At 40.0% G+C, this 144,179-nt stretch overlaps 1 protein-coding gene across 2 annotated transcripts; it reads right to left on the bottom strand.

Annotated features, from left to right (window-relative positions):
• Positions 1-70,219: 70,219 nt before the first annotated feature.
• On the bottom strand, positions 70,220-133,026 carry socs5a (suppressor of cytokine signaling 5a). 2 transcript variants are annotated; one of them, XM_073050698.1, is made up of 3 exons: positions 132,666-133,026; positions 124,347-124,411; positions 70,220-77,108 (listed from the first exon to the last, which is right to left on the bottom strand). In XM_073050698.1, the coding sequence occupies exon 3, from the start codon at positions 77,091-77,093 to the stop codon at positions 75,480-75,482; it is 1,614 nt and encodes a 537-aa protein (XP_072906799.1). In that variant the 5' UTR covers positions 77,094-77,108; positions 124,347-124,411; positions 132,666-133,026; the 3' UTR covers positions 70,220-75,479. The 2 variants fall into 2 exon arrangements, with proteins under 2 accessions (XP_072906799.1, XP_072906798.1); XM_073050697.1 differs by lacking the exon at positions 124,347-124,411.
• Positions 133,027-144,179: the final 11,153 nt, after the last annotated feature.

Here is a 144,179-nt window from a genome sequence, read left to right as displayed (position 1 = left end):
AATGCTCATTCTTGATTCAAACAGAGAGTGAGTTATCTGCAGTTGTACAATTCAATATTGAGCCTGGTTGCAATGTACCGGAATGAAAAATGAAGTGGCGTAGCTCAAACTCACTCTGGACAGGAGGTTGTAAGTAGATGGGTCTGAGAGAGAGTGCAATGGAGAATTAAAGCTTCAAACAGCAGAGAACTCTGAGCCACCCCATGGACTGAATGCAGATGTTCCACAAAACTGTCACCCAATCTGTGTTTCATTTCTCAAATATAGATACAGAACAGCAGATGCATGCAATTTCTCTGTATCCATTATATTTGATCTGATGATGTGACCTTCCTTCTAGATACCTCCGAAATGTATTCCTCATCCAAAATCATGGCTTACCATGTGTCAGGGAAGATTAAGCTTTCCAGAAGAAGCAAGAATATCATTCACCTTCTCTTCACATTCCAGTGCAGAATGCAAAACATCGGATTGGAAACAATGCCAATAAATTGCTGCTTTACTCAGAAGGACTGAGTGGGTCCCTGAAAGATGGGAAGTGAAATGGTAAAACAACAGGTTAAATCAAAAGTAAAGGACAAGAAGCTTTTCCTGGGGTTGCATGGGAAAGTGCAGTGAGAAGGGGAGTGACTGGTGGGGACAGAAGATCTCACTAAGGAGTTGCGAATGGAATAGCCTCTTCAGAAAAGGGAGAGAAGTGAAGATTTATTTGGTGATGGAATCTGATTGAATTTGAAGGAAATATGGATCCATTGAATATAGAGGCAGGAAGAGTGGAAAGTGTGGATAGATTTTCCTGCCCATTCTGATTCTAATAGAATGAGAATAAGTCTAATAGTATTTAAAAAGTCTGATTCTAAACAGAATAAACAACTAATATTACTGATATATTACTGATTGGGTAATTTCTAATTTCTTTCAAGCTGATAGTGTTGGTTTCATTTGCTCCAGAGAGAAATTGGCTGTCCCTACCAATCTACTGATGATTCCTTCCATCTAGGACCTGGAAAGGGGCCATTTATTCAAGTTTATTCAAGTTCATACTGAAAAACAACTGTGCTCCAATATTAAAATCATTTATCAGTTTTAACTTTTGAAGTGTAAAATATGTAGACTCATGCTGAATTTCACTTCACACTTGGGGGAAAATTGTTAAACTCAAATTTTAAAAACTTTAAGGGTTGAAACTATATAGTGCTGCAAATGGGTGAGGAATTAAGAATGTGGAATTAGCCCACACCCATTTGAGTTGGTGGAGGTCACAAGGGAAGCTCGAGATCAGATCTCATTGCAATGATTGTAGCAATGAGACAGCAGTTATCACGTTATTGCTGACTTTAACACAAGTCAGATCCAAGGCTGGATCTTTTAAAGACAACTATTTTGTGACTGCAAATGGTGCTGGAGGTTATCTCATGGCTGAGTAAACAATATAGCAGGAGTTGGCATACCGTGTAAGGGAGAAAAACTCTTTAATCCAGATGCCATTTATGGTTGAAATGGGAAGGAAGAGACAAATCCTTTGACCATGGGGTTGTAGGAAGCCATCAAGACATGTGGAAGCGATGTCAAGTGTGGTTACAATCTCCCTTACCCTTATAGAAAACATTCCAAATTCATCTCCCAGTAATCAGACAGGATTCAGAAACAATATCCATTTGTTCCATTACCATCCCTATTATTTGATGGTGCTTCAACACATATCCCAGCTTTCACAAAGTTGCATCACTCCAGTCACATTACCATTCACCCTTGGCCACACTCCCTTCCCTGTTGCAAGAGAAGTTTACCACAGAACTGAAGGCAACAAAAGCAGATTGGTGAGGAACAGGGGAATCTCTGTCGGTTCAGTACCGTGGATGAGAAAGAAGACCCTAGAGCTTTAGGAAGAAGCCAGATCCACAAAGAACTTGCTCATCTCACGAAAGTTGATGGTATGTTTAGGGCTATTGCTACTTCTCACATTACACTCTCACTTCATCTACAGTCTCTTCTAAATCATAGGACATGGCTGGTAAAAAAAAAAATCACTTCTACTCCCCGCCTACTCTTGTGTTTCTGTATTCTCAAGCAGTCAGGAATTTCCACATGTCCAAATGAAACTGGGAAAGACACTGACACAGAGAAGGGTATACTGCAGAGGTTAGAGCTGCTGACAGAGAAGACCTCCATGAACATGCATAGCTCATGAAAGCTGATGGTATGTTCAGGGGCAATGCTACTTCTCACATTTCAGTGAGATTGGTTGGTGCATTGGCTAATCTGTCAGTTTTCTTGACTGTAACATTAATGAGCATAGAGGAGTGCATGAGGCTTTGTATGGAACCTGGAGGCCTCCTTTTCAGCTGCAAAGTGAGTGCCAAATTCCCATCAACACCAGCCAACCCAGTAATATCAGAGCATTTGATGAATGATGCCTCAGCTTCCAGTAAACCACAAGTGTAACCACACCATGTGTAAAGCTCAGGCTGTCTCCATCATAGCTTTCAACAGTGGGGTTGAATGTGGCTTTGAGCATGATACACTGAGCCAATAACCCCTCTTCTAGCATATGCATTGACAGTGGCAGTGGTGTCAAGGCACACAGACCTGCTATTTTCTCTTTATGTGACAGCGTTCCACAAGGCCGTAAGTCACAAAAGCAGAATCAGGACATTAGGACCATCGAGAATGTTCTGCCATTTCATCTTGGTTGATTTATTATCTCTCTCAACCCCATTCTCCTGCCTTCTCCCTGTAACCTTAATAATCAAGAATCTGCTTTAAATATACTTTATTACTTGGCCTCCACAGCCGTCTGTGGTAATGAATTCCACAGATTCACCACCCTCTGGCTAAAGAAATTCCTCCTCATTTCTGTTCTAAATGGACATCCTTCTTTTCTGAGCCTGTACCCACTTGCCCTAGACTCCCTAACTATAGAAAACACCCTTTCCACATCCACTCTATTCAGGTTTTTCAATATTTGATAGGTTTCAATGCGATTCCCCCTCATTCTTCTAAACTCCAGCGAGTATGGGACAAGAGCCATCAAACTCTGCTCATACATTAACCCTTTCATTCTCATGAATCTCTTCGGGATGCTGTCCAAAGCCAGCACATCTTTTCATAGATAAGGGACCCAAAACTTCCCACAATACTCTGTGCAATCTGACCAATGTCTTCCGAAGCCACAATTGCACACTCTGTTAGTTTCTGACACCCAGCCAGCTCAGAGTGTTTCTGCTGCTGCAGGAGCAGCTCCAGGCTAGCGTTCAGACTCCACCACTGTAAACCAGCTCCTTCAGCCACACTACTACCACTGGGACACCACTTTAGAGGAGCACCAGGATGGGCCTTGGCATGGAAGGCATCACTGAAAGCAAGTGTATGATGGTGAGTAGTTCATGGAGGTTTTATTCAATATTTCTTTGACACACATGTAAACATCACGTTGAAGGTAACTGGTATGGTACATTTCAGTGTTTTTATTGAAGCCTCACTTACATTGTAACGGAAAGCAAAATGTACCCTGCATTGGATGTGGTGATATGTGTTGTGTATTTAATATTTCAGTTATATTAGGGTAATATTGTAAATATGTTGTTGATTAAGGATTTTTACTTTGTTTAAATAGTTCATTATAAGTTATATGTGGAAGTACGTAAATGGCATACATCATCACGTCACCATGTCATACATACACATCTTGCTTAAAGTAAAAGCAAAAGTACACAAGTTATCTCCCAGCTCCTTGGTTTTCCTTTGAATTAGGTTTATGTTTTGGAGTTGCAAAGCATAATAGTGGTGACAAGGTATATTTTTTTAAAATGAAGCCGAAATTACGAACTACCTGTTGAAGTGCAGTAAGCCGATTGAATTAAGAAAAATAGTGCAGCAGGAACAGTAGATGAAGAAGAAACAGCTCAGCACCTGTTTCTTTTTAAGAGACAGACATGACCGAGTCTAAAAAAGGGCAGAAGATGGACAAATACACAGCTTATAATCAATGAGTACCAAGCTGGTTACATCAGAAAGATTGACGCATTTGGTTGCACAACAGATACAGTAACTGCAAGATGAATACTGAGTGAGTTGAGCCGTACTTTAAAGCAAATTGAATAGCCAATGAGAAGCAGGTGCCACTTTGCTGAGTGTATTGGCTTTGAAGGTATACCGTTTGCTTAGAAGCTTGACTGCTCCAACCAAACCAGCCAAAACAAGTTTTGCTGATATTGTGAAAGTAATGCAGGAAGATTTAGAACCACTAAGGTTAGGTGAGACAAAAACTAGAGATCATGCATTAAGGGTAAAAGGTGAAATGTTTAAGGGTAACATGAGGGGAAACTTCTTAAGGGTAGTGAGAGTGTGGAAAGAGCAGCCAGCACAAGTGGTGAATGTGATTTCAATTTCAACATTTAAGAGAATTTGAATAGGTACATGGATGGGAGGGGTATGGGTCAAGTCAATGGGGCTAGGCACTTTAAATGGTTTGACAGGGACTAGATGGGCTGAAGGTCCTGTTTCCGTGCTGTAGTTTTCTATGACCAACCAAAACAATTGTTGATCGCAGAGCACTTTTGGTTTCATAAGGGGAATTAAAAGGAAGGGGAGTCCATTTCAGTGTACGAGGCTGAATTGAAGGCATTGTCTGAGCATGTCAGTTCAGTAATGGGCTTAAGAATGCACTAAGAGATTGTTTAGTTTTTGGAATCTTACAAGGAAGTGTTCAAAAAAACAATTCCAAACTGAAGCGCAACTTACATTTGAAAGAGCAGTTGAAACAGCTTTATCAATTGAAACAGCTGACAGACACAATTGAGTTGCAGTCGGAAATCAAAGTTAACATAAACAAAATTGCAGTATCTAAATGAAGGCCTGCCTGGCCAAACAAATTATTTTACCATTGTGACAGGGGCTCAAGCACACCAAAAAGTGCAGATTTAAAGGTGAAACTTGCAGAAAATGCAACAGAATGGACACAAGTAAAGGGACTATACAGGGAAGAGTAAAAAATATAAAGTCAAGTTGCAATTTCAAAAAGACACTAATCTGCGTATAGTTAATACAAAATCTGATAGTGGTGAGAGTGACACAGGTCTGCATAACCTTGAGACTTACACCAGAATTAATTGAAATGGAATTGGACCCTGGCTTGGCTGTTTCATTCATTCCACAAAATGAGTTTGAATAGCGACCCAGTACTGAAAGTAGGTCAAAATCCTTTTCCCAGGATACAGGTCTTTGCAAACCTTTCTGGAAGGCAACACTTCAGCTAAGCGGACTTAGCCAAGTCCTATCTGCAGATGGAGATGGAAGAAGAGTTCAAAGTGTTTTTCACCAGAACCACTCATGAAAGGCTCTATTGCTATAATAGGCTTATTTTGTAAGTAGTACCTTCATCTGCACTCAGGCAGAGATGTGCAGCAGAAATCCCAGTTCCCCATTTTTACCAGTGCTGGAATGAACTTGCCCCTGACGGGAATTGCCACATGTAGGGTTTGAAAGTTGTTGTACCATCCAAGCTGAGAGATATAATGTTGGAGGAGTGACTGTGCACAGTTAAAATGAAAGCAGTGTCTGGTGGCGATGGACAGATCAGCAGATCGAGCCGCTTGCCATGTACTATTTGGGATGCCAACACATCCAAAAGTAGCCAAGAGCAGTGCCTCTCCATCGCTGTGAATGGCCTGCATTGTCCTGGCAGAGTGTTCAGTGACAATGGACTACAGTTTGTTACAGAACAACTTCAGTCATTCCTGAAAATAAATGAAATAAGACATTTTACATCTGCATCTTACAACCCACCTACAAATGTCTTGGCTGAAAGGTTTGTCCAGAGTCTAAAGAATGCATTGTGAGCAGAAGATACGACACTGACACTGAAGCTCAAGCTTACCAATTTCCTCCTTACATATTGCTAAGTAGCACACTCCACAATCAACAATTCGTCAGCTATGCTGCTCCTAAGTTGTCCTTTCCATTCATGCGTGGATCTCCTCAAATCCAAGCTCAGAAGGATTATGCAGGACAAACAGCTAAGACAAATAGAAGGCTCCTCAAATAAGGAGGTCTGATATTTTACTCCTGGGCAAGAAGTCCTGGTGAGGGACTACAGAGGTGATCAAAAGTGGGTAATGAGTAAGATTTAAGCACAGAATTGGACCACTCTGCTACACAGTGGAGATTGCATCTCATGTCATCTGAGGCAAAGTTGATGAAGTCAACAAGCTTAGCATGGGTGCAGGAAGCAGCACCAATGCAGTTGTCGATGTAGCACCAAAACAGTTGAGCAGCAGTGCTGGTGTAGGCTTGGAACATGGACTGTTCCATGTAACTGACAAAAAAGCCAGGCATATCTGGGACCCAAGCAAGTGCCCACAGCTAGAACTTCGGTTTGAAGGAAGTGGAGGAGCTGAAGGAGAAATTATTGAGAGTGAAGACCAGTCTGCTTAACTGAGAAGAGTGGTGTTGGAGAGGAACTGATTGGATCTGTGGAGAGCTTTAAGGCCCTCCTGATGGGTGAATAGAAGTGTACAGGGACTGGACACTCATAGAAAACTAGAACTTTCCAGTTCTATTTTCACTATTCTAAGAACTTCCCAGGCTTTTCCTTCACTCCTCCCTCTCTTCCAGTTTCACCTATCACCTGCCACTTGTACTACTTCCTCCCCTCCCCCTCCTTCTCACTCCTGATGAAGGGTCTAAACCCAAAACGTCGACTGTTTACTCTTTGCCATAAATGCTGCCTGGCCTGCTGAGTATGTGTTGCTTTGGATCTTCAGCATCAGCAGATTTTCTCACGTTTGAGAAATTAATTATATTCCTGATAGTATCCAAATTTTGAACTGCTCCACAACCAGCTCAAATGCAACTCGTTTTCCTGTGAAGGTAATTGATACCCTTTTTACCTCTTAAAAAAGGGATGTATAGAAAGGTAGTCTGCCTGTTACTACTGGCCAGGTTCATCGGCCTGATCCAGTTTGAAAAGGGTAACAATTCAGTCTGATGTCAGTCAATACCTAGTGTACCTACTTTACTCTTTACCCTATCTGTGCCACAGATGCAGTATCGCACTTTCCAAAATGCTGGCCAGAAGAATTAGCACAAAAAATGTGCACTATCAATTAAATCTTCAAATGAAAGACATTTCACTGTTTGCACTGCCAAAAAAAAAACATTGTATGAATCCAGTTTCTCCCAGTTAGATCTATCATCTAGCTTGGTTCATCAGCACAAATTCTGAGAGAAATAACTGTAGTTGGCAGTAAAAAGAGTTCATAATGAAGCTTGACTACAATCTGTCTGACCAAACTATAAGTTGTGTACAATGAAGGAATGCAATTATTGCAGACACCAAATGGGATATGTACATTTCTCCTTGGCTTCTGCCCAGGAATCAAGAATTATGCTTACAATCAGTCTGAACAAACAAAGACTTAGGAAATGAAAGACACCAGGTTTTGCTCAAAATAAAGAAACCCTGTCCAAAATATAGTCATGAAGAATGAATGTAGAAATATGCATACTCCACATGTGTTCATTAGGTAGTGTCAAAAATATCTCATTTCTTTTTTTAACATTTAACTATTTAGCTTAATAGTTCAAAATATTTTGTGAGGCTATTTATTGGTTATGGTTGCATGTGGAGCAGTGTATTTTTATAATTTTAAATGATATCCCATTATGGTAGAATCACTTAATTAATGTACAGTATGGTTTTTATCTCTTAGCATAGGCCTCAGTTCAGAATGATTCATTAGTTTTACCTCAGTGCAAATTATTTGAGTTCTGCATTTGTTAAGTGTTTTAACCAAAGTCTTACAGAAAGAATATGAAAAGAGTCAAAGTGCACTCAGAAGTAGAACAATAGCTTTCAGACACACATTTTCATCTGCATAAAATCCAACAATTGTAACCAAAGTGACTAGTCTCTGAATAAGGGCATTGACATTTTCCAGATCCACTCCATATCGAAATTATGGCAGAGCAGGAACCCTCATTCTGACCCTGTTATTGGGTACAACCCGAAGATATTTAAATATTTCTGTGAACCCTACCTGGCTTTAAATTCATTCAGGTGCATATTAAGCAGGGTATGAGGATTCTTATCAATGGCAAGCTACTCAAACTTGAGGTATTGAAGACAGAAGTCCTTAAAGTAATTCTGATTCTGTCAATAGTCTGAGTGTCTAAGGCTAGATGAGACTTCTGTCTAACCATCTTTTCCATGAGTTGCTGAGCCAAAGACTTGGCATTTGCTGATGTCACACTGTTTTCTTCAGCTCTCCCCCTGCTCTTTGACACTGGAAATGTGCACAAACCCTCAGGCATTGTTACTTCTAACATAAATGATCTCTGAGTATGTGACTGGCAATAGGCTTTACCCACTGGCAAAGAACTTTGGAAAATTGTGTGTCTGTACTGATTATGGTTTTCCAAAATGTGCTTTCTGCAGACATGATTCCTCATAGTTGGTATGAATTGGGAGAGTGACTGACTTTTATACTTCAACAAAAAAAAAACAAATCTAACTGCCAAATGTTTTACAAAGGTTGGAGAATCAAGCGTACATATATTATAAACACCGGTAGTCCCTGTGGAATTCAGGAGAAAGATGGGGAATCATATACAAACATTCCAAATGTTAAAAGGCCTGAACAGATTAGATATGGCAAAGTTGTTTCCCATGGCAGGGGAGTCTAGGACAAGAGGACACAACTTCAGGATTGAAAGACATTCATTTAAAACACAGATGCGGAGAAATTACTTTAGTCAGAGGGTGGTAAATCTGTGGAGTTTGCCACAAGTGGCTGTGGAGGCCAAGTCATTGGGTGCATTTAAGGCAGAGATAGATAGGTTCTTGATTAGCCAGGGCATCAAAGGGTATGGGGAGAAGGCAGGGGAGTGGGGATGACTGGAAGAATTGGATCAGCCCATGGTTGAATGACAGAGCAGACTTGATGGGCCAAATGGCCCACTTCTGCTCCTATATCTTATGCCCTTATGGTCTTAATCAGGGATATCTGCAAATGATGGAATTGTGGAAAAAATTAGCAGAGCAAACTTTCTGCTCATTTGTTCCAATTGCCTGATTCCTTCCCATTGCCTTGAGTAATGCATGTGGAGTTTTGATTCATCTGTGACACGCACCAAATACTGGATGAACTCAGAAAGCCAGGCAGCATCATGGAAGTGAAGAAATAGTTGATGTTTCGGACTGAGACCCTTCTTCAGGAGTGTAAAGGAAGGGAAAACACATAAAATGCTGGAGGAATTCAAGGATCTTCCCCTTTCCTTTCCAGCCCTGAAGAGGCCTGAGACATCAGCTATTTGTTCATTTCCATGGATGCTATCTGACCCGCCGAGTTCCTCCAGCATTGTGTGTGTGTGTGTGTGTGTGTGTGTGTGTGTGTGTGTGTGTGTGTGTGTGTGTGTGTGTGTGTGTGTGTGTGTGTGTGTGTGTGTGTTGCTTTGAATTTCCAGCATCTGCAGAACTTCTCTAATTGCTATCCATCTGATTAAGTTTCTGGTTACCTACAGTCATATGTTGGCACTCGCTCTTTAATTATTGGAGACTACAAGCAAAAAACGCGATAAAATCTCAGTTGGTCAGACAACATCTGTGGAAAGAGAAATAAGGGTATTGTTTCAGGCCAAAGTTTGCTCATCAGAACTGAGAAAGAGAGAAAATAATTTAGTTTTAAAGATGGGGAAGAGACTGGAAAAGGTCAATATATCAGATTCTGGAGTTTTGCAACCTTATATCTATGAGATGACACTATTCTACATTCTCTACTCTCAACTAATTTCCATTTAAAAATTGAGGTGAATGAAATAATAACTTTATAAATTCTAAATTTTTGGATTTTTGACATCAAAGCAGAAAATGTTGGAAATACTGTGTGCAAAGGGAAAGGCAGTTAACATTTCTTCCCAAAGTTACTTTATTAGAATTTCGTAATGTATTTAAATTTCATGAGGTGTTTATGAAAAAAACACTCATTACTTGTCTAAGCCGAATTTGCAACTGCACCATTTCCTGGACATTAACAGGAACATGAATGACTGGCATTCTTATTCACCTTTCTCTGGATTCTGGAGTATTACTAAATACAGTATATCATGCCATGCTAGCATAGTTTCTGCTTATGACAGTGAAGCGTGTAGAATTTTGGTTATGTGCCAGTGATGTCCTATAATAGAAGCCTGAACCATCAGTTTCTTCCAGTAATCTTTTATTGGTGACCTTTTAGAATTTTTAAAAATGTATTCACCATAGGATGTGGACAGCTCCACCTGACATTTATTGTCCAGCGCTAAATGCCCCTGAACTGAGGAAATTTATAGAAGTCAACCACACTCTTTAATTTAAAGTTTGTGAAGACTAGCAACTCATATTCATACCAGACAATCACCTTCTCCAGCAGTAGAGAGTCTAATAACCTTGCCTTTACACTGTATGCCATTAATATTATCAAAGTCACCACCTTCTAAACCCTATGGGTTGACTAGAAATTTATCAGAACCCAACCATGTAAATACTACAACTGGAACACCAAGTAAGGTCACCTTCCAAAACTTTCCACTATCTAAAATGCACGTGTTAGGAGTGTGATGGAACATTCTACACCTGTCTAAACTACTGTGACTCTAACAACATAAAAGAAGATTGACACCATCTGGGATGAAGTGATCCAATTTGACTAACACTCTATCCACTTCCCTAAATATTTCATCATTCCAACAGTAAAACATTATTCCAGTTGAATGAGATGGATTACCACACTTTGCCTGGGATGAAGAGGATCCTGATGAAGCATCTTAGCCCGAAACATCAACAGTGCTTCTCCTTATAGATGCTGCCTGGCCTGGGGTGTTCCACCAGCATTTTGTGTGTGTTGCTTAAATACTCCTGTACTGTTGCTCTGAAGGAAGCTGCAGGTAACTTCATAGACACAAACACGAGGAAATCTGCAGATGCTGGAAATTCAAGCAACACACACAAAATGCTGGTGGAACACAGCAGGCCAGGCAGCATCTATAGGAAGAAGCACTGACAAAGAGTCTTGGCCCAAATCTTAGACAGTGCTCCTTCCTACAGATGTTGCCTGGCCTACTGCGTTCCACCAGCATTTTGTGTGTGTTGCTTGGTAACTTCATAGATGGTGGTTCACCACTACAGACTCAAGGGGAATCAAGAATGCATATTAAAAACTAGCCCTGCAAACAGCACAGATAGTGTTTGAAAACGCAGGAGTAAGTTCTTTGTTGTCCAACCAAGCCCTCTTATTTTACAATAAATCATGTTCAATATGTCCAAAAGCTCTGCAGTGAATGAGATTGTTAATGATTTATGGCAGCATCTTTAGTGGAGGCATTTGTCTTTGGAACTTAAAAATGTCATCTACTCCCTGCTTCGGGAAAAGAAGAGGATATGTTATAACTTTTTATTGAAGAAGAAAAATAATTTCACCTACATTCCTTTGATTGAACATCTTTGTTTTTCTCTCTGAAAGGAAATTCTTGGGCAGACTGAAAGTTTAAGCTTGGCAGCACAGGTGGCAATACCAAAAGAAAGTTTCCTGGAGGGCTCTACACAAAATTTGGCTGCAGAGGAACCTTGTTCAAGTGGCTCCCTTCTGAGACTTAGAATTCTTGGTAGCTCAACAAAGCAAGAAAGTACATTTCAAACAGTTTGCTCAATACTATAGTTTCTCGCACTGGGCAACTCTTGAGAATTTCCAGCATGCAGGAGCCACTAAAACTATATGGATATTTTTTGACTGAAGATCATACTGTGAGATGTCAGCAAGCTGCCATTCTTCTGTTAATGAAACAGGAAGTACTTTGAATAAGATATACTTATTCATGATATTTTGTTTCTCTGTTCAAAGAAAGATTCTTTTTACATAACATAACTTTGGATGGTGACTTCTGGATGGTAAAATTTGCTTGATTGATCCAATTATCAAGAAAACACTTCTACTTGATGGATTAAATCATTACTAGTGGTAACATACCACACAGAAAAGCAATGTGTATTTCGGGCGGCTAGCTGTACAAACTACAAACTACCAAATGATTGTACCTGTTACCAATATAATAATTGCAGTAACTTTTCTTGAGAATAATTTAGGTTTCCTGCTATCTGGGTAATTTAGTCTTTAGCTACAAAGTGGATTAGTTCATATTTTGTTATACATATCATATTTTAAATATAAATTTACATAACATATGGTATTTTAAATTTTCAATAAAAAAATCAAAGTAACTTGCATTCAATGATTGACAAGCACCACATTAGGAAAATCCTGTGCATTTAATTAGCCACAACTATTGGTGCTGCAGAGATGGGTCCAGCTTCACAGACACCATGAACAAATAGGCTATTGAAACCTTCAAACCGTATTGCCACATAACTGCTTTAAAATGAATTATGAGAATGGATGTTAGTGAAATTAATGCAAGTGTTTGTCCAATCAGCACATGAGCTCGAGGGAAAGATATACTTGCAACTGATTGTAAGAGTTACTTCTTAACCACGCTCTTGACTGTTGTTGTGTGATGGTAAAAGGGATGAGGTACCACCACAACTTCCAGGATTATTGCATCTCAGTAACATGCACAAGGTCGTGGGTGACTCATGCATCAGGCTGCAATTATCACTATAATGTAACTTACAGTAAGAACATCTACAGAAATGTAAAATGAAAAAACTAGTGAGGGGAAATGTGAGAATTTACAAGTAGGTATAAGGAAATGGCGGAGAAAGTAAACAGATAATTTGTCTTCATGGAAGAAGACTGAGAAAACCTGCCAAAAGTACTAGAGAACCAAAGTGCCAGTAAGAATGAGGAACTAATGGAAACTGGCATTCCAGGCCATCCCTGCAAATAGATAGATTTCCAATTTTACAGGTGACCATAACTCAATTTCGTATTTAGATCAGAAAATAATCAATTGATATGGTTACTATACCTCCAAAGTGAATGGCACGAATCAAAGGTGCACGAGAAAGAATCATCAATAAAAGTGAAGAGCGAGGAAACTAGTTATGCTATTCTTATGCATCTATTTAAGTACCTTGGGCATTTGAACTTAATAATTTTAAAGACTTTTGTTTGTAAGTAGGAGTCTGGTGTAATATGGATATGGTCAGCATGGATTTTTGAAAGCAAATTCATATTGATCAATCATTTAATGTTTTATAAGAATATGAAGAGTAGAATGAGTAAGGAGGAAATCAATGGATATTATGTAATTAGATTTTCATTAGGTCTTTGATAGTATTTCACACATCAATTGGTTTATTGTAAACTAGTGGTTCACAAAGTGGGCAATATTGCCTGGGGTGGTGGGTGTGTCTAAGGGAGTGATAAAGCTGAAGAAGGCAATGGGGGCATTCAGTAGTAAGGGGAAGCAACTGAGCAATTACAGGCTTAATGCAAGAAATGAATTACTTATTATAAGCGTTTGATCCTCAGTGCCTCATAATTGATTATAATGATCACGTAATCATCTCAACTCTTGCTAACCCACCCTTCTGTTAGACTTTGCTCAAGCACATTATAGTTGTTGAAAAGCAATGTGACACCTTTGTGCTTGACATATCTTGAGAAATCTGGGCTAAAGAAATTGTATTATTTCCCGGCCTGGCAATGATGCAGTTCCTGTGAATCAGGGCATGGTGTTCAATGGGGTAAAGTTCAGAATCTGCCCTTTTGAATGGCCTTGACCACATTTTTCTAGTCTATCCACTTCAGGTACATCCCCCTCTACCACAGAAGGTCCAAGTGATGGGAGTGGTGGTGAAGTGTCTCCTGAAAGTGTGGTCAATGGCAGCAGGCTAGGTTATCCATGAGGTAGGTGACTTGGTGAGGGAGATGAGAGGAGGGGCAATATGTCTGTAGTTTCTGATGAAATGATATAGAAGTTGGAGATGCCCAAGAAGCAAGGTAGCTACTTGAGGGAGCGTGATCGGGGTCATTCAACGACGGTGTGTTCTTTCTCTGGCTGCATGTTTATGCCTTGGGGTAAAAGGACATAACCTAGGGAGGAAATAACTGGCTTGTGGAACTGGACTTGCAGCACAATTGGTTTTCAGGAAGACACTGAAAGTCTGAACAAACATGACAGACGTAGTCTTGGGTGTCCTGTCTAACATGTCTGGGAGGATCTAGTTAAAAAAGACTTGGAAAATGGCTGAACTCTTGGAAAACCCGAAAGTACTTGTAGTGGCCATTAGGTGTTAAGAATGCTGCATTCACTCATCCCCCAAGCAGATGCGGAATAGGTTGTATGCACACCGTAGATCCAGCTGGGTGAAGATCTGGGTTCACCAAAGTGTTTCAAATGCACAATCCATCACGGGGAGAGAGTAGCAATTCTTAATGGTGATATTGTTGAGTCTACAGTAGTCAATGCAGGGATGAAGACCCCCCCATCTTTCTTTTTCACAAAGAAGATTCCTGCACTGGCAGGGTGCTGGAATGGTCGAATGAAGCCATGCTGTAGTGCTTTGATGAAGTCATTCATGACTTAGGTCTCAGGGTGGGGTAGTGCCCAGGAAGTCAATCATGCAGTCATGTGATCTATGAGGCAGTGAGGTGCTGTCTTCCCTTTTACTGAAGGTGACCGCTGACCCATGGTATTCCTGTGGGACTTTGGCGAGTTCAAGGATTTCCTCCATCTCCACAGGTTTACAGGGTGCTTTCAGCTGAGGTTGCAGACAGCTACAGGCCCGTCAGCACCACAGTAAGTGCACAAGTTGTCTCTCCACCAATGCCGTGCTCTTGGAGTTTAAAGGAGCTCTCCTGAATTGCATTGGTTCTGAAGGCATTGATGTTGAGGGTCCTGCAGCCTGAAATGTTTCTGAGAATGGAACTGGGGTTCTGGCTGATAATCTGGAGGGTAATTCCAGGAGACTCTTGTCTATACGGAGGGCTAGAGTAGTGAGACTTTTGAGGTCGGTGTCCATCTCCCCAGTGGACAGCTCGTCTTTCAAGCACTTTGAGAGGCCATGATGGTAATGAGCCAGCAGCCGTTCCATGTTCTAGTTCACTCCACTGTGAGGGTCCTGAATTCCATGGCATAATCCAGCACAGAGCGTGATCCCTGACACAGGCGAAGTAGCCAATGTTTTGCCTCCTTTGCACTTCTCGGATGATAGAAAATCCAATGCATCCCAGAGTTGAAATCTTCATATTTGTTGCAAATGGCGGCCCAGATCTAAGTCAAATGAGAGAGGAGGAAGGCAATCTTTGGCTCGAGCCATACAATACAGAGATGGCTAGAGCCTGATGCATTGGGATAGGGATCCATCAAAGCATTTAGGCACCAGAATCCGGGGCTCAGAGGGAGGAGGTTAACTGGCACGGGTTTACTGTATCAAGAGGCAAGGTTGGAAGGGAGTGGCGAGCGGATGGTCAATAGGTTCCTGTTGCTTCTGGATCACGTGTTCATGTCTACGGGTAACTTCCTTTAGGGGAGAATACTCCGATGGGTTAATCAATGGTTCACCCATCATGGCAGGAAATCTAGAGGAAGCTAGACCTGAAAGCAAAGCAGTGGAGATGATTTAGTGGGGATCAATAACTTTTCAGTAGACTGCATAGTAACAAGCCAAGAGGGGCCACAAAGCAAGAGAGAACAGATATTAAACCCAACAGGGAACAAGGTAACTGAAGGCTAGGAGCAACTGGTTGAGGGTAGATGGTTCAATAAGTGAACAAGGTCTGGGGACGAGAGCCGGGGTTAAATAGGCTGCAGGTGATGAGTTAGAAACAAGTGATAAGTGACTCCTATTAGCTAGGTGGAGATAGGTAGGTGCAGGCTTGACATAGTCATGCTCAGTTTCCTAGGATGGGGTTGCTGAAAACTAGAAGGTACAAGTTTATGATGAGAACGGACAAATTTAAAGGATTGCTGAGCAGAAATCTTTTCATAAAGATGGCGGTGGTTGTGGTGGAATGAGCTGCCAAAGGAATTTGTAGAAACTGGAACAATGAGAATGTTTAAGAGGCTTATTGACAGCTACTTAGATAGTCAAGGAGTAGGATACAAGCCTAAACTGAACAACTAAAATCTGCCTAGATGGACATCACAGTCAAGAGCTATTTCTCTGATGCTCATCTCTATGATTCTATTACTATGACTCTATGCAACTTTCAGAAGTTAAACATGAGCAGGAAACTGTAACGATAGTCATCGATATACTGGAAATAAGTCCTAATGAAAGGTCTTGACCCATTTCTCTCCATAGATGCTGCCCGACCTTCTGAGTTCCTCCAGCTTTTTGAGGTGAGATGAAGGAGACTATGAATTAGATGGATCTTGCTATTTTCTAGCTCAGCATTTCCCATGTTGCAATGAACAAGTGAGGAGTTTTGGTAAATAACTGGAATTCCTTGCAGAGGTTTATGGGTATTTTGCAGGTTTTAATGAGTTTCAATTAAGTCCATCTGCTGAAATGCGGGTAGAAAGTTGAAGGAAGAACTGAGGATCTTCCCCAAAACATGCCCTTGAGTCAAGCAATATATCAAATGGTTAATTGTCCTATGACAATCACCCTTATGCCACGCAGAAAATAAAGGGCCAGTCAGATCAAAGTTGAATCACATGAGAACTGGATTTCAGTCCCAACTGCAGATTCTCCAAGCACATTTTAAGATCTCCACCCTTTCCAAACAAACATTTTCTGTTCACTGCTCTTTTGCGTACAAGAAAGGAATATTTATATTAATAGAATATGTTATCATGTAGCTGGGATGTCTCAAAGCACTTAAGGAAGTACATTTAGAGCTGTGCATTGAACACATCAGCAAATGTACCAGCTAACCTATGCCAGCAGCACCCACAAACAGGAATGAGATAAAAATGAGATATTGCAATTTTTTGACAGCATTAATTAAGAAAGGAATCTTGGACAGCTCAACAGTTGAATTCAGTTCAGATATTTAAAGTTCATTTCGGCAGGCAGTTGGAACTTCAGTTCTCATCCATAACTTAGATTTGTAACAAAACTGCATTCACCCAGTGTTGTACCCATTCAGTAGTACACTGGATTGTCAAAGTATTATGGGTGACTCATCAGAAATAAACTGCATTCTGCTAGAGATGATAACAAGGATTAGCCTTGTGGACCACATTTAAGATCCCACAATGTGTGGTAATCAAAGCAAATTTACACACCCCCATGGAAGGATCTAAATTAGAGCAAATTACACTTAAAAAAGCATCATCCAGTTATGGAGAGATAAAACTTATAGAGGGTCACTAAACCAACACAGAATGCCAGAATGATAATCCCTGAGGACATTTTTATTGTTGTCGTCCATTAAAAAGCTGTTTGACTATGAGGACATCACAGCTAAGCTAAGCTATTTTCTAACTTCATCCAAATTCTGCTCACATTCAAGAATCCTTCAATGGTAAAAGGCAAGATGAGATAATTATATTTTGTATTTTGGCCCAGGCAGAAGTGTAACAGTTGGTTACTATCTCAGGAAATGTTGGATATCAGCCATAAGAGCTGTCTTTATTTCCCTTGAGACATGCATAGACATCTTGTGCTTGCAGTTAATAAAGTTCTGTGATCTGCCTATCATTAAAATAGTCCTGGTGTTTTCTGTTTGAGAGGCCAGGCATCTCTTGTCAAGGTAGACATTAGTGAAGTCTAGATACTGTAGAGACTTTCTAGCTCCTGTACATACACACACACACACACACACACACACACACACACACACACACACACACACACACACACACACACACACACACACACACACACACACACACACACACACACACACACACACACACACACACACACACACACACACACACACACACACACACACACCAGAATTTCTCTTCTAATAGACCATTTGGGTTTTGTGGTCATCATTATCAAAACTGAGCAAATTCCTGATTATTAACTGAACTTAATGTCCAAGGTAGAATTTGAAGTTGGATGTTTTATGAAGTTGGATTTTTTATTCAGCAATACAGTGCAGAGCAGGCAATTCCAGCTCTTTGAGTCTCCCCATCCCAGCACCCCACAACCCCGATTAACCCTAATCTAATCATGGGACAATTTCCATGACCAATTAACATACCCCATACATCTTTGGACTCTGAGAGGAATCTGAAGGACCTGAGGAAAACCCATCCTACCCTGTACATCTTTGGACTGAGGGGAAGCTGAAGGACCTGGGGAAAACCCATCCTTCCCTGTACGTCTTTGGACTGAGGGGAATCTGAAGGACCTGGGGAAAACCCATCCTACCCTGTACGTCTTTGGACTGAGGGGAAGCTGAAGGACCTGGGGAAAACCCATCCTTCCCTGTACGTCTTTGGACTGAGGGGAATCTGAAGGACCTGGGGAAAACCCATCCTACCCTGTACGTCTTTGGACTGAGGGGAAGCTGAAGGACCTGGGGAAAACCCATCCTACCCTGTACGTCTTTGGACTGAGGGGAAGCTGAAGGACCTGGGGAAAACCCATCCTACCCTGTACGTCTTTGGACTGAGGGGAATCTGAAGGACCTGGGGAAAACCCATACATTCCACAGGGGGACGTACAGAGACTCCTTACAGAATAGTGCCAGAATTGAACTCCAAACTCCGGAATGCCCAAGATGTCACACTTCCATGAGGATCCCATCAGGTCTGCCACCTACCGATGCAAAAATAAATTTACGGTGGCTAAGGAACCTGCCAAAATATAAATCTTTGGGAGGAAACCGGAGCTCCTTGAAGAAACTCATGTGGTCACATAAAGAAAGTGAAAACACCACACAGACAAGTCCAGAAGTTAGGATTGGCACAGATATGGTAGGTCATCAAAATCCAATCCTTTTGATTCCCATGGTATATCAAGAACAGTCTGGACCCTTGCTTGAAGTGAGATAAAAGTTAGACAATGAAACATTTTTATTCTTAGTTCACAAGTGTGATTTGTGCAAGGCAGTAGCAACTGTAATAAAGTTGCCAACCAGAGTAGCAGTTTTAGTTATCTGCTCTATCATTACCTACCCACATGTCATTATATGCACAAAAGATGACTATATCTGTGGTTTTGGCTAAGCTTCATTCAGGTTTAATCTTTCAGTGTGCCAAAGACATTACTTTAACGAGACTTTCTACTCAAAACAGCCAAGGATAGTGACATTTCTAGCTCACGATGGGGAATGTGTTGAAATCTCCACTTGATACCACAGTTTTAATGAAACTCCTTGCTGGGATTTTATTGCTGGAAATGAGACAAAACCACATTGCGTGACAGAATACGCTGATGGGACTTACTGCAGAAGAGGAGAGGAATTGCAGTGTTAATTCAATCCAGAACAACAGATCTGATATGAGAACATACCCATGCTCCTAATGGTTATAACTAAAGAAAAGCATGTTGAACAGTTTTCATATATCAAATTTCCCATGTCCAAAACTTTGAAACAAGATTCTATCTGTTTTATTATTATCCTCTAATAATAGCATGGCCCTTTTCCATTATAAAAATAATACCATGTTGGAAAGAGGTTAGATGCAATAAAAATGACTATTCCACTCCATCTTTTCAATCCTCATCAGGACTTCAGTGGAAAACATATGCTGATGTGTAAAATGAAAAAGCATTATAACAAAAGTTTAAAAACACAAAGCAAAGAAGAAAATAGAAATGTCAATTTCAGGTAATGCATCATATTCTGAACCTCATTAATACAAAAGTAATTGAGAAGGACAATTTTAATTTAATTCAACCATTCAGAAAATGATGGAATCAGTTGCAACACATATTTACATTCTGTCTAGCTCTGTGTTTGGATCTAGAAGCTTGAAGGAAATTTGGCAAGAACAAGATGGGACAAATGCAAGAGGGCGCTTGACAGTTGGAATAATAGCATTGGGCTGAATGCCTGTTTCTATGATTCCATGAGTGCCACTAACCAAGTCCTTGCTCTGTGAAACTTATATGGTAACTGGTGTGCACTGCAAAAGAAAAGCACTTCAAGGCAGCTTTCGCTGCACTTTTTAAGAAGAAATTCAAACTGCAAATCTGGTTGTCAGGGCAAAGGTGGGCATTATGGGTAAATCAATGGTGTGATTGCAGTTCTAACAGTGGCTGCAAATCTAAAGGTTTTTAAACTTAAGTACAAAAGATAAAGCCTCCAAGGGGTCCACAAGCTTCTCATGATTTGGTAGCTTGCGTGCCTCAATGACCCAAAATGCTATGTTAGCTGAAGTCAGGGCTTTATGCTTTAGCTCTTGATAGGATCACACAAACCAAACAAGTCAAAGAGTAGAGACCAGACTGAGTGGTCCACTGGTCCTCCAGGTTTGGGGGTTTACAACCTTGGACTGGTAAAACAAAACTGTAACAGAAACAGCAATGAAGAATCCTTCTACATCTAAGTGTACCGGCAATCCTGAATCTCCACCCAGGACTTTTACAGCCAACAGTAATGAAAACTGAGAGGAAGCTACTGACACGATGAAGGAAGTCCTGAACACCGCCAGAGATGGAGGACCTTCATTGCTGCACCAAGCACCAACAGCGTAATGGGCAGCAAGTCCAAAAGTTAAAGGAGGGCTGTTTCTGGCTATGTCCGGAAATAAGCCTAAGGCAAAATTTCTTTGAAACATTATTGTGGTATTGTTGTGATATACTGTTTGTCCATCTGTTATTAAAGCAAGCATGAAAAGCTATTGTTGCAGTCGCATCTGGAGTGCCTGCGGACCACTTGGAATTGTTTATATTAAGACAAAAGATGTGAACTAAAGCACGAGAAAATCTGCAGATGCTGGAAATCCAAAGCAACACGCACAAAATGCTGGAGGAAATCAGCTGCCAGGCAGCATCAATGGAAAAGAGTAAACAGTCAATGTTTCAGGCCGAGACTTCATACTGATGAAGGATCTTGGCCCGAACTTTCAACTGCTTATTCTTTTCCATAGATGTGAGCTAATGCATTTTGTTATAGAGGCAAAAAGTAGAAACACTTATGTGGGTTGGTGCTTAGTATCACATGAGATGATAAACCCTGTTCACTGCATGAAATTACTCTTTCATTTTCTTTAACTGCTTTATGCAAACATCATTTGAATAGACAAGAGTCATAACTGAACATGTCGATTCATTCTAATCCCTCCCAATCCTTAGTCACCCACTCTTCGGTAGTAGGCAACAATAGATCCATTATTAAGGCCCTGAATTGCAGGATAGAGTTCTGAAGCACAGAACATGAGAAGTGTACCCAGACAGAGTTGGATGAGATGCAAATTTTAGACAGAACAGATTCTGAGGTTTCTGGAAATCTACAGCAACACGCATAAGATGCTGAAGGAACTCTTCAGGTCAGGCAACATCTATGAAGAGGAATACATCCTTGCTATTTCTGGCCAAGACTCTTCATCAGGACTTATAAATGTTAGAGTTTGAAATGTTAAAATTTAAATGTTTGCTTTGGACGTGAATGAAATTTACAAATGCTGGTTTTGCTGACACCGGTGATCCTGCTGCAGCGCTAACCAAGTCCTCATCTGATGTAATGTTAACAAGTAGGATGGGTCCTATCAGCACTTGGAAGGACATTCTCAAAGCCAGATTATTCCTGCCCAGGAAAATGGATCAAGAATGAAATCATGCAACAATGTTAAAGTCACATAGTCATAAAATTATACAGCACGGAAACAGATCCTTCAATCAAACTCATCAATGCCAAACAAGATGCATTCCTGAGCTCGTTCCATATCCCTATATTTGGTTCATATTCCTCTGACTAATTTATCTACCTGACTAAGTGTCCCATGAATGTTATAATTGTACCTATTTCTATGACTTCCTTTGGTAGGTCATATTTTTGACAGGCAAATACAAGTTTTGTACTCTCAAAATTTCACTTTTGAAGACCTCCCACTTACCAGGTACAACTTTGCCAGAAAACAGCCTGTTCCAATTGCCAGATCCTTTCTGATACCATCAACATTAGCTTTTCTCCAAATCAGAATCTCAACCCGCACACCAGATCTATTTTTTTCTGAATTTACTTTGAAACTAATGACATTATGATCACTAGATCCAAAGTGTTTCCCTACACAAACTTCTGTCACCTGCCCTGTCCTTCTTCACCCTTTGCCTCTACTACCTATACCCTCCTAGCATAGCATAGCATAGCATAGTAGAGGAATTAAAGGTAATGGGGAAAAGGCTGCGAGGTGGAGATCAGTCTATGGCCAGATCAGGCATGATCTTATTAAATGGTGGAGCAGGTTCGATGGGCCAGATGGCCTACTCCTGCTCCTATTTCTTATGTTCTTATGTTCGTTAATACCCCCTCCCCTACCTACTTACTTTCCCCCTCTCACCTGGGTTTCCAATTATCTGCCAGCTTGTGCTGATCCCTCTCCCCCATCTTTTTATTCAGACCCTCGGCCTGAAACATTGATTGTTTAATTCCCTCCATAGACACTGCCTGAATTGCAGAGTTCCTCCAGCATTTTTGTGTATGATGTCCTTTATCTGTGAAATGTGTTGTAAGTAAGTGAGGCCATAGAACATGACTAGTAGGCCAGATTTTACAAATCTAATAAGAAACCCCGAGCCAAAATAATGTCATGCAGAAATATTCGGTTATGATACAAACTGAAGGGGAAAAAAAGTTATCAGAAATTGGAGCATTCAATTTTGAGTCTAAAAGCCAACAACATGCTTCATGTAAAGAACTGCATGAAAAGCACATTCTGCTGTTTTTGCACATTGATAATCTAATATCAATTGCAAGTGCAGGCACTTATGTATCCCAGAGGGATTTGAAGTTCTCAGTGTCTTTCCAGATTTCCTTTTCCACTTTAAGCAACCTTGGGCCAGGGATTTCTATGAGACTTTTTCTTCCAAGAGACTTTAGCTAGAGCAGAGTGTTCATTATTGGTAATCTGGTGCTGGGTAAGTAAAGCATATTGCCTGCTCTTCGGAGCCCACTAGATATATTAAAAGCTTTAGTATTGGGTATGTTGGTTTGCTTACTCTGTCAATGGATTTTTTTTTGGTCAGAAAATGTAGAGGAGGTTTGAACCAAATGCAGAGCAGTGGAGACGATTTAGCAGTGAGCAATAAATGTTAATAATAAGTTGCAAAAGAACAAACCGGGAGAGGCCATTAACCAAAGAGAACAGATACTTAACACAACAATGCAACAAATGAAGGCTAGCAACAACTGGTTGAGGCTGGCTGATTCAATAAGTGAATGAGGATTGTGCATGAGATCTGGGTTTAAATAGGCTGCAGGTAATGAGTTGAAAACAAGAGGCAGGTGACTCCTGTGAGGTTGGTTAAGAATAGCAGGAGCCTGTCTGTGCAGGCCTGATGGCATGCCCCCTCCTAGAGCGGGCAGCCGGGGCCCAGGAGGATCTAGATGGTTCCAGTGGAACTCCTGAATGAGCATTGGATCTGGACAACACTCAAGACCACTCTTCCAGGCTGTATCTTCCCTGTTGACCAGGTACTGCACACACAATGATGTCAATTCATCAACCAGTGAAGCTTGTACACTAGACCACCTTCTGCCAAGCTAGGTTCTAAGGTGCAGGCTCGGGTGGGTTGAGTGGTCCATGGACAAAGGTCTTGAGGCAGGACATATGAAAGGTAAGCATGATCTTGAGGGACAGTGGCAGTTGGAGATGGTAAGTGAATGGATTGATGTGATAGTTAATGAACCAAAGCAAGAGCTTGTGGGAGTCGATGTGCAGGGACAGATCTCAGAAGGACAGTCAGGCACGGTCCCCAGGCCAGAGTAGTCTGGCTGGGTGTGGCCAGCGCTTAGCCTGACTGAAGTTTGCACAGTTGGTAGATAGGATGGCCTTCCATGCCCTCTTCCAAACATTCCAGCAGCGGTGAACCTGGGCCCTGGTAGACAGGACCACACCATTAGCTTTTTCGCAGGGAACAATGGGAGTTGGTAGCCATGAAGCACTTCAAAGCATGATATCCCCTGGCAGAGGAGGTATGTAGATTGTGGGATATCTCACCCCAGAGTATATACTTGTTCCACTGAGGAATTTGCTGCCCTTTTGGAGGATGATGCAATATCTTCATCTCTGTGTTGTCTTTCAGAAGGTACTATTACTCTATGAGCCAAATCTGTCAACGTGATGTCAACTCAACTTAAGCATAACATGGAACTTTCCGTTATCAGTGCCTAATTTAAGAGTAAAGCTTTCCTAGAATAAAATTGGCTCTTATGATTTCCTTTTTTCCGAGTAACATTTTATTTTTCTGAACTCTAGTACCTACGAAATAACAGGACATAACTTTTATTGAGTACTGCACTCATCAGAAGTGAATGAGAATTGTATAGAACCATGTACTTCAATAAATCTATGTGACACTGAGAACAGCTTTCATTTGCTCCTCTTTCAATTAACCCTTAGTTTCTCTTCCTGGAACATTCATCAAACCTACCACGGCCAGGAGTGAAATGGTAACTTGCCTCTGCTCTCCAGCGGTATCAATGGCTTGTTGTATTTTCTGTTTTGTTTCCAAAATATGGATATGAACCTTACCATAGTAGAATGAAGCTTACCATTATCCACATGAATTTCAACTACATGAATGGGTGAGAGGTAGGGGAACACAGGTGGAAGGTTCTGGGAAAGGAATGTATCATTTGAAAACTACTGTTCTATCTTTTGCTTTCTATATTTTCATGGATGAAGGGTCTCGACCCGAAACATTGACTCTCCATCTTACTTGCACAGATGTATCCTGATCCTTCGTGTTCCTCTGGCAGTTGTTCTTTATCGTTCCATATCCACTGTCCTATGTTGTGTCATGTGTGCAAGATAAAAACCTGAAAATACGCCAGTTGTCTGCTAATTTCCTTGCTCCACCAGAAGTCTTCTTCTTTTGGCAGCTTCTGAAGTTTGCAGTGACCTAGATTGAGAAACGGATTCATTCCTTCATAATATGAACTGTGCAAGCTGTTCAGAATACAGTGCTGTTGCATCCCTGTGTATGGTAAAATCTGTGTGTTGTAAAATTTGATACTGTAAAATTCCAGCCATGGTTGAAAGAATCTCCAATGTCCCAACTAATTTACCATAGAAATGAATGAGATAGTACTTCTATTACAGTGAAATTGCTGATCATCCATTACATAGCAAAGAAGGATAATCCAATGGAAATTAACTCCATTGAACATAAAGCATGATCCCTTACACTGATGAGCGATTAATTAAATGATTTGTTGAAATTATTCATTTAAGTTCAGCTAATATAAGCAGCCTGATTTTTCATAGAGAATTAATGAAGCAATTATGGTAACAGATAGTTGGGAATAGAACATATTTTATATTTTATCTTCCACTGTCATCATATAAGGCTCCTTCATTAACCATGGTACATGCCAGACACACTGTAAAGTTTCTATTATCTTGCTGCAGCAAATCGCAAACAATGGAAATCTCTGCTCTCCTTACATCACCAGTTTTGTAGCAAGAGTTGGACTTAAGTGCAATTATGCCAGTTTGGTGTCTGTTTGCTCAAAGGTGGATAAATTTATCTTACATTAAACTTTACATGGTTCTTGAATAATTGGGATATTCTCCCTTACAAATGTTTAACAGTGTAATCGAGGTCAATGGAGGTTTCTGCCTCATCCACCTTTGTCCTAGGAGCTGACTGGAGATATTTATCACACCACTGGGCTAGATTTTTAAGATAGTCTCAGGAGGGAAGAAATGCTGTGAAAACCAACTTCTGCAGCAGACCTCTCCTGTCTCTGCCTCCAGCAATTAATACTGTCCAATGAAGTGCACAGTGGATTTTAAGTCATGTTTATACCACAAACCTTAAGAAGATTTATACTTATTGTATCACAGAGAAACAGCAATTGGTAAATGCACAACTACAAAATTCAAACAGAATATCTGCTACCACTTACTGATTAAATATACAGTTAATGAATTTATGTTTTGCTAAATTCAACAAACTGTACAACATCAGCATGACCCTGATCCTGCATTTTAACCTTGGTAGAATAAGTTAATGTGGAATTGATGCAATTTCATGGATGATATTTGATCAGGCAAACAATTACAACAAGCATCTTTACAATAATCAATTACAAATGGTTCCAGCAAAGGAATCTTTCTTTCTGCCCATATATTTGCACTTCAGGAAGGATTACTATTAGAAGTCTGAAACCTGGCTCACTCTTGATGATTAGACCTCCATTAACACATTCAGATAAATCAGATTTTCCAAGCTTCAGAATAAAACAGGGATGTTATAGTCATAGAGCACAAAAGCACAGAAACAGGCCATATGGTCCATCTAGTCCAGGCTGAAATATTATTCTGACTTGTCCCACAACCAGCACATGGACCCTAGTCCTCCATTCCCCTCCCATGTACATCCAAACCACTCTTAAATGTTGAAATCAAACCTGCATCCACCACTTCCATTGGCAGCTTGTTCCACGCTCTCACCATCCTCTGAGTGAAGAAGTTCCCATTCATGTTCCCCTGAAACATTACACCCTTCAGCCATGGCCCCTTGTTCTAGTCTCACCCAACATCACTGGACAAAAAACCTGCTTGCATTTACCCTATCTATACCCCTCATAATTTTGTATACCTCTATCAAATCCAGGATATAAGTCCTAACCTATTCAATCTTTCCCTATAACTCAGTCAAGTCCTGGCAACATCCTTGTATTTATTCTCTGTTGCTTACCTTTATACTGGATTACCATTAAACCCTTAAAGAAAACTAGTTTTTCTATTTTGAAGTTAACAATTTAAATTACTACCTGCAGTAGAAATATGAATTTTTGTTTTTATCTTGATTCCTTTTATTCAGGATGGCTCCAGTCATCTGGTCTGCGGACTGAATGTTTGTTATTATTCCTTTGTTCTTAGGGTATACCACTAGCACTCATCATCTGACAAAGTTAAGACTCACTTTGATCACATAGGTAGCATGATTTGTATCTCTGCTGGTGTGGCAGGGCAGATGCAATTATGTCTTCTACTTTTATAACTTGACAGGATAAGAACATTAGCAAGATTAAATTTATTCTCCACCAACTCAGGTTTCGCTGTCTGCATACCAATTTTCAAGCAGCCATAATTTTTCTTCTATTTCAAACATGTTCATGCAACCCCTGGGCCTGTGGGCATCAACAAGGTCCCTTTGGGCAGTAAGTCGGTAAATGAGAATCGTTCCAGTCCTGAAAAATTGCATCTTCTGCTTTCCACAGATGTGGCCTAACTTGCTGAGTTTTACCAGCTGTTTAAATATTTTGCCCCTCTGTTTTTGTGTAATTCACCTTTTGAGAATGCACCTGAGGCTTTTTGAGACGAGGTTAGAATAGGTTGATTCCACATTTACTTGTTCATTGGACATGAACAATACAGGGAAACAGGGTACTTTTTGGCCCACTGTATCTGACTTTCGTTGCTATTTCAGGACTGTTAAGAGTAAATCAAATTGGTGTATCTGGATTCAATTGATTCACTGTATATACCAGAGCAACTAGGGGCAGTGGGTTTTCTTCTCAAAGAAGAATAGTGAACTCATTGGGTTTTTTGAAGTTTCATTTTAGCTGGTGTTGATTACACACAACACAAGAAAATAGGAACAGGAGGAGGATAAGTCTGATCTACCATTCAATATGATCATGGCTGATCTGCCCCGATTGCAAATTCTCTTCTGTGCCACAATGACTTCACATTAAAACAAAGCAACACTTATACATGGAAATATCTATCAGAAAGGTAAATCAGAAAAACTCTTTCGATAACTTATTTATTTTTCAGGATTTTGATTTCCTGCCAAGGTCAAGAGGACTAGAATATAAAAACAAGGATGTAATGTTGAGACCTTATAAAGCACTGGGGTGTTTGGGCCCCTTATCTTAGAAAGGATTTGCAGAAACCAGAGAGGGTTCAAAGGAGTTTCACGAAAATGATTCCAGGATTGAGTGGCTTGTCATACGAGGAGTGTTTGATGGCTCTGGGCCCGTGTTCACTAAAATTCAGAAGAATAAACGGTCACATAATTAAAACCTATCAAATGATGAAAGGCCTTAAATGAGTGGATGTGGAGAGGATGCTTCCTATGGTGGGAGAGACTAAGACCAGAGAACACAGCCTCAAAATAGGGGGGCATCTTTTTAGAATGGAAATGAGGTGGCATTTCTTCATCCAGAGGGCATTGAAACTGTGGAATTCTTTGCCACAGGCAGATGTGCAGACCAATCGTTGTGTATATTTAAGGCAGAGGTTGATAGATTCTTGATTGGTCAGAGGATGAAGGGATACTGGGAGAAGGCAGGAGACTGGTTTGAGGGGAAAATTGGATCAGCCATGACGGTATGGTGGAGCAGACTCGATGGGCTAAATTACTTAATTCTGCTCCAATATCATATGGTCTATATACTTAATTGTCGTTAGGGAGGTGGCTGTGAGTCACTTTCTTGAACCAGAGTAGTCCTTAACTTATGAGCAAAACAAAGCAATATTATGTGAATTAATTGACAAGGAATTATGGTGGACAGCGACTTTAGTTTTCTCTGATTAGAGGTTTACTACTAATGCTGAATGCTGAACACTCCACCCTGCACATGACAAGTAATAAAAAGCATTTTTTGAGGGGTTCAGTCACCTTTGAGAAACTTTGTATTACCAATGATAAGGCAGAATGATAAGTTTTGTAATATCATGCAGCTGGTTGAACACGGTATTAAAGTCCACAATACGGAGAGATTATATTACAAATATCCTTCATTGCATGAGAAAAATTACACTGTGGATGTGGAAAAAATTATGAAATTTTACAAAAGAACTGAGAGTTCAGCCAGCGTTTCTTATTAGCAAAGTATACCAAGTTCAAAAAGATACACAATATCCACATACCTTTCCAATTAGTAAACTTGTAAAGATATATTCTTACTTTGTGAGGCACAAAAGGCTTTAACGTGGAAAGAAATATTGCCAAAGGGTCACTTACAAGCTGATAAATCCAATCATTATTAAGATATCAACACTGATATTTGACCTGATCTTTGAAACAGATTTTAATTTAACCTGTGTCTGTTTTAATTTATATGATGCATAATTCATTTTGTAACTTATTGCACTGGGTCTGAACAAATTCAAGTGCCATGACTTTTCTATGAATCAAGTATCAATGTCAAACTCTCTCGGGTCAAGCGGTGAATAAGTAATTACAGCTTTATTAACAGATCTCCAAGACTGTGCCTCAATGTGTGAAAGCTCTAGCATCACCCATTTCTTCTTTCCAGCTGTCAACCGTCCCGTTACCTTCCTGAATGACACTGATAAGTCATGGATCTATGATAAATGAGAGCGAAGTGGAGATCTGATGCCTAAATTCATTTTATAAAGGACCCAACAGTAATAGACAGAGAAGGCTTTGCTTCTATTTAGTGGATGATTATTTCAATTCATTCGCATTTGAAACACTTGAAGTATTAATACTATTTCCCTTTGATAGATAAACTTGGTGTGTGAGGAATTAATTCTTCAGATAATTTGGCATTAAAAATACCTTCATTGTGTAAGATTAATACAGTGTAACAAACAAATATTTGCTTACATCAGAAATGATGCAGTGGTGTCAACAGGTCCTAACATAATAGTTCTATAAAATTCGGTTTAATATTAAAATGGTTGTATAAAAAAGTTTAGCAAAATTTATGAGTTACAGGCTTTTGCCACAGAGTTAAGAAATCCAACATACATAATGAGTACAAATCATGTACTCATGGCCTTTAGTGTACATGAGAGTTTTGTATAGAATGTAAAATGACAAAACAAGATTATGAGAAAGCAGATAATAAACCATTGCTTCTACAAATATATATGCAGAGAGTGGTGAGTGCATGGAATGGGCTGCCGGTAACAGTGGTGGAGGCGGATACGATAGGGTCTTTAAGAGACTCCTGGATAGGTACATGGAGCTTAGAAAAATAGAGGGCTATGGGTATCCCTAGTAATTTCTAAGGTAGGGACATGTTCGGCACAGCTTTGTGGGTCGAAAGGGCCTGTATTGTGCTGCAGGTTTTCTAGTTTCTATGTTTTTTCTCTATAATTCTTTAAGTTAATGGAATTGACCAGTATTACTTTGATACAGGATAAATTGACAGGTTTACTGATTCTATTTTAGTTTTCAGGTGAAAACTGTACTAAATGGATAGAAAATAGATTAGTTCTATAGTGAAAGACAATAAGTGGGAACATTGGCTGGGAATGCAAGAATTAGGAGGAAGAAAAAAAATTAAAGTGAACTTTACACCCAAACACTGTACAGTGATTCTGAGGAAATCACTATCCAGGCATTGCTCTCTCCTCATTGCTGCCATCAGGAAAGGGGTACAGGAGCTACAGGAGCCTAAGGTTCCATACAATCAGGTTCAGGAACTGTAAATACACTTCAACCATCAAGCTCCTGAACCTGTGTGGATAACGTCATACTCCTCAACACTGATCTGATTCCATAACATATAGACTCACTTTCAAGGACCCTACATACAACTCATGCTTTCAAGTACTGGTATTAATTAATTTGTGGCGACCCACTTTCTGTGCAGGTGAACCGGCTCACAAGTAGCCAGTGCGTGGGGAGAGAGTTTGGTAATGCACCCCTGATGTCATTTCCGCCCGGAGAGGGCGGGCACTAGGGATTAAATGCCAGCGCCGCGAAGTTTGAATAAACCAGTCTCGAAACGACTTACTGACTGCGTATCGTTGTCTCTAGCTCTGTATGTAGTACGTTGCTACAAATTATTCATTTATTATTTATGTTTGTAGTTTGTCTTCTTTTCCACAACAGTTGTTTGTCAGTTTTTGTGTGTAGTTTTTCATTGATTCTATTGTATTTCTTTGTTCTACTGTGAATGCCTGTGTGAAAATGGACCTCAGGGTGGTATATGGTGACATGTGTACACTGATAATAAATTTACTTTGAACTTTGAAAGCTACTAACGTGGATTATGATGCCAACAGTGTTTTCCTAATCTTACAGACTAAGATTTGGGTGAAGTACTGTTAAAATTCAGCATAAAGACAGGACTCACAATCACCCAACCACCTGTACTCCCTAAACATTACTGGAATTCCCTTTGTTTAATTATACCCATGCTGTTGTACTTCAAAATTTGTTCAGCTAAAGGTCAGTTTGGAGTCCTGCACTGAATTATCAGCATATGAAATAGCTCAGTCTTCATGTGGATTGAGGAATATTGTTCCCCTTCTGCTTCTTTTCAAAATCGATGGCCTGGAGGCTAAGAAGCCTGGAGTCGGGGTGCAAGCCCATGATCAACTCCATTTCTCACTGATCTTGCTGACTAAATTATCGAGGAAGACTAAAAATCATCAAGAACGAGAGTGAAAGGCGGACGGGTGTTCAGCGCTATCTGCCTCCACTTGAACTGCCACTCTCTCTATCTCGCCTGCTGCTCCTGGTAATGCCCCTGCGTTCTAGCGGACTCTCTCTCTGGGAGGGGGTGCCAGAGATCTGGGTCGTGGACAAGGTTTAACAGATGTTATTTGTGGATTGGACTCCGTAGTTCACATTACAATGTGTTTCTGGATTCTGGTCAGTCCTTTTTTAATGCTATTTTGTGCGATTTTGATCAGGCAGACTGGATCTGTGGCCTGAGTTAATGAATGACACAGCTCTAGTATGAACTGAACTGAAATAAACTGAATATGCCTGGATTCTTTCAATGATTTTTGGTGTTTGACTTCCTGTGTTTTTCACTTGCTTTTTTTCCAATTTGCATAATTTGAAAGGGTTCCATGGCTTTTCTTTGTTTCATGTTTGTCCATGGGAAGATGAATCTCAGGGTTGTATACTGCATACATACTTTGATAATAACTGCACTTTGAATCTCTGAACTTAAATATACAGAATTTAATTAACACATTGGGGGAAAAGATAGCCATCTGCAAAATTATCCAAACAGTGTCAGATTATGACTAGCCAGCTGCTTATAAGATTAACTGTGACCTTACAAAATTCAACCAGCATCTGCAGATTTCCTTTTGTTTGTGGAAGTTCAACCAGTAAGATTGTAGCTGTTACATATGCAGCCACATTTGGATAATTGTTGCTATTGGTTGCATACCCATCAGCCATATGGAGATTTGTTCAACCAACGCTTTAAATCAAAGCAACCAAGAATCTCAAGTTTCAAGGATGGATTAAACTAAAATAATAACAAATGAAAAGTCCTGAAGAAGCCTCTTGGCCCAAAATGTTGACTGTTTATTCCTTTCCATAGATGCTGCCTGACCTGCTGAGTTCCTCCAGCATTTTGTATGTGTTACAACAAATAATGGTGTGTCACAGGATGCAAAAATATAAGAGAACCACATAATGTAATAGCCAAATGCAGGTCAGTACATCAAGTTCCCCCACATGCCGGTTTACTAGAGATAGCTGTGAGCTATCCTTTCCCACACGGGAAGAAACTGGTGTAGAGGTCAGTGTTGTAAAAGACGTCCATTATTCCCGGTGATCTCCCCACATGCATTGGCGGAGGATCATTGGACCAGGTCCATTACCCACTCTCTCAGCAGAAAATGGCGCAAAGTGTCACGAGTCTAGAATATAGAAGACGGCAAAGTAACTTCCTTAGAAGAACAGCAGTAAGTTGATGTTTATTTTTTGGTAAGACCATGTCTTCTGGAGAGTGCCTTACCCTTTCACTGGCATTTTCTAAAATTCAACAGAGTCAAATAGCAAGCATTTCAGTTCATAAGTGATATAAGATAAATGCATGCTGCTTACCTATTTGTCTATTTTGCAATTCTCATATTACTTCCTCGGCCAACATAATTTTACAATACATATTGATTTCAGTGTGTAAAAGTATTGCAAAGCAAATCAGAACACGACCCAGTGCTCGTGGATTCTTTTATTGCTGGCATCCCTGATAAGAATTATATGAATTTTAAGTAGTTAGGAATTGAGCCATAGGGTTTCCATGGTTCTGATAAAGCTATTTTTAAATTCAGCAGCATTGTTGTTGTTGTTTCTACAATGATTTTATTTAAAACTAGTCAGATGTTGCTGGAAATAATATTTTACCTTTGCTTTAAGTCTCAAAATTGCTAGTAATATTAACTTTTGTTCCTGTTTCCTCTGTGGCTGTCTTTTCCTGATGGAGTATAAGCTCACGGCCTTCAATCGCCTCACCACTTCTTCATTCTCCATGGGTTTAGTATTACACTGAATGCCAGAAGGATACTCAACAGCCAGTGCTATAATCATCAAGTAGTATCCCATTGTCACTCGGATCATTCAATTTATTGAAGTCAATGAATAGAGCAGTTGCTGAGGTTTTTTTTGTTTGTTTTTGTTTTTCTACACCAAGTATATAGATCCTATTGAAATCAACTAAGTCAGTGATGACAAGATTTTGAACCTGATACCATATAGTGGAGTGTCTCATGTTACAAAGGCCACATGGGTGGCATATAGAAACAAAAAATACTGGGGGGGGGGGTGTATTTCAATATTCCTAACAGCCAGTGAGAGATGGGTCAATAGATATGGAGGCAACTCACTGAAAAGTGTCAACAATAAAGAGGTAAAAACAGTAGGGATCTCAAATTCCCCAATAGTAATTGGGATCAGCTTATAATAGAAACATAGAAAGCCTACAGCACAATACAGACCCTTTGGCCCACAATGCTGTGCTGAACATGTACTTAATAATAAAAGACAGAATTTTAAAAGCCTGTCCAGGAGGGCTGTTTTAAGCTCGTGTGTATGTATTCCCCATCAGAGAAGGAATTATACTGAAACAGCTCTTCGGGAAAGTAGCCAGGTAAGTGGTGGAAGCATCAGTGGGAGAATATTTCAGGGGCATTGATCATGATTTGATAAGTTTTTAAATGGTTATGGAGAAGGACAAATTGAGGTCTTGAAAGGGGAAAAGGCACTAAGACAGGATTTGTCAAAGGTGGACTGAGTGCAGTATAGCTACTTACAGGTGAATCTCCATTTAACTATTGAGGGTCATTCAAAACTGAAATAGTAGGAGTTCAAGGCCAATCTTTTCCAATAATTCTGAGAGGTAGGTCCAAGGAAATCCCATTGTCAAGGAATGTTGAAGTTTGGAGAAAGAAGGAAAAGCTAGCTTGTGGTAGCCAAAGAGAACTGGAAGAATCTAAAGGAGTCTAGAAGGTATGAAGGGTTATTTTAAAAGAGGGCGTAGGAGGGGTAAGAGGACATAAAATTACATTGGCAGGTGACATTTAGAAAGATCTTATAACCATTAAGCAAGACTGTAATCAAGAAGCCTAAGGCACATTAGAGAACAAAATAAGTCTGTGCATTGGGCCAGAGGACAATGCCGAGGTCTTAAATGAATATTTCTCATCTGCATTGACTATGGAAAAGAATATTGTGGTTGGAGAATTCAGAAAGTGGGGTGGTGGCTTTCTAGCTCAGATTACCAGAGAATATGAGAAGGTATTTGATGTCTCAGCAAGCTTAAAAATGGATAAATCCCCTGGGGCCTGAGGATATTTAATCCAGGTTGCTATGGAATTAAAAAAAAAGTGAAGATTACTGGGACCAAGACAACAGTTTTCAGTTCTTCACTGGCCACTGGAGAGGTCCAAGTTATTGTGGAACAGCATAGTTGTTTACAGTTTTCAGGAATGGCAGCATGAATAAGCATGTAATTATACACTGGTGAGCTAACTTCAGTTGGAGGAAAATTATTATTAGGAGTTTCTGAAGGACTCTTGGAGAGTCTGGAATTAGTCAAGATTGGCAGCATGGCTTTGAAGATCCAGTTTGATTAACCCGATTGAACATTTCAAAGAGGTAGCCAAGTATATCATTGAGGGTAACATCAGTGATATGGTCTACATGGACTTTATTAAGACCTTGTCCAGATCTGAAACTGGTACTTGGCCAAAAGGTAAAAACCCATGGAATCTATGACGAATTGGCAGGCTGCATCCAAAATCTGCATAATGATAAGGGACAGAGGATGATGGCAGAGAGTTGGAAGCCTGTGACTGGAGGGATCAGTGCTGGGATCCATGCTGTATGTTATATATTTTCACCATCTAGAGGTATGTATAGAATGCAAGAGGTATGATCATTAAGCTCACAGGTAAGAAAAATTTGTGGTGTTATTGAGAGCAAATGTGTTATTGATGAGTTGGTAAAATGGGCAGAGCGATAGCACATAGAGCCTAATCTTGAAAAACGGGAAATAACACATCCTGGGAGGAATTTAGAGGATAGGAGATGTACAATGAATGGTAAGGTCCTAAGGACCATTGACAAGCAACATGACTTTAGCATAAGTGACCAAGGATTCCTGAGGACCACAGCACAGGTGAATAAGGTGGTTAAGAAATTATACAGAATACTTGCCTTCATTAGCAAGAAGGTGGCTGAAACCTGAAACTTATTTACTGAGGGGATTCTCATAACATTGAAGTATTTATAAGAATATATGAAACATCATGACAATGAAGCTAGTCCTAGGTAACAAGATTGGTAGAGATAGGTACTTGACAGCCAACATAGCCATAAAGGGCTGAAGAGCCTGTTTGTATACAATATGATTCCATGACTCTAAGCTTTACCTTATCTACTTATTGAAGCATTGTCATATTCTTAATAATATAAATTGATACATAGATATTGCTTACATTATATTCCTAAATAAACACACTTTAATGTTTAAACAGGAATATGTGTTAATGTTATTGGTTCAACCTAAACTAGCAACTACAATCTAAAACTGTTGCTCATAAATAGGGCCCAGTACTTCCAGAAAATATTAAAACAATGTTTTTTTTGAGAAATCAGTCTAAATAGTTTTCAATTTTGAACAGCCAACAATAATTTTCGTAACTTTGAAAAAGAGTATTCCCAAGGGAGTGTATATGCTGACAAATACTTTTGACAAAGCAGTTTTCATCTGTTTCTATATCATTTCAAAGAAAATAATAAAGATCAATATTTTTCCTGAGATGTAGACAGCAGATAACAGCTTTGTTAAATTCAGCAGTTACCTTTAATAATCTTTACACCAGATGTCTACGCTATATGTAACACTTTAGAAAGTTAAAATGTTCTCTAGACTTCTTTGAAAAAGAGTAATCACTGAGTTGCATAGTAAAATTAGGAGACATGATTTTATCAAAGAGTTATGTTTCGTGTACTCTCTTGAGATTGTAGGTTGGCAGCTTCAGAAGGAATTTATTTTAAATTATCTTTTGGTAAGCTGCTGCCAATATTTCCTTTAATGGTCACTAATTTCGTTGCTTCAAGCCCTGACAAAATTACACAGCATATGCTATGATCAAATACAATCCAATTTATTGAATGAACCTGATATGACCATTAGATCCTCCAGTTACACAGCCATAGACATAACATTTCAGGCAGACTCCTAGGGTGAGGCTTATGCTTTTAAATTTAATTTGCCATTGTTTCTTCAAGGTATAAAATGACAAATGTATTGGTTCTCCTAATTTATATCACCTGGAAATTTGAGCAGGTATCATTGAGTTCAAGAGCATAAGTTGTTACTTCATTAGAAATAATATATATGTTCTAAGCCTGCATTCAGTAATCCACACCCTACGCCCACATCATTTTTATAAAGATTTTTTAATGCTTCTATTCTATATCCAAACATTAATAATGCACTTAAATAGCAGCATTTGCTTATGGAAATATCAAATGCTTTTTGGACTTGACAGTACAACAGCCTAGAGATCCTTTGAAGTGACTCTCTTTCAGGAATCTTCTGTCTAATTGACAAACATGATCTTTTGTTGAATCTGTGTTTTAGTTACCTTCCCTGTTATATTTTCAAATACATGCTGGCGATGAGTAACCTCATGACAGTTATTTAGTCAGAGAAAACAAATGGAGTGCCTGATGCACCATCAATAACTCACTCTGAGACGCAAAGGCGAGATATCGGCTTTTATTGACTGGAAGAAGGAACAAGCAGTGAGTGACCACTATACTACATCCTGGAGACAGAGAGGCCGGGCTCAGACCTCCATCACCTTTATACAGGGGTCTGTGGGAGGAGCCACAGGAGCAGTCATCAGGGGGTGTGTCCAGACAGGTATATGTAGTTCAACACAGTGCCATACAGAACAAAGTGAAGGTATAATGTCACCCCTACACCTATCCCTATGCCAAGGTTTTACAGACTTAAAGTCAAAATTACATTTACGGATGAGATAGCAATTTCTTCTCTTTTCTTCAAAGGGCATCATAGTATGGTAAAATCAGTTAATTCTGCATTGACTGAATATCAAGCCTGTTATCACCAAAAAAAAAGATACAGTTAATAGAGGAAATATTTGTGTTGTACATCATGCTTTTTGATTCAGTTCAAAATTTATTGGCTTGCCGGCTGGTGGTGTAATGGCTTCTACACCAGACTTTGAGGCGAGTTGTCCCAGGTTAGAATCTGGCCAGCTCTTGAAGTCCTTCCATCACACTGGGTTAAGCGTCGAGGTAACAACAGACAAATGCGAAAGAAACAGTAAGGTTGTTGCCTGATGAGCCACAAGGTAGGGAAAGGAACATATTTTTAATTGTCTTGACCATGTTTTATTTTTATCCAATATTTTGTCTGCAATGAACTTCTCTAAAGAGACAGCAGATGGACTAATTGATGTATGTGCAAAATAGCAATGTGAATTGTAGGCAAACAATTCTCTGAATACCATCACAAGATATCAATTATTTTACTTCAATTTATTAAATACTTTCTGTTCATTACATAAAATTATAAGACAATAAAACAAAGAAAAAACATGCTAACCAACTCTTAATTTGTTGTAATTCTGGATACCTGAAGAGTTGGTGATAGATGGACCTCCCTCCTTTAAATTCTGTTACTACTTCCACTCTCAAGTGATCTCAAGTTTTGTAGTTATCAGATGGATGCAAATGTCTGAGATTCCTTTGGACTCATGATAAATATACTGAATTTCACTTAAGGGAGGTGCAATGTCATTTGAATGTTGAAATAATTGTCTGTTGTATTCCTAGGGAAAGACAGGGTGTCAAGGTGATATAGAGATAAACAAGGCTGTACCATTGCCTGACACTTCTTTTAATCTCTCTCACTACAATGCTTCACTTCAGGTCCAACAAACTTGCACTGAGAGTGCACCTAATCTTCAGAACTAATGGGAAATTGTTCAAACTAATTTGATCACACTTCAGAAGCAAGGCCACCTGAACTTCATTAATCAAATGGTAGTAGGTGTCCAAAGGCTGAGTTCCAAGACATTGTTGACTCATTCACTGAAATGCATGAGTATGGGTCTTGGATCCAACAAATGCACGAAAAAAATCTGCAACCAACTTTCTCCTGCGACGTTACACCAGCTTTTGACAATAAGTTTTCGCGGCTGAACAGTGGAAGATATGAATTGAAAATTTAATATGCACTGTTCCCATCAGCCACCTCCTGCTCCATCTGCAAACCGGGATGCAGTTCACATACATCCTCACCGACCACCTCAGAACCTACAAAACTGGGATGGGAACAAGTCATCCCCAAACTGAGAGACTGACTAAGAAAAAGAGAGAAGTTTGTGTCAGATTTCTGAGAAAAACTTAACACATCAAGCTCATTTTAAAATTGGATGAGTTTGGGCAACACAAAGTCTCAAACGATGTAATGGAATGTTTTCCCATAATGGAATGTTTTCCATATTTTCTTGCTTTTGAACATGTGTTCCATTCATATAATGCAAGGATAGAAACATAGAAAACCTACAGCACTATACAGGCCCTTCGGCCCACAAAGTTGTGTTGAACATGTCCCAACCCTAGAAATTACTAGGCTTCCCCATAGCCCTCTATTTTTCTAAGCTCCATGTACCTATCCAAAAGTCTCTTAAAAGATCCTATCGTATCTGCCTCCACCACCGTTGCTGGCAGCCCATTCCACGCACTCACCACTTTGAGTAAAAATTTACCCCTGACATCTCTGTTCCTACTCCCCATCACCTTAAACCTATGTCCTCTTGTGGCAACCATTTCAGCCCTGGGAAAAAGCCTCTGACTATCCACATGATCAATGCCTCTCACCATCTTATACACCTCCATCAGGTCACCCCTCATCCTCTGTCACTCCAAGGAGAAAAGGCCGAGTTCACTTAACCTATTCTCATAAGGCATGCTCCCCAATCCAGGCAACATCCTTGTAAATCTCCTCTGCACCCTTTCTATGGCTTCCATATCCTTCCTGTAGTGAGGCGACCAGAACTGAGCACAGTACTCCAAGTGGGGTCTGACCAGGGTCCTATATAGCTGCAACATTACCTCTCGGCTCCTAAATTCAGTTCCACAATTGATGAAGGCCAATACACCGTATCTCTTCTTAACCACAGAGTCAACCTGCGCAGCTGCTTTGAGCGTCCTATGGACTCACACTTCAAGATCCCTCTGATCCTCCACACTGCCAAGAGTCTTACCATTAATACTATATTCTGCCATCATAATTGACCTACCAAAATGAACCACTTCACACTTATCTGGGTTGAACTCCATCTGGCACTTCTCAGTCCAGTTTTGCATCCTATCAATGTCTCGCTATAACCGCTGACAGCCCTCCATACTATCCACAACACCTCTAACCTTTGTGTCATCAGCAAACTTGATAACCCATCCCTCCACTTCCTCATCCAGGTCATTTATAAAAATCACGAAGAGTAGGGGGTCCCAGAACAGATCCCTGAAGCACACCACTGGTCACTGACCACCATGCAGAATATGACCCATCTACAACCAATCTTTGCCTTCTGTGGGCAAGCCAGTTCTGGATCCACAAAGCAATGTCACCTTGGATTCCATGCCTCCTTACTTTCTCAATAAGCCTTGCATAGGGTACCTTATCAAATGCCTTGCTGAAATCCATATACACTACATCTACTGCTCTTCCTTCGTCAATGTGTTTAGTCACATCCTCAAAAAATTTAATCAGGCTCGTAAGGCATGACCTGCCCTAGCCAAAGCTGTGCTGACTATTCCTAATCATATTATACCTCTCCAAATGTTCATAAATCCTACCTCTCAGGACTTATAGGATTTATAAGGATGATAGTTCGTATAATGTTAATTTTTGTTATAGACTTATTGAACAACACATTGTTCTTCATACATCAATGTTTCCTTTCTTAACTCTAAACTGCTACATGGTAGCTCAGTTTCCCCAAAAATGAAATCAAAATGAGCCTTAGAACGAAAATGTATTAATCATTAATCTCCAAACCAGAGAAATTGTTGTCCTTCTAATTGTTAATTTCAAAGCTTCTGCCTGGTACTCCAAGCACAACATGTCTGCACCTGGTGATTCTGGATATATGAAGGAATATGATCAAGATTGAAAACTAATGCAGCCTAATGCTCTGAACTGTCCAAGTGGAACCATGTTTCTATAATCTCAAGTACAGTTACCGAGCAACAAACATGGAACCTGTACTTTTAGACTACTTATGTGCAAGAGATTAGCTACAAAGGTGTACCGAGGAAATGCATAGACAATAGGTTGATTTGTGAACTGATGTTAGAACTCAGTAAGGCTTGAAAATAGGTTGCATTTCCTTATGGGCATGCAGCAACATTGATTTATGGGTTTTGATGTCCTAAGAGTGGGAAAATGTGGCAGCCTTTCAAATTCATAGATGTTAGCAGACATCACATGATTCTATGGATATTGGGCTGTTTTGACTCTTGATAGTAGTTTCATATTCGCACAAAGGGTGTTCTTTCCCTTTTGTTTCTTGTGCCACCTCTGGGGATTTACAAAAGGCTGCAGATAGATTGAGGCTCTGTCGTGGATTTGAGAATATTCGTCTGACTGCTATTCAATTCCTCTTTCCAAAAAGTTAAAGCTCAGTGTAAGTGACTTTTCTTCAAGGGAAGGTGTGCAAGGATGTGGAGTCATACACACACACACTCTCTCTCTCCATGCGAAGATCACAAATATACTGTCATAGTCATATATGCTATGTGCCAATGTTCTGTTATTGTAACATTCAATAAATATTGAAGATAATTAAAACAGAAAATGCTACAGGTACTCAGCAAGAAAGACTCCTTCTGTGAAGAGATTAAAAAACCAGAATTTATGTTTTATGTTAATGACATTTCATCCCTACCCACCATCAAAATATTATTTTGTCTTTTTAAAGTATTCATTACCGGGAAAATTAAGATTTAGATTCAAATTCATTTCTTTATCACTCGTACATTGAAAAATACAGTGAAGTGTGTTGTTGGAGTTAACAATGAACATAACCTAAGGTGTGAGGAGGAAGCCTACAAGTATTCCCACACATTCTGGTGCCAACAACATATACCAGCAATGATTGGCAGAACAACACAAGCAACAACAATAGCAGCAAAACAACTCCTTTTTCCCTAAGCAACACACACACAAAATGCTGGAGGAACTCTGCAGACCAGGCAGCATCAATGGAAAAGAATACAGTCAACATTTCAGGCTGAGACCCTTTAGTAGGACTGGAGAGCCCCTTTATCCCTCTCACACACCCACCCACTCACACAAAAAATCAGTCTGCTTCTCTGGGCCTTCAATCCTCAGTCCCTGGTCCACGCTCACAGGCATTAAGCCTCCTACTTACAGGACACACATCCAACACTCCCCCAACCCCTGACTTAGGTGTCTCGACAATTGAGTCTCCACCTCCGGACTCGACAACTTTGATCATCAACCTTCAGGATTGACCCAAGGTCTTGCTGATCCTCAAAATCTGGACTCAAAAAGGCTTCCAAATCCCAGACTCGCTGACTTGGAAGGTCATCCCTGGCTCAGACTCAGACTCTCAGATATTGGGCATCCAATTTCCAGACATGCCAACTTGGGTCTTGTCTTCTGAACACCAACTTCAGTCTTTGACCTTTGGGGGTGGGGTTGTCACCATGTGCCTACTGACCTGACGTCCACCCATGGGAATCATTGATCTTCTACCATGGACGACTCGAACCTGGACTCTGATTCCCACCCTGTCCTTTCATTTACTACCCCTAATCTCCAATTCACTTCATCTCTGTCTCTAAATCCTAACCAGTCCCCTAACTTCCCATGCTCACTACAACCCTAAAAACAACTAAGTTTGAAATATGACATCAATGGACATTGCAGTTTGGTGTCATCTTGATACCAAACAAAAAAATTGTCAAATATAAATCTTCCTTCCTTTGATTGAGACTATGCAGGGATGCCATGTAAAATGGATAATTTAAGCAGGTGGATGACCAGAACAATTTAGTGAGGACAGCACATTCAGAAATGATGAATGATAGCTGAGAGTGAATGATGGAGAACTGCTGAGCATGTCGACAGAAAGAGCAAAGGAGGGAGAAATATTCCAGTGAGAAGCCTGGATGGGGGCTAGGATTTTAAATAAAGGGAATGAACAAGAGGAGATGACCAAAGGAGTGAAGCAGAGAAGGCCAAACTATAAACTGGGTCTTCAAGAAAGTGGAAATTTTACAATAAATTTGTAATTCTGAGAAAACAGAAAGAGTGTTTAAAGAAGGATTATTCCAAATAATCATAGCTCTAAAACACAAAACTCCCTTATAACAATCTCATAGACAAAGCAGGTCAGTCAACAATGTCCAAAAGCTGGTTAATGTAGGTAAATTTAAGTTACAAACAATCTTGATATGCATTCTGTGACTGACTGGTTGTCTTTGAGTCACTTGAATTACAGAAGGTATGCTGTTGTATATCCTTACCACAGGAGCCATTCTGAATATTATGCATATACTTATGCTCATTTTGGTTCACTTCCTTATGATTGCAAGTTACATAGCTGATCAGGAAACTGATGGTAACGGAGCCCAAATAATCAAAACCTTTAACTTTTAAATCTTCTTTTGAACTTCTTTTCTTCTTAAACATCTTTTTTTATTTTGAAAAAATAAAACTGAAAATTAATAGCCCTTCCTTCTCCAAAAGTATTTAAAGGACAGCCAGTGGCTAATTTTGTACAGTAAGATCTCGCGTGAGAACTCTGGTACTATTTTAATCAAAGGCTTATGACAAATCTACACAGCGAGATATATTTGGAACAGATTAAACTGCATCCTTGCTGTAACCCCAGCACAACCCTGATTAAAAATTATCACATACTGCTCATTGATATGATATTCCACACTGCTCTGCCACATCACCAAGGGAATATATTTATAGCCCAAACACTTATCGTAATGACCATGCTCAAAATAAATGTGCACATACCTCAAGATTTGAACACAGCCTGCAAATGAATAAAATCCACCAAAATAGTGAATCATTCAGGATCAAGATAGTGTTGGTTACACTGCTAATGGAGTGCTGAGAACCTTTTAATTGATAAGTGCAAGTCCACAAAATATGCTAAAGTGATCAGTATCTGCCAGTAGGAATTTCTCCATTACATAGTATAAGACAACTTAGTTTTAATTAGACTAGTACAGTAGTTTGCCTTCATCTAACCGAGACAAAGGGTCTCTACTTGAAACATTGACTGCCCATTCCCTCCACAGATGTTGCTTGACCTGCTGAGTTCGTCAAGCAACTCATTTTCTGCTAGCAGTTTGATACTTCCGCCCTGAAGAACTTCCAGAGAGCTCTCTGTTTAGTTAAAATCATAACTAAACAGAAAACTCGCTGGTATTTCTGAAGGTCATAATCAAATGGTTGAAAAAGAATAGCATCTGCAAGTGTCACAAACTCCTTATGCTGAGCTGACTATCATTTTCTACATACAAAGGTTCTTTGATTATCGAAGTATGTTTGCAGTATACAACTCTAAGATTCTTCTACTACAGATAGTCATGAAACAAAGAAAAACCATGGAAGTCAGTTCAGAGAGAAACAGTAAACCCACCCACACCACCATCAACCCCCCAACACCCACCCCCCACATGAAACACAGGAACATCAGCCCCCAAATTCCCCCTTTGTCACTCTTAGCCCTTTGTTACTTTCACCCATCATTTCTCAACTTCTCATGCCAGTCCCACTTTCCCTCCCCATCTACCCGTAACCACAATCCCATCCCCCAATCAACTGGATCCACATATTGCCAATTGGTTCTTGCTTCACTCCTTCCTCCAAGTTATGTTTTAATTCGGGCTATCTTCTCTCTGTCCAACTGAAGAGTCTCAATTCAAAATATAGACTCTCCATTTCCATCCATGGATGGCAACTTGACCCACAGAGTTGCTGAAACTTTTCGTGTATTGTCTGCTATATTATTAATACCATGTATACTGTTATCTCTGTGACCAAGGAATTTCATTGCACCCTGGTCACAAAGCATTCCTTGCAATTTTGGGAGGAACCCCTGATTATACTATTGTATGAACACAATGACTGGCAATTTTTCAATAGCAGAATGACCAAAAGATGGAATACAAGATCTCAAATCAGTGACAAAGGAACTGCCTGGTGACAGATCAAATGTGGAATATGAATATTTATATTAAAGTCAAGTGAGTAAGGATTTTCTAGTTACAGCTTCAAAACTTGTAGAGAAAATAGTTGCAAGTTATGTTAATGAACATGCTCAGAGATTGTATGGAGTTAGAAAAAGAACAGTTTATTGCAGCTGAAATGAACTGGATATTTAAAATGGGCTATGCATGTGGTAATACTAATTTCTATTAAGAACAATGATACTGACAGAGTTGCATACAGTACACACTGGTTTACAAACTGTGAAGCCAATTGCTCACAGTTTTGGATATTGACCATATATGAATCAACATCTATATGACTTAAATCTGAGTATTATATGTTATCTGTCCATAGTGACACCTGTGAAAGTACAGGCTCATGCCCAGAAGTTTTTGAGATGCTCAATCCACCCCATCCGGCACCAATAATCATTCCATGGTCAAAGTCACTTAGATTGCATTTCTTCCTCATTCTGATGTTTGGTCTGAATAACTGAACTCTTTGACCAAGTCTGCATGTTTTATATATATATATATATATATATTGAATTACTGCCACATGATTGGCTGATTTGTAATAATATGCAGGACTACCAGTTTTCCTAATAAAATGGCCACTGTGTGTTTTGTAAAACTTGACTTAACTGTTTACTTCTCCTTACTGACAGTCATTCTACGTAGCTATTGAGATCTTCAAACAGTTTTGGCAATATAATGGTTCTCGGAGAAGGACAGCATCAGACTTTCATCCTGTTTCCATATGGCATCATTGCAGTAGCTGAATGATCTGTCAGAATAGTCACAGATGCATTGAAATAGCAAGAACCACAAAGATTTTTTCTCAGTATAAAATAATATTTGGCAAATTTGGCACATATCTCTACATGGTTCATGCCAATTGGAACTTGTCATGATAAGACAATTCCAAACGCAGTTCAGCTTATTAAAACTGAATGTTATTAAAAGATCAGAATGGAAAAAGAAAACAAACTGCTGGAGGAACATGGCATATCAAACAGCATTTTTGGAGAGAAAAGAATCATTGATTTTTTGAATGAAGACCCTTCATCAGTACCATGAGCGGAGGAAGGGTAACTGGTGAAGAGAGGGAAGGATGAGACAGGATCCAGAAAGAGATAAATGGACTGAAGAGAGGTGAGGAATGACAGACTGTTGGAACCTAATGGGGAGGTGAGGGATGGAGATGGGAAACAGAAGCAGGTGGAAGAATGGAGGCAGAAAAGAAACAAGACTGTCACAAATACTAAATAAAGTCAGTTTCAAAACAGTGAACATTTTGGTCACATTTAAATTTTGAATTCTACTTATGACAATGGAAGCACAGAACTGGGAAAGTATTGGTGCTGCTTGTGATTCCAGTTTCAAATTGCTGACAAATTCAGGAGTATGAATGTAAATCACATGGGATCAGTGAGGGCCATGTACAACAAAGCTAGTAAGTGCATGGGCACTTTAAATGAATCAGATTGTGTTCCACCTGTGCAGCAGTGTCCTTAACACCACCAGAATCACAGCCAATAACAGCAGTGTTAACAGGGTTAACAACCGCTGCAATGTCAGTTCACAATGCATACAAGGAAGTACCTGCAGAGAATAAACTGATTGACCTCTGAACTTCAGACAATTTCTGAACTAAAACCTTGTCTCCAATAATATTGAAATTTTAATGTATTAAATTGTATAATATCTGTATGTGCTTTTAAGTGTTAGATATATGTAATTATCTCACTGAAAACAACTGTTAGCATGTTTGAGCTCTACAAGAGATTTCAATTCAGGGATTCTTAAGGGACTTGCAATGCTATCAATAAATGAATCATTCAGTCTAGAACAGAACATGTACGTGTAATGTACATAGTTCAGATTTTAAGCATTCAGTCTTGTTCATAAATCATTATTATTCATTGATGCCCACTTGTGTGTATTGACACATGTACATAAGACACTACAATGTACAAGATGCGACCATTGCCCCTTCTTAAAATACACAAAATGTATATATTGACTCAAATAACTTAAAGAAATTGATGTCAGAAAAAAAACTGCATCTTAAAAAAACTCGGGACCTAAAACAAAATGTCTCAATACAAAAAAACTCCTTGATACATCATTGTGCTTTGGAATGTTAGTATTTTGAGAAATTTCACAATTTACTTTTCTATGAAATGTAAAACCAAAAATGCTCAAATAAATGTTAAGTATTGCCTTCATAACTGGGTGCTCAACAACCTATTTTGTTTGGAAGCATAGTTAATTTGCACTTATAATGTGACCCTGCAGATATTATAGAAACTACTGAAAATGTAGTGAGGTCTGCACCGCGCTGAGGCTTCGCGCACTCTCTTTAAAAACACTGGCTGTGAAATGGATTTGGAGTGGCCACACCAGGAGTTCCTGCTAAAGCAGCCCATGATGTACAGGACGTAGTATCTGGAAGATGGTATGCCTAATGAGACAGGGCTTACCAATCTCCACAAATGCTCACGTTGAGTGATAATTCAGGCTTGGACATATAAAAATTATGGAATGTTTACTTAAAAAATACACCACCCTATTTTATATAGTGGATGCTTTTGGAAACAGCCGTTAAGAAGCAGCATAATCTAGCCTAGTCCCTGTTGATATACCAGTGATGGATACCTGACTTGTATTTCCACAGGTCAGAGTTCGAAAGACGAAATTTCCTCCCAGCCAGTGAAGATGCAGTGAAACCCACCTGTGTAGTTTAGGGTCCCAGAATTTAGTTTCTTTTCATCAGGAGAACTGATATCACCTTAAATTCCTTTTGACCGTGAATAAATCCAGTAAAGCGAGGCATGTCCATTATCATCAATAATACTGACGTCTCTGAAAGGGAGCCATGCAGATACAATTACTTGAGAAGTTTGCCATTCTCATTCCAGCCCCTGCAAGATTATGTTTAAAGTGGGGAAGTCTCATGAAAGTTCATTCCCAGTGGCAACATTCATTGGGGTGTGGGTGTGAGTGGTAATAGTGGTAATATATAGCACAAGAGGGTCTTTTCGCCTGCTTGCCTAAATTTTCTCTGAAGATCCTACATCTAAAGTACTGTGAAGTGCCAGTGAAATAGGACTCTACCTTATGCTTTCTAAATATTAACTCAGTTATTGGCTCAACTCCTAAAATGCTAGAGGTACTCAGCAGGTCAAGCCGCATCTGTGGAAGGAGATAAACAGTCAGTGTCTTGGGCTGAGACCTCTTATCAGCACTGACCAGTATAGATGAAGGGTCTTGAGCCAAAAGACCCAATGCTGACCTCCCTCCATAGGTGCTGCAGACCTGCTGAGTTCCTCCAGCATGAGTTCCTTGTGTGTGCTGCTCCAGATTTCAAGCACTTGCAGGCTCTCTTGTATTTCAGTTATTAGCTCCCTCTACCAATACACCTTAGTAAATCTGAAAGTACAATGTAAAAAAGCATCATACAAACACCACAAACAAGGTCAAAAATGTACTTGGCATTGTGATTAAGTTAAACTCATTCCTTGGAGCTTTTCACCAAAAGACCAAAAAAGCCTTATTTTGTTCTTGAATATTGTAATATGAAGTGTAAGGTAACACCTTGCTAATATTCATATTTGGGAAAAAGTAATTTGCAGCTAGTTGTCAGATTTATAGACCACGTAACTAATCATAATTATACAGTACATCAAAACAGTCAAACTGAATTTATTCTATGTGTGATATTGTAAGAATAAATGGTTGTAAATGGATCTCCACCTATAGAGTAGTTTCTAATGGGTGTTATTTCAGCCACATTTAGTTCATAATGTAATTTGGCAACATCATACACCATTTTATTTTTAAGGTTGTATAACCTCCCTTTCCCAGATCTCACTGTTGTGACTGACATAAACTGAACCATGTGCAAGCTGTAACTGGCAAATATAAAAGACTTTATTCACTCAGCAAACTTTATGGAGAGGGAGATTCCAGGAAAATCCATGAGAATCTCACTGTCCTGACACAATGTTTTATAGCAACACACACAAAATGCTGGAGGAACTCAGCAGGTCAGGCAGCATCTGTGGAAGCATTTCGGGCCAAGAGCCTTCTTCAGGACTGGAAAGGAAGGGGGAAGATGTCAGAATGAAAAGGTTGGGGAAGGGGAAGGATGACCAGCTAGAAGGTGTTAGGTGTAGCCTTGTGGGAGGGCATGCAAAGGGCTGGTGAAGAAGGAATCTGAGAGGAGAGGAGAGTAGACCATGGGAGAAAGGGAAGAAGGGAGGAAAGGGAAGGGAGCACAATTGGAGGTGGTGATAGGCAGATGAGGAGAGGAGGTAAGAGGCCAGAGTGGGGAATAAAAGAGGAGGAAAGGGAGAGGGATTTTTTTTTTACAGGAATGAGAAATTGATGATCATGTCATCAAGTTTGAGGTCACCCAGATGTAATACGAGGTGTTACTCCTCCTCTCTGAGAGTGGCCTCATCATAGCAAAAGAAGAGGCTGTAAACCAACATGTTGGAATGGGAATGGGAATAGGAATTCAAATGGTTGACCACCAGGATATTCCACTCTTGACTGATGGAGCTGAGGTGCTCGAAGGGGTCTCCCCATTCACGTTGGGTTTTACCAAAGTAGAAGAGGCTACATCAGGATACAGTAGAGAAATCCTCTATTGCCTCACCTGGAAAAACTGTTTGGAGCCCTGAATGGAGTTAAGGGAGGAGATAAATTGGCAGGTATAGCATTTCAGTCACTTGAAGGGGTATATGCCAGAAGGGAAATTACTGGAGAGGGATCATGGAAGGAGTGATTCCTGTGAAAAGCAGAGAGCAGGGGGCAGGATGGGATGCCCTATTCTTTGAAGAAAGAGGACAGCTCTGATGCCCTGGAAAGGAAAGCCCCATCCTGGAAGCAGGAGTGGCAGAAATGAAGAAACTGTGAAAAGGTATTACCATTTTTAGAGGAGAAGATGGGAAAAGGTATAGTCAGGATAGCCAAGGGAATTGGTAGGTTTATAAAAGATGTTGGTAGACAATTTGTCTCCACAGATGGAGACAGAGAGATCAAGAAAGGGGAGGGAGGTGTCAAAAATAGACAAAAATTTAAGAGCAGGGTGGAAGTTGGAGGGAAAGTTGATGAAATTGACAAGCTTAGCAGCACCAATGCTGTGGTCAATGTATCACAGAAAGAGTTGCATTACCATGGAAGGCTTGGAACATGGACAATGTTTTAAACTCCTGCAATGCAAAGCTAACAATAAACGATTAACTACAGTTTCCAAAGCTATAATTACCTGCTTAACTTTAGCATTTGGAATATAGTCCGGTAAATTTACAGAAGTACTTATTTACAATAATAGCATATCCCAACTAGCAGAACCTCTTTGAATCTTCGATATTGGTGCCTGTTCCAACAGACTCGGACTGCACATTGCAGTCACCTAAAATACACTCCTTTAGTTAGTGTTGATGGATAGACAACTAATAAGAAGTTTAAGTGACAAAACAGATGGAGTTTTAATGGGACAGTATCAGAATGTCCCACAACCAATGATTGGTTTCGCTAGCCACAAAGTATTAGTTGGAAGTCAAATTGCATTCAGGTTTTATTTCCCGAGGATTGGTTCTCATTTTAGTTAATCCATAATTTTATAGTTCCAGAATGATCCCTAACACTCGTGATCCAATATTTTAAACTTTCCAGGGAACGGTTTAACTGATGTCAGCTATAGGCTCCATGTGTGACTGGTTCCATTTCTGGCACTGGCTGGCAGGTTCCAATAGTAATACTTGGCCTGTGTTGAAGTTTGCATCATTTCCATTGAATAGCTTCCAGGACTATCTGCACTACTCTTTAGGGAGGCATTTATCAACGCAGCAGATCTGCTGGGCACTATTGTTCTGAAAAGTCTGTGTATTGTACAAAGAATTTTTACAAATTTAATATGCACCAGTATGAATACTGTTCTGAAAGCAATTTATTTTAAAAATAACTTCTCAATTGAGAGGATACTTTACACTGAAAGTAGTCTCCCTCTACTTAACTTCCACCTTAATTAAGTAATATGAATAATAGATTCCAATCAGTGAATCTCAGACTGTAATTCAATCTGTAGTTTCAGATGACAGACATAAACTGCTTATCCTTTCCATCATGAATGACATCATTCGAACATTTTGTTTCGACTGCTGTCTTGTAATTCACTTAAAGCTTCTAGTATCCTTAATGCAGGATAAACTGGGCTGAAAGTTGTCCACAGGATTGCCTAAATGATGCAACAGGAAAGTGACCTGTTTGCACAACATTCCCAAAACTGTGCAGACAATGATATACTTTCCAAGAATTTGTGAAGCTCTTTTCATACAGTAAGATCTCAGAAAGCTATGCAACATTGTCACACACCTTTGCTTTTCCTAGTAATTATATCATGCTGTCTCTTACAGTCACATATGTCATAGAGCCATGTAGCACAACAACAGGCCCTTTGGCCCACCATGTATACTAGTGCTATTTACCAGTATTTGGTTTATAACCTTCTATGCCCTGGTGTTTTAAGTGCTTATCCAGATACTTGAACATTGTGAGAGTATGTGCCTCCATCACCTTCTCAGATACTGTGTCCAGCCTAGGATCCCTCCAAATCCTCTTTACTTCTCATCCTTTAAATGTATGCCCTCTAGTTTTCAAAATCAATGTTACAGGGAAAAGTTTCCTCATACTTTTCTCATCTGTGCCTCACATAATTTTGTATAACTCTATCAGTTCAGACTGAAAAATGGTATCAGCTGAATTATAAACTTGAGACTCTGAGACGTGACTTGAATCTATAACCAGCTGACTTTCAAGCAATGGTCCTATTACTTGGCCATGAGCAGCAGTCGACAGGGAATCACACACCAGCAGACTGCTAAATTACTTCTCTTAGACAAGAACTGAAATATAAAAACAACCACCTATTGCTCTTAGGCTCATTTACAACCACCATGAAGTTAATTGGATTGCGATTTTACATTCTGCCCTACTTAATATTTATACTATTTGGCAGAAACAACAGCTAATAGTATGTGAATATTTAAAACTCTTAGAGTCATAGAGAAGTACAGCACCAAAACAGGCCTTTTGGCCCATTTAGTCCATGCCAAAACCATTTAAACTGGCTACTCTCGAGATCCCTTTGTTCTACCAGACTTCTCAGTGCCCTGTGGTTCACGATGCAAGACCTACTCTGGTTGGTCCAACAAAACTGCAATACCTCACATTTGTCTGCAGTAAATTCCATCTGCCATTTTTCAGCCCATTTTTCCAGCTGATGCAGATCCCTCTGCAAGCTATTATAACACATGGAACATAGAACTTAGAATCTGCAGCACATTACAGGCCCTTTGGCCCACAATGTTGTGTCAACCATGTAACCTATTCTAGAAACTGCCTAGAATTTCCCAGGTGCATAGCCCTCTATTTTTCTAAGCTCCATGTACCAATCTAAGAGGCTCTTATAAGATCCTATTGTATCCGCTTCCACCACCGTTGCCGGCAGTGTATTCCATGCACCCACCACTCTTTGTGTGAAAAACTTACTTCTAAGCACCTTAAAACTATGCACCCTAGTGTTAACCATTTCAGCCCTGGGAAAAAGCCTCTGGCTCTCCACACGATCAATGCCGCTCATCATCTTATACACCTCTATCAGGTCACCTCTCATCCTCCGTCGCTCCAAGGAGAAAAGACCAAGTTCACTCAGCCTATTCTCAGAAGTCACGCCATCCAATCCAGGGTATATCCTTGTAAATATCCTCTGCACTCTCTCTATAGCATCCACATTCTTGCTGTAGTGAGGTGACCAGAAATGAACACAGTACTCCAAGTAGGGTCTGACCAAGGTCTATATAGCTGTAACATTACCTCATGGCTCTTGAATTCAGTCCCACGGTTGATGAATGGCAACACACCATACGCCTTCTTAACAACACTGTCAACCTGCGCAGCAGTTTTGAGTGTCTATGGGCACGGACCCCAAGATCTCTCAGATCCTCCACACTGCCAAGAGTCTTACCATTGATATTATATTCTGTCTTCAAACTGGACCTACCAAAATATATCACTTCACACTTAACTGGGTTGAGGCCCATCTTCCACTTCTCAGCCCAGTTCTTCATCCTATCAATGTCCCACTGTAATCTCTGACAACCCACCAGACTATCCACAACACCCCCAACCTCCGCATTATCAGCAAACTTACTAACCCACCCTTCTACTTCTTCATCCAGGTCATTTATAAAAATCACAAAGAGGACGAGTCCCAGAACAGATCCCTGTGGAACATCATTGGTCACCGACTTCCACGCAGAATACGAAGCATCTACAACCACCCTTTTCCTTCTGTGGGCAATCCAGTTCTGGATCCACAAAGCAAGGTCTCCTTGGATCCCATGCCACCTTACTTTCTGAAGGAGCCTTGCATGGAGAACCTTATCAAATGCCTTACTGAAATCCATATACACTACATCCACTGCTGTACCTTCATTAATGTGTTTTATTACTTCCTCAAAGGATTCAATCAGGCTCGTAAGGCATGACTTGCCCTTGACAAAGTCATGCTGACTATCCCTAATCAGATTGTGTCTCTCCAAATGCTCATAAATCTTACCTCTCAGGATCCTCTCCAACAACTTGCTGACTACTGAAGTAAGACTCACTGGTCTATAATTTCCTGGGTTATCTCTACCCCCTTTCTTGATCAATGGAATAACATTTGCAACCCTCCGGTATTTCTTCCTCCCCTATTGATGACGCAAAGATCATTGCAAGAGGCTCAGCAATCTCTTCTTGCTTATTAAGTACCTCCATATCTCTTCCGACTCCATGCACACGTTTCCACTATCACACCTGATTGGTCCTATTCTCACACGGTTTGTCCTCTTGCTCTGCATACACTTGTAAAATACCTTGGGGTTTTCCTTAATCCTGCTCACCAAGGCCTTCTCATGGCCCCTTCTGGCTCTCCTAATTCTGTTCTTAAGCTCCATCCTAGCAACCTTGTAATTTTCTAGAGCTCTAACAGTATCCAGATTCTTGAACCTTTCATAAGCTTTTCTTTTCTTCTTAACTAGATTTTCTACATCCTTTGTACATCATGGTTCTTTAACCCTAACATCCTTACAGCCTCTCTCACTGTCCTCTACACCCCTAAACTTGGTGTCACCTGCAAACTTGCTGATCCAGTTAACCATCATCCAGATCATTGATAAGATGACAAAGAGCAAAAGACCCAGCACCCATCTATGCAGCACACCACTAACCACAGGCCTCCAGCCCGAGTAAATACTGATGCAAAGAATGCATTTAAGATTTCACCTATCTGTTTTGACACCACACATAGACTACCATCCTGGTCTTCCAGAGGATCAATTTTATCCCTTGCAATCCTTTTGCTCCAACTTGCCTATACCTGCTATACACGTCCTTTTTTCTCTTAACCAGGGCCTCAATATCTCTTGAAAACCTTACATTTGTTATCTTTATCTTTTATTCTGACAGGCACATACATTCTGTGGAAGAAACAGAAAACTGGTTTCTCATGAGGAAAATATTTAAAGTCTTCTTGTTTCTAGGCATATTGTGAATAGCAAATATAGCAAATAGTGAAGATCAGAAAGAATTGCTTTCAATTAGAGTACTTGAAACATTAACATATAGTCTATTGACGTTTTAGTAAAGCTCATAATGTTTTCCTTGCAACTATAAACAATCAATTTGCTGGACACATTCAATATAAAGAATGCAACTTGAAACAGTAACTATTGTTTTGCATTTAACCTAATAGAACTGCCTTATTCAAAGTTCAAAGTACACTTATTATCAAAGTATGTATACTTCATACACTTTTGAGGTTCATCTCCTTATAGGCAACCACAAAACAAAGAAACCCAATAGAAACCATCAAAACAAAAGAAGACCATCAGACATCCAATATGCTGAGAGAGAAAAATAGCAAATCGTGCTAACAATAAAAGTAAGCAAATAGCATTCAGAAGCTCACTGAAGTTCACAAAGCCAGGCATCAGTACAGCTGATACAGAAGTCCTTTAGTTATAGGACGTCCTTAGCTTAGTGCAAAGATAAGTAAGCCTAGTGGAGCAGCAGGCTGAAACTTCACCCCATAACCCTTCATGCCCTGACTAATTGGGAATCTATCAAACTCCACCTTAAGTATACCCAATGTTTTTATGTCCACAGCCACCTGTGGCTATGAATTCCACAGATTCACCACTCCCTGGCTAAAGAAATTCCTCCTTATCTCCATTCTAAACTGATTTCTATCTATCCAGAGGATGTGACCTCTTGTCCTAGACTTCCTCACCATTTCCACATCTACTCTGGGCCTTTCAACATTTGAAAGGTTTCAATGAGATTCCCCCTCATCCTTCTTATTTCCAGTGAGCATAGACCCAGAGCCAACAAATATTCCTCGTATTATAATCCTTTCATTTCTGGAATCATCCTTCTGAACCTCTTCTGAATACTCTCTAATGCCAGCACATATTTTCTTAGATGACAGGCCCAAAACTGTTCATAATACTCATAAGAACATATGAAATAGGAGCAGGAGTAGGCCATGTGGCCAATGGAGCCTGCTATGCCAATCGATAAGATCATGCCTGATCTGGCCATGGACTCATCTCCACCTACCTGCCTTTTCCCCATAATCCTTAGTTCCCCTACAATGCAAAACTCTACCCAAGGTCTTAAATATATTTATTGAGGTAGCCTCCACTGATTCATTGGACAGAGAATGTCACAGATACACCACTCTCTGGGAAAAGCAGTTCCTCCTCATCTCCATCCTAAATCTACTCCCCCAAAACTTGAAGCCATGTCCCCTATTTCTAGTCTCACCTACCAAGGTGAAACAATTTTACTCAAGGTGAGGCCTCATCTGTGCTTTTAAAGCCTCAGTGTCACATCACTGCTCTTGTATTCTAGACTTCTTGAAATGAATGCCAATATCGCATTTGCTTCCTCACCACTGACTCAACCTGCAAATTATCCTTTAGGAAATCCTGTGCAAGGACTCCCAAGTCCCTTTGCATCTCAGATTTTTGAATCTTCTTTCCATTTAGAAAATAGTCTATGCTTTTATTTCTTATATTAAAATACATGACCGTACGCTCATACACTTCCTGATACTGTATTTCATCTGCCCATTCTCCTCATCTAAGTCCTTCTGCAGCCTCCTTGTTTCCTCAACACTACCTACCCCTCCACCTATCTTAGTATCATCTGCAAACTTGGCCACAAAGCCGTCATTTCCGTCATCCAAATCATTGACATACAACTTTAAAAGAATTGGTTCCAACACAGATCCCTGTGTAATACCACTAGTTACTGGCAGCCAACCTGGAAAATCTTCCTTTATTCCCACTCTTTGCCTCCTGCCAATTAGCCCATGCTCTATCCATGTTGGTATCCTTCCTATAATACCATGGGCTCTTAACTTGTTCAGCAGCCATATGTGTGACACCTTATCAAAGGATTTACTAAAGTCCAAGTGCACAACATCCATCAATTCCCCTTTGTCTATTCTACTTGTTAATTCTTCAAAGAATTCCAACATATTTGTCAGGTAAGATTTTCCCTTAAGTAACGCATGCTGACTACAGCCTATTTTATCATGTCCTTTCAAGTACCCGGAAATCACATTCTTAACAATCGACTTCAACATCTTCCCAACCACTGAACTCAGACTAACTGGCCTATAATGCCCTATCATCTGCCTCTCTCTTTTCTTGAACAGTGGAGTGATATTTGCAATTTTCCAGTTCTCCGGAACCATGCCAGAATCTAATGATTCATGAATGATCATTACTAATGATCTCTTCAGCCACATCTTTTAGAATACTAGGGTATAACCTCTGGTCCAGGTGACTTATCTACCTTCAGTCCTTTCAGTTTTACAAACGCCTTCTCACTTTTAATACCAACTGCACTTACTTCTGTCCCTTGACGCTCTCAAACTTCTGGTATAGTGCTCTCAACTTCTACAGTAAAGACTGATGCAAAATACTTAGGCAGTTCATCCACCATTTCCTTTTCCTCATTACTATCTCAAGAGCATCATTTTCCAGCAGACTGATATCTACTCTCACCTTTCTTTTACTCTTCATACACCTGAAGAACCTTTTGGTATCCCCTTTAATAATATTGGCTAGCTTACTTTCGTATTTCAACTTTTCCCTCATGACTTTTTTTAGTTTCCTTCCAACTAATTTTTATTCCATTATATTCCCTCTCTTTGACTTTTACATTGGCTTTGACTTCTCTTGACAGGCATGATTGCATCATCCTGCCTTTAGAATAGTACTTCTTCTTTGGGATGTATCTGTCCTGCAACTTCCGAAATTCTTCCAGAAATTCTAAACATTGCTGCTCTGCCATCACCCCTGCTAGCATTCCCTTTCAACAACTTTGACCAACTCCTTTCTCATGTACCTGTAAATTCCCATTAGCCCACTGTAACACTAATACATCTGACTTTAGCTTCTCCCTCTCAATCTGCAGGGTGAATTCTATCAAATTACGGGTTCCTTTATCTTAAACACTCTAATCAATTCTGGCTCATTATACAACGCCCAATCCAGAATAACTGATCCCCTACTGGGTTCAACCACAAGCTGCACTAAAAATCCATCCTGTAGGTATTCTTTAAATTCCCTCTCTTGGGATCGAGCAGCATCCTAATTCTCACAATCTACCTGCATATTAAAACCTCGAAGACTATCGCAACATTGTCCTTTTTACATGCATTTTCTATCTCCCCTTGCAATTTGTAGCCTACATCTTTGCTACAGTTCAGAGGCCTGTATATAGTTCCAGTTAGGGTATTTTTTACCCTTGCAGTTTCTCAGCTCCACACACAATGATTCTTCACCTTCTGATCCTATATCACCTCTTTCTAAGGAACAACCATCAAGGACATCTTCAAGAGGCAGTGCTGAAGCAGGGTTTCAACCCAAAAATTCAACATTTCCTTTCTATCCATACATGCTGCTCACCCCATGGAATTCCTTTCTAGTCCTGAGGAAGGGTCTTAGTCCAAAATATCGATTGTCCATTTCCCTCGACATATGCTGCCTGTTTTGCTGAGTTCTGCCAGCAATTTATGTGTTGGAAAATTCAGCTACTGTGTATATTCCTAACTTTAGCTCACCTATGAAACTTAAGACTAAGATTGTGAAGTAGATTTGTCAAGTGGTCCTGGAAAAAAAACAAATTGAGCAAAGGTCAGCAGCTCATTGGTGAGTCAGTGCCACTTGATAGCTTTCTCCATTTTACTGACGTTGCAACCTTATTTGATTGAATAACTTAGCTAAATTAGATGAGTCCTGCTTTTTGCATCTGGGTAGGTGCCAATGTTGTAACTATTCTGGGACAGCTTCACTGGATTTTTTTGCTCAGTTTTTCTATATTGCAATTAATTAGATTTCCTCACTGTAAAAAGAAATATTCTTTAGGGAAAAAAATTCCTAACAGCTATGTATTACTTTTGGATGGCCCACCAAATTACTGGGGTAAAATTTAAAAAAAATTATTCACCTGCTACTTAAAAGGCATAAAGGTTTAAATCAAGGACTAGGGAAATCTATTCATCCACATTCTTTCTTTGACTCCTGATGTATTTGAATTAAGTCTATCTACGTTTTTCTACATTGACTTAGAAGTTAATGCAAAAGCTGATATCAAAATATAATCACTACTTAGGGACTTTTCTTCAATTTACTGTCATATAATTTCTACCAAAATGCTTTCAGTTTAGGATGCCCACACAGTATTATATAAATACCAAAGCTCCAAACTCCCACACAGTTGAACACCCAACATCTTGAATGTGCTCTGCAGTATCCAAAGGTGGTGTGTAGCTCTTCATAGTTATGCTGTCTATGTGCCCACTGAAGCTGTGCATGGTTAACAAAACAATGGAGTTACAGTGAGTATGTAAGTAGGCCCAATCATGGCTATAATCCACAAAGGTTGGATTTACATAATGAGCATTATGATTTATGATTGCCATTATGTTCATCTATCAAATGGCTGTGTATATCCAGAACTCAAATACAAGCAGAAGGTGTGTTGCAATTATAGAAAGCTCCATCAAATATGGAGTGCATTCTTGAAAAAAATAGAGCAGAAGTTCCATTCACCAGAAAGGTCCAATGAAGACAAGTTTAAAATGCGTCTCTTGGAACTTAAATCTCAATTGCTTAGAGGAATCAAACAGGATAGAAACAATTGCCACTATTAGCAAAGAGAGGACATGGTATTAGAATAAATGCAGGACTTCTTGATGCACCATCAATAACTCTCAGAGACGTGAGTTAAGGTAGGCTTTTATTGGCTGGAAGAAAGCACCGTCAGCAGCAAGCGACCACCATACAACATCATGGAGACTGAGGGAGGAGCAGTGCCTCCAATTGCCAAGGAGCCACAGGAGCAGTCAGCGGGGGGGGGGGGGGGGGGGGGGCGTGTCCAGACAGGTATATGTAGTTCACCACACTTCTGGAATCCAGAAAGAGCAATAGAAATTTGGAAGATTATTTTTAAAAATTTAAATCTTAAGTGGAAATCTGAGAGAATTTTTATTAACCAAAGGGTATTAAGGGATATCAGAAACTCTGTGGATATATAAGGTTAGGAGACAGATAAGCCATGATCTCTTGGTAGAACAGGCTTGAAGAGCTAGAATTGTTAGGGAATATTCTGCAGTTATGTGAATATAGCAGATATTATTTCACACAATTAATTCAGTTCTCATTGAAAATGTAACTAAGTTCAGGAAGCTTGCAATTTTTATTGCAAATTACTTTTATTGCAAATTTTAGGCAGGAAATTGAAGTTAAAGGCCCAAAGCCAAAGTGATATGGTTTGCAAAACTATCTCCTTCTCGATGACAATCAATACTGCTGCACATCAAGGATGTGTCTTTAGCCACTGCTCTACTCTCTCTACACCCATGATGATGTGGCTGGCATGGCTCAAATGGCTCAAAATATAAATTTGCCTATGACACAACTATTGTTGGCAGGATTTCAGATGATGATGAGGAAGCATACAGGCATGAGATACATCATCTGGTTGAGTGGTGTCACAGCAACAACCTTGCACTTAACATCAGAAAGATCAAGGATCAAGGACTGTGGACTCCAGGAAAGGGAATTTGAGGGAACACACACCAGTCACCATCGAGGGATCAGCCGTGGAAAGGGTAAGCTGTTTCAAGTCTGGGATGTCAAAGTCTTTGAGGATCTTTCCTGGGACCAACATATTGATGCAATTACATAGAAGGCATGACAGTAGTTAAAGTTCATTAAAAGTTTAAGGAGAATTGGTACAACACCAATGACACTTGCAAATTTCTACAGATGTAGCGTGGAGAGCATTCTAACTGGTTGCATCACCGTCTGGTATGGAGAGGGCACTGCACAAGATCGAAAGCTGCAGTAATCAACTGACAAAGGTGAAAACAGGGCTTCACTCCCAGATTAGCTCAATGCCTTCTATGCTTGCTTTCCGTCAAACCATGGAGAACCCATCATGGACTCCCACAGTCCATGATGACCCTGTGTTAGAGCATCCTTCAGAAGGGCGAACCCATGGAAAGCTCAGCTGGGTACCTGGCAGAGTACTAAAGAGCTGCGCTGATCGACTGATTGCAGTGTTCACTGAGATATTTAAACTCTTGCTTCGGCAGTTTGAAGTATCCACCTGCTTCAGGCAGACTTCAATTAAACCAATGTCTAAGAAGAATGTAATAACCTGCCTCAATGACCATCAACCCATCAGCACTTATATCCACAGTGATGAAGCATTTTGAAAGATTGATGATGAAACATGTTAGCTCCTGCCTGAGAAGCGACGTGGCAACTTGCCACGTGCAAGTTCCAATTTGCACAATCTCCAATTTGCCAACTGGCACAACAGGTCACAGCAGATGCCATTTCATTGGCTCTTCACTCAACCCTAGAACATTTGGACAGCAAAGATGCATACATCAGCATGCTCATTATTGACTACATCATGGTGTTCAATACTATCATCACCTCAAACTAATCAATAAGCTCCAACACCTAGGCCTCTATGCGTCCTTGTGCAATTAGATCCTCGATTTCCTCACTTGTAAACCAGTTAGTTCAGATTGGCAACAATCTCCATTAGCACAGGTGCACCACAAGGCTACAAGCTCTACTCACTTTATACATATGACTGCGTGACTAAGCACAGTTCCAATGTCAAATATAAGTTTGCTGATGTTGTTGGCCAAATCAAAGGTGATGATGAATCAGCATATAGGAGGGAAATTGAAAGTCTAGCTGAGTGGTGCCATAACAACAGCCTTTTACTCAATTTCAGCTAGACCAAGGAGCTGATTAGTGACTTCAGGATGGGGAAACCTGAGGGCCATAAGCTGGTCTGCACTGAGGCATCAGAGATGGAGAGGGTCAGCAACTTCAAATTCCTTGGTGTTATCATTTCAAAAGATCTGTCCTGGGCCCAGCATGTAAGTGCAATTATGAAGAAAGTACGACAACACCTCTAGTTCCTTAGAATTTTGCGAAGATTTGGCATGACATTTAAAACTTTGACAAATGTCTGTAGATGTGTAGTGGACAGTATTATTGACTGTCTGCATCACAGCCTGGTACAGAAACACCAATGCCCATGAACAGAAAAGCCTACAGAAAGTAGTGGATACAGCCCAGTTCATCATGGGTAAAGCCCTCCCCACCAATGAGCACATCTACACAGAACACTATTGCAGGAAAGCAGCAGCATTCATCAGGACCCCCACTACCCAGGTCATGCTCTCTTGATGCTGCTGCTATCAGGAGGAAGGTAAAGGAGCCCCAGGACTCACACCACCAGATTCAGGAACAGTTATTACCCCTCAACCATCAGGTTCTTGAACCAGAGGAGATAACATCAGTGCCATATTCAAGCTTGCTGATGACACCACTGTTGTAGGCTGAATCAAAGGTAGTGATGAATCAGCATCAGATTGTAAATCTGGTTGGGTGGTGCTATAACAATGTCAGCAAGACCAAGGGCTGGTTATTGACTTCAGGAGGAGAAAACCAGAGGTCCATTAGCTAGTCCTCATCACAGGATCAGAGATGGAGAGGGTCAGCAAATCTAAATTCCTCTGTGTTATTATTTTGAAGGACCTGCCCTGGGCCCAGCATGCAAGTATAATTGTGAAGAAAGCATGGCTGACTTCTTCCTTCGGAGTTTGCAAAGATTTGGCATGACATCTAAAATTTTGACAATCTTCTATAGGTGTGTAGCAGAGAGCATATTGATTGGCTGTGTTGGGGCATTTTCATGACTTATGGCATAGAGCAAATGTTAATTTCAACAGTAACCAGTCTTCAGCCTTGAATGTGGATTGTAGAATTTGTGTAGTTTAAATGGGTGGCCATCAGGAGATCCCACTTTTTCTAGTGGACAGTGTGTAGGTGCTTGGCACAGCAATTTCCCAATCTATGTTAGGTCTCACCGATACACAGAAGGCCTCACCAGGGGTACTGGACACAGTAGATGACACCAGCAAACTTACAGGTACAACTTCATTCAATTTCTCTTGCCTTATCATTAAAATGTTCCCACAACCTATGGACTTTCAAGGAGTCTTTGTTTCTTGTTCATATTATCTATTGCTTAACTTGTTAATTATTATTCTTTCTTTTTGTATTTGCACAAGAGGTTTAAAAAGATCTTGGTGTCTTTTGGGACTTTAGTAAGTAGGCTTCAGACATAATATTCTATTAGGCATTTGGTTAAGGGCAATAAAAAGGAGCAAGGTGGAAGCAGAACAGCCATTGTAGAACCAGAGTTAGACTAGTCAGGTTTTGGCTCAACAGGCTTGGGGAAGAACAGGCAGAAGGTCTAAGTAAATTACTTGTAAACATTCAACCCCCACCCCCAACTTTTGTGTCTATTAGCTATTGTAGGGAGAATGTGCAAGATGTTGTGGCATGTTATTTGTGAGATGTGGTAACACTATGAGACCTCCAGTCTTCCTGATAACTACATCTGTACAAAATGCATTCAGCTGTAGCTTAAGGACTGTGTTAAGGAACAGGAACTGCAATCTTGATGACCTTCTGCTCATACAGGAGAATAAGGAGATGGTAGGACCTACAGGGAGCAGTCACTCTAAAGTTGTAGCGAAGATACTTGGGTGAGGCAGCCCATGCAGGGTGTCCATGTGCCACTCTCAACAATAAGTTAACCATTTTGGATATTATTGGGGGAAGGGATGACCTGCCGGGGGAAGCTATAGTGACCAAGTATCTGGCACCAGTCTGGCTCTGTGGCTCAGAAGGGGAAGACAAGAGGAGTGCAGCAGTGGGTAGTGGATCCCTTCATTGGAAGACCAGTCAGAAGACTGATGATGTGAAAGAGACAATAAAATGGTATGTTGCCTTCCAGGTGCCAGGGTAAGAGATGCCTGATAAGGTTCACAGCATTCTAAAGGGGAAAAATGAGCAGTCAGAAAACATGGTATATATTGGCATCAACAACAAAGGTAATAAGAGGGAGAGGAGGTCCTGAAGAGGGAATATAAGGAGTTAGCTAGAACGCTGAAAAGCAGGACATCCAGGGTAGTAATCTCTGGATTGCTGCCTGTGTCATGCATAAGTGAGCGCAAGAATAAGTTGATTTGGCAGATGAATGTGTGGCTGAGGAATTGGTGCTAGGTTTAAAAAGTGGCAAGAGGTTTCAGATTTCTGGGTCATTGGATTATCTTCCAGAAAAGGTATGACCTGTACAAAAAGGCCAGGATACACCAGAACCCAAGGGGGACCAATATCCCTGTCAGCTGGTTTGCAAGATCTGTTGGGTAGGGTTTAAACTAATTTGGCAGGGGGATGGATAGCAAAGTGTTAGCGCAGAGGATGAGGCAGTTTGCATACAAGTTCAAGTGTGCAGTGAGATTGTGGGGAAGGACAAGCAGATGATAGGGAAAAATTGCAGTCATTGGGATGAGTTGAAGTGCGACATGGAGGCAAAAATCAAATAAGGTGATGGATACAGGACTGAGTGTTATATTTGAATGTACATGGTATACAGAATAAGGTAGATGAATTTGTAGTGCAGTTAGAGACTGACAAGTATAGTGTGAGCATCACTGAGTCATAGCTGAAAGCAGATCATTGGGAGCTTAACATCCTGGATAGATATTGCATTGACAGGACAAACAGGTAGACAGGGGTTGGCCCTGTTAAAACTGAAATCAAATCCCTAGAAAGAGTGCAATAGCATCAGAAGGCAATCTTTGTGGGTAAAGTTAATAAACTGCAAGGGTAAAAAGACCCTGATGAGAGTAATTCAGAGGCCAAACAGCAGCTAAGATGTGGGAATCAAATTACGATGCGGGATAGAAAAGGGCTGCAAAAGGGCGATGTTATGATAGTCATGGGGAGTTCAAAATGCAGGTAAATGGGGAAAGTCAGATAGGTTAGTGCTGGTTGCCATGAGAGGAAAATTGAAGAATACCTACAAGATGCATTTTTACAGCAGTTTGTGGTTGAGCCCACTAGGGAAAGGGCAATTCTCAATTGGGTGTTGGATAATGAACGAGATTCGTTTAGGGAGCTTAAGGGAAAGGAACTCTTGGAGTTAGTGATCATAATATAATAGAAGTCACCCTACTGTTTGAGAGGGAGGAGATTAGTTAGGTCAGATGTATCAATATTACAGTAGTGTAAAGAGATTTACAGAGGCATGCAAGGTTCTGGACAAAGTTGATTGGAAGGGGGCACTAGCAGGGTAGAACAGCAATGACTGGAGTTTCTGGGAGCAATTCACAAAGTGCAGGATAGATACATCCCAAAGATGAAGTAGTATTCTTAAGGGAGGATGAGGCAACCATGGCTGACAAGAGAGATCAAAGACAACAAAAGCTAATGAGAGGTCATATATCAAAAAAAATGTGGGATATCAGAGGATTGGAAAGTTTTAAAAAGAACTATAGAATGCAATTAAGAAAGCCATTAAAGAGTGAAAAGAAATATGAAGGTAAGCTAGACAGTTATATAAAAACAGGATAAAACATAGAAACACAGAAAACACAGCTCAATACAGGCCCTTCGATCCACAAAGCTGTGCCGAACATGTTCCTACCTTAGAACTACTTAGAATTTACCCATAGCCCTCTATCTTCCTAAGCTCCATGTACACATCCAGGAGTCTCTTAAAAGACCCTATCATTTCCGCCTCCACCACCACCACTGGCAGCCCATTCCATGTACTCACCACTCTCTGTGTAACTTACCCCTGACATCTCTTCTGTACCTACTTCCAAGCACCTTAAAACTATGCCCTCTCGTGCCAGCCATTTCAGCACTGGGGAAAAGCCTCTTGACTATTCACACAATCAATGCCTCCCATTATCTTGTACACCTCTCAAACTCTGTCACTCCAAGGAGAAAAGGCCGAGTTCACTCAACCTATTCTCATAAGGCATGCTCCCCAATCCAGGCAATATCCTTGTAAACCTCCTCTGCACCCTTTCTATGGTTTCCACATCCTTTCTGTAGTAAGGTGACCAGAACTGAGCACAGTACTCCAAGTGGGGTCTGACCAGGGTCCTATATAGCTGCAACGTTACCTCTCCGCTCTTGAACTAAATCCCAAGGTTGATGAAGGCCAATGCATCGTATGCCTTCTTAACCGCAGAGTCAACCTGCGTAGCAGCTTTGTGTGTCCTATGGACTTGGACCTCAAGATCCCTCTGATCCTCCACACTGCCAAGAGTCTTACCATTAATACTATATTCTGCCATCATACTTGACCTACCAACATGAACCACCTCACACTTATCTGGGTTGAACTTCATCTGCTACTTCTTGGCCCGGTTTTGCATCCTTTCAATGTCCTACTGTAACCTGTGACAGCCTTCCACACTATGCATAACACCCCCCACCTTTGTCATCAACAGATTTACCAACCCATCCCTCCACTTCCTCATCCAGGTCATTTATAAAAAAAAATAATCACAAAGAGTAGGGGTCCTAGATCAGATCCCTGAAGCACACGTCACTGGTCTCCATGCAGAATATGACCTGTCTACAATCACTCTTTACCTTCTGTGGGCAAGCCAGTTTTGGATCCACAAAGCAATGTCCCTTTGGATCCCATGCCTCCTTACTTTCTCAATAAGCCTTTGCAAGCCTTTCTCCATACAGTGTTAGGAAGTGTATGATCATACATTTTGGTAAAAGGAATAAAGGCAGAGACTATTTTCTAAATGGGGAAAAAAGTTTTGTCAGATACATAAAAAGTAAAAGTAGTGAGTGGAAAATGACAATAAGCACAATCCATCAGTCTTCACTGTGGAAGACTCTAGCAGTATGCTAAGAATTCAAGTCAGGGGACATGAATATAGTTGCTATTACTAAGGAGAAGGTGCTTGGGAAACTGGAAGGTCTGAAGACAGATAAATTACCTGGATGGATTATAACCCAGGGTTCTGAAAGAGGTAGCTGAAAAGATTGAGGCGTTAGTAGCGATCTTTCAAGAATCACTAGATTCTGGTAGACTGGAAAATTGCAAATGTTATTCCACTCAAGAAGTGAGGGAGACAGAAGAAAGCAAAGTTATTAGCCTGACTTCAGTGGTTGGCAAGATGTCGGAGTCCTTTATTAAGGATGAGGTTCCGGGGTTCATGGAGGTACATAAAAGGCAAAAGTCAGTAAGGTTTTAAGGGGAAACTTGCCTGACAAAATTGTTGCAATTCTTTGAGAAAATAACAAGCAGGATAGACAAAGGTGTCAGTGGATGTTAGAACATAGCACAGTACAGGCCCTTTGGCCCACAATGCTGAGCTGACCCTTAAACCCTGCCTCCCATATAACCCTTCACCTTAAATTCCTCCATATACCTGTCTAGTAGTCTCTCAAATTTCACTAGTGTATCTGCCTCCACCGAATACACAGGCAGTGCATTCCACACACCAACCACTCTCTGAGTAAAAAACCTTCCTCTAATATCCCTCTTGAACTTTCCACCCCGTACCTTAAAGCCACGTCCTCTTGTATTGAGCAGTGGGGCCCTGGGGAAGAGATGCTGGCTGTCCACTCTATCTATTCCTCTTAATATCCTGCATAGTTCTATCACGTCTCCTCTCATCCTCCTTCTCTCCAGAGAGTAAAGTCCTAGCTCCCTTAATCTCCGATCATAATGCACTCTCTCTAAACCAGGTGGCATCCTGGTAAATCTCCTCTGTACATTTTCCAATGCTTCCACATCCTTCCTAGAGTGAGGCGACCAGAATTGGACATAGTACTTCAAGTGTGGCCTAGCCAAAGTTTTATAGAGCTGAGTCATTACCCCGCGACTCTTAAACTCTATCCCTCGACTTATGAAAGCTAACACTCCATAAGCTTTCTTAACTACCCTATCTACCTATGAGGCAACTTTCAGGGATCTGTGGACATGTACCCCCAGATCCCTCTGCTCCTCCACACTTCCAAGTATTCTGCCATTTACTTTGTACTCTGCCTTGGAGTTTGTCCTTCCAAAGTGTACCGCCTCACACTTCTCTGGGTTGAACGCCATCTGCCACTCTCAGCCCACTTCTGCATCCTATCAATGTCTCTCTGCAACCTTAGACAATCCTCCACACTATCCACACCACCACCAACCTTTGTGTCATCTGCAAACTTGCCAACCCACCCTTCCACCTCCACATCCAGGTTATTAATAAATATCACAAAAAGTAGAGGTCCCAGAACCCATCGTTGTGGGACACCACTAGTCATAACTCTCCAATCCAAATGTATTCCCTCCACCACTACCCTCCGCTTTCTGCAGGCAAGCCAATTCTGAATCCACCTGGTCAAACTTCCCTTGATCCCATGCCTTCTGACTTTCTGAATACGCCTACCGTGTGGAACCTTGTCAAAGCATGTTGTTTACTTGGATTTTCAGTAGGCCTTTGACAAGGCTGCTCAACAAGAGGCTATGGCATTACAGGAAAAATACTAGCATGGATAGAAGATTGGCTGACTGGCAGAAGGCAAAGAGTAGAAATAAGGTGGGGCTTTTTTGGTTGGCTGTTGGTGACTAGTGGTGTTTCACAGGTGTCAGGGCTGCTTCTAACCATGTTATATGTCAATAACCTGTATGAAGGAATTTATAGATTTGTGGCCAAATTTACAGACATGAAGTACAGGGGCATATCATGTTGAAGAAGCAAAAAGAATTCAGATTGGAAGAATGAGCAAAGAAGTTGCAGATGGAATACTGTGTTAGGAAATGTATAATCATACATTTTGGTAAAAGGAATAAAGGCAGAGACTATTTTCTAATGGGGAAAATTCAAAAATCAGAGGTGCAAAGGGACTGGATTTCAGAAGAATGAGGGGGCATCTCATGGAAACCTATTGAATAGTGAAATGCCTAGAGTGAGCATACATGTGAGCATGTTTCTTGTTGTGGGTGGATCTAGGTCCAGGGTGCACAGTTTCAGAACAGAGGGGCATCCATTTAGAACAGAGATGAGGAATCTCTTTAGCCAGAGGTTGGTGAAACTGTGGAATTCATTGCCACAGATGGCTGTGGAGCTCAAGTCATTGAGTATATTTAAAGCAGAGACTTGACAGGTTCTCAATTAGTCATGGTGTTAAAGGTCACAGAGAGAAGGTGGGAGAAAGGGGTTGAGGGGAAAAGAAGACAGCCATAATAGCAGAAGACAGGATGGGCTGAATGGTCCAATTCTGCTCCCATGTCTTATGGTTTTAATAGGTAGTTAAAAGATAGATCCTTTGAATAAAGCATTTGCAACCATTAAAAATTCAGAGTAACTTACTGCTTTCCGCAAGTGGAAATGGATAAAACATCCATACTACAATGAATCCTCACCATGACCATCTATAGATCATCATTTGCATTCAAATGGGATTTTTAAGTAATGAAAATCCTCTTTGGAGTTTTACTGTAAAGGTGTGGCATTTTTAATACAAAGATTATCCAACAGACTTGTAGATAGTGCTGGAATTTTCAGTACATGTCCTCCCCAGTTTAGCAACACCCAACGTACAATTCATCCATTTGAACAAGTAGTCAGAAGACCAGCATTATGGATTTCCTAGCTGCTGTGGTTTGTGACCACATTTCTGACTTGTGAACTGCTACATCTCTTTTGGACTAACTTCCATTTCTGAAATTACACACAATAGTGTCTCAATGAGAACTTTATAAATAAAAAAAATTATGAAACAGAACAGTTTATCAAGACTTGTATATTTAAATGGAAGTATCTTGAAAGCAAAGTTAAGCAGAAAGTTGGGGAGGGATAATTTAGCTTTATTTTCACATATCCACCCTCAGGGCCCTTTTCAAAAGCCTCGCAGCAAGTGTTTTCTCACTGTATATTTAACCAATTCCTTCTTGAGGGCTACAGTGACTGTTGCCTTCACCACATCTCTTGGCAATGTAATTCAGATTCACTTCATGCCTTGCAGGAAAATCTTTTTTTACTTTCTCATCTTCCTTTTAATTTTATTCCTGTGATCTCCAGTTCCCACCCTGCACCAACCCCACTATCCACTCTGTCCAGCCCCTTCATTTCTCAGCCTTTACTCAGATGAAGATACCCCTAACTTCCCGAATCATTCATTCCAGTTTTCAGTTTTGTAGATATCCTCTAGGTCATCTCCTCTCCTGGCACTTCCATACTACAATGTCCGTCTGCTCTTCAACCATTTCAAACAATGTTTTTATTAAACCAAATAGTATTTTGGCAGAATGAATGATGTGAGGTGTTACCTCTTACTTCTCTACATTAAAGTTTCACCTGGCATGTGGATATGCCAGCCTACCAGCCAACTTGTACCCCACTGTAATTTATCACCAGCTTTACAAACTCATGAACCTTGTCAATTCTTCTGGAACTGCAGGTACACTAACTGTATCATCGTTTCAGTTCCATGCATCACTACAAATAATTCTGTTGGATTGGTAAAACATGAATAGCCTTCAACAAATCAGGCCCTCTTATATCAAATTTTCTCCTGAAGATCAATGTTTCTAAAAACTTCCCACTACTGAGGTTAAATAAAGTTTATCCTGACTCTCTTCTGTGATCATGAGTAAAATTCATCATTTTCAGTCCTTAGGCACCAACTCTGCAGTGCAAAGAAATACATAATGATGAGTACAGCCCCTGAAGTTTTCCTCAAAAATTCAAGGGTGTATCCCATCTGGTCTTGGTGACATTCCGACTTGAAGTTTAGCCATTTTTTTCTGATATCTCCATGCTATTCATTTTTAAACTTGTCTAGAATACAAGTTTCTTCTCCTTTACTATCAACTGAAAAGCACCCTATTCTCTGATGAAGCCAGGACTACTCGCTTCAGCATATAAATTCTCATTCCTGTCTTTCAGTGCCACCTTTCCATGTATGAGCCATTTACTTTTGGATTCAAATTGGCAACTAGGCTTTAGCCCCATCCCTTACTTTAGATTTAACTTATGATTCTTTTGTCATCAGCCAATTCTTCCACTGGTATTTGCAAATCGATATGTTTATGTTACACTTAAAAAACAGGTAACAAGCAAAAAAAAATTCCAGTGATTTGCAAGATTCAAGAAACAATGCTTAACATACATTAGAAATAGTTTACAAAATTTTACAATCATTAGGGGGTTAAAAAAAAAAGACAAGGACAAGGCACTTAGTGTGTGCGTAGTCTTTATTCTATATTAAGACAATGAAGCCAGAGAACACCAAAAAAGCCTGCAGGGTGGAAGAGAAGATAGATGCAATATATAGCAAAATAAACTGAAATTCTATTGTACATGTCAGAATGAGCATTATTCTACGGATAATACAGGATTTTATATGCAACGTAAACAATACCCTAAACAAGCATTTACTTGTTAAAAGTATAACAGAATGCATATTACAAAATTGGCGATGTAGCTGGATCTTTCAGAAAAAATGTAGTCAGTTGGTTTAAAATTCATAAACACTAACATTTGGTTATAAACAGCAATAATTACCTTTACATACCTATAGCGAGTAGCTTACATCAAAGCACTTAATATGCCAATAGGCACGCACAAACATCCCCCACAAAAAAAAAGTAGATTTTTAAAAAAATCTCAAAGTGCACAAATCTATGAGGGGTTAAAAACTTGAGCAAATAAAAAGCTTTCAGCTAAGTTGCAAAAATACTGTTCGACAGCACATTTGACGAACCTTAATGCAATATATGACAGTTAGAAGCAATCAGGTGCACTATCAAACATGGCTTTCCACGCCATAGCTCATAGTGCTCACAACGATTATACTGTATTGTATTTTTTAGAAAATTTTTCTTAAAAAATGGTATTCGAGTCTAACAGTACAGATAAAAGCCAAAACTACATGTACACAATTTAGCAACTGTTGCTCAACCCAAATGGACCTTTTCACCATCTTGCTGAAAAAATACATCTTCACTAAGCTTTGGTTCCTTCTATCAAAAGAATGTAATGCTCCATAGTATTTATAACCTTTTTTTAAAAAGAAAAGCTTGCCCATTTGAAAAATAAACTGAGGAATAATTAATGAATCTAGTATTGATAGGTTTAAAACTCTTGTAAAGTGCTTTAGAATCCAAAGTCACTAGTCCACAGCACAAAAACAATGAGTAACAAAACATCTCCTCAGCATCCATCATGAAAAACATTTTTAAAAACAATCAACATAATAGTTCAAAATAATTAGGACAGGTGTTGCAACCGTGATAGCATCTTTCACCAGCATAAAAGGACAACTTTAATGGTCTGAAATGATTGAAACAGTGACTAAAGAATATGAAACTTGCTAGCACCAATTGCATAATACTTGTTGGGATTTAAATAGAACTGAATTCTAATTCCCTAACAAGGTGCCCCTACTGTTAAATTGTGTACTAGTTTAGGAACAGTTATGGAAAATGAACTAAGACTGCCCAAATTCTAAGCTTACAATGTCAATAAACAAAATATTTGCCGTCGTTCCAAGCCCAAGAGGAAAATTATGAGGAAATTAGCTCAGTGTCAGATCAAGAGCTTTTCCTTGCACTACAACCTGGATGCAATTTTATCCTTAAAATAAGGAAGGTTTTTTTTTAAATGGAAATTAACCAATATAGTTGATCAATATTACCTATTCAAATCCATTTGAATTATTTTGCTTCTGCATCCATGAAGTACAGTTATGAAAATCTAGACAAGCAAAACAGTGATAAAATGGTCTAACATAAACAGTACCTAACCTGAAACAATTTTGTTTGGTTTCAAAGAACTATCAACTAGAGGCCATAGAAATATTAAATTAATAGAATGCAGTTTTAATTCACAAATTTAAAAAAGTTACAAAATAAAAATTGAGAATTGGTGATGCTAATCTAATTTAGTGTGTAGCTGTAGATATACAGTTTCCACATACTGTGCAGGTACAATGTAATGTTAAACCTTTTGTATTCATTGGGATGGCATCCTTGACAGGTCGTTGCTCTGGACAAAACAGCTTGGAGATGCAGGAATATAAAGTGAAAGCACCTCAAAGACGGTAGACTAGAAGGAAGAACTTTAACGCATTACAGAGAACACTCAGCTCAGTACGCAAAGGCAAAATTAGAGACCATCTCAAATTATGACTAATCAAATTTTTAAAATTTCTTCAACATCCACAAAGATGAGTATTAAACTATAAATCTGGGCATATTAAAAGATTTTTGAAAGATCCATTGTCAACTTTTTAATATGTTTTTTTAAACATCCATATCATTCATAATTTGAATTTGATTAACGCAGGAACCAGATATTTGTGGAAATGGTTCAAGAGTCCAGTAGAGCTGAAATGTAAATACTGTACATTGCCTTTCATTCAAATGAGTTCCAGGTATTTGTTGTTCATTGTTTTCTGGCCTTCCTTCTCAAATTCTGCAACTTGTTTCCACCAGCACCATTTCACAAATGCCTGGGAAATCAATGCCCAATTAATCTAATGCTGATAGCACAAGAAATTCCCGGAAAAGACAATCTGCATTTCTGTGAATAATGCAAAATTTACTTCATTAGTTGGCATTGTCCTACTTCTGCACAATGCTTTGAGTGGGAGCCAATTATTAATAAAAAGCCTGGAGAACAGAAAATTCTGCCAGATTTATAATACCTTTCTATATATATATATATATATATATATTTATATTGAACCAATTTGGGGAAAGAAAAACATTGTTAACTTTGATATGCCTTTTGAACTTTTCTTACAGTCCCATTTTACACCTAATGAAACAAATTAAAATATTCAGAAATTGAGAATTTTTTTGAACTGGAAAATGGTACAAGCTATGTAGTAATTCAAGCTTCAAGACACAAGTCTTCTTATTGGCATATTTGTTCCAAAATATTATTGCTTTTTAAAAAAATGCCTAACTTGTAAATGAGGTGCAACAAATGCTATTCAGAAGCCTGCATCAAACAATTGTAGAAATTTCAGGAAAGAATTGATGCAATTGAACCATTTCTACAATTCAGAATACACAATGCCAGAAAAGAATAAAGATGCTTGCCCTTGCAGACATACTAATTATTCTGATAATTTTCTGAAATCTCAAATGAAAGCAAAACCAGGTATTAGAGATGAAATATTGAAAGGTTGCCAGGCAGTTGATACAAATGTTTACAGTTTAAATGTGCAACATCTGAACATTTAATAAGACATTAAAACTGACACATTCTACTCATGTGTGACAAGAATTAGACCTTTATACTAAACAGTCAGAATTGATTTTTATAAATATGAAGTATGTGTATTTACAAGTTTACTAATTAGCTTAAAATTGAAAGCAGTTGCTGCAGTTTTAACTTTCACGGCACCTGTTAACAATACATCTTAAAATTAATCCAATAACCCTAAAGGGGATGTTAGGGTGGTCAAGGGTTTCCCAGGATATGCTTGCACAGCATACAATAGAAAAATATTAACATTATAAAAGCAATTCATGTAAAATGAGATTAATCTTTAAAATATGGAATACAACAAGTGCTTATACTTAGTTTTGATAACTTCACTTAGTTGATCTGGAAACAATTTAAGGCTTCCAATACATACTAAATTGCTTAGCCTTCCAATGCCTTTAGTGCTTGAACAATTAAAAAAAATAAAATCCTGGTTGCACTAAGATTGTTAATCAAAGAACATTAGAAACAATCCAGTTCCACAAACTATCTAATTATTTTCTCTAACAGAAAGTTAACTTGCTAAAAGCTACTCTGTCAAATGAGAAGGTATGCAGCATGGCTTGTTAGTTATCTTAATACAGAACAAAATAAACTAAATTTGGATAGGAGTAAGCTGCACATCCAAGGTTACAGTAGCTGCCTATGATCACATTGGCAAAGAGAGGATCACACTGCAGCTTTATAGAGCAACTATTGAGCTTCTGATCAGTATAGCAGCTACTTAAAAACTTGTGTTGCTTCAAAAACATTAAGAATTCTGGAACTGAAATAGAACACTAAAAGGAAACTTTCAGATGATGGCATTACTATTTAAAGTGAAAGTGACACTGACTCATTAATGATAATATGTGAATATCAAAACAAAGGCCAAATAGGTAGGAAGCATTCTAGTTTTCAATCATACAATGCCAAGTTAAATGACAAAATTCCCATATTAACTAGATGCTTTTAAAATTACCAAAATGCAATTTTGGCTGGTCTTGGGTCCCAAATTATCTAATGGTTACCGACATATTAGAAAATAAGTGGCACCATTTTAAAATGCCTCTAACAATATTATACTAACAGCATGTATTTGAGAAACTTGCACAGCAGCAAGGGTTATCCTATGTTAGCACTTTCCTATTGAATCTTCGCCCAAGGAATCTCATTTTTCCATTACTTAATCTAGCATAGCACCCAGCTGCAATAAAGGTGCTATGGCTTGTTTGTTTACCTTCCAACTTTTCTAGGTATTCAAATCAACTTTCCAATGTACTTTTCATCTACTTTAATGTTCTTGATGTAATTTTCACCCTTAATTTCCAAAATGATTACTCTGAAGAATAAAAATATAGATTTCCGCTCAGACAGCAAAAGCAAACCACCTGTATCCTCTATCTATATTTCTAAACATAATTTAAAGATATCTTCCACTGCATTCTCAGATTTTAATTAAAAGCAGAATTGGGTTTCCTGTACTATTCAGATTTATTACACAACCAAAATCACACTCAGAAAATGCAAGGGATGATATTTTGTTAGTCATGGCCATCAAATATTTCATTAGAAGAGACTGCCATGAAGCGGTCATATGCATTCCAGAAACAAATGCTTGAAAGTGATTTCAAAATGGTAAAAAAAAAGGATCAGACACTGGTTATAATATACTTGAGCTGCATTTTGTAACCACCAGGCATATAATCACCATCTTTAACGGCCCAGAGAATTTATTATCGAAAAAATAGAGCAAGGCATTTCTGATATCCAAATCAAAATCCTTAAAAGCCTGATCAAATTCATTCAATTTCAATGCCAAAATACATAAAGGTGTTCAATCTCAAATGGCAGTTCCTTAAAATTCAATTTCACCACTACTTCAAAGATTTTATAGTAAATATATAATTTCTGTATCAGTTCTGCAGAGAGCTCCATAATTGCTCTAAATTAATTTTATGACCGCACCCCTCAAAGACAACTGCAAAGCTAGAAAATTGCTAACTGTCAACATAATAAATACATGCATGTTAATCTGTATATGGACCTGCAGTATCCACTAAATTACAGACACAAAGTGCCAAAGTACACTAAAAGGAAGTTGCAAAATGGAGTAACCACGTATTGCGACTTAATTCAAGTCTTAAATTATTCATTCTGAACAAAATTTTAATAACGTCCCATACATCCGGGGAAGAGGAGGTGTCAGAGATATCAGTGATATATAAAAAAGATGAGTGCTTATTTAACCTTTGATGGTTCACGTTCTAACCATCGCACTCGTACTTTTTGTTTATAGTGGTACTCTTTCAGATACTCTTGTAGAGGTGGGGGAAGTGGAAGTGCATCTATTCCATCATATGTTGTACAACAACAAATGGCTGCACGGCAGATGTACTGCAGGCTGAAGGGAAGAGTCCTGGTCAGTGGAACAGTCAGCAAAGGTTCAAAAAACATGCATGAACTAGGATCCTTATAATGTTCCAGGAGGCCAGTTACTGTGGAGGAGTGGAAAACACAGGGATCATGGGCATCAAAACTAAAATTGTGATTCCACTGCTCAATCCTGGCATGCAAGGAGCGGTTATAACGACGGAAGCTCACTGAGAAGAGGTAGTCCTCTTGTGCTGAGTCCCTGAGTAGAAATGTGCCTTCAGGCTTGCCATCAAGGAGGGCCTCAGCTTCATAACGATCCATGACCCCCCAATAACAAGGGTTACTTGTAATCTGAAGCAAATCTGGAACCAGGCAATGAATGTAATCAATTTGTGTGTGAACTTTCCAGGGCCCAGGTCTGGCAGCAAGACCAGTATTTTCTCCTGGCATCTGCCGTGTTTTCTGTTTCCGTGCTTGGAGACAAAGAGTAGTAGAATCCTCTTCCAAGTCCCAGTCACCATTTGTCACTCCACGACCGTCACCAGGAAGCTCACTCATTCCAGGTGCTAACTTTGGTCCCAGCTTGTATGTTTGATTAATTTGTGCAGTTGCCTCAAAAGTGTGTATAAGGGCATTGGGAGGAGGATCAACCCCTTCTTCAATACTAAGCCTTCGTCTTTCCCTAAGCCTATCTTCTTCATCTTCTGTAGAAGAAAAAGTAGGATCAAGTGTTTCAAGCCAACAGGCTGACTGTGAGCTCACAGGAGCTGTATGTTGCTTAATAAGATGCCATTTCTGGGCTAGATCTGATCCAGCGGGAAAAGGACATTTTTCAAGCATCAGTTCAGACAGCAAAATTTTTCGCCTACTTGACAACAAGTTCTTTGGCTGTTTATTATGTGTCCGTAATGGAAAACAGAGTCCTACAGTTTCTTGGAAACGCTGGCGTATAGATGGACGTGTCATACCACGATTAGACAAACTCTCCATGTCATGGATGGAACTTACACCATATCGTCTTTCCCGCCTTTGTAAACCAGATCTTGTTCTACTAAAGCGTTTAACTGTTTCAAATGACATTTGGGTTTTTGTCGAGCAGGAGTGTTTCTTCTTCCCTCCCCAAGGAGCATGACGAGAATAAGAGTCTCTTCGAACAAGGTGAGATTCTGATTCAGCAGCCAAATTATCATTTTCTTTATCCAAATCTGCTTCAACAACCTCTGGGATGTGAGATACACAGTTTCCATTTCTTCTGTCCATGGCCACACATGTGTCTGTAACTAAAGTTGTAACTCCATTTCCATTCATTGAAACTCCTAATTCCTGCTGAGGCAGTTCATCGACATTTGCATTTGTGCTTTTACCAACAGAACAACTTGAACAGTTCAAAACATTTTCATTTGGGCCTCCACCGTCATTAACAAAAAAATTCTGACATCGGTACTTCAAACTGCTCCACATCTTTCCAACTTTATCCATAGGTTAGGTACGTATCTAAAAGGATACAAGAAATAGTATTTAAAGTCAGTGCAGAAATAAAACATTTAATCCAACACATCTTAAATTTACCAGAAATGAGATCACATTTTGACTATCAAAACACGTGCATTTAGCAATATCTGAATTTTATCATTACATTGCTTTCATTAATCAAAGGAAATGGCAAGCCCCCAAGGAATTCCCTATATGCTAACATAAAGATACAAAGTCTGAGCCAAAACTTTTGTTCAATATCACATTGTTCAGTAGCCAATTATCAATGAACTATATTTACATAAGAGCACGAGGCCACAAATGGCAGATTCACATTAAAAATGGGAATAATCTGTTTCCAGTTTTTACAAAGCTTGAATGACCAAGATTCTTGGAGGTTCTGACTAACAGCCTTCAACCTGAAATATTAACTCTGCTTTTCCACAGGCTGCATTACCCAAGTATTTCTAGCACAGGGGTCACTAGGCTATGGAAGTGCCAATTTACAAAACATAGAACATAGAATAGTACAGCACACTAGAGGCCCTTCAGCCCACAATGTTGTGCCAACCCTCAAACTCTGCCTCCCATATAACCCCCCACCTTAAATCCCTCCATATACCTGTCTAGTAGTCTCTTAAACTTCACTAGTGTTATCTGCCTCCACCACTGACTCAGACAGTGCATTCCACGCACCAACCACTCTCTGAGTGAAAAACCTTCCTCTAATATCCCACTTGAGCTTCCCTGCCCTTACCTTAAAGCTATGTCCTCTTGTACTGAGCAGTGGTGCCCTGGGGAAGAGGCACTGGCTGTCCACTCTATCTATTCCTCTTAATATTTTGTACACCTCTATCATGTCTCCTCTCATCCTCTTTCTCTCCAAAGAGTAAAGCCCTAGCTCCCTTAAAAATGCAAATTTATGCAAATTCTCCTAGATTCTGTTCTCAAGAATAATACTTGAATATCTCCACCAAGAAACTGTAGAGAGCACCCACAGAAAAACTCAATGCCTTCTGCAAATTCTTCAGCTAAGAGTGGATGTTACAAACCCAAAGCCATCTCCTGTTAGTGTACACTTCAGTGGCAATAATTTTGCTGATCAACAGATCAGCTCTCCTTATGGCTCTACCCCGATTGCACTCTAGCAAACATTTGTCATAGTAAAATTGCTAGCAACAATTTCTATCACCTATATTGACTTCTCTAGTCTATATTTTACACTCAGTATTCATTTACCATTTGAGAGGATTTTCTTTTTTATTTCTGACTTACAAAAAATTGATTACAGCTATCAGGAATAGAGCCCTTGCATAAAGTGGGAACCCTGTATATTTGGTTGGTATTTCCTATTTCCAATTTCTTGATTTTTCACTCTTGGAGAGATAACTCAAATGATAGAATTGCATCTGGAATCTGGTCAAAACTAGTCGAAAGGCTAGTGCTCTTTAGAATGTCAATGGATGTTCTGAACTAAATTACAGCTACAAATTGAAGTCTCATTAAAATTCATAATCAAATGAACCAAAGGTGTGCATAGCTAAGAAAACTCTTGGGGAGTAAAAAAAAACACTTATTTCAATTAAACTCAATTCATTTTTAAAATATTTGGCCTGAATATTAAGGCACAAAATAAATAGAAAAGGCCATATAATCCCTTAAGCTCGTGGCTTACCATGCACCTCAGCTATCCACGCTCTACATCTTTTCATCCAAAAATATCCCTCAAACTTTTACTGAATGTTTCCAGCCTTCAGAAATGCACAAGAACAAAAATGAAAAAAGCTAGGGGAACAATCTTTCAGCATTTCAAACCCTGTCAACCTTCAATATTTCATTTGGGAGACCCCTCTACATTGGTATCATAGCTATTATAAATTTGCATCCTATGCAGTATCAGTTCCATCTTGGGTACTAATCTCCATTGTATCAAAAATCTTTAAGGAGCAGTGCCTCAGAAAGACTGCATCCATTATTAAGGACACCCATTACCGAGAACATGTTTTCTTCTCATTGTTACCAACAGGAGGGAAGTACAGAAGCCTGAAGGCACACACTCAGCGAGCGATGCAGTAACAGCTTCTTCCCCTCTGCCATCCGATTTCTAAATGGACATTGAACCCATGAACACTACCTCACTTTTTTAATACATTCTTTCTGTTTGCACTATTTTAATCTATTTAATATACATATATACTTGCTGTAATCAATTTACCAATTTATTTTCCCCATATTATCATATATTGCATGTATGCTGCTCAGAAGTTAACAAATTTCATTACACTCCAGTGAAAATAAACCTGATTCTGATCCCAGAATTCAATTACAACCTGTGACTAAAATCACATAGTACTCTAAGAATGGTCCAAGAACTTGTCAACCTGCATTCAGACCAACTTTTAGCCTATACCCCCTGAATTTCCACTTGTTAACTGCATGTTCCCAGACCTCTATGTATGCAGATTCATTAGTTCAACATTTAAAAGACCTATTCTTCCTAACAAACCATCTTTTCCCACATTAGATTTAGTACATTAGCTGGAGGTGTGTACTTTTCCTTGGAAAAACAGGGTCTATCATTGAGCATATTTACAATGGGTGCAGCCACAAGAAAGCAGCATCCAAAGACTCCCCTTCATCCAGGACATGTTCTCTCCTTGCTACTGCCACTGGACAGGAGGTACAGATGCCTTGGGTACCACCAGATTCAGAATAGTTATTACCCTACAACCATCAAGCTCCTGAACCAGCATGGATAACTTCACTCAGCTCAACACTGAAATGACTCCACAACCTATAGACTAAATTTCAAGGACTCAGCAACTCATGTTCTCAGTATTATTTACTTTTTATTACTTGCACGATTTGTCTTTGCACATAAGCTATTTGGCAATCTGTTATTTATAGTTATTCATAAAATCTATTGCATTTATTTTCCCATAAAACCAGCAGAAAATGAATCTCAAGGTGACATACATACTTTGATCTACAACTTTCAACCTTTTGGGGGCAGGAAATGGTGTTGCAAGCTTGATGAATGGTATTACAGGTTAATTATATGATTGAAAAGAATTAGGAAATAAGTCCTTTTTTATACACTTTTCTTTGTAATCTTTTCATAGTCCAATACAGGATTGGATGAGTTAGGAATGGGGGTAGGAAAGTGCTACAAGCTTGATATACAGTAGTTCAGACCAATTACAAGACAAAAAAAGGATTAAGAAAGAAGTCCCAATTTCTGCATCAGCTCAAAAAAATCAGGTAGAAAGGCTGAGAATAAAGGTTGGGCTGTAAAATGAAATGCAGGCAGTTTCAAAGCAAGAAACCCAGACACAATAAAATGAACCTGCTATTTGGGTCAAAGTTGCATAGTTCTATAAACTACATGAAGAACTAAGACAGCCAAAGACAAAATGTGGAATGAAACTTGATCAATTTTCTGCAAGGCAAGCCAACTACTTAATTTTACACTGATGTGAACTTAATGCTCAATTCCACTTACTGGAAGACCAATGAAATGCATATTAGGACAAGCTAAGAACATGATAGCCAACTCCATCACAAAAGGAAAGACTTATGCATGCAGGCTACATTATTATTTAACCACATCATTAGTGCAGGTCAATTAAGTATATGAAACTGGAGCAAGGATTCATTACTACTATTATTGAGTACAAAAGATATGCAGCACACAAACTGAAATGGAGGATCAGAAAAATGCAGACAGCAAGCAGAAAATACTATTGCCAGTTTCAAAATATACAATTATACAAATATAATCCATACACATCTTTCTTTTTCTTCAATGCAAACATTTCAATACATTCTCCTTCAATATATCAACATTACTTTTCTCCTTAAATAATGCACCCTTTGAGGCATGGTTACACCGGACCCAACCCCAAGTCTCAACTTCAGAGGAAATGCAACACCCGTCAAACATTGGCTGGAACACAGTCAAGGAAAACAAATTCAGAATACAGGTACAGTACCTCTTAATGGTAGGGGACAACCTGACCACCATATGTTGCAGATACGGCCAACACCCCACTTCTGAGTCATGTCATCATTTAAGTCATCTTCCATTTCATTTGGAGAGAAGAATGGATCATGTCTGTCAGGTCACAATGTATACTCTCCAAAGGACAAGGGGGAGAAATATAATGAACTTCATCCTCATCCTGAGTGTCACCTGTACAGATGGCTACACTGCTGTGTATAGAACTGAAGTACACAAGCACCAAGAGTCACTATGGGCAGTGGCTCTGAGTAGCTCTACCTTTCTCCATGTCACAAAGTATGGATTGCACAATTTTTTTTGGTAGGACCCTGACTCACTACCTGTGCTGTGTAGAAGAGTTTCTACAAAAATAAAAAGTCTTTAACCAATTGACAGGCAATGGTCAGCCCAGAACATCTTGCAGGCCTTGCGGGAGAGGGACATGGTGGATCCTATGGGATGGGTTTCTCAAGCAGTTTATCCATGTCTAAGTCTGGCAGAATGTTACATTATCAAAGATCCTGCTTGGCTCGCTGTGAGAGGGATCCTTCCTGTAATGGTGGAGTCTTCCTCTTGACCCATGCTGCTCGTGTTAGTCATGATGCAAATAAGACAAGTACCCATCTTTTCATGGACAACACATTTGTAAAGATCTGGAAGCTTGTAGATGGTTCTTGTAGAGGTTTTCCCCATGCAGCTACAACACAAAGACTCTTATTTATAGACTATTCCAGGGATACAACTGCTGCTGGAAGATCAACTCATTAGAGAGATGACTTCAATCTGCCTGAAACTTAGCCTTTAATCACAGTAAAAGTAAGATAAAGGCTACAATCAAGTGTTGCTTAGTGACACATTCAAGATGCAGTATGTGATTTGAGATGCACTGATGATAGTGCAAACAACACTAAGGACCACAGTTGAGTATTCTACTGCTGTAAAATGTTGTCTCTTTCACCTCAACTTTGCATTTGAAGTGTCAACTTGTGCAGCTGAATAACACCAAGCTTTTCTTTTACTCCAGAGAAACACATTATAAAAGCTTAAGGATTATCACTGATTCAAAGTTAGATTTTTCAGTGACTTTCACAAAATAAAAGAGATAATAACACATAGCAATGAGAAACACAAATTTTGTAAAGCTTTCCAGCAATTTCATATTACCAACCAATGGCAAGCAAATTCAGACAGGAAGCCAAGTAGGACATTCAAATGGAAAAGAGCCAAAAGAGGACAAAGTGCATCCTTTCTGATTGGAATGATATTCCTGTAGGCTAACGCAAATGGAGAGGGACAAGGATCTAGCTTTTCAAATACAAAAGTTATTAAGTGCCACAGCAGCCTTTCACCCAGTACATGGCAAGTATCTGGAATGCACTGTGGGAGGGAGTGGCAGAAGCAGAGCCACTAACTGCACTTGTGGTACACAAGGCAAGCAAGTAAATTGATGGCAATTGAAGCCTACAGACCAAGTGTGAGAAGATGGGATTAATATAGATAGGCACTCATGTATCAGTGTGGACATGGTGAGCCAAATGCAACATTTCTATGCAGTATGCACATGACTCAAAGAAACAAAATGTGTCCGATATCAAAGTTGTCAGAACTATAGCGTCTTCTATGGTTTTGAATAGTCTGGTTCAGCTCCCATCTGTGCGCTTCAACAGCATTCATGTCCAAAGCTCCCAGAAGCAAGGTTGCATTCTAATATAACAATCTGTTGGCGGAAGTCATAAGGTCAAGCAGCATCCGTGGGTGAGGGGAAAAGTGGGGGAAATCACTGAGAAGCTAACTTGCTTCCTTTTCCATTACTCCCAGAAATCCCCAAACAAACCTAAAACTGCTTGTAGGCCAATCCACAAAGCTAACAGACTTACACTTCATAGCTCCACTATTGCACAGAATACCAATGAGATTAGGATCAGTTGACATCCAGCACAAGTATTTTACAGTTGAAAATCAAGTGTGGTTAAATCTCACATGATCCACTGGAGAAGAGCCAGCATTAGATGTACCTCTATGGTGCTGCGCCATAACCACTTGCTTATCATTCCCATACATTTAAGATTGCATTAGAACACAGAAACGGAAAACCTATAACATAATACAGGGCCTTCTGTCCACAATGCTGTGCCAAACATGTACTTACTTTAGAAATTACCTAGGGTCACCCACAGCCCTCTATTTTTCTAAGCTTCATGTACCTATCCAGGAGTCTGTTAGAAGACCCTAAACAGAAAAAGGGCAAATAGTGAATCTACACGTATTTGCCTTGGCCAACAGCTCATGGAGAATCACAGGTGTTGTCAACTATACATATGGCCTCCTGTTCAACCAGACTCAGCACATTCCAGGGTGAATGCTCAAACATCCTGAGCTGAAAAGCCAGGTGCACCTTGCTGTGGCACCCTATCTTGCAACAGCCATTGTTAGTAAATGTAGCACAATCCTACAGATTACATACATTATTGCAACTGTATCAGACAAGCTAAATATATTGGTAAAAATTAGACAGTACCTTTAGGGTTCTTCAGTGCTATCAAGAAAAAAATGATAGCTTGCAATAAAGGAGATTAAAATTGGAAATCAAGCAGCCAGAATTAGACTGTCAACATCCCAAAGTTGGAAAGGATTTGAGAAATAGTGGGGAAAGACCAAGAAGGAACTTGAAAACAAAAGTAAGACTGATTTTAGGAATGTACTTCACTATAACACTGGGACAGATAAAAGAACTGCACAAATTAGGAAGCAGTATTTAAGTTTAAAGTGCAGAATGAGGGGCTAGTAAAAAAATGTTACAATAATTGAAGATGACATAACCATGGAGAACTGCAGCTGTACTTAGAATAGGTGTGGAATTGATCAAATGTTATAGAAGTAGATGGTCTGAGACACAATTGGGAAAGGAATGCAGCGTAAAATGTGGCCTTTTATCTGAGGAACATCATGGTGAATCTAATTTGCCCACCTCCAAAGCACATAATGTGTCATCAGTACCCTGCCAAGCAAATTCAAATCTTGCCTGCTCTATACAAATTGCATTACTTTCCAAAGTACTTTTTGTAACTGCCTGCCAAATGTGTTTACTTTGGTCCCACAACAATTTGCTGTATCACACTACTTCCTCATTTATTCGTCCAATGTGGATGACCTCATTTTCCCATATAATGATCAATGTGTGAACTTCTTAACCACGTAGTTAGCCGATTTTATCCCTCTGCAGACCCTGCAAAAACGCCAAAAATAGTTTAATCAGCAAATAGGGCTGGTGTACATTTGATCCCTAGCTAATCTGAAAATGACTCCGTTATCCCTGCACAATTTTCTGCTAATTAGTCAATCCCCTATCCATGTCACTATTTTATACTCAACACCATGCATGCTCATCTTGTGCAACAACCAGATGTTTTTATTAAATTCCTTCTGAAAATCCAAGTATACTACAATAATGTATTCATCCATAGTATATCCTTCAAAGAACTTTCAGAAATACGTCATACAATTCCCCTTTCAAAAAACCACAATGTCTCTGCTGAACTGTCTTATGATGCAAGTGCTCTACTACATTACCACTTTACTGATGGATCAAAGACAAACTCTATTAGGCATTAATTTATATTTCCTTGGTTATACCATTTAAAACTTTTGATGTCTTTTTACCATTAAAAATGAAAGACCAAACACAGGCCCAGACTGAAATTCATGTTTATTTTACCCACTAAAATCTGCAATTTTTTGTCCTATCAATCTGCAGTGTCAAACTGGTTCTGTATTAGTCATCCATGCAGTTATTAGTCAATAGTTGAGACTGAGAAAGGACCATTGTGGGATATATCCTTCATATCCTTCAGTCTTATTACAAACAAACTACCTAACCCAGATCAATTTGGGCGGCATAGTGGCACAGCTGATAAAACTGCTGCATCAGAGTGCTGAAAGACGCAGGTTCAATAAGCCTGACTTCAGCTGCTGTCTATATGGTGTTTGCACGTTAACCCCATGACCACATGCATTTCCTCTGGTTGCTCCAGTTTCTTTCCACATCTCAAAGACATTTACTGGTAGGTTAAATGAAAACCACAAATTGTCCTTGGCATGTAAATGAGAGAGGTTGGAGTTGGTGAGTACGTGGTAAGAATTTTTTTTTAATAAAAGGGCTAAATTCTGAGTGATTACAGGTGGGCTTAGACTCAGTGGACTGAAGGGCATGTTTCTGTACTGTATTGATATATTAAAATTTGGTTCCCTGTGCATTAATAAGATTGCATCATTATGGAATGCTTCCTGGAACATGACTTCAATCATTTAAAATTTGCTATTATGGCTAAAACCTCAAAAGTCAATTAGGCTCATTGGTTAAGAATGCAGGATTTTAAAGTCCACACTTGCTTTTTATAACCTGTTCAACAGCCAGTTTAACTTATGGCTTCCAGTACAAAACATGCCAGTTCTCTTAAGTAAGTGTCCGAAAAATAGTGAAAAAAGAAACAAACCTAGATTGCATTGAAAACACTAGCTTTTCTTGAAAATCCTAAAGATGAAACAGATCCTAGGAACAGTCTTACTGCTATTATTTTTCCAACAATCCAAAATAAATGAACCAATATTTAAATAAAATCAAGTAGCCAAATTATTTAATTTAATTCACAATTAGGTTAAAAATGATCAAATAATGTTTCCTGCACTGCTCGTGCTGACAATATATTTATAAAACAATCTAAATTTGATTGCTGATTCACAGTTTTAAATTATAGCAGAAATCAGAATAACCAGCATTAAAAAAAAGTGGTTCAAAACCTCAAAGAATGATTCAATGTCTTTATACCTCTTTCCTAAAAAAATTAATTTTAATTACGCACATCACGTTAACTTGAAAAGTCATAGAACTGTAAGATTTAACAGAATTATGAAAAGAACATACCCAAAGTTCATTTACTAGGTAATTCCAGAGTGTTGCAGCAGGAGAAATTCCTAGTAGAGCTCATGAAAGATGCTATATACTTAAATTAGAAACAAAGAACATACAGCACAATACAGGCCCTTCAGCCCACAAAGCTGTGCCCAACATGTCCCTACCTTAAAACTACCTAGGCTTTATTCATAGCCCTCTATTTTTCTAAGTTCCATGTAGCCATCCAGGAGTCTCTTAAAAGACCCTATCGTTTCCACCTCCACCACTGCTGCCGGCAGCCCATTCCACACACTCATTATAGGTAGTCCCCGAGTTACGAACGTCCGACTTACGGACAACTCGTACTTACGAATCGAGGAAGGAGAACGTTGTCTGCCATTTTAAGTCGGATCGTGACGACGTCCGCGATTTTAAGTCGTTGCCGTTGACACTGTGTTGAGTATTTAACTTTGTATTTGGCTTAAATTTCTGGTCGGCTGGTGGCGCAGTGAGATCAGCGCCGGGCTGGAGAACAGAGTTTCCCGAGTTCAATCCAGTGATAGACTGTTCCCGTGCTGGGTTGATGTTGACCCAGTGACTCCCGTACCATCTGTGTTGCGTTGATGTCGAGCTCGCAACTCGATCTCATAAAAAAAACTACCACCTCCAGTTTAAATTCCCACGTGGAGTATTGTGGATGATCAAATACCCAAACACAGCACAGCCCCCACTTGTCCCATTTAGCCTGTATCAATGCGGTGGTCCTTAGGACCCAGCAGACCTCGGGACCCACCACCCGCAGTGTTTCTATTCCATTGATGGGAAGTGATCGTGATTGAAAATAAAGTGGAAACAATAAAGCGTTTGGAAAGAGGTTAAATGCCATTGGTCATTGGAAAAGTGTTAGGCTACAGTCGGTCAACGATCGAAACAATTTTAAAGGATAACGGATAAAGTGAGAAGAATGGAGCATGTGAAAAGCGCTGCCCCGATGAAAGCTACAATTATTACTAAGCAACGCAGTGGTTTAATTATTGGAATACATGTTTCTTAAGTGTTTTATATGCATAGAAAGGTAAAATATATACCATATACTAAGACAAACGTTTGACTAACTGACGCTAAATAATACTGGATGTACCTATTCCGACTTCCGTACAAATCCGACTTAAAGACGGACTCAGAAACGGAACTCGTATGTAACCCGGGGACTGCCTGTACTCTCTGCGTGAAGAAAAACCTAACCCTGACATCTCCTCTGTACCTACTTCCAACCACCTTAAAACTAGCCCTCTCATGCCAGCCATTTCAGCCCTGGGGAAAAGCCTCTGACTATCCACACGATCAATGCCTCTCATCATCTTGTACACCTCTATCAGGTCACCTCTCATCATCTGTCACTCCAAGGAGAAAAGGCCGAGTTCACTCAGCCTATTCTCATAAGGCATGCTCGCCAATCCAGGCAACATCCTTGCAAATCTCCTCTGCACCCTTTCTATGGCTTCCACATCCTTCCTGTAGTGAGGCGATCAGAATTGAGCACAGTACTCCAAGTAGGATCTGACCAGGGTCCGACACGTGCAACGTTACCTCTCGTCTCTTAAACTCAATCTCATAATTGATGAAGGCTAATGCACCGTATGCCTTTTTAACCACAGAGTCAACCTGCGTAGCAGTTTTGAGTATCCTATGGACTTGGACCCCAAGATCCCTCTGATCATCCACACTGCCAGTCTTACCATTAATGCTATATTCTGCCATCATATTTGACCTACCAAAATAAACCACCTCACACTTAGCTGGGTTGAACTCCATCTGCCACTTCTCAGCCCAATTTTACATCCTATCAATATCCAGTTGTAACCTCTAATAGCCCTCCACACTATCCACAACACCCCAACCTTTGCCATCAGCTAATTTACTAACCCATCCCTCCACTTCCTCATCCAGGTCATTTATAAAAATCACAAAGAGTAGGGGTCTCAGAACAGATCCTTGAGGCACACCACTGGTCACCAGCCTCCATGCAGAATATGACCCATCTATAACCACTCTTTGCCTTCTGTGAGCAAGCCAGTTGTGGATGCACAAAGCAATATCCTCTTGGATCCCATGCCTCCTTACATTCTCAACAAGCTTTGCATGGGGTACCTTATCAACTGCCTTGCTAAAATCCATACACACTACATCTACTGCTCTACCTTCATCAATGTGTGTAGTCACATCCTCAAAAAATTTAAATCAGGCTCATAAGGCATGACCTGCTTTTGACAAAGCTATGCTGACTATTCCTAATCATATTATGCCTCTCTATATGTTCATAAATCCTGCCCCTCAGGATCTTCTCCATCAGCTTATCAACCACTGAAGTACAACTCAATGGCCTTTAATTCCCTGGGCTATCCCTACTTCTTTCTTGAATAAGACAACAATATCTGCAACCCTCCAATCCTCCATAACCTCTCCTGTCCTCATTGATGATGCAAAGATCATTGCCAGAGGCTCAGCAATCTCCTGCCTCACTTCCCACAGTAGCCTGGGGTACATCCCATCCGGTCCTGGTGACTTATCCAACTTGATGCTTTCCAAAAGCTCCAGCACATCCTCTTCCTTAATATCTATATGCTCAAGCTTTTCAGTCCACTGCAAGTCATCCCTACAATCGCCAACATCCTTTTCCGTAGTGAATACTGAAGCAAAGTACACATTAAGTACTTCCGCTATTTCCTCCAGTTCCATACGCACTTTTCCACTGTCACACTTGATTGGTCCTATTCTTTCACATCTTATCCTCTTACTCTTCACATACTTGTGGCCTTGGGGTTTTCCTTAATTCTGTCCGCCAAGGCCTTCTCATGGCCCCTTCTGGCTCTAATTTCATTCTTAAACTCCTCCCTGCTTGCCTTATAATCTTCTAGATTCCTATCATTACCTAGTTTTTCGAACCTCTCGCAAGTTCTTCTTTTCTTGACTAGATTTACAACAGCCTCTGTACACCACAGATCTTGTACCCTTCCATCCTTCCCATGTCTCATTGGAATGTACCTACTCAGAACCCCACACAAATATCCGCTGAGCATTTGCCACATTTCTTCTGTACATTTCTCTGAGAACATCTGTTTCCAATTTATGCTTCCAAGTTCCTGCCTGATAGCCTCATATTTCCACTTACTCCAATTAAACGTTTCCCTAACTTGTCTGTTCCTATCCCTCTCCAATGCTATGGTAAAGGAGATACAATTGTGATAATTATCTCCAAAATGCTCTCCACTGAGAGACCTGACACCTGACCAGGTTCATTTCCCAATACCAGATCAAGTACACCCTCTCCTCTTGTAGGCTTATCTACATATTGTGTCAAGAAACGTTCCAGAACACACCTAACAAACTCTACCCCATCTAAACCCCTCACTCTAGGGAGATGCCAACCAATATTTGGGAAATTAAAATCTCCCACAACAACCCTGTTATTACTCTTTTCCAGAATCTGCCTCCCTATCTGCTCGTCAATGTCCCCGTTACTATTGGGTGGTCTATAAAGAACACCCAGTCGAGTTATTGACCCCTTCCTATTCCTAACTTCCACCCACAGAGACTCCATGGACAACCCCTCTATGACTTCCTCCTTTTCTGCAGCCGTGACACTATCTCTGATCAACAGTGCCATGCCTCTACTTCTTTTGCCACAATCCCTATCCTTTCTGAAATATCTAAAGCCTGGCACTTGAAGTAGTCATTCCTGCCCCTGCACCATCCAAGTCTCTATAATGGCCACAACTTCATAGCTCCAAGAGCTGATCTATGCTCTAAGCTCATCTGCTTTATTCATAATACTCATTGCATTAAAACAGACATGTCTCAAACCATCCATCTGAGCGCGTACCTTCTCTATCACCCGCCTATCCTCCTTTTCGCATGGTCTCCAAGATTTCGCTTTTGTGAGCCAGCCTCCCTTTCCTGTCACTTCAGTTCAGTTCCCACCCCCCAGCAATTCTAGTTTAAACTCTACCTGATAGCCTTAGCAAACCTCCCCGCCAGTATGTTGCCCCCCCCCCCCCCCCCCCCCGGGATTCAAGTGTAACCCATCCTTTTTGTACAGGTCACAACCACCCCAGAAGAGGTCCCAATGGTCCAGAAATCTGAATCCTGCACCCTGCTCCAATCCCACAGCCACGCATTTATCTTCCACCTCATTCTATTCCTATACTCACTGCCACGTGGCAAAGGCAGTAATCCCAAGATTACTAACCTTGAGGTCCTGCTTCTCAACTTCTTTCCCAACTCCCGTAGCCTGTCTTCAGGACCTCCTCCCTTTTCCTACCTGTGTCATTGGTACCAATATATACCACGACCTCTGGTTGTTCTCTTTCCCACTTCAAGATATCGTGGACACGATCAGAAACATCCCGGACCCTGGCACCTGGGATGTAAACTACCATCTACGTTTCTTTCCTGCATCCACAGAATCGCCTATCTGACCCCCTAACTCAAGAGTCCCCTATCACTGCTGACATCCTCTTCCTTTCCCCACCCTTCTGAGCCATAGGGCCAGACTCTGTGTCAGAGGAGTAAGTACTGTTGCTCTCCCTTCCCCCCCCCCACCCCAACAGTACTCAAGCAGGAATACTTATTGTTAAGGGGGACAGCCACTGGGGTACTCTCTAGCACCTGCTTCTTGCCCTTCCCTCCTAGAATGTTACCCACTTCTGTCTCCTGTGGTCCCGGGGTGATTACCTGCCTATAGCTTCTATCGCTTCCTCACTCTCCCTGACCAGATGAAGGTCATCGAGCTGCAGCTCCAGTTCCCTAATGCAGTCTTTAAAGAGCTGCAGCTTGACACACCTGGTGCAGAAGTGGTCATCCAGGAGGCTGGGAGTCTCCAGGACCTCCCACATCTGACATTGAGCATGGAAAACCAGCCTCACACACATACTTTGTCTTTATTTTAAACAGATAACCTACTTGGCCGACCCCTTATCGCCTAAGCCCTGTTGAGCCAAAGCCTTCCTACTCTGATTCCCACTACTCTGACGCCCACTCTGTAAATCTATCTTCTTTTTAAACTCTTCCCGCTGTTCTCACTGGCCGACCCCCACGTGCTTGCACAGTCATGCCCCGCTCAACCTGCCGAATAACCCTGAAATTTAACCTGATCTTTTAAAACTCAAGTCACAGCTGCTCAACTGAATTACAGATTCTTTTCTAAAGATAAAATTAGTAATGCAGGATGTTGCTAGAATTTTGAAAATTATATTCTACAGGCAGTCCCCAGGTTACGAACGAGTTCCGTTCCTGAGTCCATCTTTAAGTCGGATTTGTATGCAAGTCAGAACAAAAACATCTTGTATTATTACTATGCTGTGTTCCACTGCATTGCTTAGTAATAACTGCAGCTTTCATCGGTACAGGGCCTTTCGCATGCTCCATTATTCTCATTTTATCCTTTAAAATTGTTCTGATCATTGACCGACTGCAGCCTAATGCTTATCCAATGACCGATGACGTTTCACCTCTTTACAAATGCTTTATTTCCTTTCTTTTTCCATCTTTTTATTATCGTTATTAACAACAAAATAAAATTGATACATAGATAATGGGATTACAAACGTACATATTTCAACTAACTATAAAAGATTACAAGAACAATGATTACAGTATAAATAAGTATTCCCACATCGTAAATGATACAATATACAAATAGACAAGGCAAACCTAGGTGTATCATAATATAAAATAAAAAGAAAAAAGAAAAAGAAAAAAAGAAAAAAAATTATGCAAAAAACTAATCTAAAAATCTAATAACTAATAGAGAAGAAAAAAAACAAAGAGAAAAAGAAAAAATAAAAAAGAGAAAAAAAAGGGCTGTTTATAATATCTCACAAAAATACAAAATCGTCAGTGTCGTCAACTCCAATCCTCTTGACATATATGCAATCAAAACTGGAAAATCAAATAGGCCTGGAACAGGGTCCTATTACATCATGTGAAAATATTGAATAAATGGTCTCCATATCTTTTCAAATTTAGTAGAAAAATTTAAAAATTTGGCTCATTTTTATTCCTATATAAATCCTATTTGTGATAGATGTCAATCTGAAATAGCGTCTTTAACTCATATGTTCTGGTCGTGTCCGCTTTTGAAAAAATATTGGAAAGATATTTTTGATATTATCTCTGCGGTATTGAACATTGATTTATAACCCCATCCTATTACCGCAATTTTTGGTTTACCAATGATGGACTCACTTCATTTATCTTCTTCCGCTTGTCGAAAGATTGCATTTCTTACACTAATGGCTAGAAGATCTATTTTGTTGAATTGGAAGGAAATTAATCCTCCTACTGTATTTCATTGGTTTTCTCAAACTATGTTATGTTTAAATTTAGAAAAAATTAGTAATGCTTTATTTCCACTTTATTTTCAATCGTGATCGCTTCCCGTCAACGGAATAGAAACATAGTGGGCAGCGGGTCCGAGCTTTGCCGGCTCCTGAGCTCCACTGGGTCCTAAGGACCACTGCACTGAATTCCCCGGGTCCTAAAGTCCACTGCATTGAGACAGGTTAAATGGGACAAGTGGGGGCTGTGCTGGGTTTGGGTATTTGATCCTCCTCAACACTCCGTGTGGGAATTTAAACTGGAGGTGGCAGTGTTTTTTTTAAAAAAAAACGAGGTTGAGTTGAGAGCTTGACATCAACCTGCCATGCTCGGGAGCGGTCTGTCACTGGATCAAACTCGGGAACCTCCATTCTCGAGCCCGGCACTGATCTCACTGTGCCACCAGCCAACCGGAAGGTGGGGGGAGGGGGTCAGGGTGAATCTTGCCAAGAAAAATTTAAGCCAAATTTTAAGTTACACACTCAGTGTCAACAGCAACAACTTAAAATGGTGGAAGGCGTCACAATCCGACTTAAAATGGCGAACAGCGTTTTCCTTCCTCAGTTCGAAGTACAAGTTGTTCGTAAGTCGGACGTTCGTAACTCGGGGACTACCTGTATACAGTAATTTTATCAGATTATATTGTTCTGCGATTAACTGCAAGTAAGATCTTCCAATAAGATTCATCATCTGATATTACAAGTCAGAAGCTTAATATACTTTTGAATAACAGACCTGAAGAGTATATCCATTCCATGTGTAAAAGAACTAAAATTTTGTCCCACTCTGGATTTGACTTGAATGTTATATTTACAATACTGGCATACATTTACCCAATGCTGAATTCCTTAAGAAATTATTTCTTTAATATTCAAAAGAATAAGAGTGAAGTTTAATTATATCCAACAGATTATATATTAATACTCTTTTTTAAAAAAAAATGTTCCTTCCTTTTGTGGCCATCCTTTGGTCTGCATAATTCATATGCACAAACAACAAAATTATGTAATTCAAACTTGGTCTCTTTCTCATGAACATTAGAATCAGGCAGAATTGGCTAGGTGTAAATGTGCCTACTGTAACATAACTGCAATATAAAATTGCCCCAAATTCTGAATCAATGGAAAAGGATACTTAAACATTCCCGCCAAAATTATGAAAGTCTAGTAGTGTTTTATCTAAATTATATACAGGTTCTGAATATTCCCCTTTCTCAGTTTCTCTCAAAACACCATTTTAAGAAAAACTTTGTCGAATATCAAGATCAATTACCTCAACTAAAGCCAATGCCAATTTAATTATCATGCTATCACAAAAAGACATTTACAATTTACTTTTCCTTCTCTTATTTGCTCCAAGTTCAATAATCTCAATTCTCAGATATTATTCTGCAACCAAGCTTGATTTTACATTGTTTCAAATGATCAAATTCAATTCTGTAACAATTCTTCATTGAAGTAATTTATTCTGTCCTCTACCGTCTTGGATTAACATGATGAAGTGAAAGTATATTTTCTGGAAAAGAACAAGTTATTTCCTAAAACCCTTGCACTGTCACAATTAACAATTTTATATTTATTTGTATGTAGAGCAATATAGAGGAATATCACATTCTTCTGTTCTGAATTTAGAAAAGCTAGAAAATAGGAATAGATGGCCTTTTGATGAATAGGAAAAGAATGTGACCTTTTATAGGTCAACGGATAAAGGATTAAGTGGCTTATTATCATTGCTTCTATGTTATGATTTCATGAATCATTAAAATACTAGTTTAGAGACAATTACAGTCGGCCCTCCTTATCCACGAGGGATTGGTTCCGGGACCCCTCGCAGATACCAAAATTCGTGGATACTCAAGTCCCTTATTCAACCTGTCTCAATGTGGTGGATCTTAGAACCCAGCGGAACCCCAGACCTTATTTAACCTGTCTCAGTGAGGTGGGCATTAGGACCCAGCGGCAGAGATCTGAATCTGCAGTGTTTCTGTTCATGAAAATAATCATGATTGTGATTGAAAATAAAGTGGAAATAATAAAGCAATCGGAAAGAGGTGAAACGCCATCGGTCATTGGAAAAGCTTTACGCTACAGTTGGTCAACGATAGGAGCAATTTTAATGGATAAAGTGAGAAAGGCTGTGCCCCAATGAAAGCTACAATTATTACTAAACAAAGCAGTGGTTTAGTTATTGGGTTTTTGATCCTCACATCAACCCGGCACAGTGGAGAGCACACTCGATAGCGGTCTGTCACTGGATCGAACTCGGGAAGAAGTTCCCGAGCCCGGCGCTGAAACATACGTTTTTAAGTGCTTTATATGCATAGAAAAGGTAAAGTATATACTATCCACTAAAACAAACGTTTGACTAACTGACGCTAAATAATACCGGATGTACCTGTTCCAACTTACTGAGTAAGAGAACTTCCGATTTTTTAAAATCCCGATCCACGATAACCCACACACATCCTGCCGTATACTTTAAATCATCTCTAGATTACTTATTATACCTAATACAATGTAAATGCTATGTAAAATAGTTGTTACACTGCATTGTTTAGGGAATAATAACAAGAAAAAAGCCTGTACATGCTCGAACAACAAGTGCTGGAAGAGCACTTACGGGTTTTCGCGATTCGCGGTTGGTTGAATTCACGCAAGCGGAATTCATGGATAAGGAGGGCCGACTGTATTAAAAAATATTGGCACATGTACCACACCAAATAAAAATTATAAAATGCTGGAAATAGTGAATCAGGCTTACATCTATGGGAGGAGACTGTTCATCAGTGCTGGGGAACAGAAGCTGCAGGGATAGTGGGGGTGCATGAAAATATGTCTCTATGACAAAGCCCTGGTGACCATGGGCAGAAGCTATAAACAAAAGATAGGCAAAAAAGTGTACCAAAAAGATGTAAAATGCAGAGCAGAAAGATTCACCTTGGCTAGGCACATCCCCCACTTCCAGAAATAAGGGCTACGAAAAAAGCTGTGCCAACTTCACAGATGAACAACAGGCATAGAAAGAAAACAAGTCACCTGAAGATATAGAATCAATGAGTCCAGAAGGCTGCAATATGCCCAGAAGGAAAATGAGGTTCTGTTTCATGAGTGTGAGTTGGGTCTCACTTTGACTGTGCAGAAAGTTACAGATAGGTCAGAGTGAGAGTAGGATGAAGAATTAGAGGCAAGCACCAGGAAGAACAGAGCTACTCCTGTGGACCAAACACAGTACTTTGCATTTATTTTTTTCCACAATGCAGAAGAGATCCATATTGTGAATACCAAATACGGTATGTTAGATTGGAAGTGCAAGTGAAAGGCCTGTAGCTGTAAAGGAAAGTGCTGTAAGGAGGTTGCTTTGTGGCAACAGCAGAGAATCACGAAGAGAAATGTTCTTGCAAAATTCTGAAAGGGGAGAAGGAAAAACATGACTGGTGATGGAATTTTTCTTGAAGGCGGCAGAAAGCAACCTGTTGAATGACCTGCTGATCAGATGTGTTGGGGTAACTCTGAAGTTATGAAACAATGCGAATATAGCAATAACCAGTGTTCAGGCCTTTATTTTGAAATAAACTCTGCCAACTTTTATTCTGATGCTGCAGCTTGAAATCAAGTTGAACCACATGAAGAGGGTAGCCATTTTGCTTTGGAGTTTTCCAATCAAATTGAAGCAAATTTACACAATCCTGTGTTGTATTCCTTTTGTTTATGGCATCAAAATCATCAATTAGTGTTTGGTTTAGTTCATACAGGAGAACACTATCCAAGCTATATTTTGTATTAATATTAAGTAACTTTACTCCCAATTATTGGTACAGTGATTGACCAGCCTTGATAAGGAATGCTTACATATTAATCTTCACGTACTTTTAAAACAAGGTTTACTCATTTTGTGCATAATTTTGTGTATTTCACATGCAAGACTAGCTTCATACATTCCTAATTTCTTACGCATATGACTTAATTGTCATAGGTTTGCTGCACTAAGTACTTAGAGTATTTTTCTGGTTAGTTCTCAGTTTTACTCATATGTAAAAAGCAAGCTGCCCAAATAAAGCACCCAGAACTTGAACTCTATACCCGGACTCTTGACCGTTGAGTTGAATTTGGCTCTTCGTAGAACTGTGTTCTTCCTATTTTACACACAAGGAGAGCAGTACAATTAGTCTTCATTTCTTAATGTACTTCACAAGTAGTAATCAGTATGTGCTCCAAAAAAACATCAGTAGAAATTTGCTATAGTGTTTGCTGACAGACCAAATCCCCTCAAACTCAATGAAATATAACCATTGCCCTGCCTTCTTCATAATTACATCAATATACTAAGCCCAAGGATAGATCTTCAGAGATGTTGACACCCAGGAACGTGCTCACCTTTTCCATTGCTGATCCCTTGATGAGGACTGGTGTTTCCTCAACTTCCCCTTCCTGTAGTACAAAATCAATTCCTTGGTCTGATGTTGAGTGCAAGATCGTTGTTGCAACACCACTCAACCAGCTGATCTCACTCCTTTACACCTTCTTGTCAATAAGATGTTCCCAACAATACTTGTGTAATCAGCTAATTTATAGATATCATTTGAGCTGTGCCTAGCCACAGTCATAGCTGTAGAGCAGGGACTTCCAATCTTTTTCATGCAATGGACCCTTATTATTAACTGAGGGATTCGTGAACCCCAGATTGGGAATTTCTGGTGCAGAGAGTAGAGTAGTGAAATAAGTATGTATCCTTGAGGTACTCCGGTGTTGATTGTCAGCAAGGAGATGTTATTTCCAACCTGCATTGATTGTGGTCTCCTGCTGAGAAAGCTAGGAATCCAGTTACAGAGAGAAGTACAGAGGCCTGGATTTTGGAGCTTGCTGATCAATATTGAGAGGAAGATGGCATTGAATGCATAGCTGTAATCAATAAACCTCTGCCTGACCTAGGTATTTCCGCTCTCCAGGTAGTCCAAGACCAAGTGGCAAGGCAGTGAGATTGTATCTGTAGATCTATTGTGGTGGTAGGCAAACTGTAATGGGTCCAGGCAATTGCTTAAGCAGAAGTTAATTCTATCCATGACAAACCTCTCAAAGCACTTCATCACAGTAGATGTGAATGCAAATGGGTGCAGAGTGAGATGGAGACAGTTCCATGGTGGACTTTACGTACCAGTTTTAAGAAGTGAACAGGACCTGTTGGGAACTTGCGGAGCAAGAGATTACTTTTGTTAATAGTAACCAGAGTTAATTAGCAAGGATTAATAGAAAGGTTTAAACAAATTGCCCATTGGAGGAGCAGCAATTCTGTGAGGGGGCCAGTGTTAGAGTGGTCAGGCTTTGGCTCAACACGCTTTGAGAGAACAGGCGCAGGCTGGAACTGAAGTTTGAGAAGTTAGAGACATAACAAGTGTAGAAAGGATGGTACAATGCTCCTACTGAGATGTGGGATTTCAGATTACCTAATGCTCTCCCTGATTACTGCATCTGCATGAAGTACACCCAACTTCAGATCTTGACTGACAAAGTCAAGGAACTCAAGCAGGAAATGGATGCACTCAGGACCAACGGGGAGGCTGAAAACTTCAAATGACTCTTACTGAGGTGGTGCAGGCTTTCGATAGTAATGCGTGATCACAAGGAGAAGGGGAGATTGCCATCAGTGCAGAGTTCCCCTTTGGCAATTCTCCTCAGCAACAAGTCTTTAAATACTGCTGGGTCAATAATCTATCAGGGCACAATAGCACTGTGGCCTGCTGAGGTTTAGCAGGGAAGGTTAAAGTCAGGCAGAGCAGTAGCGACAGGAGACTCAATAAGGGAAATGACAGCAGGATGAGAAGCCAGGATGGTGTGTTGCCTCCCAGGTGCTAAGGTCTAGGATGACTCAGAGCAGATGCAGAATATTCTCAGGGAGGATGAGCAGCCAGAGAGGGCCACATTGGCAAGAACGACAGAAAGGAGGAAGAGGTCCTGCACAGCGAGTATCGTGCACTAGCGAAGAGGTTAGAGCAGGACTTCCAAGGTGATCCCTGGATTACACCAAATACTGCGTGCTCATCATAGCAGAGAGAAAAAAAAATGAAAGCACAGATGAATGAGTAGATGAGAAGGTGGCACAGGGGAGCAGGATTGCTTGAGCAGTTGGGAAGGGTTTAAACTAAGTTGGCAGAGGGACAGGAAATGGAGTGATAGAGCTGAGGATGTGTAGTTGGACGAAGGAAGGACAGGCAGATAAGGCAAAATGCAAAAAGAAATTAATACAGGACTGAAGGTGTTCTATTTAAATGCATGCAGAACATGAATAAGGAAACACGAGGAAATCTGCAGATGCTGGAAATTCAAGCAACACACAGAAAATGCTGGTGGAACACAGCAGGCCAGGCAGCATCTATAGGAAGAAGCACTGCTGACGTTTCGGGCCGAGACCCTTCATCAGGACGAAGATAGTTGGCAAAAAAAATTAATCAGGTTAGTGCTGGATCACAAGGGATTTTGTGGAATTCCTATGAGACAGCTTTTTAGAGCAACCTGTGGTTCTGGATCGGGTGTTCAATAATGAATGAGATTTGATTAGGGAGCTTAAGGTAAAGGAACCCTTGGCAAGCAGTGATTATAATATTATAGAGTTTACCTTGTCATTTGAGGGGGAAAAGACAAGCCAGATATATCAGTAAAAGGTATTACAGAGGCATAAGAGAGGAGCTGCTCAAAGCCAAGTGGAAGGGGACACCAACAGGGATGACAGCAGAACAGCAGTAGCTGGAGTTTCTGAGGGCAATCCAGAAGTCACAGGACAGATATATTTCAAAGATGAAGTATTTCAAAGAGAAGGTGAAAACCGTGGCTGACAAGAGAAGTCAAATGCAGCATAAAAGCAAGGGAGGGCATATAATATAGCAAAAATTGGTGGGAAGCTAGAGGGTTGGGAAGCTTTTAAAAACAAACAGAAGGCAACCAAAATACCATAAGGAGAGACAACGTGAAATATGAAGGAAGGTAAGCTAGTCAAAAATATCAAAGGATACCAAAAGTGTTTTCCAGATACAGAGTAAAAGAGGCAAGAATGGATATTGGGCTGCTGGAAAATGACACTGGAGAAGTAATAGTATTATTACTTAAGTATTTAACATCGTTGTGGAAGACACTAGCAGTATGTTAGAAGTTTGAGGGTGTTAGAAGGCAGAATTTTGTGTAGCTGCTATTACTAAGGTGGTGCTTGGGAAGCTGCAAGTTCTGAAGGTAGACAAGTCACCTGGACCAGATGGATTACACCGTCAAGGTATTAATGATCTTTCAAGCATCACTAGATTCTACAATGACTCTAGAGGACTGGAAAATTGCAAATGTCACTCCACTCTTTAAGAAGTGAGAGAGACAGAAGAAAACATAGGTCAGTTAATCTGACCAGTGGCTGGGAAGATGTTGCTGTCCATTATTAAGGATGAGGTTTTGGGGTATTTGAAGACGCATGATGAAATAGGCCAAAGACAGCAAGGTTTCCTCTAGAGGAAATCTTGCCTGACAAACCTGTTAGAATTCTTTGAGGAAATAACAGGCAGTATAGACAAGGGACAGTCTATGGATATTGCTTACTTGAATTTTCAGAAGGCCTTTGACAAGGTGCCGCACATCAGACTGCTTAGCAAGATAGAACCTATGGCATTACAGGAAAGATACTACCATGGACAGAGCATCGGCTGAATGGCAGGAGACAAGAGTTGGAATGAAGGGGGGGGGGGGGCCCATTCTGGTTTTCTGCCGGTGACAAGTGTTGTTGGCACCACTTCTTTTCACATTGTATGTCAACAACTTGGACAACAAAATTGATGGTTTTGTAGCCAAATTTTCAGATGATACAAAGATATACAGAGGAGGTAGTGGTGAAAAAGCATTGAATCCGTGGACAGACTTGGATTGGGAGAATGAGAAAAGAAGAGACAAATGGAATCTAGCGTCAGGAAGTGCAGCCATGCACTTTGGTAGAAGGAATAAAGGCATAGGCTATTTTCTGAACAGGGAGATAATTCAAAAATTAGAGCTGTAAAGGGACTTGAGAGTCCTTGTGCAGAATTTCCAAATGGTTAACTTGCAGTTTGAGTTGATGGTAAGGAAAGCAAATCCAATATTAGCATTCATTTTGAGGGGACTGGAATATAAGAGCAAAGATGTAATGCTGAGGCTTTATAAAGAATTGGTATTACCATATCTTGAGTATTGTGAGCAGTATTGAACCCATTGTCTAAAAAAGTTGTGATGGCATTGGAGAGGGCCCAGAGGAAGTTTATGAGAATGATTCCAGGAATGAAAGGGTTAATGTACCAGCAATGTTTGATGGTTCTGGGCCTGTACTTGGAGTTTAGAAAAATGAGAGGGGATTTCTCTTGAAACTTATCAAATATTGAAAGTCCCAGACAGAGAGGATGTGGATGTTTCCTATAGTGGTGGAGTCTAAGACCAGAGAGCACAGCCTCAGAATAAAGGGACTTCCATTTAGAAAGGAGATGAGAAGGAATTTCTTTAGCCAGAGGCTGGCGTATCTCTAGAATTCACTACACAGACAGCTGTGGAGGCCAAGTCATTGAATATACTTAAAGCAGAGGTTGATAGGTGTTTGGCTAGTTACCAAGTCAAAGGTTACAAGGAGAATACAGGAGAATAAGCCTTGATGGAATGGCAGAGCAGACATGATGAACCAAGTGACCCAATTCTGCTCCTTTGTCTTATGGGAGACAGTCATTGAGGCAGCTCACCTTGCTTTTCTTGGGTACTGAAACGATTGATGGCCTTTTGAAGCAGGTAGGGACCTCTGACTGCAGCAAAAATGCAAGCATCAGCCAACAAAAAAACAATGGGATTATGCTTGAAACACCTTCGTTTCCTTGGCTGCATAAGTCTAGGGCAGACAACATCTGGCTCCAAACTCGTGAGTTTGAGGCTCACCTGATCCCACCCCAACCCGCTGTTATGTGGCTGCTGTGTTATTTGCTACCCCGTTACAAATTAATGCCACGAAATAACAGACAGTATACTGCATACCATTAAAGGAATTAATTATGAATCTTAACTGAACGGTCAGTAAAGAATAACAAGAAGAAAAGGGCCCATTCTAATTAAACAGTCAAATGTGCACAAGTTGGAGCTCATCTTGAACTTCTGTCACTCACACGCTGGGCCCTTGGTCAACGTGAAAGCACATCACCTTCCCAATGTCACTCGCAATGCATCTCGAAGTAACTGGTTTCCCACTGAATCATATGCTATGAATGGTTCTCCCCAGCATCTTCTCTCAAACAAAAGCCCAAGACCAACCTTATTGTCCCTCACCAAGAAAAACATTCCACTAATTGGATGGCACACATTCCACATCATCCCTCATCTTCAACAATAACCCAAACAGGTTGAAAGCAGAATAAACAGCTCTTCAAGAGCTGCTAAATAAAATACCTACAGCATAACAGTGAAGATATGAATCAGGGCATTACTTGTTAATTGGTTTGCAAACTAGGCAGCATGGACTGGGTTATTTTGCACCATTGTGACCAAGTCGAAGGAAGCTTCTGACCAGACTGATATTGCCACTCAGCACATTGAACATGATCAGTTTAGTTGATCAATCAATTGTTGGGATATTTATACACTCACAGCTCGCCGTAACATTCGTTTTGGGATTCTAGGATCTCTGCCCCAGAAGTTCAAGACCAACGGTGTGAATTACTGTCCCAGCAAAGGTGTCTGAACATTCAGACATGTCTCACTGTAGACATGTAACTCCAAGTTCAAGTAAATAATGTCACTGTAGTAATTAAAATTGTATTGAATCACCTGTTACCTTTGATCTAAAGGATATAAAATTCTGATGTACTTTGAGTTGGGAGACTCTTTCAAAGCGTTTCAGCAAAACACCTGCTTGTTGTAATGAACAAAGACATCTATATCAATAGCTTCAGGGCATTTTCAGCTACCCAGATCAATCACATCAGGATGAAAGGTGAGGAATACAGGTACTGGGGAGAATGTCAGATAGTGAAGAGCACCACTGTGGTCATCCCCCTCAACAATAAGTACTCTATTTTGAGTACTGTTTGGGGGAGGATGACCGATCTAGGGGAAGTAACAGCAGCCGTGCCTCTGGCACTAAGTCTGGCCCTATGGCCAGGAAGGGTAGGGAACTGAAGAGGATGGCAGCAGTAATAGGGAGCTCTAGAGTTAGGGGGACAGATAGGTGGTTCTGTGGATGCGAAAAAGAAACACAGGATGGCAGTTTGCTTCCCAGGTGCATTGGTCCACAATGATTCTGAACGCATCCACAATATCCTGAAAAGGGAGGGTGAGAGCCATAACTCATGGTACATATTGGTACAACGATATAGGTAGAAAAAAGGGAGAAGGTCCTGAAAGCAGAATACAGGGAGTTTGGAAGGAAGCTGAGAAGACTGACCTCAGGGGTAGTTATCTTGGAATTGCTGTCTCTGCCATGCAACAATGATAGGAATAGAATGAGGTGGCATTAAATGCACGGCTGAAGAACTGGGGAGGGATACAGATTCCTGGATAATTGGGACTTCTTCTGGGACAGGTGTGACCTGTATAAAAGAGAAAGGGATGGGTTGCACTTAATATTCTTGCAGGCAGGTTTTCTAGAGCAGTTGGAATGGCAACCAGGATGATAGAACTGAGAATGAACCAGCAGGTTTACAAGTAGGTGATGGGTGTAACATGAATGTAAGGATATACTTTGTATCAAAAGGGCAGGCAGGAAGACATAGATGGTGATGTGACTCTGTTGGTAAGAGATGGAATTACATACTTAGAAAGGAGGTAACAGAGTCAGAAAATATTGAATCTTTGTGGGTGGAGTTAAGAAACTGCAAGAGTGAAAAAAGCCATAATGGGAATCATATATAGGCCTCCAAATAGTAGCCAAGATAAGGGGTTGAGATTGCAAAGGAAGCTGGAAAAGACATGTAATAAGGGTAATGTCACAATTGCAGTGGGGAACTTCAATATGCAAGGAGATTGGGAAAATCAGTTTGTTGTCAGATAGCACGAGGGAATTTGTTGAATGTCTACAAGATAGCTTTTTACAGCAACTTGTACTTGAGCCTACTAGGGGAAAGGTCATCTTAGATTGGGTGTCGTGGAATAAGTCAGATCTTATTAGGGAGCTTAACATAAAGGAACCCTTAGGAGGCAGGGATCATAATATGATTGAATTCATACTGGAGTTTGAGAGGGAGAAGGACAAGTCACATGTATCACTATCATAACAAATAAAAGGGAATTACAAAGGCACGAGGGAGGAGCTTGCCCAGGTGGATTGGAGTAGGATATTGACAGGGATGACAGCACAGCAGAGATGGCTGAAGTTTTGTTAACAGTTCACAAGGCTCACGATAGATATGTCCCACAGAAGTAGTTCTCAAATGACAGGGGTAGGCAACAGTGGCTGATAAAGGAATAAGAACTGCGTAAAAGCCAAGGAAAGGGCATACAAGGGTAGCAAAAGTGAGAGGGAAAATGATGATTGGGAAGCTTTTAAAATCCAAAAGGCAAATGAAAAAGCTATAAGAAAGGAAAAGATGAAATATGTGGGCAAACTAGCCAATACTACAAAGCAGAATACTAAAAGACTGTTTCAGTTATATAAAGAGTAAAAGGGAGATGAGAGTTCACCAGAAATTGATGCTGATGTAGTAATGGGGGAACAAATAAACAGCAGATTAACTTAATAAGTACCGTAGATTCCGGATTTTAAGCCGCTACTTTTTTCCCACATTTTGAACAGCTTTGAACTTTGCGGCCTATAATCCAGAGCGGCTAATACATGGTTTTTTTTCATGCCGCCTCGTAAACATTTTGCCTCATAACAGTAGACCAATAAAATTGATGAGTAGTTCACAGAGGTCCAATGAAATTGTACGATAAATCAAGCGCACTTTCACAATTAAATTATTGTAAATCAGTCATTTGTACTCACCCTCATCAACATGGAAAACACTCGAAGCATTGTGCTGCCTTATGGCAGTTACTTAGTTTATAATATTTTCGCTTAGTAATTCATTTTCTAGTTAAAGTTAGAAGAGTTTTAACTATATTTGTTTTCTGTACTACATCGCGGGATGCTATGACGTCACACCCGGTTTCGCGGTGTCTTGTGGGAAAATGCCGGTTTGCGATGAAACGGGACGGAGGGAGGGAGCGCATTACGCGAGCGGCTTTGGATCTGAGCGAACGCTGCTTTTAAGTTAAAGGTGATCAATAACTTTTCCTGGTAGGCTGCAATATATATATTTTTTACCAGTCGTTAGGAGATATTGGAATGTTGTTCAGTAAAGAAGTATACGCAACGTATATTTAAAAGTAGCCGCGTACGGGCACGGTTCGAAAAAAAGCATTTGCAATATGTATTTGTTTTTGTTACCATATGGATTTAATTAAAAGTTAAAAAAATCCTCACGTGTAATATCTTTCTGTGTAAATATCTCATATTACAACGTGGGACACCTGCGGCCGAAAATCCGGTGCGGCCTAAAATCCGGTGCGGCCTTTACAATTAAAAAATTGATTTTATTTCTAAAATTAGAGCCAGCGGCTTTTAATCAGGTGCGCTCTGTAGTCCGGAATCTATGGTACTTTGCATCAGTCTTCACCGTGTAAGATATTAGCAGTGTGTCAGAGGTCTGTGAGTATCAGGGAGTAGGAGTGCCGTTGCTATTGCAAAGGAAAAGTGCTAGGCAAACTCTAAGGTCTCAAGGTGGGCAAGTCACCTGGACCAGATGGACTACATCCTAGAGTCTGGAGAGAGGTTGCTCAAGGGATAATGGATGCATTGGTCATGATCTTTCAAGAATCACTAGAATCTGGCATGGTCCTGGAGGACTGGAAGACTGCAAATGTCACTCCACTCTAAGAATGGAGGAAGGCAAAAGAAAGGAATTTATAGGCCAGTTAGCCTAGCTTCAGGTTGGGAAAGTCTATTATAAGGATGAGGTTTTAGGGTACTTTGACACTAATGATAAAATAAGTCAAAGTCAGCATGTTTTCTATAGAAGGGAAATCTTGCCTGACAAATCTTTGAGGAAGTAACAAGCAGGGTGAACAAAGAAGCAGTGGATGTCATTTACTTGGGTCTTTCAGAAGGCATTTGATAAGGTGCCACACATGAGGCTGCTTAACAAGATAAAATCTTGATAAAAGATACTGGCATGGATAGAGGAATGGCTGACAGGCAGGAGGCACTGAGTGGGAATACTGTAAAGGGGACCTTTCTGTTTGGTTACCAGTGACTAGTGGTGTTCCTTAAGGGTCAATATTGGGACTGCAACTATTCACATTGTTTGTCAATGATTTGGATGATGGAACTGACGGCTTTGTGGATGATACAAAAACAGATGGCGGGATTGGTAGTACTGAGGAAGAAATGTGATTGCAGCAGGACTTAGACAGGTTGGAAGAATGGGCAAAAAGTTGGTAGACTGAATACAGTGTTGGGAAACATATGAATGCATTTTTGTAAGAGTAACAATAGCGCAGACTATTATCTAAATGGGGAGAAAATTCAAACAGAGGTGCAGAGGGACTGAGAAGTCAAGCATGACTCCCAGAAGGTTAATTCACAGGTTGAGTCTGTGATAAAGGTGGCAAATGTACTGTTGGCACTTATTTCAAGGGGAATAAAATATAAAAGCAAGGAAGTAATGCTGAGGCTTTGTAAGACACTAGTCAGGCCACAGTTGGAACACTGTCAACAGATTTTAGGCCCCTTAAAGGATGTGTTGTCACTGGAGAAAGTCCAGAGGAGGTTCACAAGGATTATTCCAGGTTTATATCTAGGGAGCAGTGCTCGCAAGAATTTAGAAGAATGCATGGGGGATCTCAATGAAACCAAATGAATGTTCAAAGGACTAGATAAGGTTGATGCAGAGAGTTGATGCAGTTCTTAAGAGGCCACAGCCTCAAAATTGAGTGTGACCTTTTAGGACAGAGGGGTAAGGTGTGCAACAGCATCTCTTCCACCTCAAGTGACTCAAGTAGTTCGGCATGGGCCCCCAAATCCTCAAGACTTTGTACAGGGGCACGATTGAGAGCATACTGACTGGCTATATCACTGTATGGTACAGGAACTGCACAAACATTGATCGCTGGGCACTGCAGAGTGGTAAAGACAGCCCAGTGCATCTATGAATGTGAACTTCCCTCCATTAAGAACATTTATAGCAGCAGGTGCAGAAAGAAGGCCTGGAAGATCATCGGGGACACCAGTCACCCCAACTGTAAGCTGTATCAGCTGCTTCCATCTGGCAAACACTTCCAGGACCAACAGGCTATAGGACAACTTTTTTCTAGAAGCCATTAGACTTTTAAATTCATATGTCTGTTCATTGCAATGGAGTTATAATGCATAGATTTTTACTCCCTCACATTTTGGGATGCATGTAAAATTTAACTAAATTCTAATAAGGGGCCCAAAACAGCTCATAACATTCCAAGTACAGTCTGACCAATGCCTTAAAAAGTCTCAGTATTACATCCTTCCTTTTATATTCTAGTCATTTTGAAATGAATGCTAACATTGCTTTTGCCTTCCTTATCACTGATTCAACTGGCAAGTTAACTTTTAGGGAATCCTGCACAAAGACTCTCATGTCCCTTTGCACCTCTAACTTTTGAACTTACTGTTTAGAAAATAGTCTACACCTGTAGAACCAGCATCCACTGTGATGGGACGTTTTTGAGAAGTTGGTGATGAAACACGTCAAATCCTGCCTGAGGAACAACTGGATGCACTCCAGCTTGCCTATCACCACAACAGGCCAACACAAATGCCATTTCATTATAGAGAGTGAAGATGCATCAACAGGATGGTCTTCATAACTACAGTGTAGCATTTAATATCATCCCCTTAAAGCTAATCAAAAAGCTTCAAGACCCAAACACCTTCTTGTGCAACAAGATCCTCACTTGCAGACCCCAGTCAGTTCAGATTCACAACATCTCCACAACCACCATCAGCGCATAAGTGCCATTACAAAGAAAGTATGGCAGTACCGCTACTTTCTTAGAAGTTTGCAAAGGTTCATCATGTCATCTAAAACTGACAAACTGCTATAGATTTGCACTGGAGAGTATACTGACTGGGTGTATCACAGCCAGTCAGTGCCTTTGAATGGAAAATCCTCCAAAAAGTAGTGGATAGAGCCCTGCCGAAGGGTTTCAGCTCAAAACATTGACTGTACAATTTTTCCAGATGCTGCCTGGCCTGCTGAGTTCCTCCAGCATTTTGTGTGTTGCTCGGATTTCCAGCATCTGCAGATTTTCTCTTGTTTATGGGTAAGACCCTCATGGGTACAAAAAAAAAATCACAGACAAGGTAGACGGAGGAGAGTCAGTGGATGTTTACTTGGTTTTTCAGAGGGCCTTCAAAAAGGTGCCATAAGAAGCTGCTTAATAAGATGAAAGCCATAGCAATACAGGGAAGGTAATAGCATGGATAGATTACTGAACGGCAGAAGGCAAAGGGTGGGAATAAAAAGGGACCTTCTCTGGTTGGCTGTCGGTGATTTGTGGTGTTCCGCAGGGGTCGGTATTGGGACTGCTTTTCTTCACATTATATTCAGAACAGTCCTTGCACGATTCCCTAAAAGTAAACTTGTAGATTGAGTCACTAAAGTAAGTGCAATGTTAGCAATCATTTTGAGAAGCCTAGTATATAACAGCAAGGATGTAATGCTGAGGCTTTATAAGGTATTGGTCAGATAGCATTGAAGTATTGAGAGCAATTCAGGTCCCTTATCTAAGGAAACTGCACTGACATTGGACAGGATCCAGAGGAGGTTCACAAGAATGATTCTAGAAATGAAAGGGTTAATGTACAAGGAGCATTTGATGGCTCTGGACCTGTATTCCCTGGAGATTACAAGAATTGGGGGGGGGGGGGGGGAGAACAGAGAAAAAAATCCCACCCATTGAATATTGAAAGGCCTAGATAGAGTGGATGTGGAGAGGATGCGTTCATGTAACAGATGAAGAGGAATTTCTTGAGCCAGAAGGTGGTGAATCTGTGGAATTTAATACCACAGATGACTGTGAAGGCCAAGTCGCTGGGTATATTTACAGCAGAGGTTGGCAGGCTTTTGATTTGTCAGGACATCAAAAGTTACAAGTAGTAGTGAGAAGAATGGGGTTAAGAACAATAATAAATCAGCCACAATATAAAAGCCAAATAAATGGTCTAATTCTGCACTTACGGTCTCCATTATCAAGTACCACTGCCACCAGGCCATGCTTTCTTCTCACTGCTACATTAGGAAGGGGGTACAGGAGCCTCAGGATCTACACTACTAGGTTCAGGCTCTTTAATCAGAGGGGATAACTTATTCACCCCATGAGCGAACAGTTCCCATAACTTATGGGCTCCATCTCAAGTTCACAATATAATTTATTATATCATTTATTTTTGCATTAGTTTGCTTTTTTTGCACGTTGGTTGTTTGTTCATACTGTGGGGTGTAGCTTTTCATTGATTCTATGGTGTTTCTTTATCTTTACTGTGAATGCTCACAAGAAAATGAATCTCAGGGTTGGATATGGTGACATATATAAACTGATAAATTTACTTTGTACTTTAGTCCTTCTTCAAAAGTGCATGACCATACAATTCCCTACACTGTATTCCATCTGCCACTTCTTTTCCTGTTGTCAGTCAATCTCTTGAAGTCACAGAAACAGAAAACCTACAGCACAATACAGGCCCTTCAGCCCACAAAGTTGTGCCGAACATGTCCCTACCGTAGAAATTACTAGGCTTACCCAAAGCCCTCTATTTTTCTAAGCTCCATGTACCTATCCAAAAGTCTCTTAAAAGATCCTATCATATCCGCCTCCACCACCATTGCCGGAAGCCCATTCCACGCACTCACCACTCTGAGTAAAAAGCTCACCCCTGACATCTCCTCTGTACCTACTCCCCAGCACCTGAAATCTGGGTCCTCTTGTGGCAACCATTTCAGCCCTGGGGAAAAAGCCTCAGACTATCCACACCATCAATGCCTCTCATCATCTTGTACACCTTTATCAGTTCACCTCTCATCCTCCGTCACTCCGAGTTCACTCAACCTATTCTCATAAAGCATGCTCCCCAATCCAGGCAACATCCTTGTAAATCTCCTCTGCACCATTTCTATGGCTTCCACATCCTTCCTGTAGTGAGGCGACCAGAACGGAGCACAGTACTCCAAATGGGGTCTGACCAGGGTCCTATATAGCTGCAACATTACCTCTCGGCTCCTAAATTCAATTCCATGATTGATGAAGGCCAATACACCATACGCCTTCTTAACCAGAGTCAAACTGCGCAACTGCTTTGAGCATCCTATGGACTTGGACCCCAAGATCCTCTGATCCTCCACAATGCCAAGAGTCTTACCATTAATACTATATTCTGCCATCATATTTGACCTACCACAATGAACCACCTCACACTTAGCTGGGTTGAACGCCATCTGCCAGTCATCAGCCCAGTTTTGCATCCTATCAATGTCCCTCTGTAACCTCTGACAGCCCTCCACACTATCCACAACACCTCCAACCTTTGTGTCATCAGCAAACTTACTAACCCATCCCTCCACTTCCTCATCCAGGTCATTTATAAAAATCACAAAGAGTAGGGGTCCCAGAACAGATCCCTGAGGCACTCCACTGGTGACCGACCTCCATGCAGAATATAACCTGTCCACAACCACTCTTTGCCTTCTGTGGGCAAGCCATTCTGGATTCACAAAGCAATGTCCCCTTGGATCCCATGCCTCCTTACTTTCTCAATAAGCTTTGTATGGGGTACCTTATCAAATGCCTTGCTAAAATCCATATATACTACATCTATTGCTCTTCCTTCAATGTGTTTAGTCACATCCTCAAAAAATTCAATCAGGCTCGTATGGCACAACCTTCCCTTGACAAAGTCATGCTGACTATTCTTAATCATATTCTACCTCTCCAAATGTTCATAAATCCTGCCTCTCAGGATCTTCTCCATCAACTGACCAACCACTGAAGTAAGACTCACCGGTCTATAATTTCCTGGGCTATCTCTACTCCCTTTCTTGAATAAAGAAACAACATCCGCAACCCTCCAATCGTCTAGAACCTCTCCTGTCCCCATTGATGATGCGAAGATCATCGCCAGAGGCTCAGCAATCATCTCCCTCGCCTCCCACAGTAGCCTGGGGTACATCTCATCCGGTCCCAGCGACTTATCCAGCTTGATGCTTTCCAAAAGCTCCAGCACATCCTCTTTCTTAATATCTACACACTCAAGCTTTCCAGTCATCACTACAATCACCAAGATCCTTTTCCATAGTGAATACTGAAGTATTCATTAAATACCTCTGCTACCTCCTCCGGTTCTATCCTGTCCCTCCAGCTATTTTTGTATCATCTACAAACTTGGCCAGAAAGTCATCAATTCCATCATGCAAATCACTGTTATATAACATGATAAGTGGTCCCAACACTGAACCCTGCGGAAAACCGCTAGTCACCAGCAGCCAAACACAAAAGAATCAGAATCAGGTTTATTATCACCAGCATGTGCCATGAAATTTGTTAACTTAGCAGCAGTTCAATGCAATACATAATATAGAAAAAAATTATAATAAAGCAAATTTACAGTATATTGAATAGAATAAAATCATGTAAGAAACAGAAATAATATTAAAAATGAGGTAGTGTACATGGGTTTAATGTCCATTTAGGAATCAGATAGCAGAGGGGAAGAACCTGAATCGCTAAGTGTATGCCTTCAGGCTTCAGTACCCCCTAACAGTGAGAGAAGGGCATGCCCTGGGTGCTGGAGGTCCTTAATAATGGACGCTGTATGTCTGAGACACCACTCCTTGAAGATATCCTGGGTATTTTGTAGGCCTGTACCCAAGACAGAGCCGACTAAATTTCTAAATTTACAACCCTCTGCAGCTTCTTTCTGTCCTGTGCAGTACACTCCCTGTGATGCAGCCTGTCAGAATGCTCTCCATGGTCCATCTATAGAAGTTCCTGAGTGTATTTGTTGACTTACCAAATCTCTTCAAACTCCTTATGAAGTATAGCCACTGTCTTGCCTTCTTTACAAGTGCATCAATATGTTGGGAGCAGGTTAGGTCCTCAGATCTTGACACCCACAAACTTGAAACTGCTCACTCTCTCCACCATGAGGATTGGTGTGTGTTCCTTCTTATTGACGTTGAGTTCAAGGTTGGTGCTGTGACACCACTCCACTAGTTGGCATATCTCAGTTCAGCCTAGTTTACTGTCATTTAGAAACCACAAATGCAATGCAGTTAAAAAATGAGAACGTTCCTCCAGAATTATATCACAAAAGCACATGACAAAACAGACTACACCAGAAAATCCACATAATGTTTGGTAATCCTCAAATCAGAGTCCAGAGAAGCTGCTGCGTATAAATATCATGCTACCATCTTAGAACGTTCCCTGGAAAGGAGCTCCAAAAACCCACCAGACAAAATAAGACTACCCAGACACATCAAGTCAGGAGACCAACTCTACCACCCAAAAAACCAAAAACTAAAGCTACAAGACCTACACAAAACCACATAGTTATAGTTAACAGATAGTTACAACAGTGCAGACAATACCATAATTGATTAAAAAAGACCATGGGCACAGTAAAAAAATAGTCCAAGTATGTTAAAAAAAAATTAAGTTTGAAAGAAACCACCAGTTTCCACAAGTCCTCAGGGTCCCGACAGACTCATCACCCCACGCAGGTGGCAGAAGGGAATACCCCCGCTATGGACTTCCAAGGCACCGTCAGACCCAGCCTCGCAGACACAGCACACAGTGAAAGCGCCCCGACCGCAGTGAACTCCGAGTCCGTCAAACCTCCGAGCCTCTGACCATTCCCTCCGGCATAGCCTTTCTGAGCACCATCCTCTGCCAAGCGCACTATGACCCCCCCCCCCCCCGCCAATGCGACCCCGAAGACTGGGGGCCTGTTCTTCTCAGCAGAGAGCCAGACCTCACAACAGCAGCAGCAACGAAGAAAGCCTTCCTGGAGATTTCCAGATGTTCCTCCGTGCTCCCACATCTGTTTTTCATCAGATTAGGATTGTGCATGGCACACCACAAACAACAGATATCAACTCCGGAGAGGCTGCTGCAAACTGCGTCGTGCCGCCATCTTGCTCCTATCTACCCTCTCATCCCCATCTGAGATTCTAACAACAACGGCTGTGTCATCAGATTTATAGATGGTATTTGAGCTATGCCTAGCCACGCAGTCATGGGTATAGAGAGAGTAGAGCAGTGGGCTAAACACACACACCCTTGAGGTGCACCAGTGTTGATCATCGAGGAGGAAATGTTATCACCAATCCACACACATTGTGGTCTTCTAGTTAGGAAGTCAAGGATCCAATTGCAGAGGGAAGTAGAGGCGCCCAGGCTCTAATTTCTCAATCAGGATTCTGAGAATGATGGTATTAAATGCTGAGCTATTGTCGATGAACAGCATCCTGACATAGATGTTTGCGTTGTCCAGGTGGTCTAAAGCTGTGCGGAGAGCCATAAGATTGAAGGCTCTTAAATCTGCCACTGACCTATTGTGGCGATAGGCAAATTACAATGGGTCCAGGTCCTTGCTGAGTCATGACCAATCTCTCAAAGCATTTCATCACCGTAGATGTGGGTGCTACCAGGCGATAGTCATTAAGGCAGCTCACGTTATCATTCTCAGACACTGCTATAATTGTTGCCTTTTTGAAGTGGGAACTTCCGCCCATTGCAGTGAGGTTGAAATTATCCTTGAGTACTCCTGCTATTTGGTTAGCACAAGTTTTCAGAGCCTTACCAGGTACTCCACATCAGGACTTTCCACCTTGCAAGAGTTCATTCTCTTTAAAGATGGCCTAACATCAGCCTCCAAGACAGAGCACAGGGTCACTGGGTGCAGCAGGGATCTTCACAGTTGCTGTTATATTCTCCCTTTCAAAGCGGGCATAGAAGGTGTTGCTTCACTACCAAATGAATTCATCGCTGCCATTCATGCTTTGTAGGAAGTAATGTCTTGCAAACACTGCCAGAGTTGCCATATATCCGATGTCTCCAACCTCATTTGAAATAGTCTCTTTGCCCTTAAAATAGCCCTCTGCAAATCATACCTGATTTTTTGGGTACAGACCTGGGTCCCCAGAGTTAAATGCCACAGATCTAGCCTTCAGCAGACAATGTACCTCCTAGTTCATCCACAGCTTTTGGTTTGGGAAATGTACAGCAAGTCTTTGTAGGCACACACTCATCCACACAGGTTTTAATGAAGTCGGTAACAACTACAGCATACTCATCCAGATTCAAAGATGAATCACTGAATACAGTCCAGTCCACCGATTCAAAGCAGTCTTGTGCTTGAATCTCTTATGGTCTCAGTCTCTGCCTGTACTGAGAGAGTAGAAGTGCAGCTAGGTGATCAGACTTCCCGAAGTGAGGGTGTGGAATAGCACGGTAGGCATGCTTGATGGTGGTGTAGTAATGGTCCAGTGTGTTGTTTACTTTAGCATTGCAAGTAATCTGTTAATGGTAATTGCTTAGTGATTTTTTCCAGTCTGGCCTGGTTAAAAATCCCCCAAATCAATGGTGAAGACGTCAGGGTGCATTGTTTCGTGCATGTTGATCCTATTGCTCAGATCATCTAAAGCCTGAGGTGGAATGTATACTGCTACCAAAATTATCCCAGATATCTCCCGTGGTAGGTAAAATAGATGGCACATAACTGTTAGATATTCCAGATCTGGTGAGCAGCATTGGGACAGCACTGATATATTAGTGCACCAAGAGCTGATCATGAGGCACACTCCTCCACCTCTGCTATTGCGAGACTCTATAGACCTTTCCTGACGGTGTACAAAGGTCCCCTTTACTCCCACTCTGTCTCCTGGCAATCAGCCAATCCTCTATCCATGCTAGTATCCTTCCTGTAATACCAGGGGCTCTTAGTATATTAAACTGTACACAAATACATTAACACAAATAAATTAAACAGCCTTACTCCAGGGCCAAGGTGCAAAATAAATCCAACAGCCATACACAGCACAATGCACATACATACAAGATAGCAGTAACATACAGTTAGTTACATAAAACAAGTGTAGTCAAAGTCCACCAGTCCATGAATGCAGCAACAATCTGCAGTCAAACATAACAGAGCTTGTCTTCTGCCGAACAAACACTGGAAGGCAGCATGGACACTGTGCCACACAGTCTCTGGCACCAGCCCCAACACCTCTCCTGGACAGCTGCACCCAGGCAACACTACAGCTTGAGGACTGGTCCTTGCTATGACTGAGGCCACGCAGCTTCCCCCACTGTCTGTTCTGCCACTAAACCAGTGAACTGGCCTTGCAGTATTCCACATTACCAATGTCCAAAAGGGTCCTGTGATCACAAGAAATGTGTCTAAGACAAACACTCACTACTAGATAGCACACAGACTCAGACACCTCTCTGTAGAAGTCAGCAACACAGTCCGCTCCAAGTCCAGTTTCTTCACCAGCAAGCAATTCCTTGAGGTAGACATGCAGTAAGTTCTTAATATAGCAGGCTCTTGTGATTGTAAATGAGTTGGGTGGTTTTGTTCTGTGGCTCTCACTGTACCCATTTTAGCCAATTTAGCACCATCGCAAATACCCTAACCAGCTGCATCACCATCTGGTAAGGGAATTGCAGAATATTTGACCACAAGTCCCTAAATAGGATTGAAAGGATTGAGAGGATCATTGGGGTTTCTCTTCTACCATCAGCAATACTTAATCAAGTGTGCTGTGTATGCAGGGCCCTCAGCAATATCAATAATCCCTCCTAACTGTCCAACAATCTCTTTGAGCCCCTACCATCAAGTAGGAGGTACCGTAGCATTAGGACAGGAATTATTAGGATGGGAAACAGCTTCTTACTCCAGACTGTAAGACTACTGAACAACCTGCCACCACTCAGGTCTATCACACATGAAGCCCCAGTAGCGTTATACTGTTCACTTTTTAGCTTCTGTCGCAAAGCCACTTCATTATTTGCAAAAGTACTTGTGGTAATATTACTTTGTTGTGTGAATTACATGTAGTGTTGTGCACCTTGATCCAGAGGAACATTTCGCTTGGCAGTATATATGTGTAAAGCTAAATGAATAAACTGAACTTGAGAAGTGCTTGTATTAAAACATAGGATTTCAGAGTAAAGTGTAGCACCATAACAATTATTTTTATATAAATGTTGTTACAAAATTGATGCATTTGCCAATCATCCTGAAGAGTTGAAAGGATGTTTGAGAAACCTAAAGTGAACCAGATGCTGAATAATAAGCATTTCTGAACAATTACAGGTGACTCCCAAATTGCATTCCTTGTTAAAAAAAAGCCATTTCACAATTTTCACCTACATGTCAAGAAATGAAGAGTTCAGAATTAGTGTGTTGATTTACTTTTTCTTCCCACAAATTGAGCGATCACTTTATAATCCTATCTCATACTTGTGTGGTTATTTGCGAATTCTGTAAGGGGTAATTTCTGTTACGTGAAAAGCCATAAGACAGTAGTTTCCTCCGGTGGGTACGGGACTTTTAGTTGAACATTTAAGACAAATTGCAACATTTTTAGATAATAAGGAAATAGAGAGATAAAACACAAAAGTACAAGTGAGGGAAATTGATAATGTTCTGACAATGGGTCTTCAACTGAAATGCTAACTGCTTCTTTTTCCATAGATGTTGCACGATTCAACAATTTCCAATATTTTTCAAGTTTTAAAATTTTAATTAAGTCCCAAAGTAGAATATGATCTTATTGAAAGGATGAGCAGGTGTATGGTTCAAACCCCTGAATTCTTAAATGATTAATCCCACTATTCAAAATTACAATGTCAGTCCAATTCTAGAATTACTTTGAGGTAAACATTCTCCACAGGCTCTCGAGACAGCAACACCTCTCAATATAGCATTTGATAAATAATATTCTATAAAACAGCACAAGTCCACTAAAAAGAAACATGATCACATCACTCTCTCCTACACAAGAACCAATGCAATTCTGCAACATTGTTGAGAATAAACTATTGTTTCCCACAAGTGATCAATTCTTGACATTAAGCAACAGGTGATAAGCAAGTTTGCTGCATAAAACAGTAATTATGGAATATGAACTAGATATTAGGATACAATACATGGGGAAAATCATTTTTAGGTTCATGACAATGAGAAAAGCAATTTGAGTTTTGTTAACAGTTAGCCTACTCCTTTTATATCTTCAATCTTATTTTGTTTATCAATTGCTTATGGCAGAGGTAGAATTAATGCACATTTAAGCCCTCATTTCAAGCAAAGCAATATTTCAATTTGAAAACCAAAGCAGTTCAAGTATTTACTCTCAAAACTGTCACTTGGGTATTAGATCAAATACAAAGCAAAGTTTCTCATTTGATTCTGTATAACTTACTTCAGAATCAGGTTTAGTATCACCGGCATATGTCATGAAATATGTTAATTTAGGAGCAGCAGTTCAAAGCAATACATAATATAGAAAAAATAAGTAAATCAATTACAGTATACATATATTGAATAGATTAAAATCTTGCAAAAAACATATTAAAAATGTGAGGTAGTGTTCATGGGTTCAATTAACATCACAAATTTGATCTGCTTTCCATTACAGCATTCACAAGAAAACAAAGGGAAAAGAATAAAGTAGGTAAAGTTCAAACACCAAGTGCTTGGACAGAGGGACAGAATGAATCAAAAATCAGTAAAGCTGCAGATCAAGATTTCAATCACATTTGCATCACACTGAAGTCATAGAGGAAAGAGTGGAAGATCACCAAGGATGCCTCCAAGAGAAAAGCATGAATAAATTGTTATTTATTCAGCGTGGAATAAGTCCTTTCAGCCCTTCAGGCCATGCCGCCCAGCAACTCCCAATTTAACCCTAGCCTAATTATGGGACAATTTAAAACATAGAAAACCTACAGCACAATACAGGACCTTCAGTCCACAATACTGTGTCAAACATGTATTTACTTTAGAAATTACCTAGGGTTACCCATAGCCCTCCATTTTTCTAAGCTCACGTACCTATCCAGGAGTCTTTTAAAAGACCCTATCGTTTCCGCCTCCACCACCATCACTGGCAACCCATTCCACGCACTCATCACTCTCTGCGTAAAAAACTTAACCCTGACATCTCCTTTGTACCTACTTACAAGCACCTTAAAACTATGCCCTCTCATGATAGTCATTTCAGCCCTGGGAAAGAGCCTCTGACTATCCACACAATCAATGCCTCTCATCATCTTATACACCTACATGACCAATTAACCTACCTACCAGTAGGTCTTTGCACTGTGGGAGGAAACCAGAGATAACCCACACTGTCATGGGGAGAACATGCTGTTATGAGTGATAAACAGACCTGATAGAAATGGGGGGTGCAGAGTTAACCATTCACCCCCCTCCTCCTGAGAACTATGAACTATTGCTGTTGCTATGCTGCTAATGAGAGAGAAAGATGAAGCACAGAGGCAGGAACATCTGCTACAGATAACAGGGAGAGAGAGACTGTTGATTTATTGTATTTTGACTCTTCCTGGATTATTTACCTTTCACTACAAGGACTTTACTTTGCTCGTTAACATTCCTCAGGAAACAGCAGGAGTGGCCTGATTTGATGGACACAATCATTCAGAGTTGATGGATAGCTGAGACTCCGTTAGTAGGGATAAAAGACAGGTCTGGGGAGACCCCTTCAGACACACCAGTGGACACTGACCGAGTGTTGTGAACCCACAAGGTGGTGGGGGCTTCGGAGACCGAATCAGGAGATCGGTCAATAAAGCTCACAGTGTGACGGCAGGGCCAGTGGGGACTTGTGCGTGTGTCCACTCATGACAGAGTGACGAGTCCACCACAGAAGAATGGCCTAACTGAAGAACAGAGGGGTCATAACTGAATGGCCACAACGACACGACGGAATCAGAAAGCAACAGAAGGTTGGCCTGCTGCAGCTGCCTAATCTCTTGCTCTCTCTCTCTCTCTAACAGTTACAACACAACAACCATAACTACCTCAGCACGCATGAACTGAACTGAACTTTATACTCTTCTATGACAACTCATTTACCCCTAGACATTGATAGAGCTTGTTTATTGTTGCTTATTATTATTCCTACACTTTTAGATTTATTACTGCTAACTTGTTTTATATGTATATTTGCATTTTTGATACTGTATTGTGTAGTTTACTAATAAACACCTTTAGTTTTGATACCACCAGACTCCAACAGATTCTTCTTTCTCTGCTGCTCTGACACCCAGTTACGGGGTACGAAACAATGCAAATGAAAACGTGCAAAGAATTGAACCTGGGCCACTGGTACTGTAAAGCATTGTGCTAACCTCCACTACAGTGCCACCCTTTAATAGTAGAAAACTGGGAGAGTCACATGAGAACACAGAAGCAGGATTAAGTCACAGGGTCTCTTGAGAAATTCACTAAGAATGTGACTGATCTGGTGCCTCCAGTTCACTTTCCCAACCAAATCTCACAGCCTTCATTCAATTTCTTCAAAGATTCAAAATAAAAGTATTGCTCTTACCCTAAATAATAATTAACACCTACAGCCAACCAAGAATGGAATACCAAAAGGACCTATATAAAGAAATTCAGCTGCCATCTCAATGTATCATACTGCCTCTATCCATTGATTATTGTTAGCAGATCAAGGCATCAAAATTGGCAGCAAACCTACTCTAAACATTTAGCCCTGATCTCTATCCACCTGTATGCTTTGGAGGCAACAAATTAATTATAGGAATCTCAAAGCACCTGGAAAATAAAGTAGTTTTACAATATCCTTCGATTGGTAGTACAGGTAAACTAAGTCTTTTCCCAAACCAATATTCATAAAATCACAGGCAGCCAGCTCTAATGAGTGGGTCACACTATTTGCATGAAATCCCAAGGCAGCACACTACTCCAAACTCAAGTCACAAAAGTTTACCAAGAGGATGAAGTAAATGCTTAAAAGCAAGTCATTGTAAGGAAAAAATTAAATCTTCACTTGCTTATTGGAATTTTGATTTCACAACCAGTCAAAATATGTCAAAGCCCTCAAAAACATTATGGATAACATCTTAGCGGACTCATTTAGTGCAGAATGTACAGATCACACAAGCTTCAGCCACTGAAGATTCCAAAGAACTGGAGAAGTAATGGGGGACAAAGAAATGGCAGACAAATTGAAGTTTTTGCTTCAGTCTTCACTTAAGATACCAACAGCATGCTAGAAATTCAAGAGCATCGGGGGGCAGAAGTGAATATAGATTCTACCATAAAGGAGAGGATCCTTGGGAAGGTAAAAGGCCTGAAGGTAAATAAGTCACATAGACCAGATGGACTATACTCCAGGGTTCAATAAAGAGGTAACTGAAGAGTACGTGGAGGCACCAGTAATGATCTTTCAAGTAGTAATAGGTTCTGGAATACTTCCAGAGGATTGGAAAATTGCAAAAGTCACCCCAGTGTTCAAGAAAGGAGGGAAACATAAGAAAGGAAATTATAGGCCAGTTAGCCCAAACTCAAAGGTTGATAAGATGTTTCCGCCCATTTTTAAGGATGAGGTTTCAGGGTACTCGAAGTCACATGATAAAATAGGCCAAAGTCAGCATGGTTTCCTTTAAAGGAAATCGTGCCTGACAAATCTATTAGAATTCTTTGAGAAAATAACAGGTAGGATAGACAAGGGAGAGAGTCAGTAGATGTTGGTTACTTGGACTTTCAGAAGGCCTTCGACAAGGTACCACACGAGGTGTCTTAATAAGAAAAAAAGAGCCCATGGTATTACAGGAAAAATACTAGCATAGATAGATAATCTCACTGGCAGGAGGCAGAGTGGGAATTAGGGGACCTTTTTCTGGTTTGCTGCCGGTGACTATTGGTGTTCTGCAGGGGTCAGTGTTGTGATCTTTTCATGTTATGTCAATTTTTCAAGACGATGAAATTGATGGTTTTGTGGCCATGTTTGCATACTATACGAAGGTAGGTGGAGTGGCATGTAGTGCTGAGGAAGCAGGGAGTCTGCAGAAGGACTTTGATTGACAGAATGGACAAAGAAGTGGCATATGGAATATAGTGTAAGGAATTGTATGGTCGTGCACTTTGGTAGCAAGAATAAAGGCACAGACCATTCTCTATATGGGGACAAAATTTAAAACTCAGATGTAAAGGGGCTTGGGGGTCCATGTACAGGAGTCCTTAAAGGCTAGCATGCAGCTTGAGTCAGCGGTAAGGAAGGCTAATGCAATGTTAACATTCATTTTAAGAGGATGAAATAAAATAGCAAGGACGTAATGCAGAAGATTTAATCAGACATTGGTCAAATCACACTTGGGAGTTTTGTGAGCAGTTTTGAGCCCCTTATCTAAAAGATGTGCTGACATTGGAGAGGGTTCAGAGGTGGTTTACAAAAATTATTCTGGAATGAAGGGTTAATATAGGAGGAGCGTTTGATGGCTCTGGGCCTAGACTCACTGGAGTTCAGAAGAATGTTAAGAGGGTGGAGGAAGAGATTTAGATAGAGTGGATATGGAGAGGACGTTTCCTACAATGGGAGAAGTCTATGACCACAGGGCACAGCCTCAGAAAAGAACAAGAGATGAGGAGTGTCTTAAGCTAAGGGTAGTGAATCTGTGGAATTCATTGCCACAGATGGCTGTGGGGGCCAAGTTATAGGGTATATTTAAAGCAGAGGTTGATAGGTTATTGATTAGTCAAGGCATCAAAGGTTATGGGAAGAAGGCAGGAGAATGCAGTTGAGTGGGATAAATTAGCCTTGATGAGGCTGAATGGCCTAATTCTGCTCCTATGCATGTCTTATGGTCTAATATCCCTTAATAGAGTGCAACTCCTAAGATCAAACATTAAACACTACAGGAATATTTAAATGTGAACAAAATTTTCTTCACGCATTACAGAAATAAAAGGAAATTTAATTCTGCTACCTTAAAGAATGCTGGATAGACAAAATGTATCAACTTTACACAATATCCATATTCTGGATACTAAGAAAAATTAGTTTGTTGCCATTTACAAATTATGCTGTACCACAAGGTGCCCAACAACACAAAGCATACTTTGATACCAGCAGAAAATTCAGCATGACCAGCTGCATCCTGGTTTTCTCAAGGACAAGACCAATATTGCACCATGACCATTATTTATGAACTAATTCTCAGACAATGTAGCTGTTATTTTATTGTTCAAGCTTCTAAAAAAAAGTGTCAAAGTGGTCAGTGCATTTACACTCTCCACCCTACAACATCTCCCCAAAAAAACAAAGCCGGTCATTCATTGTCCAGACCTATACCTTTGGTCATTTTGATTCTTGCATCAAATGTATCCATAATTATATTAATGAATTGTAGATATGTGACAAATCACTAGTTATGAAAAGAAAGACTGCCAACTAACTCAATCGGGGCAAGGACACAGCTTTTCATGCAGCAAATAAGCAGAATGTAGTCACATGTTTGCTCATGACTCCATTCTGGCACTAACTCTTAACTTACTGAATGAAAAGCCTGGTAATTAAACATATCACTAAAACAGGTAGATATTCAAACCCAAATTTCCTCCAAATCAGAGACTCTACAAAATTTGTTTAGCTTCAGTTTGCAAAGAAAGTCAATATCTGAGAGCAGTAGAGACATGTTCTCACTTACTATGCAGATATTAACACAAAGATTATGTAACCACTGCTTTGGATCTCTGCAAAATGGGGAATTTTCTTATTTAATCATGGAGAGTAATTGCCTTCCTTTCTGTTCTCCAAGTGACCTAGTATTTTTCAATCCAACCAGTATTCTACACATCTACTCATCTGCCCAGAAATCAGAGAAGCACTGCAGCAAGTGCTAAAGTATTTTGCAATTTTCAAGAAAGTGAATTGCACAATCAAAAAGTGTTGTTCTAGATTTTACTATCATCCAGAATTTATATCCTCGGCTGGGGAAGGAATGGTTGCTCTATTAATATGGCACTCCATAAAAATGAGACAAGTATTCTCTTAAGTACCAAGTCAGTTGTTTTATAATAGATTGGCAGGCATATGGAACTAGGTCCAATTCTGATCAATTTATAGCTTCACACAAGTCAGTCATACAGCACAAACTGGCTCTTTGGCCCACCATGTCCTAACAAAACAATCAAGTACTTGTACTTGTACTAAGTACATAAACCAGTACTTAGTGCACAGCCATTTATGTCATAGTGATTAATATACTCATTTTGACACACAAACATGGTGACAGTTTCTGCCTCCACCATCCACTCAAGCACACGGCCCATATTCCAATCAGCTTTGGTAAAAAGAAATCCTTCCTCAGACCCTTTCTAAACCTCTATTCCTTGCCTTCAGATTCACTTACTTACGAGTACACCAAAACAGTGAAAAGTGTAGTTTGCATTTACACCCTACACAACCTATGGATGTGCTGGGGGCAGTCCACAAGTGTGGCAAAACATTCCTACCCGAACATAGCATGCCCACAATGTTCAGCATTATCATATGCCCTCTGGGATTCAGACATCCCCAAGAAATGTTTATACATTACCTCTATATATGCTCCTCAAGCTGCTGTATATCAGGCCCCTCCTCAATCCTCTCTATGTCCTATGAAAAACCCAGCCTATCCAGTTTCTCAATTGAAAAGCTCCACCCCAAGCAACATTCTAATTAACTTTATAAACAACTGATCTGAATACATGGCATGCAAGACAAATGTTTCACTGTACTTCGATACATGTGACAATAATAAACCAGTTTTACACCCAGCAACACATGCTGGTGAGGCCAGAAATAGGTGGACAGTACAAGTGACTAAAGAGCTGATGCAAGAGGGAAGGCTTTCAACAAGCTACACCCAAATTCAAGCAAGACCAATATCCATGTGGTAAGGTTTACTGCCCGTGAGTGTTTAAACTAGTGTGATGAGGTTTTAGGAACCAGAGCATTAGGTCAGCAGGTGGAATGATCAAAGAGCTAGAGGTCAAATCTAACAGCAAAAACAGGTAGGGCCAGGATAATGTAACACAGCAGGAACAATAGCTTAAACTGTATTTAAATATAATTAATGTAACAGGCAAGGCAGATACGCTTACAGTCTGGATCAGCACATGGAACTACAACGTTGTTACTATTACAAAAACTTGGTTGCAAGAATGGCTGAATTGGCAGCTCAGCATCCCAACATAGAGATGTTTGAGACATGAGAGACTGATGGAAAAAGTTGGGAAGTTACATTACTGATTAGGGTAATTATCACTGCTGCACTAGGAGATCCTTTTGGGTTTATCTAGTGAGGCCCTATAATAGAATTTAGGAATGAATAATCATTCTGATGCAGTTATACTGTCAGCCCCCAAGTAAGCAGACATTCAGGCAAAACAGAGAAAGATTTTTAAAAAAACACACAAAAGTTATTGCAGCAGGTGATTTTAGACTTCCCCAGTAAAGGTGACCCCCCCCCCTTTACAAAAGGTAGAGAGTTCCTGTGAAACCTTTCTTAAGTCAATATGGCGTAAAGCAAAGAACCATTAATTTATATGGGAAAACATTTTGTAAAAGCAAAAATCCTCTTTGTAATGCGAAAACAGGTTACTAATGTGGGTCTTTTGTAAAAGCGAAGTGGCATACAGCGAACATTCATAAAGCGGGGGACACCTGTACTGACTGGGACTTCTTTACTGCCAAGGGCTCAGAAGGGGCAGAGCTCATTAAGCGTATCCAAGTGGGTTTATTGAAACAATATATAAATAGTCAAAATATAAATGGGGCTGTAGTAGATTTAATTTTGGGGAATGAGCCTGTTCAGAAGATCAAAGTTTTCTACTGTCATAATCGCATCAGCTTTAAAATAATTATGTAAAGACTAGTCCTCAGGTGAAAGTACTGAAATAGGAACACCTGTCTGAAGGCAAATCCATATCTGAAATGAATTGTTTGAAGGTCTGTTGATTGGAATTCAGAACCTGTGATGATGAAACACAAGAATGGCAAGTTTCAGGAGCCTTGAATAACAAGAACATTGCTTAAAAAAATGTACATGCAAGGCTTAGGAAGGTGACATTAGACACACCTTGAGGAATTTAAAGAAAGATGGAAAAAATTTAATCAAGAAATTGAGAAAGCAAAAAGGTATGTCCTTGGCAAGGATTAAGGAGAACCCCAATGTATTTATACTTTTATTACAAGAAAGCCTACTTGAGGACATTTATGCATGGAGCATGGGAAAGTGTGAGAGGGTCTTAATGAGCATTTTGCACTTTTTTAAAAAAAAAGTCTGAGATACAGCACACAACAGGCTCCTCCAGTCCTTTGAGCCACACCCCCCAGAAATTCCCCCCCCCCCCAATTTAATCCTAGTCTAATCACAGGATAATTTACAATTATCAATTAACTGACTGTGGGAGGAAACCCGAGCACCTGGAAGAAACCTATGTAGTCACAGGGGAAGCGTACAAACTCTAAACAGGCAGTGGCAAGAACTGAACCCTATACTGTAAAGTGCGTGTTAAACACTATGCTATCATGCCACCCCATGCATGTGCTTGTGCCAGAGGGATGTAGATAATGGTGTGATTAGGAAGGGATGTTTTGATATTCTACAGCAACAAAGGTGGTGATGTTGGGTTTTATGAAGTACATTAAGGTGGACATGATATGATCTATCCCAGAATACCAAGGGAAGCAAGGGAGGAGATTGCTTTATCCTTGACATCTCTAAGCATGGACAAGATGCCAAGTCAGGAGAATAGCTAATGTTGATCCATTGTTTAAGAGAAACTGGGACAAAACTGGAATTATAGACCAGTTAAACTTGTAGCAGTAGTAGAGATTTTTTTAAAAAAATGATTCTTAGGGATAGTCACTCACATTTGGAAAGGCTGTCAAAGGATATTACAGGATATACATCAGTTGGAATCTTTTTGGAGATAAATTTGGAAATCATGTTGCAAATATGCAGTTTTGGTTTGTTTACATTTGGAATATTGTGTGCTATTCTGGTTGCCATGCTATAGGAGGGACCTGGAGGCTCTGTCGAGGGTTCAAAAGAGATTCATCATAAGCTTTTTTTTTGGGGGGGGGGGGAGATTAAATGAGATTTGAGGGGCAAGGTATTTAGAAAGTGGTAGGTGTCTGGAAATTTTTATAACCTTTAAGGGGCATTTAACTACACATAAATGGGCAGGAAAGAGTGACATCGATATGCTGGTACATGGAATTACAGGTGTCCCCCACTTTACGAATGTTTGCTTCACACCGCTTCACTTTTACAAAAGACCTCCATTGAGTAACCTGTTTTCACATTACAAAGAGGATTTTCGCTTTTACAAAAATGTTTCCCATATAAATTAATGGTTCTTTGCTTTACGCCATTTCGGCTTAAGAAAGGCTTCATAGGAACGCTCTACCTTTCAAAAAGAGGGGGGGGGGGGGACACACCTGTAGTTACATTTGCATCCTAATTGGCACAGACGAAATGGGCCTATTATACTTGTGTTGTACTTTTCTATTATCTATACTGCAATATTCCAGCTAACCAATGCTTGATACAAGTTGTGCTATAAACACTAAATTTGACATGACAGCCATCAGATATACCTCAAAGTCAATGCAAGGGAGAATGATATTATAAACCAAAATTCAAGTGTACTTCTCGTAGAACGTAAACTGGTGTTGGGAAACTTTAACCAGGAATTCACTACAGCATGATTTTGGAGACCCAGTACTAGGAAAAGGTTGATGGAGTGCAGTGTTGGAGAAAAGTTACAGCTTTTCGGAAAAACCTGTAGAGTTTTAACTCCACTGTATCTAAGAGCACAGCCTAGAGAGTAACCAGTGTGGTTTATGAGGAAAGAAACTGTTTACAGGGCAAGCTCATGGAATAAATTTCTTTATATTCTTATATTTTCAAGCAATGCTGCAAGTCCTGCTCTTTCGACTGCCACTGTAAAGCGATGTGCTAGCCACTACACTACCATTCCTACCATGATTTCCTTGTATCTGAAATCATTGCTCTTACAACTGCAGTTCAGTGGAGAATACCAGTATATTGTTATATATTCCTATAGTTAGCCAACATTTCAGGAGGAAATTTAGGAATTTGTTGACCATGATCAGACTTAAAGGGAGGGTAATGTTTTTAACTTCTCAATCCTTTCATAAATCATGTCTTGCAGATGTAAAACAAATAGAACAATTCTTGGTCTTAGTTCTCCCACACCCTACTGAAGAACTTTAGCTATCAAAATTAATGTATAAAGGGCTCAATTTATGTCTGTATTTACATAAGTGGTCAGGAAGCATTTAAATTTGCTTAGGCACCAACAATATCAGGAATTTAATGCCTGCCACAAATTGCCCTTAGATGGTACAGAGTTGTCCCCATGAATTGCTCTATTTCTTCAGAAAATACTTCCATAATGCTATCAGGTAGGGAATACTGATTTAGACTCAGTGATGATAAAACTGTTATACATTTCCAAGTAAAAACACATGCACAACTTAGAAGAGAACCTGAGGATAGTAATGCTTCTACATGGTTGAAGCTCTCATTTCAGTCTAACAGGTCAAGAATTAATATTTCAAGTCATTAGTATTTGAGGATTATATTTTGGATTTTCAACATCAACAGGCTTTTTGATTGGATGGTGCTCAGCTCCACACACAAAATGCTGGAGAAACTCAGCAATCAGGTGGCATCTATGGAGAAAAATAAACAGAAAAGGAGAGGATGTTCCAAGCAGACACCAGAATAATAAGGTGAAGAACGGGAATGATTACAAACTGGCAGTTATTAAGTGAAAACAGGTGAGGGGGAAGGTGGTATGAAGTAAGGAGCTGGGAGATGATAGGTGGAAGAGACAAGGGGCTGAAGGAATCAGAGAATAGTGGACCATGGAATAAAGGGGAGGAGAGACACCAAGGGGAGGAAATGGGTAGGTGAGGACAGAAGGGGTAAGAGGAGAACCAGAATGGGGGAAACAGAACTGGAGAAGGGAGAGGGGGTAAATTGCAGTGAGAAGTCAAGACCGATGTCTTATCTGGTTGGAGGCACCCAGACAGAACATGAAGGGTTACTCATTCAACCTGTGTATGGCCTCAGTGGCAGTGAAGTTGTCCATAGACTAACATGTCAAAGTGGGAAGTCAAAGTCACTCTGACCCATCTTTATTCTCCAGTCCTGCTAAAGGGTCTTAGCCCCAAACACTCACTGTACTCTTTTCCATAGATGCTGCCTGGCCTGCTGAGTTCCTCCAGCAATGTTTGTGTGTTGCTTGAATTTCTAGCATCTGCAGATTTTCTCATTTGTGATTGGTTTACCAGAGAAAGTGCAATTAATGAAATATTAGTATAAAGTCAAAGACAGCATAAAGGAAAAGAAAGCAACTAAGAGTCAAGGGAAGTTAAGAGGATTGAGAAACTTTTAAAAAACAAAGACAACTAAAAGACCCATAAAGAGAGAATTGATGAAATATGAAGGGAAGCTAGCCAATAACACACGAGGATACCAAAAGTTCTTTCAAATAAACAAAGAGTAAGAGGTGAGAATGGCTATCAGATCACTGAAAATTACATTGAAGAGGTAGCAACAGAAGACAAAGAAATGGTAGACAAATGCATTAGTATTTTGCATCAGTCTTCACTGTGAACAACACTGGCAGTATGCCAGAAATTTGAAAGTGTCAGGGGGCAAGAGTGAGTGTAGTTGCTATTATTCTTGGGAAGCTGAAAGGTCTGAAGGTAGAGAAGTCACCGAACCAGAAGGATAAATTCCAGGGTTTTGAAAGGGGTAGCTGAAGAGATTGCGGAGGAATTATTAGAGATCTTTCAAGAATTACTTAGAATTATCAAGAATTACTAATTACCAAGAATTAAGGGAGGCAAACAGAAGAAAGGAAATTATAGGCCAGTTAGGCCAACTTCAGTGGTTGGGAAGATGCTAGAGTCAATTAAGGATGAGACTTCAGGGTACCTGAAGGTGCATAATAAAATAGGCCAAAGTCAACATGGTTTCCTTAAAGGGATAGAAAAGGAGAGTCAGTGAATGTTATTTACTTGCTTTTCAGATGGCCTTTCACAAGGTGCCACATGAGGTTGCTTAACAAGAATCCGTAATACTACAGGAAAGATAGGCTGAATGGCAGGAGGCAAAGATTTAGAATAAAGGGGGCATTTTCTGGTTGGCTGTTGGTGACTAGTGGTATTCCGCAGAGATCAATGTTTGGACCCCCTTTTTCTGCTACATGTCAATGATCTGTATGACAGAACTGACAGGTCGGTGGTGAACAATACAAAGATAGGTGGAGTGGCAGGTAGTATTAAGGAAGTCGGGACTCTGCATAAGGACTAGTCCTAGACAGATTGGGAAAAACCCAAAGGGTATCTTAGGTGTTCTATCATGGAAAGCCTCATTGAGAACAATGCAAAGGATATGGAAGATATAAGAAAAGAGCTTAGCACTTTTTGCAGTGATAGGGTGGGAAGAGATGTCTCTTCAGCTGCTCTCAAAGCAGCAGTCATCCAGGCAAATCGACAATATTTCCACCAGGTTCTTGTTACAAATCTTGTAGATGGTAAAATGGAGGTGAAGGGAACAACTCGGCTCAGAATACCAGGCATCTAACCTGATCTTTTAGCTACAGTACTATCTGGCTATTCTAGTCAGAAATCTGGTCAGTGGGTGATTCTCCCAAAAATGCTAGGTGACAGTTTGGTAATAGTAATGCCACAAATCAAGTTAGGGGTTAAACTTGAAGACAGGAAACGTTTGACACTTGTGCCATGAATATTAGCTGCCACTAATCAGATAGCTGCCCAGGACTTGCTCCAACAAAGAACTGCTTAATTTAATGAAATTTTGGAGATAGAACTGAACATTGTTCAACCAGCCCTACTTCTGACCTTATTTTGGAAGAACGGTCATTGAAGCAACTGAAGATAGTTGAGCCCATGCCACTTAATTGAAGACCTTCAGTAATTGGGCAGCTTGAAGCATAGTGGTTAGCATAACACTATTACACCACCAGCAACCAAGGTTCAATTCCTGTCACTGTCTGCAAGGAGCTTGCATGTTCTCCCCATGACTGTGGGCTTCCTCCAGGTGCTCTGCTTTCCTCCTGCATTCTAAAAGATGTATGGTTTAGTTGGTTGGTGGTCACATGGGAGAAATTGGGTGGCACTGGCTCGTGGGCTGAAAGGGCCCGTTACTGGACTTGAACTCTAAATAAATGCCAAGGGTGAGATATTGACAGCCACTAATCTTTCACCTTCGAGCAAGACAACTCCAGGAACTTATGAATGCCAGTTCTTATCTATAAAGTATTACATGCTGCAACCCAAACTGCCTCTTAATCACTCAACAGCAAGCTCTCTCAAACTGCAAAGCTATGCAATTCATTTTTACTAGTTATGGCTGAGTTAAATTGCAACCAGAACTCTCTCTTTAAAAAAAATTCAACAATACAGCAATACTTTGAAAAGCAAGTTGTAAATGGGGCAATGTTCTGAGAAAAGGCCTTATGATTTCCTACGGAGAAAATGCTATTAGTGAAGGAGCAAAATGTGATTGAACCATAATCTTAAACACTGGGGTTACTGGGATTGATTATAAAAATGCTTTATTTCATAACATTTTCCATTTATTCTGCAGATTTACTAATAAGAAAATGGAAATTTTCACAAACGTTCTAGCATTTTAGTAGCTACCCTCATCAACAGTGGATTCAGTGATTGAGTAATTAAGCACCAACTCATCCAAAGTCTTTAAATGGACGAGAGCTGCAAAGGAATGGTACCCCATCCCACCAGGTATAATTATACTTAAAGTAAATATGAAACTAGTAACATACTGTCAAATTTCATATTTTCAACAGGTTATTTATTCATCCTTAACTTATTTGAGTTTTGGATAATGAGCCAGAAAAGGAAGAAATGCAGCTTATACAGCATATACATGGCCAGGAAAGACCCAGAATCAATCCAGGTCAACACTGAATTAGTTCATCTTAAATAAGGTCACTATATTTGGAATCCTACCCTGTGTTGGTTCCATTTATGAGTGCAGTCTACTGCTCTCCTGATAATAGGTGTATTTATACAGTACCTTAAATATCCCATGGTGCACTGACTATACCCAGGTAGAGTAAAGGATTAAATGGTACATCTCCCGATAACATTGTGTTTACATTAATTTTCATAAGACTCACATAATAAATTTGATACAAATGTGACCACCTTGTGAACCTCAGATCTTCAAAGTTTGTCTCATAAGACACGGCACAATACAAGCCATTTTCATTATCAACTGAAAGTGCATGGAACTCGGGGATGAGCTTATTGATTCTGGTTATAAAAATTGTGGTTACATTTAATGTTGAACTTTGTGTCAGTAATGTATCAAATCTCCACAGAATTCAAAAGTAATCATAGGCTGGTTTTAAAGTTGGCATATTCCCCTCCCAATACACAACCAAGAGAGATCAGTGAGTTGGGGTGGAAGAAATCAAAGGCATTATTAAATTAAGCATATCAAGAGAGGAATCTTCACAGACTTAATTTAATATTGTCAGAGTAGAGACACAGCTTTCAAAGGATCCAATAGTACAGCAATAGACTCAGTAACAATTATTCCAAATCTTTAAACTTATTCCAGACAAACGTAGGAACAGGGCCATTTATATCAACCACCACTCCTTAACATCAAACTTTGGCTAAGTGATGAGTCACAAAGTCATGGGTTGAAATTCCATGAAATTCCACTCCAGGATGTGAGCTAATAATTCAGACTAAAGATTTCTGCAGTGCTGGGAGGGTGTTTCATTCACAAAGGGGCAATCTATTGAACAAAACATCACCAGTCTAACACCTCCAAATGAATACAAAAGGTCAGATGGCATTATGCAAAGGACAGAAAGTTCTGGTCAATTTGCCCAATATTAACTTTCAACCAATGTAAGTGATCAGATTTACTGCTATCTGTTGGAGTTTCCTTTGCAAGTGGCAAATTAGAGTCTTTGAAAGCTCATTCTAAAAGTTTCTCTATTAAACATGAAATATGTTAATAAATATGGCAAAGTAACAAATAATATCTCCACAAGTATCATTATATTTAGTTGGAACACATACCAAATTTAGAAAAGTGCTTACCAAACTAAACACAATTTATCTGCCTTCCTAAAGAAAATTACAAATTTCATTTAATTGCAGTCTCATGAAAATGCACTGTTTAAAGTATTAGTTATACAAAAATGTATATTCAGTAATGTAGTTACACATCAGGTCTTAATACAGGTATTTAAATACCTTCGGGGTCATTTTTTAAATTCAATTAGGATACTTTCAAATACACTGAAATACCCAATAAAATTCTCAAACTGAGATGTGAAACCTTATTTTTTTCATGGAGACCTTAATAAAGCCATTTTTTTAAAAAAAAAGCTCAAGACAAAGTACATCATAAGATTTTGTCACATAAGCACCATATTTTAGTCAATCAAATATTGAAATGGCAAAAATCTAAGCAAATATTTTACAACTTAAAAGGTGTTCTGAACAATATTAACAATTCCTGCTCGCTAGACTAATGCAGCAGTTGAGCGTACTCTCACCCACATTTAAAGCATTTCAAACTACATTAAAAATACTTCTCTGGCGGTATCAATCCCCCCCCCCCCCCCCAGGCTTCGACTCCATACCAAATAATGAGTATTAAAAAGTGGGGGGGGGGGAAGGGAGGAAAAAGAAATGGATGGAATCGCACTTTTATAGATTCATCTTTACACCTACCAACCACGATTGGGTACACAATACTAAAGAACACTGACAGCTATAAAGAGGAGTTAAAGAGTTATCAATACGTGACACACGAGGGCTATTTTCTGGGAAGAAGGGGAAGAATATATATGCCATATTCAAAAGCGAATAAAATGAGAACGTTTATCTACATTAAATTTGAAAGCCATGTGCTAGCCCGACCATTTAACATAAGTCAAATATCCCGTCTGTACCTCCAGAGCCTTCAGAAAATGGTCTGAAGACAGACCTTATTTCGTCGCTCACCGTGTAGATGCAGTCCAATACATGCGAGAGGTTAAAGGGAACATGCATTCCTGTCGTACGGATTTACACTTTCAACCAGTTTTAATATAACACCGATATTTCGAAGATTATTTTGTCAGAAGATGCCCTTTGTGAGTACAGGCACGGATTGTATTCATTTACCTCAGCTTATCCACAGAAGCCCCACTTCCAGGAACATCGCAGCCCGCCAGGCAGCAGAAACAAAATGAAGGAGGGTTTTCGCCTGTGGAGAGGGGTGGAAAGAACCGGGAACTCGGCTTGATCGGGAAAGGGGGGTGAAAAAAGGAGGAGGCCGCCGACAAACCAGCCCCACCACCCCGCCCTGGCCTAGCAGCAACCGGGTGAAGACTCCACGGAGAGGATGGGGAAAGCCGATAGTCGGCGGGGCACTCCGGCCGCTGCTCCCCGCTCCTACCCCGGCCGCAGCTCGACGGCAGCCAAAATCCACCCGAGGCGAGGAGGGAGATTGATGGGAACGTGACCACCCTAACCTGCTGGCGGAAACTCCATGACGACGAGAGATTGACGGCGCCACCCCGCCACTGGGAAGGCGCCTGTGTGAAGGCTCATAGCAACCCGGCAGCCAATGGGAGGTAGGGTGGGATGAGGGGCGGGGTGAGGAGGGCAATAGATGCGTAACGAGCCTTTGAGCTGAGACTCTCACTCTCAGCCCCCGCAACATCCAGGTATCTGGAACGAGGTCCAGGACGCGCTGAATGCCAGCAAGAACCCAGGTTAGGAAAAAAAGGCAGATAGCTATCATTAGCACATAATGATATTTGCATAATTCATGAAACTAACAGAGACTGTGGTTACATAAAGGCCCATTCTAGACATAGAATATTCTTACATTTTACCTCAAAATATCAGTGACCGCCTCATAATAATGAAGTAGTTCAAATTAAAAACCCATTTTTGGATTTCAATGGCTAACTATATAAAACAATACAATATACAAATTGATAATTCTAGAATTAAATTTGGTTACTTGGATTTTAAAACTATTGTAAATTATTTGAAGGGTGCATTAAAATTGCTTGCCAATTATGAATACTTAGACTAGATTTTATCTGAGGATTTAGAGCTCGCATGAAATATCTAGTGCAGAATTACTTGAAGAGTTGTTAATCTTCCAGTCTCTCATCATCAATGCTTGCTGACCCACATTGGCATTTAATAAAACAATGCTCTTGTCCAACTCCAGGAGCATTGAGAAGTAGGGGTGAGGAGAAGAGGTTCAGTGGGTTGACTTTTTTCACTGTTCTATTCAGTTCTCCAGTGATAGATCCGCAAATGTACAACCAGCTAGTTTAAGTCCAAGACCTACAGGAACAGAAAAATAGCAGCTGTCTCCTTTATATTGTTTTAACCTCCTCCACTCCCAACTCACTATGATTTCATTTTAATTAGTTCACCAATGACTTTCACCTGCCAAGACTTCAAGCTCTTGAATTTAAACCCAAAAGGATTCCTCCTTTAACACTTCCCTAACCAGCCAAATTCTTTGACAAAGCTTTTGGTTGTCTAACCTAACAGTTCCCTTCAAACTTCATTAGAACATGGGAGTATGAAGTTCCCTGGGATATTTTAAAGGACTGCTTTCCACTTGATCTTTCCTTCCACAGTTTCCTGATTAACACTCTCAAATATGTCAAATCCCCACTTCAGCTGAGGTGTACAATGAGTTCTGTACATCTTTTGCCACGTTAACAAGAGCTAAAACTGCAGGGCGGGCATCATATGTAAGATCCCCTAGCGACCCAAAGGGCCCAACCACAGACCCTATTCCTAAATTTCTCAAGAGTAAAAAATTATATATATGGGTGCAACACACACAAAATGTTGGAGGAACTTAATTTTTCTCCAGTCCTGATGAAGGGTCGCAGCCTGAAACATTGACTGTACTCTTTTTCCATCGATGCTGCCTAGTCTGCTGAGTTCCTCCAGCATTTTGTGTGCACTGCTTGGATTTCCTGCATCTGCAGATTTTCTCTTGTTTATATATGGAAGCAATAACTTTCTACAGGTGGCATCTACAGCCACGTATCTATGCTTAGACAGCTTTGCTATAGAAGTCAAGGTCATTGTTACTCCTTTGCCTCCTGATTATTCCAGATGGGACTGGCTAATACCTTCCCTGTACCTCAGCTCCAGCCACTATTAGGGCTCCCTTATAAATACATCAACTGAGCTATAACCCCTTAATGTATGATTCATGCGGGACGTAAGAGGAAATAGCCCACACTCAATGTCATGTACCCAGGAAATAGACATGATTACTTTTCCATGGTCCTTGACCAGTGAAAGCAGCACTAAGTTGCATAAAGTGACCCGTAACTGTAATAGCTATCACTTAGAGTCCATTAATGAATTGTTCTCTCCTATCTGGCACAAGAATAGAATAGGAAAGGTGGCTGAGGAGTGCTTACAGAAGAAATTAGTGATGGAATTAGAATCACAGAGGGCAAATATCAAATGGTCAGAGAGAGCAGCAAACCTGATGATTCAAACATTTAAATATTCACCAAAATGTCAAAGGAATTGATTAAGAAGAAGAAAAGAGTACATGAGTAAGCTTGCAACATGAAAACTAAATGCAAAACTTTCTATAGATATGTGAAAGGAAAAAAGATTAGTGGAAACAAATACAGGTCCTTTACAGTCAGAATTGGGGAAACTTGAAATCAGAAGTAAAGAGATGCCAGACCAACTAAGTGTGTGCATTGGTTCTGTCTTCACAAAAGATGACTCAAATCTCAGATCGTCCCTCAGCACGTACTCCTGCATCCTGGAATGTGCCAGTCAGCAGCGTTCTCCCATAAACATATCAATGTGCTGGTAGACCAAAGAGCATCTTTCACTGAGTTGATGATCTGCCAGCAGCACCTGATGTTTGTCTCCATCTGCGTCCCTGGGAACAGCCATAGATCATAGAGTCCTCTGCTATGCAGCTGTTCAGGATGAAATGTGACCCAGGCCCTTTCATCTTCCTCCACACCTTCACACACCCACAGTGTGCAAGGAGGTGAGTTACTGTTTTGACCCCACTGCACTCATCCCATGGGCAGAGGTTGTGGGGATGATGCTCCAGGTATACAGGAAGGATCTGATTGGGAGGGCCGCTCTCACCCCCAGCCAGGCTAGGTGTTGGTGTCTGTTGGTTAGCCCTGGTGATGAAGCATTCTGCCAGATGGCCTGGGCAGTGTGCTGAGGGAACCGCCCCACTCTGTCCATCACCTTGTTCTCCTGCATGGCATTCCATGATGACCACTGCCTGATGGCCTTGTGGTCAAAGGTGTTAGTTTGAAAGAACATTTCCATGAAGGGCAGCTGGTGTGGGCTGTTGCACAGCAACGGGGCCAGACCAATGCTTCGCAACATGGGGGCAGGTAGAATCTCAGACGTAGTGGTAGTTGGTATCCAGACATTTAGGTTCTTGAAGCATTGAATAATTTAATGGTCACTTTCCAAAATTCTGTAGACTCTAGAACAGTCCTAACAGATTGGAGGGTAGCTAATGTAAACCCATATTTAATAAAGGAGGTATAGTAACGATGTAATTGTAGACTGATTTGTCTACGTTGTTAATGGCAAAAGTGCTGGGTTTGTTGTATCTGATGTAATAACAGAGCACTGGGAAAGAATGACAGAATTGGAAAAGTCAGCATGGATTTACATGCTCAAATTTTACTTGAAAATTTTAAGAATGTTTCTAGCAGTATGAATGATGGAGAACCAGTGAATGTGGTGATTCTGGATTTTTAGAGGGCTTTTGTCATGTTTTGTAACTCCAAAGGATTCATTGAAATAAAAACATGGGTCTGGGATAACGTGTACTTAGTTTCTTTTCGTTTGTGAAAGCACTCACATGGTGGCATAATGGTGTATACCATTCACATACTTTCATATATAACCCACAATGAATTGTTAACAAACAAAGAATGCTTAATCAAACAATATACTTAAAGTATTACTCAAGTGTTACTGAAATATTAAATACACAATACTTCTCCCTGATTAGCTATAAACTCCAACTCAACATAGAATGCATCTCAACTCAAATATGTTACGTATTGCTCTCTAGTCATCATATATAGACATCCACTGCATAATAATTTAAAATTGTCCCATTGGGCCTAAACACTTAATCACTATGGAGAATTTCTTACTCTTATGGGATTACATCTTTCCTGATGGGTGAAAAGGACGAGAAACTCAGCAGGCCAGACAGCATCTATGGAAGAAAGTACAGTCAGCAGTTCAGGCTGAAATGTTGACCAGCATCTACAGACTTTCTCTTGTTTGTGATTTGACTTATTGGATTTTCTTTTTTTGCTTTTCATACCATTCTCTGTAAACTCTAGAGACCGGGGTGCATAAAATACTAGGAGATCAGCAGATTCTGAGATACTTAAACCACCCCATCTAGCACCAAGATCATTCCATAGTCAAGGGCATTTAGATCATATTTCTTCCCCATTCTGATGTTTGGTCTGAAAACCTCTTGACAATGCCTGCATGCTTTTATGCACTGTGTTGTTGCTACACAGTTGGCCAATTAAATATTTGTATTAGCGAACAGGTGTACACCTAATAATATAAACACTGAGTGTAGATGATCAGATGCAGTGTAACTGTGGATAAATGTGAGGTTATCCACTTTGATGATGATATCAAGAATCCAGGTTATTATCTGAATAGCAATAGATTGGGAAGGAAAATGTTGCAACAAGACCAGTTGCAGAAGGGAGAGCATACAGGTGCAGCAAAGCTTAGAAATACAAATGGATTGATGACCTTCATGGGGAGGGGATTCCAGGATAGGAGCAGGGTTGCTTTCGTGCAGTTATACAGACTTGGTGAGAACACATCTTGAACACTGTGGGCAGTTTTCATCTTTTAACCTGTGGAGGATTCCTGCTATGAAGAGTGCAGCAAAGGGTGACCAGACCGATTCTTCAGATATAGTACTGATGTATGAAGAGAGATTGTGTCATTTAGTCCAATATTCACATGAGTTAAGAAAAATAAGAGGGGATCTCCTAGAAACATACAAAATTTTATCAGGATATGTAGATCAGATGCAGGTAGGATGTTCCCAATGGTGAGGGAGATCAGGAGTCACAGGGTAAATTATGTAAAGATGAGCAGAGAAGAAATGTATTCATCCAGATGGTGATGAAAATGTGGAGATGTTAACACCCAAAAAGGCAAATAGGCCAAGTTATTATATACAGTATATTTTAGAAGCAATTACATATTGTCCTTAGGTCTCGAAGGTCAATGTAAATGTATTAACAAAGTACGTATGTGTCACCATATACATTTTCTTGCAGACATACTCAATAGATCCAATAACCATAATCGAATCCATGAAAGATCATATCAATAGATGTGCAAAAGACAGATTACAGCAAAGGGAATTACAAATTTGCTGATGACACAAAACTAAATGGAAGTATGAGCAGGCGTGTGAATGCAAAAAGTTTCAAAATGTCATATACACAGAATGAGAAAGTGGACAAGAGCATGACAATGAATTAACAGTCGTTGTTTCGGGCTGAGACCCTTCATCGGGACTGGAAAGGAAGGGGGCATCAACTGTTTATTTATTTCCATAGATCCAGCCCGATCTGCTGATCTCCTCCAGCATTTGGTGTGTGTTGAACTGGGATTCCAGCATCAGCGAAGTCTCTTCTGTTTAGGATTTGCTGCTCCACTGTGAAGTCTATTCAAGGTATGCCTACCCTGAAGAAGACTAAGTCTTCTCAAAGTTCAAAGTACATTTATTATCAAAGTATGCATATCATATACAACCTTGAGATTCATCTTCTTGCAGGCAGTCATAAAACAAAGAAACTCAATTGAACCCATTTAAAAACATCATCAAACAGCCAACTTGCAAAAGAAAAGAACAAATCATGCAGACAATAAAAAAAGTAAACAAATTACACACAGGACACGAAATGCAGAGTCCCTGAATATGACACCACAGCCATGGAGCCAGTTCAGCACTGAGGTGAGTGACAATGGCTGCAAGCCACGGTGCAGAGTCAATTCAGTGCTGAGGCAAGTAAGGTGCCACGGAGGAGTGAGCTCAACACCGGTTCACCCTTAGCTCTCAGCCTCGATGCCTTAATCTTTTAAATTTGGCTTGGTGCTTAAATCAGCTAACCATTGGTTTGTTTTTCACTTTGAGGCCCTGGCCCCGGCACTTTGAATTGGCCTGAAGTCCACTCCAGCAATGGCCACCACAGCTGTACCTGCATTCTCAAGTGTTCAGTTCGATAAATCTGACAAGATACCACAAAATGCCAGATCGTACAGTTGGGTCAAAAGCATACCTCCTTAGAGGAAATTACAGGCTGCAGACTGCAGTGATAATTGTCCAGAAAAAGTGTAATAGAATGATTACTAGTTTTGATTGCTGCCCGCAAGGTGCATCATCTTTATCACTAGCTCTTTGATAGGAGTTCAGTGAGATGCTGTCTGACCTGCTGAGTTCCTCCAGCATTTTGTGTGTGTTGCTATGGATGCCGCTAGGCGGCTATGCTGTTTTATAATGCACCTTTGTTGATTACAATTTATAGCATTTTAGAGTGTAGAGTCTTCTTGAGACAGCAGTCCCTAATTTTTAGTTCTCTGCCAGGTTCTAGTGTAGTATAAAATTACAAATATCTCACCATGTCTGAACAGAGCCCGTTTGTGAACCTGCCTGTGATTCTGGCTTACACACCAAACATTAGATGGAGAAGGGAAAAAAATGTTCTAACTCACCCTTTACTTGTAAGCAAGGCTGACCATGATAGTTGTCCGAAAGGCAAAATAAATGCTTCAATTGTCATTAATTGATAAGTCAACAAGAATGATTAGAATGTAAGTATCCAAGGTGATCAATAGCTAATAAAACAAAAGCAAGGAATGATACCATTAACACAAGAGATTCTGCAGATGCTGGACTATTTATTCCCCTCCAAAAAAATTACACTATCAAGATCAAAGTTAAGAATGGTAGAAAAAATAAGAGCAAAAGGCGATAAATAAATCTGAATATGATCATGGCAAACCAAATCTTCTAAGTCAAGTCATAACTGACTGAGTTAATGGATTAGAGAATCTATGAGTCTAAACAACTTGTAATAAAAAGGAAGCTAAAATGATGCAATATAAGGGAACAGAATATTATGTGCAATGGTTCCATAGACAAGCTAATAGTGATCATTTGAGCTCCTTGAAAAATCTAGTTTTGCCCTTCTATCATGTGTTAAAATTGAAGTTTATATTAATTCCAAGTCCTCACAAATTTGTTCAGATCTTAATATAAAATTAATGCTGTATTACAAATTATTTGGTAATTTCTGATACATTGATTTTGAGGTGTAGGGCTATAATACAACTAAAAACAAATTTATAAATTTATAATTAAAATCAGTTTTTAAAAAATGGATGTAGCAACCTTAATGCATGAAATCATTCAAAGGCATTTACATAAAGGGAAGCTATGAAATAGACTGTGTCTATAAGAAGATAAGGAAGCAGCTGAAAAATCTTGGTACAGAGATATGTCTCAAGAAAGGATGTAAGTATGGATACAAGAAAGGATCTTGTATGTATAATTTGATTCAAAAACAGACAATTAAATCAGGAATTCATAAATCAAGACAAATGGGAATCTGATTTGAATGTTAAAATTGATGGAAAAAACTGGTCAAGATTATGTTCTGATAGTATGAGAAATACAATAAATGTTCGACTTAGATTAATACAATATAATTTTTTACATCAATTATATATAACACCACAGAAAATAAATAGATTAAATTCAAATATGTCTGACCAATGTTTTCGATGTAATCAAGAAATTGGTACTTTTTTACATTCTACTTGGACTTGTTTTAAAATTCAACCATTTTGGATAAATTTAAGACTTTTATTGGAACAAATTACTGGAGTACAACTCCCACATAGTCCACTATTATTTTTATTAGGAGACATTGAAGGGACAATACCGAAACTTAAATTGAATAAGTATCAGAAAAAATTTATAAAAATTGCACTGGCAGTAGCCAAAAAAGTTATCGCAGTTACTTGGAAATCTGATTTATATTTAACTATGGATCGTTGGAATAATGAAATACATAGTTGTATTCCACTTGAAAAAATTACGTACAGTCTAAGAAATGAATATGATATATTTTTGAAAATTTGGTTCCCATACTTACAAAAGATAGGATTAAATACATAGGTCCTTTGAAGATAAAATTATAAAGTAATGGGGGAAAGTAAAAATAAATATTAAAATTATTTTGAACTCCATGGAGCATGTGGGGATCCTCCGATATCCAGGCAATCTTTCTCTTCTTTCTTTTTTTTCTTTCTTTAGATAAGGGTTGGGGGGGGAGGGTTAAGGGGAGGGGGGAGGGTTAATATTATTTTTCTTACTATTTTATATCACATTTATTCTTTGTAATTTCTAAAATTTAGTAAATAAATAAAATAATTAAAAAAAAGAAAGGATGTAAGGTGGAGTGGGGATGGAGACATAGTCATCCCAGAGGGTTAAAGGAAGGGAAAGCAGTTTGTGAGGAAATGAGGCTGAGGAAAGGAAATCATTTCTATTAGCTCGCACTTGGGTCAAAAAGAAAAAAATGGCAGTGTCCATGCTTGTCTCTTTAGTGGTACTGAGTGCCATGGGCCAGAAATGGGTTGCATGAAGGAAGTGCATTGGGAGAGACTACTAGATGTTGAGAGTTTAACAATATAGCAGCTAGTGGAGATCGGTGTGACAGGTATTTAGTCTTTGTTTGGTGAGCAAAAGATTGGAGGAGAGGCAACAGTGGCAGATGAACTTTTGGTATCTGTCTTCATGCCAAAGAAATCCTAGACCTTTTTGCACTTGTTATTAAGGCTAAGTGCCTATTCAATAACTATTCAAATTAGAGTAGGATATATGTTAGAAGGTCCCTTCAATAAGACACGTTACATGAGGTAGAATAAGGAAGAGATCATTGACAACCTGCAGATTAGCGGTGATTTTGGAGAGGTGTCAAGTCTATCTATGGTTACCAAAGAAATCCTTTCTTACTTAGGCAGCTGAGAAACTATTCACTTTTACACTTTCCTAGATATATGCGATATTGTTCAAAAGGCAAAAAGTTGACCATTCACATTATTTTGAAGTTTAGCTGCATCAAAGCTAAAGAATGTAACTTCCCATGGCCAGGAACTGAAGCTGGGCAAGTCTGAGAATGATAAAAAGATTCATTTTGCAGCTGGCAAATGCTGAGTTGGAATCAAATTGGAATTAGGAAAATAATGCAGTCAGTCTTGACACTAGAGACCTCGGGGCCTGTGCCAGAGGTGGGTATAGGTCCAGATGGTCGACAGTAAATAATGTTTTCATGATACTGTAACAGCAGCACTGGCAAATCTTCAGTGACTCAGAATACGGATAATTCCATTGAGGACAAAGACTACAAGGGAGGTTAAAGACATGCCTTTAATTAGGACCTAGAGGACATGGAAATATTCTGTTGGCTAAGTGGATGGATAGGCATGCTCATATTTTTGTCATTGCTTTTAATTATTTTTGTTGCCTTCATATAATCCATGTTGGTGACCTTCCCAAAATCTGTGTCATTTTCCAAAGGCACCAAAAAGATCAGAGTAAAGAACACTCCAATTCACTCGAATAGCAGAGTTTCTCATTGGCTCTAGGCTACATGCACATCAGATTCTGTCAGACTCATTTTCACTCAAGAAAGATATTCAGGCACCAAAATATTGGAAGGTCTAACATGAATTCACAGCATCCAAACAATATTATTGCAGCACCAACTGGAAGACTAGCCACTCCTTACAAATTTTCATTAAAATTTCCTTTTGCTTTCTATGATTTATTTCACTGTCATTATGCAAGACCAGCTTCCTTAAATTAATATGATAATAAAACTAGAATTCAGAGTTGTTTGAAAGTTGGTGAAAGGTAAAAATAAAATGAAAGCTGTGGGCATCAAATTCACTGGGTGATTTTGCATGAAGTCCGTAAAGCAGACATTTTGACTGTAAATGCTGGGTCAGGATTTGTTCTGACAAGACTCTGGATGGCATTAATTTAATTCCCTAAGCATCAGAAATTCCATTAGTATTTGCAGATGCTGTTGCGTTCTTATTGCTAAATATTGGCTTTGAATCTTTCTGCCACTGGTGAATTATCCATACCAATGCTACAAGTCCAAACTTACTTTTACGGATCCATCAATATTAGCAAAGGACTAGCCCTTTACTCAAAGGTGAGACTCCAATCACCAGCATGACTTTGAACATAAGCATCATCCTATAGCAGGGGGTTCCCAACCTGGGTTCCATGCATCCATTACTTTATTGTATTGGTCCATGACATTAAAAAGCCTTATAAAGAAGCCACAGGCCCCCACCCCAGCAAATTATTAAAAGTAAACATAATTGAAAACATGGAAATGCACCTAAGAGCTCTTAAAAACAGCAAACAATTTATTGTGTAATATACAGTATTGTTCCTCTAGCAATATACACATAGGATTTGTGGTTGTTCTCTTAGCCATCTGCGGCTTATTTTGATCACTGGCAGATGCCCTTTTGGTTGAAAACTGTGGAGGAGTGTTTGCAGATATTTCCATACTGAAGGCCTGAAAATAAATAAACTTCTTAAAGGTCAAAGTTCAGCCTTTTCATATGTTAATATATACAGACCCTAAAAATAGATCTAAAAACACATCATTAATTCAAAAAGCAAGTCATGTAATAGTTACCCAAGTCCCTTGCAGCTGCTTCATAGAAATGCTGTTCCTGCACCAGATCTGCACATGCAACTTCTGCGAATGGCTAAGGGCTGGCGAAAGGCTAAGGTTGACAGAGAACGGTGGGCAATTTATAACTTGTCTATTCAAGTTTGTGTGTGGAGGAATCTGGAATTTGGTGGTACTTTCCCATGGAAATACCTGACATAGCCCCTGAAAATTTATATCATTACAATGAGAAGTAAAGTAGTTGTTGTTTCCAATCCCCACAATTTACAGTTCCACAACATCAGAAGTGAATTGGAATGAATTAAGTGTGGTGAGTCTGATCCCTGTTAATGGCCTGAATTGGTGGGAGCACTTTAGTTCTGTGGCTTAGAACAGGAGAAGGTTATAATGCGGTGAGGTTTTTGGCGTATATTGGGTAGAGCTGATACATTGCAGCACATGAAACTGCAGATATATTTTTGTTCCCCAACTGTATACTAGATATCAGTTTTTAAGGAACTATATCTTACTTCATAATTTTGAAGGAAGAAGAGTAAAAATGGGAAAAAAAAAGACTATTGTGAGGCTGCACTCTCTTCCAATCAAGTGGTGTTCTGGAACATATTGCCTGAGGAGTCAGTGAAGGCAGTTTCACTGAGAACATTTAAAAATTTTCTGCATGCATGCTTAAATCTTCAAAGCAGAGAAGGCCATGGGCCAAGTGTTAGAAAATGGAATTAGTATAAAAGTTATTTGAAGTTCAGCGTTAACATAGGGGACCAACTCTGACTCCCCGAGGAACACAGGAGTCATTTATATGGCTTTCCAACAGCTAATTAATTGTTTGAATCATATTCCTTCTGAACCAGGGTGCTACTGTGTTGAGATA

The sequence above is a fragment of the Hemitrygon akajei genome, chromosome 7 (assembly GCF_048418815.1).
Source record: "Hemitrygon akajei chromosome 7, sHemAka1.3, whole genome shotgun sequence".
NCBI classification, from domain to species: Eukaryota; Metazoa; Chordata; class Chondrichthyes; order Myliobatiformes; family Dasyatidae; genus Hemitrygon; species Hemitrygon akajei.
This window is presented reverse-complemented; position numbering and strand designations above follow the sequence as displayed.

Coding starts and splice junctions, on each gene's coding strand:
- socs5a (XM_073050698.1), bottom strand. CDS start 77,093: ATGGATAAAGTTGGAAAGATGTGGAGCAGTTTGAAGTACCGATGTCAG.